This window comes from Mya arenaria, chromosome 8 (genome assembly GCF_026914265.1).
Source record: "Mya arenaria isolate MELC-2E11 chromosome 8, ASM2691426v1".
Taxonomy (NCBI): domain Eukaryota; kingdom Metazoa; phylum Mollusca; class Bivalvia; order Myida; family Myidae; genus Mya; species Mya arenaria.
The window spans coordinates 49,252,247-49,396,425 of record NC_069129.1 but is presented as its reverse complement, the minus strand read 5'-3'; the positions used below and the strand labels follow the sequence as shown (position 1 = coordinate 49,396,425).

The 144,179-nt window shown below is 36.4% G+C and overlaps 9 protein-coding genes across 16 annotated transcripts; 2 read left to right on the top strand and 7 right to left on the bottom strand.

Moving 5' to 3' along the window:
* Window positions 1–15,064: 15,064 nt before the first annotated feature.
* LOC128242894 (patched domain-containing protein 3-like) lies at window positions 15,065–35,176 on the bottom strand. 5 transcript variants are annotated; one of them, XM_052960315.1, is made up of 9 exons: window positions 34,932–35,176; window positions 25,294–25,380; window positions 24,275–25,133; window positions 23,918–24,049; window positions 23,452–23,652; window positions 19,503–23,317; window positions 18,507–19,360; window positions 18,054–18,254; window positions 15,065–17,751 (listed from the first exon to the last, which is right to left on the bottom strand). In XM_052960315.1, the coding sequence occupies exons 2-6, from the start codon at window positions 25,306–25,308 to the stop codon at window positions 22,254–22,256; spliced, it is 2,271 nt and encodes a 756-aa protein (XP_052816275.1). In that variant the 5' UTR covers window positions 25,309–25,380; window positions 34,932–35,176; the 3' UTR covers window positions 15,065–17,751; window positions 18,054–18,254; window positions 18,507–19,360; window positions 19,503–22,253. The 5 variants fall into 5 exon arrangements, with proteins under 5 accessions (XP_052816275.1, XP_052816274.1, XP_052816276.1 ...); XM_052960314.1 differs by lacking the exon at window positions 34,932–35,176 and adding an exon at window positions 25,849–25,958 and having other exon boundaries at window positions 25,294–25,471; XM_052960316.1 differs by lacking the exon at window positions 34,932–35,176 and adding an exon at window positions 25,849–25,867.
* LOC128242893 (phenolphthiocerol/phthiocerol polyketide synthase subunit C-like) lies at window positions 26,242–50,974 on the top strand. 2 transcript variants are annotated; one of them, XM_052960311.1, is made up of 11 exons: window positions 26,242–26,471; window positions 30,133–30,223; window positions 31,277–31,404; window positions 31,706–31,866; window positions 33,985–34,188; window positions 39,863–39,941; window positions 40,057–40,159; window positions 40,586–40,760; window positions 47,874–47,975; window positions 48,328–48,510; window positions 48,974–50,974. In XM_052960311.1, the coding sequence occupies exons 2-11, from the start codon at window positions 30,143–30,145 to the stop codon at window positions 49,096–49,098; spliced, it is 1,341 nt and encodes a 446-aa protein (XP_052816271.1). In that variant the 5' UTR covers window positions 26,242–26,471; window positions 30,133–30,142; the 3' UTR covers window positions 49,099–50,974. The 2 variants fall into 2 exon arrangements, with proteins under 2 accessions (XP_052816271.1, XP_052816270.1); XM_052960310.1 differs by having other exon boundaries at window positions 41,268–47,975.
* Window positions 50,975–66,759: 15,785 nt separating this feature from the next.
* On the top strand, window positions 66,760–84,481 carry LOC128244322 (uncharacterized). Its single transcript, XM_052962337.1, has 17 exons — window positions 66,760–66,848; window positions 67,888–68,021; window positions 69,839–69,953; window positions 71,282–71,531; window positions 72,300–72,417; window positions 72,946–73,019; window positions 73,858–73,939; window positions 74,170–74,261; window positions 74,827–76,265; window positions 76,882–76,891; window positions 77,070–77,298; window positions 77,618–78,000; window positions 78,620–78,759; window positions 79,458–79,513; window positions 80,976–81,110; window positions 81,775–81,879; window positions 82,698–84,481. Exons 2-17 carry the CDS (start codon window positions 67,897–67,899, stop codon window positions 82,819–82,821), a joined length of 3,477 nt encoding a protein of 1,158 aa, XP_052818297.1. The 5' UTR covers window positions 66,760–66,848; window positions 67,888–67,896; the 3' UTR covers window positions 82,822–84,481.
* Window positions 84,482–85,916: 1,435 nt separating this feature from the next.
* LOC128242785 (uncharacterized) lies at window positions 85,917–91,299 on the bottom strand. Its single transcript, XM_052960113.1, has 5 exons — window positions 91,149–91,299; window positions 89,040–89,079; window positions 88,454–88,609; window positions 87,354–87,466; window positions 85,917–86,629 (listed from the first exon to the last, which is right to left on the bottom strand). Exons 1-5 carry the CDS (start codon window positions 91,292–91,294, stop codon window positions 85,987–85,989), a joined length of 1,098 nt encoding a protein of 365 aa, XP_052816073.1. The 5' UTR covers window positions 91,295–91,299; the 3' UTR covers window positions 85,917–85,986.
* Window positions 91,300–95,084: 3,785 nt separating this feature from the next.
* Window positions 95,085–104,431, bottom strand: LOC128242783 (uncharacterized). Of its 2 annotated transcripts, none has more exons than XM_052960110.1 (3): window positions 104,296–104,431; window positions 103,102–104,005; window positions 95,085–96,296 (listed from the first exon to the last, which is right to left on the bottom strand). In XM_052960110.1, the coding sequence occupies exons 2-3, from the start codon at window positions 104,003–104,005 to the stop codon at window positions 95,476–95,478; spliced, it is 1,725 nt and encodes a 574-aa protein (XP_052816070.1). In that variant the 5' UTR covers window positions 104,296–104,431; the 3' UTR covers window positions 95,085–95,475. The 2 variants fall into 2 exon arrangements, with proteins under 2 accessions (XP_052816070.1, XP_052816068.1); XM_052960108.1 differs by having other exon boundaries at window positions 95,093–96,302.
* Window positions 104,432–105,203: 772 nt separating this feature from the next.
* On the bottom strand, window positions 105,204–106,065 carry LOC128244321 (zinc finger CCCH domain-containing protein 13-like). The gene is made up of 2 exons (XM_052962336.1): window positions 105,791–106,065; window positions 105,204–105,423 (listed from the first exon to the last, which is right to left on the bottom strand). The coding sequence occupies exons 1-2, from the start codon at window positions 106,063–106,065 to the stop codon at window positions 105,204–105,206; spliced, it is 495 nt and encodes a 164-aa protein (XP_052818296.1).
* A 15-nt stretch (window positions 106,066–106,080) lies between these two features.
* Window positions 106,081–107,273, bottom strand: LOC128244320 (uncharacterized). Its single transcript, XM_052962335.1, has 2 exons — window positions 107,073–107,273; window positions 106,081–106,332 (listed from the first exon to the last, which is right to left on the bottom strand). The coding sequence occupies exons 1-2, from the start codon at window positions 107,271–107,273 to the stop codon at window positions 106,081–106,083; spliced, it is 453 nt and encodes a 150-aa protein (XP_052818295.1).
* Window positions 107,274–112,626: 5,353 nt separating this feature from the next.
* Window positions 112,627–115,033, bottom strand: LOC128242786 (uncharacterized). The gene is made up of 2 exons (XM_052960114.1): window positions 114,632–115,033; window positions 112,627–112,762 (listed from the first exon to the last, which is right to left on the bottom strand). Exons 1-2 carry the CDS (start codon window positions 115,031–115,033, stop codon window positions 112,730–112,732), a joined length of 435 nt encoding a protein of 144 aa, XP_052816074.1. The 3' UTR covers window positions 112,627–112,729.
* On the bottom strand, window positions 115,033–118,085 carry LOC128242784 (uncharacterized). Of its 2 annotated transcripts, none has more exons than XM_052960111.1 (3): window positions 117,934–118,085; window positions 116,739–117,642; window positions 115,033–115,417 (listed from the first exon to the last, which is right to left on the bottom strand). In XM_052960111.1, the coding sequence occupies exons 2-3, from the start codon at window positions 117,640–117,642 to the stop codon at window positions 115,038–115,040; spliced, it is 1,284 nt and encodes a 427-aa protein (XP_052816071.1). In that variant the 5' UTR covers window positions 117,934–118,085; the 3' UTR covers window positions 115,033–115,037. The 2 variants fall into 2 exon arrangements, with proteins under 2 accessions (XP_052816071.1, XP_052816072.1); XM_052960112.1 differs by lacking the exon at window positions 117,934–118,085 and adding an exon at window positions 117,862–117,889.
* Window positions 118,086–144,179: the final 26,094 nt, after the last annotated feature.

The window sequence follows — 144,179 nt, the reverse complement described above, 5'->3', positions numbered from 1 at the left end:
CTTAACAAGGAAACAAATTGACCCCCGTCTCCTCTTCCAGCATGCATGCAGGGGTGCATGGATGACCAGTAGACTGTGTTTGTCTCACCCAAAATCTGTACCACATAACATTCTCAATAGGTTCAAGTCCTTTTCACACCTTTCTTTTATGATCTTAAAATGTTGTACGAATGAGAGACGTGGGTCAAGATAAAGGCCTAAAAACCATACAACTTTTTCAAAAACGATCTTTTGACCTCCTTAAAATACGTCCACAGTTTGCCTAGGATTATTGCCAAATAGCATACCTATAGTTTTAGTTTTTTAGTTTTTATCCCCCGCCGAATCGAAGGTTTCGGGAGGGGGATATTGTTTTGGCGTTGTCCACCCGTCTGCCATTCCGTCTGTCATTCCGTCCGTCCGTCCGCTACAATATCTTGGTAGGCATTAATCAGAAAATGTTCAAACTTGGTCAGAATGTCCCCCTTGGTCAAATCTCGCTGCTTGTACAAGTGGGTCACATGGGGTCAAAAACTAGGTCAAAAGGTCAAATCTTAGAAAAATCTTTGGAACATACTAGAGGCATTATACATGGCCAAATATTCATGAAATTTAATCAAAATGTTTTCCTTGATGAACTCTTGGTCGTAATTAAAACTGGGTCACATATGATCAAAAATAAGGTCACTAGGTCAAATCTTAGAAAAATCCGAAGCCATATCATAGGAATGATTGTTCAAGTTATGTTCAAATTTGGTAATGATGTACCCCTAGTTTAAATATGGACCACTTAAAAAGTGGGTCACATGGGTATTAAACTAGGTCACTAGGTCAAATTTTAGAAAAATCTTTGGAACATATTAGAGGCATTATACATGGTCAAATATTCATAAAACTTAATCAGAATGTTTTCCTTGATGAAATCTTGGACATATAAAAAACTGGGTCACATATGGTCGAAAATTAGGTCACTAGGTCAAATCTTAGAAAAATCCGGAACCGTATCATGGTAATGATTGTTCAAGTTATGTTCAAACTTGGTAATGATGTACCCCGTGATTAAATTTGGACCACTTAAAAAGTGGGTCATATGGGGTCAAAAACTAGGTCACTAGGTCAAATTTTAGAAAAATCTTTGGAACATATAAGAGGCATTATACATGGTCAAATATTCAAAAAACTTAATCAGAATGTTTTCCTTGATGAAATCTTTGACTTATTAAAAACTGGGTCACATACTGTCGAAAATTAGGTCACTAGGTCAAATCTTAGATTTTTTTGTCCGGAATGGTAATGATTGGTCGGTTTATGTTCAAACTTGGTCATGATGTACCCCTTGATAAAATATAGACCGCTTGTAATAATGGGGCACATGGGGTCAAAAACTAGGTCACTAGGTCAAATCTTTGAAACACATTAGAGGCATTATGTATGGTCTAATAATCATGAAACTTGATCAGGATGTTTTCCTTGATGAAATCTTGGACATGTTTTAAACTGGGTCACATGTGATAAAAAATAGGTCACTAGGTCAAATCTTTTAAAAATATTGTCTGAAACTATTAAATGATGTTGATTGGTCAGATTATGTTCAAACATGGTCATAATGTTCTCTTGGGTTAAATTTCGACTACGTTTTAAAAGTGGGTCATATGGGTCAAAAACAAGGTCAATAGGTCAAATTTTAGAAAAAATATTGGGAACACATTAGAGGCAATCTGATACTCATGAAACTTAATCAGACTGTTTTTAGCTCACCTGAGCACAAAGTGCTCAAGGTGAGCTATTGTGATCGGTCTGTGTCCGGCGTCTGTTGTCCGTTGTTCGGCATTCGGCATCAACAATTGGTTATAATCATCTTCTTTTCCTAAACCACTTGGACAATTTTGATGAAACTTCATAGGAATGATCCTTGGTTGGTGCTTTTTTAAAATTGTTTAAAGAAATGAATTCCATGCAGAGCTCTGGTTGCTATGGCAACCTAAAGAAAAATGTGAACAATTGGTTATAATCATCTTCTCCTAAAGCGCTTGGACAATTTTAATGAAACTTCAAAGGAATGATCCTTGGTTGGTGCTTTTTCAAAATTGTTCGAAGAAAAGAATTCCATGCAGAACTCTGGTTGCCATTGCAACCTAAAGTGGTTGCCATTGCAACTTAAAGGAAAATTTACAAAACTTTTTTTGGCAAGTACTATGAAGCCTAGTGCTTTAATATTTGGTGTGTAACATTGTCGATTGGTTATCTACAATGTTTATTCAAATTATGTCCCTGGAGAAAAATTGGCCTCACCTCGTGGGTTACAAGTCCATTCTAAATACATTTTGTTAAAATCTGATGGTTATGTAAAGTTTAGTCTTGAAGCAAGGGCAGCAAGATGGTATCGATGGTATATGGTCTCCCTTTTTGTTGGAGATTCCACTACTTTCTATTTTTAGTAACAAGATTTTAAATTTTTTTAGGTTCATAGATCAAATAATTATTATACATTTTATTCTTTAGAAGAAATTTCATTTTTACTCAATAATAAATTTAATAATCAGACTTTTCCATTGAACTTCATGTAAATTATTGTTCATGCAGATGCTGCAATCTTATATTCTGTGTGGATAGTGTTATTCACTTATAATGTATTTAAAGAATATTTGATTTATTAACATTAGAAGGAATGTGATGTTGTCCTAGATGGGCAATTGTGATAATATTAATTGAAGGTGTTGAATGTGATCTGAAGTTTGATCTTTAGAGCTTAAGGCAGTTTATTGATTTTATTGGATGGTGCACTGTTTGTTGTTTGTGTAATTGTACTGAAAGTTCTTTCAGTGTGCAAGCAGTTTAACATAGTTTTGTCAGTGTGCAGACAATTGAACAAAGTCCTGTCACTGTGCAGGCAATTGAACATAGTCCTGTAAGTGTGCAGGCAACTGAAAAAGTCCTGTCAGTGTGCAGGTATCTGTACCAAGTGCTGTCAGTGTGCAGTCAATTATCAAGTCCTGTCAGTGTGGTGCGCAGGCAACTGAACAAAGTCCTGTCAGTGTGGAGGTGAGAATCAAATTCTGTCCGTGTGCAGTCAATCATCAAGTCCTGTCAGTGTGCAGGCAAATGAACAAAATCCTGTCAGTATGCAGTCAGTCACCAAGTCCTGTCAGTGTGCAGGAAACTGTGACAATTCCTGTCAGTGTGCAGGCAACCGTGACAAGTCCTGTCAGTGATTATCCATGCAAGAGGTTTGACCAGTATGTTTTTATGCCCCCAAAGGTGGGCATATTAAAATCACATTGTCCGTCTGTCCATCCGTGTATCTGGCTCAATAACTCGTGTCCGTGCTGTTACTTTCTCTTGTATGGACAGATATTAATATAACTTGCCACATGTGTTTGACATACCAAGATGATGTGTCGTGTGCAAGACCCGTGTCCTTACCTCTAAGGTCAAGGTCACGCTTAGTATTTATTCACAATGGAATGCTGCATATAAGAACATAGAGTATAAGTTGTCGTGTCTGGCTGTAACTTTCTCTTGTATGGACATATTTTAAAATAACTTACCATGTGTGTTTGACATACCAAGACGACGTGTCGCATACAAGACCTGTGTCACTCCCTCTAAGGTCAAGGTCACACTTAGGTGTTTATTCCCAATGGAATGCTGCATATAAGGACATAGAGTATAGGTTGTCGTGTCCGGGCTGTTACTTTCTCTTGTATGGACATAATTTAAAATGACTTGCCACATGTGTTTGACATATCAAGACGACATGTTGTGTGCAAGACCTGTGTCCCTACCTCTAAGGTCAAGGTCACACTAAGTGTTATTCACAATGGAATGCTGCAAAAATAACGACAAAAAGTATAGGTTTTCGTGTCCGGGCTAAAACTTTCTCTTGTATGGACAGATTATAAAATGACTAGCAACATGTATTCGACATACCAAGACGACATGTCCCTACCTCTAACTACCTCTAAGGTGAAAGTTACACTAAGTGGTTATTCACAATGGAATGCTGAATATGAGGACATAAGAGTGTAGGCTGTCAAGTATGGGTGGTATTTCAGAGGCAATTTATAACTTGCCATATGAATTTGACACGTAAAGGCAAGATCAACTTTTCATGTACTTGTTCATAGGTCAATGTCACGTTCGGGGGCATTCGTCTCATACTGTGACAGCTCTTGTTCAATATTCTTTGAAAAACAAGCTATATTGATAACAAAGGTTAAACTCTTTTACTCGGGTGAGCGATTTAGGGCCATCATGGCCCTCTTGTTCTTGATTGGTGTTAAAAAGTTTGAAACTGAGTCGCATGGGGTCAGAAACCAGGTCAGTAGGTGAAATCTTTGAAAAATTGTGTCCTAAACCAAACATTGGTATTGAATAGTCAGTTATGTTCAAATTTGGTCAGAATGGTTGCCTTAATGAAATCTTACAAGAGTTTTAAAATTGATCCCATGGGGGCAACCACTAGGTCACTAGGTCATATCTTACAGAAATCTTGGGAACACTCTAGAGGCAATACATCTGCTCTTATTTCGATGAAACTTAACCAGAATGTTTGCCTCGATGAAATCTTGGAATAGTTTGAAACTAGTAGGTCATATGGGTCAAAATTGAGGTCACAGGGTCAAATCTTAAACAAAAAAACTTGTGGACTCTCTAGAGGCTATTTTTTTGCAATATATCTGGACCAATCTTCATCAAACTTGATCAGAATGTTTGCCTTGATGAAATCTTCGATTAGTTTGGAACTGGGTAATATGGAGTCATAAACTAGGTTTCTTGGTCAATTCTAAATGCTACAATCTATGGACCAATTCCATATGGAGTCCAGACCTTCTTGGGCTCTTTCTTTTAGGTCTTACAAGTTGGACCCCATTGGCTATATGCCCCAGTCATCGGCAAACTGGCTTACAACCATCCCAGAGTTTGTTTACTATTTCAGGAAAACTTAAGGATATTAGAGAACGTTCTTTATTACCGTGGATAGAGCTCTTAAATGCGGGGTTTATGGTCTTTATTTCACAAAAATTCTCCAAATATTAAGAAAGTTATCTTTAAAAACCTTACCTGAATCGAGACTTGTTGACATTTGTTGCCATGCACATTATCAAATAAGTCACTTGGGTTCTCCACCGTGTCTAATGGTAAAATAATTTTAAAGCTTGTCGCAGTGATAACTCAACAATGCCTAGACCTATGGTCATTAAACTTGATATGGAAGTTGGCTCTGACCAGTACATGACCTCTATTGTTTTGGGGGGTCATCGGGCCAAAGGTCAAGGTCACAGTGACCTTGAATGGTAAAAGGTTGTCCGAGTGATAACTCAACAATGCCTGCACCAATGGCCCTCATACTTGACTTGGAGGTTGGGCCTGACCAGTAGATGACCCCTTTTGTTTTTGGCGGTCATCATGCCAAATGTCAAGGTCACAGTGACCTTGAATGGTAAAAGGTTGTCTGTGTGATAACATGACAACGCATGCACCCATGGCCCTCAAACTTGACCTGGAAGTTGGGCCTGACCAGTAGATGACCCCTATTGTTTTTGGGGGTCATCAAGCCAAAGGTCAAGGTCACAGTGACCTTAAATAATAAAAGATTGTCCGTGTGATAACTCGACAATGCCTGCACCCATGGCCCTCATACTTGACTTGGAGGTTGGGCTGATCAGTACATGACCCCTATTGTTTTTGGGGGTCATCGTGTCAAAGGCCAATGTCACAGTGACCTTGAACGGTAAAAAGTTGTCCGTGTGATAACTCGAAAATGCCTGCACCCATGGCCCTCAGACTTGACTTGGAGGCTGGGCCTGACCAGTAGATGACCCCTATTGTTTTTGGGTGTCATCGTGCGAAGGTCAAGGTCACAGTGACCTTTTATACTAAGGTTGTCCGAGTGATAACTCGACAATGCCTGCACCCATGGCCCTCAAACTTGACTTGGATGTTAGGCCCGACCAGTAGATGACCTCTATTGTTTTTAGGGGTCATCAGGCCAAAGGTCAATGTCACAGTGACCTTCAATGATAAAAAGTTGTTCGACTGATAAGTGAACAATGCCTGCACCCATGGCCCTTAAATTTGGCTTGGAGGTTGGGCTTGACCAGTAGATGACCCCTTTTGATTTTAGGGGTCAAAGGTCATGGTCACAGTGATTTTGAAAGCAAACACGGCAATTATTGGACCTACGTTCATCAAACTTGACATGAAGGTTGTGCCTGACCGGTAGATGACCCCTCTTGACTTTGGGGGTCATTGGGCCAAGGTCAAAGTCACAGTAAACTTTAACACACAAAACGTTAACAAATCTTCCCCCAGTGATATCTCAACAATTCCTGAACCTATGATCATCAAACTTGACTAAGCGGCTGGGCCTGGGCAGTAGATGATCTTATTGATTTTAGGAGTCATCCGGTCAAAGGTCAAGTTCACAGTGACCTTGAATGCGAAAATGTTTCGAGTGATAACACAACAATGCCTGCACCCAAGGCTCTCAAAATTGACTTGGAGTTGCGTCCAACCAGTAGATGACCCCTTATGATTTTAGGGGTCATCGAGTCAAAGGTCAAGATCACAGTGACCTTGAACAAAAAAAGCTTGTCTGTGTGATAACTTGTCAGTGCCTGCACCCATGGCCCTCAAACTTGACATTTGGGTTTTTGGTGACCAGCTGATGACTTCTATGGATATTGAGGTCATAGAGTCAAAGGTCATGGTCATAACACACTCTATCCGTACACTTTGAACGGTCATAATCTTAAAATTGCCTCAACAGCATCCAATGTCAGTGAAAAATCAGCTGTCTTTTTGGTCCATGCATATTTCATTCAAATGTCCATATAATCCTGACAAAATGGCGCTCAGGGGGGGGGGGGGGGGCATAATGTTTGACAAACATCTCTTTTTTATTTTTAATTTATGATGTTATTGTTTTTAATACTTATATACTTAATGAAATCTGTAGCGTGCTCGCCAAATGGGTATAACCCGATGGCGAGGGTAAATAAGTTCACCCCCGCCCCCATGTCGTCTGTTTTGTCTAGCACGTCATATTTCTTCAAATGCATATGAAATGAACGTGTTTATCATATAATTTCTACTTTATTTATACTCACGATTTTTTCTAATTTACTGCTGACAATTTAACTTAAATATGAATTCTACCGAAACCACAAAATACAAATATGAACGAATCTTTCGGATCTTACAAAATATCTAATTGTTATATACATACAATACCAGAAAATGTTATTGAAAAACCAAATAGCGTATGCATTTTAACAATACGACAGATATATCGTATTAATCTAACTCAAATCAGATAACATTAAACACAAAACGTCCTGGTCTTACAAATAACCATAAAGACTCAAAAAGGTAGCGTGAGGTAATTACTTTTTGACGGCTGTTTTACGCCTTCGTAGTTACCATTGTATTCTTGGTAGTATGATATAACAAAAATGTGTTTTGTTGAATCGTTTAGACCTCCTCACATTCACTGCCGCTAAATTAGTATTTTTAAGTTTGCTTGTTTTCTCTCATGGTATTGTATAACTTCATTGTAAATAATAGAATGCAAAATTATTCTCTTTCATGCATGCACTATTGATTTGATTGTGAATATTGAATTGTTTAGGTGTATTAATTTTTGTGTTTATAACGATGAGCTGTATATGCTTAAGTTGAATAAACCATTGGGATGGGATGTAACTCCAATATCATGATGACATTATTGATGACATCATGATTATTAAACATTGTTTTTGAGGAGAGGCGGTCAAATTGATGTAAAATGATTTGTTTTTAAAATAAACTCCCAATTATGAAAAAAGGCATATTTGAACATCAATATTACAAACAATATCTCATGTTTTATTCCTTCAGTCTTATTTATTCATTTATATTAATATAAATGAATAAATAAGACTGAAGGAGTAAAACATGAGATATTGTTTGTAATATTGATGTTCAAATATGCCTTTTTTCATACTTGTATATTGTCCATAAGATAAAACAGTCATATGTTTAGAAAAAGAAAATGAAAAATTTGGTAGTATTTTAAGGCTCTTGCTTAAAAAAAAATATTATTAGGAAAGTGAATTTAAGTTTAAAATTAAACACCCCTTCTCAGAATTTAGTTTTCTGTGTAAAGTTTGGACATGATTTTTAAACAGGAAAAGAATGTGTGTTTTTTACAAAAATATTGTTTCTCTTAGTAGTTTTTATTTGTAAATATTTATTATTTATTTCATGGGCTGTTTATTGTAAAATGAGTTTGCATGTTAAAATTTCATATTTGGGCAATATTGACATGCTTTGTAGACAGAAGGGTAAACTAATGAAAAACAAAGGCAATTGATCTTGTGATTAAGGTGCATCATGAATGGTGAAAACACAAATTAATTCCTCTACCATTTCAAGCAGAATGTTATTTACTTTAACTGAATATTTCGTATCCTGTAACACGCTTATTTTCAGCGGAAAACTTTATCCAATGGAAGCTTTTTTGCAACCAATTTATTGCATTTCTTTACACTCTTGTCAAAATTAAATTCCTTCTTTCTTTTTAGCCGGATTTTTCATAGAAAAATATGGGTTATAGAATGGCGAAAACCGGGCGGGCGGGCTGGCGTTAACAATTCTGCGTTAAAGTTTTCATTTTATGTAATAAAATCAAGAGTTTTTATCCAATGGTAATTAAACTTGGTCAGACTATTTGTCGGCATGTTATCTTGAATATATATGAATATGGGTCATCCCGGGTCAAATTCTAGGTCACTAGGTCACATCTTAGGAAAATCATTCCACATCATAAATTCGACAATTTTTGTCAAATCTTTATGAAACTTAGTCAGAATATTTGTCTTTATAATATCTTGAAAGTTTTTTAATATAAGTCATCCCCGGTCAAAATCTAGGTCACAATGTCAAATCTTAAGAGGAAGAATTCCACGGCCATAAAAATTTATTAATTTTTGTCAAATCTTTATGAAACTTGCTCAGAATATTTATCTACTTGTTGCCTTAAACATTTGTGAATATGGGTCATCTCAGATCAAAAACTAGGTCACTAGGTCAAATCTTAGGAAATATTTTCCTCATGTCATAAAAATAAAATGAAAATGGAACTTTTACATTTTTTTTCTCCAGGATATCTTAGTCACATTAAAGTATAATAGATTTTCAAGAAACTTTTACATTTTTTTCTCCAGGATATCATAGTCACATTAAAGTAGCATACCGGTAATTTACAGTTTTGTCCTGCAGGATATTGAATTTTTTTTTTCAATTTTCATGACATTTGGTTACTTTACATACATACACAGTATAAATATGGGTCTTTTTGGTTAAAAATACTAGGTCACTAGCTCAAATCCTCGGTTTGCAAAATTGCAACGTCAAATAAAAATCCGGCTTTAATGCGGCGTTGCCGCATTGGCGTCTTGTTGTTCATGTGATATTCATTAGCTTTCGCTTGATTGAATGATCGTCAATAGCAAAAAAGGAGATCTGTTGAAGTCATTCGACATTCATAAGTTTTGAAGTTTGAATTCATGCTGATGTGAACTAAATATTATGGGTGGAATTCTGATGTTCATGAGCTATATAGTTTCAATCCATTGTGGTGTTTGAGACTAGCGAAGATCTAGTGAAGTCATTTTGATATTCAAGAACTTTGGTATTTGAAGTCATGCTGATGATTTGAGTAGGAAGAAGTAGATATATTGATTATTTGGATATTCATGAACTCTGTAGTCCAGTTCATGCTGGTGTTTATAAATTTCTGAGAAGTAGCTATGTAAAGTCATTCTGATATTCATGAGCTATACAGTTTGAAGTCATGCTGGTGTGTTTATGACTAGCAAAGAAGTAACTCAATTTAAGTCATTTTGGTATTCATATGCTATGTCAGTTAAGCCATGCTGATGTTTTTGACTGGCTTATATATAAGCAGTATGAATAGTTGTAAGTCATAGAAAGCAGATGGTGTCATCATTTCCATGGTTGTCATGCTGGTTACTACTGGTCACTACTACAATTACTGCTGGATAAGAAATAGATAGAAATCAGATAAGATGGAAATCATTCTAATATTGATGAGCTAAGTAAATGGAAATCATGCTGCGGTTAATGATTTTTTTGGAGTGGATGGAAGTTATTCTTAAATTCATGAGCCAATCAGATGGAAAACATGCTGGGGTTAATGATTTGTTAAAGAGTGAGTGGAAAGTATTCTGATATTCATGAGCCATTTAGATGGAGATTTTGTGCTCAGGTTAATGATTTGTTTTAGAGTAGATAGAAGTTATTCTGATATTCATAAGCCATTAGTAGATAGAAATCTTGGTGGGGTTAATGATTTGTTTAAGAGTAGATAGAAGTTATTCTGATATTCATGAGCCATTAGTAGATAGAAATCATGCTGGGGTTAATGATTTGTTTAAGAGTAGATAGAAGTTATTCTGATATTCATGAGCCAAGAAGATGGAAATCATGCTGAGGTTAATGATTTGAGAAGATTGAAGACATTCTGATATTCATGAGCCAAATATGCTGCAATTAATTATTTGTTTAAAATAGATGGAAAGTCTTCTAATATTCATGAGCCAAGTAGATGGAAATCATGCTGGGGTTAATGATGTGTTTCGAGAAGATAGAAGACATTTTGATATTCATGAGCCAGGTAGAATGAAATTGTGTTGGGGTTAATGATTTGTTTAAGAGTAGTTGGAAGTTATTCTGATATTCATGAGCCAAGTAGATGAAATCATGCTAAGGTTAATAATTTGTTTAGAGTAGATGTAAATCATACTGGGGCTAATGACTTAATTAGAGGAGATGAAAAGCATTCTGATTATCATGAGCCAAGATGATGGAAATTGTGCTAGGGTTAATGCTTTGTTTAGAGTACTAGATGGAAGTCATTCTGATATTCAAGAGCTAACATGAACATTGTGCTGGGGTTGATTATTTGTTTAAGAGTAGATGGAAAGTATTCTGATATTTATAAGCAAACTAGATGGAAATCATGCTGAGTTATTATCCTTTGGGTAGATGGAAGTAATTCTGATATTCATGAGCCATTTAGATGGAAATCATGCTGGGGTTAAAAGATTTGTTTAGAGTTGATGGTAGTCATTCTGATATCTATGAGCCATGTCGATGGAAATCATGCTGGTGTTAATGGCTTGTTTTGAGAAGATCAATGAAAGTCATTATTATACTTATGAGCCAAGTAGATGGGAATCATGCGGATTAATAATGTTTAGTGTAGATGGAAAGTATTCTGATATTCATGAGCCAAGTAGATGGAAATCATGCTGGGGTTAAGGATTTGTTAAGAGTACATGGAATGTTTCTGATAATCATGGGCGAGGAGATGGAATTTGTGCTGAGATATTTATGAGCTTTTGAAATATCTTACGCCTTAAATGATTTCATTGGGATATTATGTTTTGGGACCGGATTTGGTCATTGTTAATTTTAAAGCTGCACTGACACCTTTTTAACCAGGTTTTCACATAGTAGAACCTGGTTATTAGAATGGCGGGCGGGCGGCCGGGAGACGTCAAACTCACCTATGAAACTGAATAACTTTAGTAAGGATTGACATATCTTGACCAAACTTGGTCTATAGAAAGAGTTTATGGGTACCTTTCATGGGATTGCGTTTGGGGTTCCTAGGGTCAAGGTCAAGGTCACTGTTACTATAAATAGAAAAACGGTTGAAACTGAATAACTTTAGTTAGGGTTGACATATCTTGACCAAACTTGGTCAACAGGAAGAGTTTATGGATACCTTTCTTGGGATTGCGTTTGGGGTCCCTAGGGTCAAGGTCAAGGTCACTGTTACTAAAAATAGAAAAACGGTTGAAACTAAATAATTTTAGTTAGGGATGACATATCTTGACTAAACTTATTCTATAGGAAGAGTTTATGGATACCTTTTATGGGATTGCGTTTGGGGTCCCTATGTTCAAGGTCAAGGTGACTGTTACTAAAAATAGAAAAACAGTTGAAACTGAAAAACTTTAGCTAGGGTTGACATATCTTGACCAAACTTGGTCTATAGGAAGAGTTTATGGATACCTTTCATGGGATTGCATTTGGGGTCCCTAGAGTCAAGGTCACTGTTACTAAAAATAGAAAAATGGTTCAAACTGAATATCTTTAGTTAGGGTTGACATTTCTTGACCAAACTTGGTCTATAGTAAGAGTTTATGGATACTTTCATGGGATTGCATTTTGGGTTCCCTAGTTTCAAGGTCAAGGTCACTGTTACTAAAAAAAGAAAAACGGTTGAAACTGAATAATTTTAGACAGGGTCTACATATCTAGACCAAACCAGGTATAAAGGAAGAGTTTATGGATACCTTTCATGGGATTGCGTTTGGGGTCCCTAGATTCAAGGTCAAGGTCACTGTTACTAAAAATAAAAAAAATGGTTGAAACTGAATAACTTAAGCAAGGGTTGACATATCTTGATCAAATTTGGTCTATATGAAGAGTTTATGGATACCTGTCATGGGATTGCATTTGGGGTCCCTAGGTTCAAGGTCACTGTTACTAAATATTAGAAAAACAGACACAGGCTGAAGTTCTTCTGTCAATTATTAAAAACCTGGTTTCGTCGCATTGCGGCGTTTCTTGTTTATTGTTTGCCATGGAAACAAGTGATATAAGACTGCTGACAAAAAATTAAATCGCAGATTTTTATTTTGCAGTTTAAAAAATAATGTTTTATGCAGTTTTCTTAATCAGTTAGTAACAGTCTAAGCCATTAAACATTAATTTTCGATCGAAAATATGCAAATCTGCGATCTGATCTTTTGTCAGCAATCTTTTATTATTGGTTTGCAGATATTTACGCAAAAATTTGCTCTTTCCAAGACAAAAAATGAACAAGTTGTATAAACAGTAAATCTATGAGAGTGCAGCTTTAAAAAAAAACTTTCATTTATTATATATAACTTTACTTATTAATAATGATTATTTATATTTCAAGTTATTGTATATTTTGTAGACTATGATGGTCATTATAAGAGCTGATGTCAATAGCATGCTATGGTGATTTGTAAAAATGTTTCTTGATATCATTTTAACTTAAAAACTAGAAATAAGAAATATACATGCATATCTTAATTAGTTAATGAAATTGCTATTCACTTCACCATTGTATTAACAATGCTGTTATTCATCATTATAAGTTTGAAATTAAAGCTAATTATTAACTTAAAATATGATGTTCAAGATAATTGCAGTATAAATTATTGTTGTTTAAATAAATTATTTTATTGTTTTTCATATAAAATAATTTAATTGTTTTTCATATAAAATGAATGTGACTAAAATTTTACCCAAACCCCTGTTTGTGATATGTATATTAACAAAAATATACAAAGAATATAAGATGTTCTATACACAACTCAATTTTCAAAAAATATTAGAAATGTTAGTTGATGTATTTAAGTATAATTAACATTTCAAGTAATAAATGGCGATTAAAATTTTTAATATATAAGATTCAGTTACAACCCTATTGCGCAAATGTATTATAAAATATCTTCAATTTTTCAGGCAAAACAGTTGTAACTGACTGTTACAACCCTTTTGCGCAAAAATTAATTTAGAAAATTCCTCAATTTTGTGTGCAAAATGGTTCTAACTGACTGTTTTACAAATATCTCTTTTAGAAATTGAATGCAAGGTGTTATTATGATTTATTCATGAAAAGTACAAAAAATTAAATCCATAAAAAAAAAGTGAAAATGATAGGAACAAGGAAAATAAATCAGTTTTTATGCTCTCCTGAACATTTTTCAAAATGTCAGTTACAACCGTTTTGCGCTAAGCCCGCGATATATTTAGTTTTAACAAAAAACTTGTTCGTGCAGTATACTTGCATAATATTATTTCACTGTTTTTTTCATTACGGATATCTTGTTTCACCCTGTTTGAAATGCATATTTGCTGCAGAATAAAACTATAAAGTATTTCATTTGTTTGCAATGCATATCTATAAAACAAACTTTATTTCTTAATTGTGTATAGCTAAAATACAAATTGTCAAAAACAAAAATTAATAATTATTCTGGAAACAATACTGATGAGTCCTACTGAATGCAATTAAGACATTCCTAGTAATCAACAGTTTGAAACTCGGAAGAACGAAACTAACTGTAAGTCATTGTTTAACATAGTATTAAAAACATAGTATAAAAAGAGGGTCAGTTTCCTCAGCATTCATAATCCACCTAAAATGGCAAATGCGCTAGTAAATATAGTGTTCATTGGGAATAGCAGAGGAGGCCAGACTTTAGTTCTAAATGCCTACAATGTACATGTACAGCCTGAAAATCAGAAAACGTGGGAACCACTACGACAATGAAGGTCCACGCACTACAAATCATGTCAAATAGCGGTTGGGAAAGTGGGAACACACCTTGAAAACGTCGTATTTCATCGAGGCTAGCTGTGATCGGTTACGATTCTTTTAACGTGGTTTACACTTGTTTTGTTTAGATCGATTGTAATGAAAGCTGTTAGATTATAGAATCACTCTAACACGCTCGAGTCCTTTTCCTGGCAGAAATCAGTACAAATGCAATTTGGAAGGGTGAAAGATAAGACATAGGTCATTTGCGTGACCAAATTCGAGCCTTTATGACCCAACACCTATGTCTAAAGATAGGTATGTCAGTTATCATCGAAGGAGTCCTTCAGTATCCATGTAGTATCAATCACTTTTTTTTTATAATTTCAAAACATTTGGAGATTTTTTGCAAAATAATAAAAAATACAAGGGCATTTCACAGAAGTAGTTTTTGGTTTTCCGGCATTAACCTGTATTTTTCATTGTATCATTAACACGCATCTCGGCGGCTCGTTATGATTGCCTGAACAAATACCGCAATTAAGATTTCCCTAAATCACTATTTATACCAACTTTATATTTACGATGTATAAATATTAACTTTCAAACAATACGATAATTCTTATAATATGACCCCTTGACTCAGTTGACTGAATGATTGTACTACACTTGGTCTACGTTATTAAAACAAAGGAAAGAAGAAAAAAACAAGGCTTAACATAAGTTATTTATTGATGTTATAATCGTAAGTGCAAATACAAAAATATTCCAAAAAAAGTACAATGCGAATATTGCGCAAATAAAGGGATGGCATTAAAACATAAACACATGATCAATAAATTTGAAAAGGTGTTTAAAAGGTAAATATTACATAATGATAAAATAATGCAACACTCTCATAATGATAAAAGATAAAGCATAAATCGCAAACTTGCAGTCTTAAACAGTTATGATTTATAGTTCTTAAGTGCCATATATATGCATTTCAAGGGTCAGTTTGACATTGAACTGGCACGATGAAGACATTTCGGAACAACACCTATTACATAAAGGTTATCAAACGGCAAATGTCTCGCTTTTGGAATATAGCGCTAATGTTGACATAGCCTCGGGTTATGTTATTGGTCTCTCATACGTTGTATATAGTAAAAACTCGCTATGTCCAAGTCGTTGGGGCTCGGGAAATACTTCGATATATCGAACATTCGATATAACCGAAATACAAAACACGTCTAACTAAACTTATTACATTCGAAAAAAGTTCAACATAAGCAAAACATCGAGATAACAGCGTTCGACTGTATTTACATAAGGGGTTCCTATGTATTATACTTCATATAAAGGTTAGGCGAACTTATTCATATTAACTATCCATTTGAATAGAGAACTGTATCAGCATAATGCATAAAAAAGGTAACATATTTTATATTCATAAATATTTACATACATACACTAACATAACTTATAATAAATGGTGCAGATTTACGAAGTTCACTATAAAAGCGTATATCACGAGTCGTTATAATGTCTTAAACTTGGGGCACAGATACAGAAGTAAAAATATTATTACTTTTTTACAGAACTTCGTAAAAACATTAAGAGGACGAAAAGGAGATATAGAAAACAAAATGAGTATGTTTAAAAAATCAATGTACATGTTCATAGCAAATTTAACTCAATAACATAGTGAGTGAATCAATTATTTCCTGATCTAAATCGCCAAAAATACCTGACGACAACAAGTAATAGCAATTGAGGAGGCTGATTCCTTTAGCTCTCCCCGCCCATCCTTTATTTGGTTCGTGGTGTTTGGGGGATATTTAAACGGAGTACAAGGCGCCCATGAGGCTTGTACGCGGTACCCAGGAACTTTAAATTTGGCATAATTCGGTAAGCAAATTTGGCATATTCGTTTTATGTAACTAATGGTATTTATTTATAGATATAATTCGGATGGGATCGTTTAAGTTACAAGTACTCTGTGTTCTCCGCTGTATCAATGAAAGCGTTATTTGTTTGACCAAATTCTGTCTCATGATGCCCATTCGCAATCACCGTCATATCTATTTTCTTTTCTACATTTTCTGACCATGTTTTTCCTGTACTCGGCCCAAAGATACTGAGAAGCGTTGGAATAAATAAACAACCGACAAACAATGATACCACAATGCTTGAACCCATCCCTTTGAAAATGGTTATAAATACAAATGATTCATTGGTGAACATAACCATAAGGCCAAGTAATGTTGCAAACAGCGTGTTAAATAATGAGGAAGTTGTCTCGACTAATACATTATAGGTTCTGGAAGCGATATCAGTGCCTTCTGACTCCAAATACGACAGGTGACTATAGACAATCACATTGCAAATGTAGGTTGCACCAAATATTAGAATGATTGAACAGACAGACGTGATAGAAACGTCAAGAATATTGATTAAACCAAATATTCCTACACAAGCGACAACATACCAAATACAGGTATAAACTGTAAGTAAAGGGTCTCTGCATATTAAACCCATGGACACGCAAGTCACAAGAAACTCAATTCCCATAAATACAAGTGTTTCCCAAAAGGCCTTTTGATAGGAATCAACCCAAATAAAGTTGTGGGAATAAACAAAAAATACTAGTTCACCTAGAACTGCTTCATTGCCGATCTCCGAATGCAATTTTATAATATCTTGCTTAGGCCTAGTTTTCAGGTAAAATCGAAACGACTGGATTTGGGATCCGTCTTCGCTAAACGCAACGTCCTGTTTGAATTCAGGAAACATAGACAAAAAACTACGCACTGACGATGCAAAATCGTGCGATCTATTCTCGTGAACGGCGTTGATATATTTGTCAAACCAAAAAATTGTCTCATTACTAAGAATCGCTTCCTTCTTATTAATAAATATCTCGAGGCTACTTCGCACAGATTCACAGTTTTCAACAGTGATTTCGGATCTACGTTTTGTGGCAAAAGTTATGAAAATATGATCAGGAAAGTATTTTTCATTTAAAATATTGTAATCGTAAAAATAAGACCCTTCTTTTATGAAACTTTCATGGTAAATATCGGCTCTTGTTTGAATCGCATGGTATATTGATACTCCGAGAAAGACAACACAAATACATGTTGACAATATTTTGCAAGGCAAGGAAAGAACTGCTCGAGAGAGAAAGAATGTAGGAATCTTCTGTAACGTGCTCTGTGTGTCTCTATATGACCTAGGTGGACGGCCAGTACAGCAACACCTAAAGCATGAACTTCTTTCTTGAACATTTTCGTCGTCGGGCAAATTAATTTTTCTGCATGTGCAGCAATGGCGGTTTGCATCGATGCGTTTTTCATGAATAACCAAACACCCAAGAAACATCGTCCAATGATTGATATAGGAAAAACACATTGTCACCACTGAAAAAATAAACACCATAAAGCAATTATATATCTGTTGTAACAATGGCAGTAAATGGTGCACTTTCCTTTATCTATAACACAATTCATGAAAAAAGTCGCATTGTTTAAGATGGTTCTTTTGTGATTGTGCTTTCGTCTATTGTTTAACGCATTTAATGTAATATGACTTGATTAGTTTATGATTGTCTGGTCGGTCGCTTAATAAGAGCTCAGTCATTCGTCTGCAAACCATTCATCTGACAAGTCTTATCAGACGTTTCTGCACCACAGTTTATTACTGATTTTTTTTACTGAGTTACCTGTGTACAGGCAGACTAGTCGAGTTGACTTGTAGCTTGAGAAAAGGCCAGCAACTAAAGGTACGGTAGCGGTGATTGTTGCCGCACATACAGAAACTGTACTTTCACGGACAGTCTGTTGAATGCGAGTCTTGGCATCAGGAATGCCCGAGGTTCCAGCCAGTTTCATCAGTGTGTACTGTACATTGTTCACCTGTAAAACTAAAACAGTACCAAGGTTGCTAACTTGCTGTTGAATTGCATGGCTATCATTCAATACTGCCTTAAAACTAACGATTGATTTTGTGTTTAGATGTATTTCTGTTGAAAATGCAGATAATGGAACAGTTATGCATAGTTTTCTAGGACCATCATCATAAGTTTCTTTGATATCGTTTTCCTTAGAAAGGTGGAAACATTCAATTGATTACAATAAATTATCACCTTTTAAAATGAAATTAAAGTAAAACTTACAAAGTGCAACTAATGGCATCACTCCAGTCATATTCGTAAAGGGGACACCGCAACCAGACAAGAGACCCCATGCGCCCATAACACTCAAAGGGGTGACAATCAGTCCCATTCTACCGACATGTGCTTGCTTGGTCAAGCAGTCGCCGCCCGAAAGAAGGAATCCGCAATATGTCATAAACACAGTAAACACTAGACCGAAATATCGAATGTCTATGTAAGTGTCCGAATTGAGGCGATCGTAAAATGATAATGATGTGCTGAACACGAAGCCAGTATTCTCAGAGGTAAGAGTTGTCATCGTTTGAGTGAATTTATCAAGCCAAAGAGTCGATTCTGCAAGGCGCCCCTCAGTGTCCTGTCTAAGGAAGATAGACATTTTGATGTATGTATTCAAAACACGTTCTTCTTTGGTCATTGACCGAAGATTCGTCGTTGCGCTCGTGTTAGTTACAACACATGTTCCATTCCAGGTTGCACAAACGCTTCTCATCCGTGCGTTTCGTTGGTACAATGTAGATGTCTCGATGCTTTCAATCCGGCTGAAAACATCTTGTACGTCACTCCAATTTAGTGGAATCGAACTGTTTTTGCTGTAAAGTATAATGTCCGCCTGCAGACTTGGTTTTATTGTGGTATGAGGTATAAAGCTCAATTCAGATTGATTCGAATACGTTTGAACAATGTCACTTTCCGTTTTTTCCGTTTGTGTATTCTCTGGTAAGTACAAATCTTTAATGTCATTGTTCAGATTTAACGACAGAAAACAAAGACCAAAAAGTGTTTGAATAATAAAACTTGCCAGAACTATCGGCCATGGATTCTCGAAGACGAACGTGGACACTTTGTCGAACAATCTGTGAAAACATGATAATTTGTATTTCATTATTATTAATTTATTGTTTTCCCGTATATCAAACACTTAAATTATTGAAACACCCGGTTTGAACTTTTGCTTAACCAAAACAGTATTCTCTCACAAATGTAAAATTATCCCACCTCGATAGAATGATTAGGCGTGTACTTTATAATTGCAGTTTTGCTCCGCCCCTTATTTGAAATGCTACCAACGGGTTGTTGATTAAATTTCACATTTTTTTTGCACGCAGACATAAGCGGGTACCAAGAAGGGAAGAAAGAAAAGAAGTATTAGGTTATTTTCTGAAATTTTGCTGATGTAACGCCTGCGCAATTTACGATCATACACCGAAGACGTGATCGCATTGCGTATATAATTGGTTTATTGAGTTTTGTTAAAATCCCCTTCGGTTTTCGCAGTGTTTAACAATAACAGTGTTTATACCTGCTAGTTTCTAAAAACATTATAAAGATTAATGACTCATTACTATCGTCTGCAAAACAAATCGAAAATGCATGTTGCATACATGCGTTCAAAATAGGGATGGTAACGAGTAGTAAAATTGGTACTCGAGTACCCGGACCATCTTCCGATCGAGTACTCGATTACTCGGATGACTTGAATTTGTTTTTAGGAAAGACAAGTTCGTGCACATGTATCGTTCATGTACATGTATATTGTGCGTTGACCGCCATTTTCATCTTTAAATATGAGAAATTAGCTGTAAATAAGAACTGGTTCAAAGCAAAGCAGATAAACTTCAAAGTGAATTTAAAATAAACACAAATATGCAGGCTTGAGAGCATGTATCTGAGGTAATATGGACTGTTTTAGTTCGTAGTTCGTTTGCAATGTATTCCAACATTTTTAGGATAGCTATATTATGAGTCATTCATTCTCCGAGAATATAACAAAGAACATACAAATACAACTTGTTTTTTTATTTTAAATCAATGTACATGGTGAATGTTAGTTGATGTTAGTAAGAGTATTTTAATATATATCAATATGCATAACCAATGTGACAATTCTTTCCTATCTACATTAAAACAACGCATCGACATAGCAATATCGGACAAAAATCAATGTACATGGTGAATGCTAGTTGATGCTTGTAAGAGTATTTTAATATATATCAATATGCATAACCAATGAAACACTTCATTCCTATCCACATAAAAACAACGCATCAAAATAGCAATATCGGACCTAGTTATTGATGTGAAAATTTGTATAGTAATTAACCAATGATTTCATTTTTATTTTAAACAAAGTAAGATAGGCAAAGCTCGTGTCGAACAGTTTTTCATAAACGAAATCCATGTTTACCATGACAAAGGCACAGAATAAGATATATTCATCCCCACTCTTCATGTATTATGTTGAATGTCTTATATGTGAGAGTATGTTTACAGTTTATTTTTCCATATTAATATAATGATTTTAAAATAGAATTGATACCAGTGTATGTTTGTCACTATAAAGACCATGTTTGGAAAAGGCAAATCTAACCCACATAAATTTCAATTTAAATGCAGAAAACACAATAAAGGATAACATGATTGTACTAGTAATAGAAACATGTTGGATAATCAAAAATATAGACAGGTTAAAAGCCAAACTCATGTTTACAATCTCTTGAATATTTCGTACATGATGATTTTAATTTTAGTATATTAATTTTGTCATGGTTCTGTATTATTATTTTCCTTTTTTATTAAGATTTCAATGTTTTATAAAAGAAACGGCCCAACCTTTAGTTTTAAATTGTCAATAATAATAATAACAATGTGATAATTACAAAATCTTATTTACAGACGATGGCACATACATGTTTTACAATGTGGTTTTCTATGCAAACATTTCACCATGCAATAAAAATGATCTCTAAACGTGCAAATAATTTCTACGCAAATCATACAACACGCACTCCGATAAAACAAGTGGAAAGATCATAATCAATCGACAGAAACACCCTAAAAATTCGCCTTTTACTTATTTCTTACATTATAATAACACCATTGATGTAGAAGCAATTAATTCTAATATTTCTGCTTTAATCAGGCCAAGAAAGCGATTATTCCATATTTCTGAGCATCATGCAGAGGGAGTTGTACGAATAGGTTTTCGACGATTTATTTCAAAACAACGTTTTTGGCAGAATTGCTATTGTGGAAGTGCTGGTCTTATTGTATTGACTTGATATACTCATAAGTATCAGTTTTATAATTGTGATTGGAGATACAAGTTACGCACACTACAAGTTATCAATAAATAGGGATTTTCTCCACTTTTCTTGATTGCGATCGACTTGAATAGAGTTTGATCATTTGTAAATTTCCATTGTATCATTTTATTTTCCTGTATATATTACAATCACGGGCGAGTTTTGCCGCATTTGCGTTAGGATATCCGATTTACCTACGTTAGAACGAACACTGTGGCCGGATAATGGCCTATCACGGTTATATGTTTTATCATGGTTTTGTACCGGTGGTGGAGATGGCAAATCTCTCTCACCAATTGCATTGCGATAAGGCGTACTTCTTGCTTTTAAACTTGTGTTAGAATTGCTCATCGATAACTCCGTTGAGGAAATGCGTCCAATGTTCTGGGTCTTACTATGGCTTTTATTTGGCCCAATAAACGACAATACAACGGGCAAAAACAGAACCGAATGACATAAGCCAAATGCAATTACCAAAAACATAACTTGAAAAAAGGATTTGAATATATATGACTTGGCGATAGACAGCATAATTATACCAATTAGAGAGGAAACAGCGCCATTAAATATTGGTGCTCCGGCCGTCTTCAAAGCGAGCTGTGCTCTTTCTTCACGAGTATTTCCGTCGGCAACCATAAATGCGTGACAGATGTGTGCAGTATAGTCAATAGAAAATCCCCACGCTCATGATCAGATGAATCATTGTTATCGAACTAAGAGTTAGGCCCCAGTGATGCATAAAACCAACTATTCCAGTAATGATCATCACTATTGTGACCAGGATATAAAACAGAAGTAGAGGGTGTGGCATAAAGAACAGGGTGACAAGAAAAACAGCACCGAGAGACATTCCAAGCGTCTGTAACGTTTGAGGCAAAATCTGTACATACTGTTCATAGAAAATAAAAGATGGGGAAAACGCGGTAACTGACAATTTCTTTTCGTCATTTGCAATTTTTCTCATATCTGTCATCATTTTCCCCGAATCTTGAGAATCAGCAATAGTAATGGTGAACACATAGAAGCGAGATGCAACAATAGTTTGGTTGTCTTTTGAAATCTTAATGTCATGCTCAAAACGGGAATAAATCGGATCTGCGAGAAAAGAATTAATACCAACTATGAAAGATGCTTCATTGGTATCGTTATAAAATATTGAAGATGTGTATGCATCTAACCAGGAAATGGTCGTGTTTGTCATAAACTCACTAGAAGACGCGGCATTTAAGAGGTTCTGAATTTCATTTTGTACTTCTGCAGAAGAATAGGTTACTTTATTGTCAACGACGAACATGATCGGTATATGTTCTGAAAAATAATCTTCCTCCCATTTGTTAAATTTGTAGAAATATGATTCTTTAGAAACGAGATCACTTATCACAAGACCTTGCTTCAAATTGATAACGCCCCAAATAGCTACTCCTAAGTAAGCAGCAAAAGCAAACAAAATTATTATTTTCATTGCTAAGGGCTTCACTATTTTAGGGAGAACCCATTTTGGAAAACGTTCCAAGAAGCTATCAATGTCTTTTTCCTCGGACGGTTTCTGACCTGCACAGCAAAATATTGTCATCTTTGATGCTCTCTTCTGTTTGTACTGTGTCTTTGACATTGCTGAATTACAGCAAAGAACAACGTGTTTTCTTTGCTCAATTCGCTTTTCGTTCAAAGCAATCCATGCCGAAAAGAAACTTGCTTGGTTTATGTAACAGAAGATGACTGCAACGCCTTAAATTGAACAAAAACAAACAATGTTTAAAAAACGAATACAATCAAGTAAACGTAACTAGAAAACAAAATACAGTTTAAAGTATCAAACAATCTCTTAACGTTAATAAATGGTACGGCATAATATGGTATACCTGTATACACACAAAAGTTTCGAACACTTTTGAATGAAGAAGAAGCGCCGCATCCGAATGCAATGATGTTAGTAAGCGATGTTATTGTAATTGCAACTCCACTATGCCTCATCATTGTTCCAAATCGTTGTTCCGAGGAGTCGGAAAATCCAGCAGTAACCAGACCAGATAGTAATATAAACATGTCGTCTACACCGATTCCTAAAGTGCATATGTAAGAATTTCATCTATTTTGAAAAAAACACAATATTATTTGAAATTTCCATGTCAATCTTTCATTAACAACAAACTCGTTGATTGATTTTATTTAAGGAGACACAATAACCTAGCATTCGATTATTTTATGTCCCTTTAAGATACTGAAGATTACAATTAAAATTATGTATTAAAACTTAACACTTTCGACACTTATTTGTCAAATAATAATACTATTTTTTTAACGATTTTATAATAATGAATTGCAAACCCAGAATTAAGAAAGGAGAGTTGCCAACAATGCTGACAAAGCTCATGCCGCTCGCGCTGACTAAACCGAAGGAAGCAACGATACCAAGACCAGCAGCAATCACACCAGCAAAACCCAGCATCATTCTGTTGGCTGAAAACAGGAAATACAGACTGTCTGAACTGCTAGCTGATTCATTTTTTGTTATATTTTTGAGACTCAGATCAAACCCGTTATAAGTGTACTACCAGCAGTTGTATTAATGGTATAATCAGACTTATTCTCCAAGTTAATACAATTATATAAGGCGGTTTATTATTGTGTATTTTGGTTTGCGAGTATTTACATATCATACACGTATATAAATCGGTGTCATACCTACACAGTCGTTACTGGCCGCAAATGTTGCAACGCATGCGTATGTGATCATCAATGTAAAGGTAGCAGAGAAAAGTGCAATATCTCCGCCAATGTTTGCATTTAACTCATTCCCGAGCGAATCTGTATGAGCGTAAGCGATTTCGAGATCAGAGCTTCTAAAATTTTCCATATTCTCTATGAACTTGTCCTGCCACGCTTGAATTTTTTCTATGTCATATGAACTTTCCGAACGCAAATAAAACTGTAATTTAAGGTATTTAGCCTCTTGAAGAATTTTGTCCCTGACATTGGCTTCACCAAGCAAGGGCGCTATGTCAGTTGGAATACCGTTTTCATCGTTGAAATATGGATATGAAACGTTGTTTGCAGCTGCAAATGCGCTAAAATGGCTTGTAAGTAAAACTGCGCCATCTATCACACAAGCGCCACTGCGTCTTGCACATGTTTGATCGAAAGGAACTTCACCTACAGTACCGTTTACAATATCAACAATGGTTTTTAGCTTGTAAAAGTTCGACTGGCTTACTACATTGCCATCAACTGCCCTGACATACACAGTTGCATATCTCGGCTGGTTTACAGTCTGGTAGCTATAGAACTCTGTTCCACTTTGGTCGGGAAACAACGCAATAATAAATTCCTCGTCTTTCGTTGCTTGACTGTTCATAGGAGTATAGACTCGGCTGACATCGATATCTTCTTTTAGCTTTATCATTCCGGCCCCAAGAGCCCCGTTTAATATCAAAATCATTACGATTATTTTAACAGGATGGCGAAAGATCAGTCTTCCATAACGGTGAAATGCTTCACCTATTGCATTTTCTACTTTTTCATGGCAGACACAGTTGCCTGTTTCCTAAAGAAACGTACAAGTGGTGTTAATTATATTACATAAAGGTTAAAACCTTCCAAGTCAAACATGAGTATTATGACAATACGGTGGTTATTTCTAATACAGTTACTCTTTAAACCAACTCAAATAAACTCAAATACATGTAGTATATATCATTACTTACCTCCTTTTTATCCATATTTTGCACCGTCCAAAGCGAAATTAAAACTGAATGTTAATGGTACACAACTTTGCGTCTTTATTCTTCGATCTGGAAATTTGCCATTATACAAATCAATAAAATAACGCAGCAACCGCTCTGTTGTATACGGAAGAAATCAATGAGCGATTCATTGTGCACGCTGCAAAAACATGCCTATATTTAGTCACAAAATGAATAGCGATCTAAACTAAGATAAGTTCCTGGTATTGATTTAAGATTGGAGTAAATCTACTAGCGATATGAACGTTAACTTATGTATCATTATTGGCATAAGGTTGTAAAACAATAAAGAACGCTAATTATGACAGCTCAGTTTTGTGTTATAATAATAAACATTATACAATCATGATGTCCTTTATTTTTATATTGTGTCGCGAATATTACAAACTTTGGTCATAAAAAATACTAGTACACGTTTATTATCTTTACAATTGAGAGCATTTGTTCCTTTTAATAGTCTTAAAAATGTTACGACCAACACATTTAGCTGTTCTTGTGAAATATCAAATTAAAAACCTTTTTCTAGGCACCTATGTTATGCAAAATCTTAACCATTTTTTTCGATTTGTTTATAGTTAAACACTAAATTTGTTTGAGAATTAGGCAAATAGTTGAAGGCAGTTTATGTTTTCAACGCGTTCGTTATGGTTACCGATTATAACTATTGATCTCATGAAGCAGATTGTAAAACGAACAGTTGTTAAATCGAAATGCATTGAAGCCGGTAAAATATGGGGGATTTACCATGTTGCCAAAACTTAGTCATCGATAAACTATGTAATAACAAAGTCAATTGTGTAAAACTAGCTCCACCTCCTCGCAAGAGATTGGTTTAGACAGACCATTGGTCAAAACCGTGAGCATGCTTTGGCTGTAACTATAAATAAAGCCCGAAAAAGATCTACCAAACAACAATAGACGATGCAACATGAACACGAAACGACTTTCGTGCTTTGTAATGATAATTATAAAAAAATAACGAGCAAATAATAATTAAAAAATACAAAAGACAATAGTGGTAGACCTCGTTATTACTTATATGTTGCGGACACTTTTGGGAGCTACGTTGAAAACGGCTTTAAACCGGCAGTTATGAAAAATGCAGACACAATTTATCTCGATCTTTATCAGTTAGAAATGTAAGTATCATAGTAAGTTAAAATTCTTCTATATTTAATTATTATATTGTATTTTTACCATACACATCTTTAATAATTTTTCAATGGGTATAAATTGCTTGCATTTATTTATTTTCATAGTTTTCCTCATTTGCCTGTATCATGCATATATTGTTTATGATGGTTTCATTATGTTTAACATTTAAAACACTTTGGGTGGAAATAAAGAGTGTATATATTTTACTCAGAATTAAACATCGATCCGAAGACAAAAAATAACAATACTATAAGTCCACACCAAATTGATAATTTGTTCATCGGATTTTTTCCAAAAAATAATGGAGCGAGCGAGCGAAATAATGATAAAAATATTTGTTTTGCATTTAGCAAAAAAGAGGAGCGAGCGAAGAGCGAACACATATATATAGTCATTTAACTCAATTTTTTCACTTATTAACTAAACAATGATATTGTAAACAGTACAAGGATAACATCCAGTGAAAGAATGATAACAATAAAAAAATATTCTAAACAAATATTAGTTTTGAGATCAAACAAATGCTATTTGAGATCAAGCAAATGTATTTCTTTAAAATAATTAATAAATGAAAGAACTCAAAACCACAGTTTTCCAGTTTTTTTTTTAAACCTTTTTGATTTTTTTTCCAAAATACCCTATGCATGGCTAAGTTAAAATCTGGACACAAGCGCCAATGGTCACAGCCACCTGCCTGCTCAATGGCATATCCAAATCCAAATTAACTAGGTTTTCCACTTTTCCTTAGGAAAACTGGTTAAAAATAATTCTCTATTAAAATACATTGTCATATCTCATGCCATGGAAATGACTAGACAAGGTGACTTGAAAAAATAACTCACAAAATAAATATAGGCATTTGCAATCAAATATAAACTACAGCTATCACTCTTGCAATGACTACACGATTGGCCTTGTTAGCCATCTTAGTTCTGGAAGAGAATTTACAAAAATCCTACACCGTATTGTAAACCATTTCAGCACCATATATGTCACAGAAAATTCCAGCCAGCGCCAGATTGATTTTAGGCTTTCTCAGAATTTAACTTTTATCTTTTATAAACTTGCAGTTTCTAACGATGACCGCATCGTATCTTTGAAAAGTATTTGCATTAGGTGTTCTGAATTGTTTCCCTCCGTCTGCAGATAGAGTTGGGATCTCTAATCATTGAAGTACTTGGGGTTTACTTTTTCGTTTTTTATTATTATTTGTTTTATTGATTGTTTCCTCAAGTTAATGCATACTTTAATAAGATTTATCTTTAATTTGCGTTTTATCTTTATTAATAATTATTGGGATAAGAGTGAGGTTTGTGCACATAAACTGGTTTAAACCCCCAGTAAATTCACATTTTACTGACCGTTCCAAGGCGGTACCTAAAAATTCTTGATAAACATACCAACTATATATATATATATTTATAGTATTTATGCACTGTGTTGTTTGTAGAGTTGTGTGCTGTTCTATGTTTCCTGTTTGTGAATTTGTGTTCTATGTCTTTGGCGTTGCCAATTGCCACTAAACCGGGTTTATGTTTTAACTTTTTGCTTCGGAGCATGTTTCTGTAGCTTTTTGCATATATATTGCAGATTTTCCTTAAATTTTTTTAGATATCTTGTTCAAATGTAGACAAGTAATAGACATACAAAAGACACTTTTACTTCTTTTGTACTGCAAATACTGATTAGGTCAATTTTCTTATATAGCAAACAAATATTTCAAGAAAGTACAAGAATATGCAATATTTTTTTCATAGACAAAAACCAATCAGCATACAAATTTAACACTTGAATGATTTCCATATATAGTTTAAATATACACATGAACATCTAAAAAATCTACAAAATTTTATTCGCAACACAAAGTGTGATTAATACCTTTTTCCAATCATAGAGTCTGACACAATTTTTTTTATCCTTTTTGACTAATATTTACAAAATATACACAATACAATCCGGCTTGTTTGATGTTTTTTTGTGAATGGTAAAACTCATGGGGTTGCATGTAGCACATAGGAATGTCAGTCAGGTTAATTTTTAGCGTCATCCTACTGTCCACGAACATTGACTCATCGGCGACCAAGGCCTCCAACACCAACACGCCCTTGTTGCCTCATGGGGACAGGAATTTCATGATCCGCTGCATCGGAGAAATCTGAAATTTTAATAAGCAATCTTATACATAAATGTTCATTGTAGTATAATGTAGTATGCATTACTGAAACAGTTTGATGATAACAAAAGAAAAGTGGTGCTCGTTTCTTGGTCATACGTTATTTTTCTATTACTGTACATGCATTGCATATAAATTAAATAAACACTATACTCTGATCTGTAGCAAAATAAAAACAAACATGCATAAATCATTAAATGTTTATTTTTGAAGGCAACAAATCAAACAAAAAATACATCATATTTGCTAACAACAAAGAAGTTAAAATACACACCTGAAGTTTTTATTTGGACAGGTGTATTAGGAATAGATGACCGATTGGAAACTGTCTTTTCAGGGTAACTAACGGTCATCCGAATTCCCGTCAAACATGTCCGAACCAAATTCAAACTTTGGATAATCACTGTCATTCACGATGAAATTCAGCACTTCTTGTCCAGTATATATACGTTTACTTTAATCGGAAGCCAAAATAAAACAAACACATTTGTCCAAAATTTAACCAAACTTTAAATGGTGGTAGAATTGTCATTTGTTCAGGGCGTAATTTTCAAGAATCAGGAAAAGAAATAAATGTTTTCATGTTGCGAATTTAGTCTCGATCATCTAGACGCTTGTATCCGGGTCTATATCTTTCATTGACTCTAATTAGAACAACTGCATGATTGAGACTAGCCGGTGCTTTGATAATTGTTACGATCGAAAAACACGGGTATAAGGGAAAAGGCTACATTTTACTAAACAAATTAGCGCTCGTAAAAAAATAACTATTTTTTTAGATGGTGCGGGCGCAAGTGATAACAAAATAAAAATTATTTTTTTGCTTTTCTGAAGAAATAGGTGCGGGAAATCCGATGAACAAGTTATTAATTTGGTGAGGCCTAACCCATGAATTACTATTGAAATATAGGTTAGTTGGATGCTGTAGTTTCGAACTGAATGATGATCTGGAAATTTTCCTTTATTAATGCTCCATCATTTTCAACATCGAACTGCTATCTATGTTACAACTCTTCATTCATTAATAAAAAGTAAATATTCAAAACAATTTCAATTCAGTAAGAACTTTCCGGCTGTGTTGAAGCGTGTTCTTTGTTGATGGCTTGCTTTTTGGAACTGGACGTATCTGACCCAATGCAAAAAAAATATCATGTGATATAATTAAAACAATGCAATGAAACGTCGGTAAAACTAAAGTCGAACATACATCCGCTGTGTCAAAAGCACTAGGCTATGCCACTGACTTGCTTATAGTCCAGGAATGTAGCGAGGATGGACCGAGGATAAATATAGCGTGTGCACTGACCGTGTAACTATGCACCTAGTATGACAGTTTAAATAAATATTTCAAAACTTGTACTATTTTTCAAAGATATAAAGAAAACGCATGTTTAGTCATAATTACCTTATTTTCCTAATAATTTTCAACAATGTACATTTTAGTGTTAAACATTATTTCTTAAATTTCAAAGCTAAGGAACGATGGATGACAAGGTAGCAATTGCTGTAGTTGGTTTAGGCTGTAGGTTTCCTGGAGCAGACAATGCTGAGGAATTTTGGCGCGTAAGTATTGTTTTGCTGATTAAAGCACTCTCACAGATTGACCATTTTAACAACTTTTTTTTTTTTTTTTTGTCTTGGAAATTGCAATTTTTTGCGTAAATATCTGAAAACCAATGATATAAGATTGCTGACAAAAAATCGGATCGTAGATTTTCATATTTCCGTTCGAAAATTAATGTTTTATGGCTTAAAGCTGAACTCTCACAGATTAAACGTTTTGACAACTTTTTTTATTTTTGTCTTGGAACCAGCCAATTTTTGCAAATTTCCATGGAAACCAGTGAAACAAGACTGCTGTCAAAAAATTAGATCGCAGATTTTTATATTTAAGTTCAAATATTGATGTTTTATGCATTTTTCTTAAACCGTTAGTAACGGTTTAAGCCATAAAACATCAATTTTCGAACGGAAAAATGAAACTCTACGATCTGATCTTTTGTCAGCAATCTTTTATCATTGGTTTGTAGATATTTATGCAAAAAATTGCTCTTTCCAAGACAAAAAATAAAAAAAAGTGGTAAAAATGGTCAATCTGTGAGAGTGCAGCTTTAAACCGTTACTAACGGTTTAAGAAAAATGCATATACCATCAACTTTTGAACTTAAATATAAAAATCTGTGATTTTTTTTTTTCATGTGGTCTTATATGACTGGTTTCCATGAATTTTCGCAAAAATTGGCTCGTTCTAAGACAAAAAATAAAACAGTTGTCAAAACGTTCAATCTGTGAGAGTGCATCTTTAAGATTCCAGCTAAATATATTACTCAATTTTCTATTTCACTGTCATTGGAACTCGCGCTCTAACACAAAAATGATTTATTTGCAATTGCAAATGAAATATAGTATTTTTGTTCTGTCATTGCGATGCGGACGATATTATATACGTATTGACTACCTTGAAGAGCAAAAGAGCAGTGCCATTCCTATATTAACCCGCTGACCCTAAGTGAATAAAAGACGAGACGCGACCATTTTAATAAATATTTTCACTATTTCAATTACCTGGAGCCCCATAGTGTATAAATGACGCGTACTATTTATGTGTTTACTTAGGTGCTTGTAAATTGTGAAAACCACGTGAAGGATATCCCGAAAGACAGATGGAACAACGAGACCTTCTACAATAAAGACAAAAATGCGGTTGGGAAGAGTTATGTTACTAAGGCAGGTTTTCTTAAAGAGTGAGTATATCAGTCTGTTTCGGAAAAAATATCAATTGAATAAGGCTTATTGATAACAATACCTCAAAGAAATGAGAATAAACGAATGTTCTAGTAGAGTATACATACAAGCTATGTTTAACCTTGGGGTCTATACATTTTTAAACGAACATTTATAAGGTAAGCTTTCTTCGAAATCATTAATACTTTCCTGTATATACATTTGTATATAGTTGTGATATGTGATCGCCAATGTTGTTAGCGCAGTTGTTATTAATGAAATGTTATACTGATTAATATATGATTCAAATCATTTTTGAAGCCATGATATGTGGGACAACAAGTTATTTGGAGTGAGTGATGTTGAAGCAGCAAGAATCGACCCTCAGCAAAGATACGTTCTTGAATGTGTCCACATGGCTATGGAGGATGGGGGCTTTACAAGAGCCAAGATGAGCGGTACAAAGACAGGAGTCTATATAGGTATGTAAACAAAACTGTTTTTACAGGAAGATACATGGGAGAAACCTACTAAAACTTAACCTGGATAGGCCAAGATGTTTGTATCATTCAGGGGACTAATATGTTGTAGCTTTAAGATGTAGTCAAACTAATTGTACTGGAACGGATCAAATTTTGATATGGCAATCCTGTCACGTACAAACTATATTCTATGAACTATATGTCAGTAGTTCCGCTCAGAATTCATGGGGAACGAAAATCCACAGAAAATATTTGCGTTGTTTGGCATGTATACATATACTTTGAAAATGACATATTCGAGCTTCTACTAAATGACCTCCCCTTAATAAGTACCAAAAACTAAATAACTTTACTATGGACACCATCTTCAAAAGTTAAAAAACAAAACAATTCTGTAACACAAAACCTTAAACTCAAATATATCAAATTAATTCACAATATTTTTTTCAGTCCATCAATATCCCCTATTGTCTCATTTAAACGGTAAATCACACCATTGACCAAAGAAGCAAATTGTAACTCATAGTGCCACAGTAGTCAGCCACTTCCTGTTATTTTCCATGATATTGATAAAGTTGGTTGATTTAATCCTCAATAACTGCCCTAATGTTCTCAAAGGGATTCAGATTTGGACTATAGTTTGGTCACTGAAAAATATTGCAACCAATTTGGAATGCTTTCAAAAGTGTTTAGGGGTTATTTCATTTCTGCCGACTGTAACCATCTTTTAACAATATCTGGGTGGTTTGGACCAGATGTCACTTCACACATTCAAATTTAGCTGGTGTCAATGAGCCTTCTAACCAGTATTGTTCCACGTTGCCAGGTGGTTTGGATAGATACATGTTATTATCTCAGTTGAAGCATATGTGTTCCGAATACGTCTCTGATACTACTATGAATCCCTTTTTTTCTGCAATCCAATAGACTGCAGCTCATGTCTAAAGTTTCCATAGAAACAAAAACAGGCCTCTAGTCTTTTTCTGTCACCGACTGTCATTGTCATTGGTCTACCAGCCCCCTTCTTCTGCTTGATACTCTTTTTTACCATTGTCAGTGCTTGTTGTAAAACCAAGTAGACTGTGGATAGTGAAATGTCTGCTTTTATAAAAGTCTAATGACGATGTTAACCTATATTGGTTTACATTGATGCGTACAGGTCGACTATTTCACAGTTAATCAAGAGAAGTCACTTTTATCTAGCATGGCAATACAATACATGGCATCGATACAAATTCAACCTTAATTTATGTTTATATGCTTTACATTACATTGACAAGGCAAATACAAAGGATTATTAACAATAATGTTTGGACAAACTTTAAATTTGTGCAAAGTTAGACGGCAATAAGCCCAACAACACGCCCAACCAAGAAGGCAAAGAAATGTATTGAAATCTGAAATGGCAATGACCAGAACAAATATCATCCAATAAAGAGATTTAAACCGTATGATGAAATAGCGAAAAAAAGAGAAAATTGTCGAAAACTGACATATCTTTGGTATCGATGTGTACAATGCATTGAAACTAACTAACTGAAGTACCACATAATTTACAATTAAGTAATTTTTCGCAGCTCTTTCGTATATTTCCATTAAAAAAAACTAGTTATGTATACCTAGTAGAATTCATTCTAATGCGTGAATGGCTCGTCGACGTTATCACGTGATATTACCAAGTTAGGTACATATCTTAAATATGCCAAATATATCGGGTGAACCTCCGTAGCACAGTGGATATAGCACTGGACTGCAATTTTGGCGACCCCGGGTCGAACCCGGTCTCCGACTCGATTATTTTTTACATTTTGGTATTTTTTTGCAATTATGCTATGAAATATTAAAACATTTTATTAAATAATTGTCCTGAGATTCGTTACTGTTTTGGTGCCAATCTTGTGTATAGTCCCTTTAAGTTACCAACGAAATAAACAGACACAACCGGTGATAACGATTAGATTGATTCGTCCTCCATTTCCAAAAATCAATCTCCAATAAAATGTGATTGAAATTTTATACCCTGAGGGTTTTACTAAAATTAATATATCGATGGTTCAATATTTTAGTTTCAGAATATGGTTAAATAAGAATGTGCTATTAGTATTTTTAAAATGGCAGGTTGCATGAACGACGATTACAAGATAATGAGCATGCAGGACTCATCAGGCAACACAAACTACAGTGCAACTGGTTCGTCCACCACAGTAATATCTTCAAGGGTATCCTATGTGTTCAACTTACAAGGGCCTTGTTTAACCGTAGATACGGCGTGCTCCTCTGCAATGATGGCTATTCACCTTGGATGCCAGGCTATTAGATCAGGTAATGCTTTAAAGTTGTTTCAACTAATTCTAAATATTCATGCACAGTAAAAGTATTGAAACTATCATTTATCAGAACAATGTATTTTAGGTGCATTCTCAGCTTTGGCGAAATAATTAATTTTATTTATATTAAGGAACAATGAAAATAAAAAAAGAAACGGGTTGAATTAGGTCTCGTGAAAGTTCTTATTAAACAACTACCTTATAGAAAAAGTGCCGACAAAAAAATCCTTTGTTTTTAAGTATCTTCCAACAACCCACAACAGTTTTCGATACAATATCAATACACATTAAAATGTTAATGTGCACTTCAAATAAACTTTACCCCACCCTGCATTAAAAATATTGGCTAGCTGTGAATTATTTAAAGCTGTTTTTCAAGTTAAATGTTGTGCCAAGATCTTCGGACACGAGCAACTTTAATTTCAAGTTAAAATTCCTCTTGTTATTTACATTGGCGTTTTATACATACCTGAATATTATAAATATGGCATATTATATTGTGTTTGATGTAATTGATCTTATTTAACAAATACCCGATTCCATTGAGAACATATTGACATTAGGAGGGGTAAAATATCATGAACTGACTCTGGATTTGCATTTGTCAAAAGTGCACTTCAGATAGGTAATAACAAGCTTGTAGTGACCTTTTTCAACATAGGCATGCTTTAAGATTTAAAACGTTAACTAATAGTTTCCTTCAATATGTTTATGTTAAAATGCATTTGTTTTACTTACCGCTGGTGCGACGTTATATCCATAATTCTTGCATTATTGATCGTAAGTTTTTTGTACTCGCACAATGTCAGCCATTTTGTTATTCTGCGCAACTTCCGCTGTTTTAAGGTCAAGAGCAGTCATGTATAAGGTGACTCATTCTTTTGATTTGTTTATATTTACATTCCAAAACTAAGGGCTATATTTAGAGCTTTTCTTTGTATCAGTTGCATATTTTTTAAAGATGGCTGCCAATAATTTCTTTAAACGTTCTTTGTTGTGGCGGTCACATGACTGCCATTCAATTTGTTGTCACTGCCATCATTTTGGTTGGCACTGCCAACGTTTGGGGTGGCATTGTCATTAGTTTCATGGCAGTAGCGTTCCGCCACCCTACGGTTGCAGTGCGAGTATAAAAGGGACACGATTTTCGTTGGCAGTCAGTCTGAGTCAAGCCTTTGTTCAGAGATCACGTTACGTTCGACAAAGTAATAAAGCTGAGTTTTAATAAAAAATAATAACGATAGTAATATTATAGAAGGGCTTTATATAATAATTACTCAGTAAGCATATAAGTTATGTGGCCTTGATTCAATTTAACATTTATTCGTATTTTTACAAACGTTTAATCTGGATACAATTTACATAGGCCTATAGCATTTACAGGACATATATGTATTGAAGTTATCAAGGACAGACAACTGTATTGAGCAAGTAGCGTGACTTGTGTGTGTTATCTTGCTTAGATTGCAATTACTAGAACAAAACTGTTTTCAATACCTGGTTGGAATTGGTACGGACTATAGAATAGTCTGCTTAATATCAGAGTTGAGTCGGTCACCTGAGAGCCAAGCTGAGCTTGTTAGCACAGTTCACAAGAAGTTGAAACGGAATATTGCGTTTTAGATTGCGTCCACATACATTTGTGACAAGTAAATTTCACTAGCGTGAAACTAGGGTAAGCCCCCTACAATCTAATGTCAAAAGTGTGATTGGTTATTCTATACCAATCCAGTGATACGCATCTACGCATAACATTGCAATCCACGAAAGCGACGAAGAGGTAACCTTCCAAAGAACTAGAAGCCGGACAAGGACGGGAGCACGAGATCAATTCGGCGAACGAGAGGAGGCTGGCGACTGCAGCACATACCGCAACGCAAATCCTGATGAGCGACATACGCATCCTGACGTTAGCGAACCAGCCAAGACTCAAATGTCAGCAATGATGTCAGACATGGCTGGTGTTTAAAAGAGGTGGTTACCGAGCTACTGGTATTAAAAGCGGCCCAGTGTACCTATGTACTAGCGGAAGCACAAACACCAGCGAAAAGTACCGACGAATGATGAGACCGGAACCAGAAGAAGCCGCGCATGAATACAGATGGGAAGCTGATGCAAATAACTCCCATTACAACCGGCGGGGTGAGGTTATAAACCAAGAGCATATGAGAGCCGGCCACATGGACGACAACTATGGCGCTGAGATGCCCGACCGGCAAATGGCGTTTGAAAGGCAAGGAGACACGCGGCGAGAGACAGGCGGCAAAACCAGCCTAACTTCAAATTGCAACCATTTACGGGAAAAGAGAACAGGAACGTCTGGTTGAAAACGTTTGATAAGATTGCTTTTATGTGAAGTACGAGGGTGCGTTTTCCAAACATGATTGGGAATTGGGACTCACTAATCTAGCAGAGCACCCAATCAACACAGGTGAGGCCCCGCCAGTAAAACAGCGGCACTGACGAGTTTAACTTGCGCATGCCGATAAAGAGAAAAGAGCGTTTGAGGAATTACTTCACAAAGGTGTAATACGCAAGAGCACATCCCCTTGGGCCTGACCAAACGTCCTCAAGAAAAAAGTCGGTAGCCATACGACCAGGTGTAGATTACAGAAAGTTCAATGAGCTGGTGAAACCAGACGGCTTCCATTTGCTTAGAATACAGGACTGTCTCGACGCAGTGGCAGGTTCCACCATATTTAGTAGTTTTGACCTAACAACAGACTTATACCTCTCCAGATACCAGTAAAAAAGGACATCGCGAAAACTGCATTTTTCTGTAAATACTGACATTATGAGATGGTCCGTATGCCATTTGAACTTAACAATGCAAGCGGGACTTTCCACTGTGTTATGGAGCTCGCGCTGCAAGAACTCCATTGGGTCACCTGTCTTGTATATATAGATGACAATATCGTCTTCTGTCGCAGTTTTGATGAGCATGTGACCAGAGCAGCAGAGGTTTTAGACAGTATTGTAGCAGCCGGTCTGAAGTAAAAGCCAGAGAAATGCCAGCTATTGCAGACCGAAGTAACGTTTCTCGGACATGTGGTCTCTGCCAAGGTTTGGCGTCCCGACCCGACCAATGTGGCCAACATTCTAGCTTGGTCGCGGCCAGTCAACGCTAAAAAAGTAAAACATTTTGTAGCCACTTGGTCTTATTACCGACGTTTGTAGGAAAACCGCAAAGATCGCTCATACGTTGACCGAGCTGACAAAAATCGACAAGCCATATGTATGGAGTGATGGATGTGAAAAGGCTTTCGCCAAATTGCAGAAGTGTTTGACAAGTCCTGATATTATTGGTCACCCTCGTTAAGATGCTGGACAGTTTATCTTAGATGTTGACGCTTCCGGTACCGGCACAGGTGTGGTCTTGGCTCAAGTGCAAAATGGTCGAGAACGAGTATAGCTTTTGAAAGTCGTGGTTTTAACAGAGCGGAGCGCAATTATTGTGTTAGAGATCCGGAATTGTTAGCAGTCATCTTTCTTCGTGCAGCATTTTTGTCAATACCTGTTAGGCCGGAGGTTCTGAGTTCGAACAGATCACCAGGCCCTTGTTTGGTTATTCAGGCTGAAAAAGCCCACCGATTTAGTTACTAGGTGGCTAGAAATCCTGGTTTAATATCAATTGGAGATTAAGTACAGACATGGTCGTCTTCAAGGTTATTGTGAGGCTTTGTCAATATGTCCTATGCATAGCGACTGCACGTGCGTAGCAGTTGACACCGAAGAGCCACTGAAATGCGGTCCATGCTCAAAGTGAAAAAGACGAGCGCAGCTTATGCGTTTAGAACCACCGTCTACGGTCAGAAGTGAAGTGACCAATACCCAGAAATCAATCGTTTCAGGAAGGGCTCCAACTGTCAAACTCCAAGACGTGTGTGGCGTAGACATTGTATTGGTGGTCAGAGCTGTCGATGATGAAACTCCGTCAACATCATCCATCGAGCCATCCAAGGCCACAGCTGTTTGCAATTGGGTAGATGGTTACCAGATGCAGAGATCGCCAACATGCAATCCCGCAACAATGATCTAGTACTGGTTTACACTGGACTGCTAGAGGCACGTCAACCAAGTAAAGAGTTTGCACTAAAGAGCCTGCGACAAGGCACTTTGGTATAATCTGGCGAAATCTGTCCTTAGTAGACGGTATTTTTCCCGTAAACAGTGTCCGAAAAAGAAACCGCAGATGGTAATACCAAATAAACTCAAAAATGATGTCCTGGGCCTTGTTCACGATGGATTGACCGATGGTCATATGGGGTTAAGGCCACCAACTCTTGGAAAGCTTTTATTGGTATATGATGAAGGAAGATGTTAAGCTTTACGTCGGTGCTTGTGACGTTTGTGAGGCGGAAAAACTTCCACAGAAGAAGCCACGAGCACCCATGGGTCATGTAAGGGCAGGAGCACAATGGAACATCCTAGCATTGGATGGAACCAACAAGATATTATGCAGGATCAAACGGAAGAGAAGGAATACTCTAGACCGATGAAGATACAGGTCAGCAGAAAAAGTAAAGGTTGCAGGAGCATCGCCTTTATTAGCGGGGAAAATATTATTCCAAGATTGTAGTGACCCTTTTCAAAATAGGCATGCTTTAATATTTAAAACGTTTGATAATAGCTTCCTTCGATATATTGGTGTTAAAATGCATTTGTTTTGCTAACCGCTGGTGCGACGTTATATCCATATTTCTTGCATTATTGATCGTAAGTTTTATGTACTCGCACAATGTCAGCCATTTTGTTATTCTGCGTAATATCCGCTGTTTTAAGGTCAAGAGCAGTCATGTATAAGGTGACTTATCCTTTTGATTTGTTTACATTCCAAAACTAAGGGCTATGTTCAGAGCCTTTCTTTGTTATAGTTGCATATTTCTCAAGATGGCTGCCATTAATTTCTTTAAACGTTTTTTATTGTGGCGGTCACATGACAGCCATTCAATTTGTTGTCACTGCCATAATTTTGGTTGGCACTAAAAATCAAATGTATTATTATATGTCATATCTATAATTTTCAGGTATGTATTAAATGCTAATGTAAGTTACAAAAACAATTTTAACTTTAATATCACAACAATATACAACTATTATAAAATAGTGTGTTCACGAAGATAATGATTCAATAAAAACTAGAAACGCCACAATGCGACAAAACAGAACACACATAATCCAATATTCGCAAGAGAAACTGCGAACAGATTTGAATGCTAGCTAGGCCCTACAGTTCCCATTATGCTTTAGAGGCGAACCTGAATCAAACTTATATTTTCTAAATTTTTAATCACGTTTTCATGTAAAGAACTAGTACCTATAAAAATAAATATAATTGAGGTTCTGCATAATTGTATGGTGCTTTGAATTCATATGGATTAGTTTTAGTTAGAATGTGTCGATATCAGATAACGGCTACTATCATACTTCTTTGTATGAACTGATACGTTAGTGCACAGTGAGATGCCTCCGTATGATTCCCACGGTGGGGATCGAACCAAGCACGGGTTCGATACAGACATATTTACATCCCTCTCTCACCGGCGTTTTGTCACCTGGTTTAATATATGAAAAAGAAAATATAGTTCCTTCCTATATTTCTTATTAAATGTCGGTGTGGTAATGTCTCGTTAGTTTGAAACATAAATTTTGTTTCACTTTCTTTCAAGGTGATTGCTGTCAGGCAATTTGCGGTGGAGTGAGCAGCATCATGTATCCAGACATGTTCATAACATTAAGTAAAGCCAGGTATGAATGATATACTCGAGTTTATACAAAAAGATTAATACTTGTCGTTTACAACGTATTAAACATTTCTTTCAGTATTGTTTCAAATGCAGAAAAAACTTACATTTTCAATCAGAATGATGTCAGCTGTTGGCCAATGCCAGACCTTCTGCGATACAGCCGACGGATATGCCCGAGGTGAAGGATGCGGTGTGGTTATTCTCAAACCACTTAAACAGGTTAACATTTTATATGCATGAACATTTGACAGCAAACAAGATAAAACAAAGCGTAGAACAGCTATATAAGATATACAAGAATTAATCAATAATTGTAGCAAACACACCTGTCAGCGAGCCTCTTTATGTTATGTCTTCTTTTAGTCTTAGTCTGTCTAACCTTTATGCATAAATATTGTACGTATAGTCAATTTTATTACACTGAGCGAGTATTTAAAACTTTCCCGGTTCTCCATAGCAATGGGATAAACTTGAATGACTTGATAATGCCATTTGCTATTAATAAACAGTATTTGGCATTACACCAGGCAATTTAGAACGAAAAAACATCAACAGGAAAACGATTTGTTTCTAAATGTAGGTTGTTGTCGACGTATAGCCATGTTTTCAAATAACACACAATAATGAATGAATGTTTTTTTAAAGGCACAACTTGATAATGATAAAATATGGGGAGTGATAGTAACAGGCACAAACCAAGACGGTAGAGCAGCACAACCCATGACTGCACCATCTGGGAGCCAGCAGCAGGCTTTGTTTAAGCACGTTTACACAAAATACGACATCGATCCATCAACAATTCAGTACATAGAGGCTCACGGTAAATTTATAATCTCACTTTATTCATCTATACATATCATAACAATACTATTTAAATATATACTAGACTACGTGTTGTTACACGTAAGAAGCGTAAGGCGTTGCGCAGCTGTTTCTCATTATTCATCCTCCACAAAGCGGTGGATAAAAGAAATATGTTCTCATCATAAACTTATCAATGCGACATGCACAATTTCATATTGGAAACATGCAAGATGGAGGTCATTATCATATCTTATCACAGATTGATGTGGAAATCCTTTTCTAACTATAATTATATTTGTAGCAGCGAAATATACCTGTCGCTTAGATTGATTTAGTAATGATACGATTATGTTTACAGTGAATAACTCAGTAAGAATCAGTTGCCAATACAAAGGCTGTTATGCCAAACAATCAGAACGTATAAGCTACTTTGTTCATAGCCGCAATTGAAAATAGCCTTATATTGGTTTATTGCTTCTAAATATACTGAGTTGTCAGCTGATACCGATGTAATTTTTCACAGGAACTGGAACACCCATCGGTGACCCTACGGAGACAAATGCATTGGGATCGTTCTTTTCAGAATGTCGAAGTCAAAAAGCAAATCCTCTATTAATAGGATCAGTAAAAACGAATATTGGCCACACTGAATCCGCTGCAGGGGTAGCTGGTCTTATCAAAGTACTCCTAATGATGAAGGAAGGAAAATTTGTTCCATCGCTTCATCTTCAACGCGATAAAGGGAATATCAACAAGGGAATAGACCTTGAGAAGCTCAACATCGACATTCCCGTTGATGTGTCAGAATGGAAAGCAAACGAAATGGGGCAACGTGTTGCTTGCGTTAATTCGTTTGGGTTTGGAGGCTCGAATTGTCATGCTGTTGTTAAGAGTTCTGAGATGCATGGAAGTAATTGTTCTAGAGCAGACACAACTCCACTTTTATTCGGTATATCCGGAATTGACAGGAAATCACTTGAAATGAATTTAGAAGTATTTATCAAAGACATTTCTGAAAGAAAAGTTGACCTCCAAGATGTCTCATACACTTCTCTAATACGGAGAGACCATTTCCTTCATCGCACAATCGTTGCAGGCTCAACAGTCGAGGAAATTAAAAAAGATGCACATCGCAAGATAACAATGCCCCCACAACGCAAACATACAAATATTAATATTGTGTTTGTCTTCTGTGGCGTTGGAACGACATGGACTGGCATGGGATGCCAATTTATGACAAACTTGAAATTCAGAAAAACAGTTCAAGAAATCGATGAGTTTTTACAACCTCTCGCGGACCTACGACTTTCCGACCTGTTTAGCAGCCAGGAAACGCAATACGACGATCCATTTCTCAATCACGTTGCAATTTTTGCTGTTCAGGTTGCTCTTGCAAATGTATGGATAGGCTTTGGAGTAGAACCAGACGTCATTATTGGCCAGTCCGTTGGAGAAGTCGCAGCGGCTCATATTTCTGGGCGCATTGAATTGGAAGAAGCTGTACGAATCATAGTTCATCGATCTAAGATACTAGCCAAACATCAAAATGGATCAATGATGGTGGTCAAAGGAGTAGATATGAATGTTTTAGAGACGATTTGCTCACAGTACATAAATACCAGTATTGCTGTTTACAGTAGTCCCGTTGGTTGCACATTGTCGGGCGACAGTTCAGAAATAGAAGTCATTAAGACACGTCTAGAGAAATACAAGGCTACAGAAACAAACACAAATATTTTGATTAGAAAGCTTGGCGTTGCAAGTGCATATCACAGCCCTTTGGTTGAATCTTGCAGAGAAGAAATCATCGAAGCGATTGGTAAAATACAGCACAGACAAAAAATCAAATATAACATCATTTCGACCGTGACGGCAGAAGTTGCTTCGGAAACAGATTTCACAACAGGCGAGTACTGGGCCAAGAATGTCCGACAATCTGTTTTGTTTTATCAGAGTGTAAAACGAGCTGCATCAAATACAAAACATAACATCTTTCTTGAAATTGGACCAAAGCCGGTGCTGAAAGCTCATCTTGCAGATATTTTCGAGGAAGGATCATTTAATTGTCAACAGTCAATGAACTTCAACAAAGAATTCCAATGCATGTTTGATTCGTTGTCGAATCTTTTCCAGACAGGGGTTGAACTAAATTTGATGAATTTGTTTTCTGGATGGAGAAATCCAATCTCTATACCGAAATACAACTTTCAAAAATCAAAAACATTGCATGTGTCTGAAAAAATGAAACAGTATGTTGAAGGTATAAAATCCGACGGCAATACTTCACATATGTTTATGACATCAATGTTAAATGGAACACAATCAAAATTTGAAGCTCATCTTTCGAATTCAAGGACACCATTTGTCTTTGACCATCGCATGTCAGGTACAATTTTGGTACCTGGTGCAACATACATCGATGCTGCACTTTTCGTTGGAATGAAGGTTCTGGGTAAAAGTGCATTTAGTTTGTCAGTTTCAGTTGACTTTGTCAATCCTGTAACATTACAACCAAACGATGAATCTATCCTTGACATTTCAACAAGTATAGAACAAAAGTCAACTGTCCATTTCCGGTGCCAAAACAAATTGGGGGTTGTTGTTGCAAAGGGAAAAGTATTTCCTAGAGAGACGAAGGAAACAAAACATGTACAACTTCAATCCCTTTTCAACAAATGCCAAAAAGTTAAGGATAAAAGCTCAGTTTATCAAGCGCTGAGAGGTTTGCAGTTTGAATATGGCCCTTCACTTGCTTTGATTGAAAAATCATGGTGCTCTGCTACTGAATGTATTTCTGAAATTTTCATCCCAGCCAATATTGCAAGAGAAATACAAAATACCATTATTCATCCTGCAATTGTTGATGCAATGTTTCAGACTTTTGCAAATTTTATCAATGAGAACATTGATATTGCTTTGCCAAAGGGCAGTGAAAGAATCACCTTGTTCGGACCAATCGATCCAGAACAGAGAATGTTATACGTGTACGTGAAGTTAGTAAGTCAGACTTACAACGAGTTCCACTTCAATCTAGTATTGGTGAATCCTGCAGGATTTGTTTTACTAGAGATTCTAGACTTTTACACACGCACACTAGACGAAAGCACCAAATACAAACATACCTACGTTGTCGGAAATACGTCTCTTGACGTTTCTAGAACCACAGAAAGAAGGGGAGGTATGTTTTATTCCGCAAAGCCGCTGGATAATAAAACATGGTTTTCAAAGTTTGTTGAAACTCAAGGAATTCTTTGCATAGAAGAAGCTGAAAGCGCTATCGAACAGCAAAGCAATCTTAAACCATTAGCAGCTCTTTTTTACGTCAACCAGCCGGTTGTTGCGCAAGACAATCTCTCATATTCTGCTGCTAGAGGATTCTTTAGATTCCGAGAGTTTCTTGGTTGGTGTCAGAAGAACGAACTACAATGCCCTATATATGTCATCACAGATAACACTCAAGACCATTTCTACAAAACTCAAACGTGTGTGAATGTAGAAGGCAGCCACATGTGGGGAATGGTACGTGCCTTACGCCACGAAAAAGTTCATTTGGATCTCCGCTTAGTTGATGTCGATAAAAACGATTTGGATTTAGACACGTTGATTACCGTGTTTAGGTTAATGGATAGTGCAAACGCAGAACTGATTGTATCTGGAACCTCTGTGTACCATATCAGCATTTCCCGTTTTCATCTTAACAACATAGGCAGAACAAGAGAAATATCAAAGGACTTGGAATCAAGTGCATGTTTTCTATCGAAATCACTTGAACGTGTCAAAAAACCATTTCTAGCTGATACAAAGATCCGGGATGCACCAGCACATGATCTTAATGCATCAAGGGTTGCGATAACATCAATGTGCCTTCACCCTTTGACGACATTTTCCCAAACGACTGGAATAGATATTCCCGAAATTTGGCCTGACATAATTTTGCAAAGCCACAATGTTATAGCCTTAGAAGGAAAAGGGCTCTTGAAAGAAACCGATTCCGGTGATATCGAGATAGGTTTCTTATACCCTGTTCCAGTTCAATATCCAATTGTTCACATACCGAAAGAATGTACTTGGCCTTTGTCAAAATATTCCCCGACACCTGGTGTTTTACTACATGCCATCCTGCTAGACCAGATTATCCAAAATATCCAAGACGGATCCCGCGTCCTTTTGTTTGGAAATTCAACTATGAATGGACAATGTGTTAAAGAAGTTTTTGTTCAAATGAGTGCAACGAAATCATGTGAAATTGAATTTGTTGATATAAAGAGCGTTAAACATATTCAAAGCAGTAAGGTTGGTATAACTATTGTTCCACTCGTACGATTTTCATCAATTGACATCGACAAAGTCATTATCAAATGCAAAAACAAAACAAGCATCGTGGCTTTATCAGGAAATGTATCCGTCAATCTCCAAGCGTATATTCGGATGACTTATCCAACAGTGGCCGTTGTGGTAGTTTCTCCAGCAGACATTTTCGTTTCGCAAGGATTGCGTAAATGTGTTCAATCCACATTGCAAAACATTTCAAGAAACGGTTTGGAATCCAATACAAACATAGCCAATATGTTTGAAACGTCCGTTGTACAAACACTTGATATTCAACTAGACGCAAACATACCCCACAAAGTCGAAATGTCAAGTCTGTTTCGAAAGTGCGGTTGTTACATTGTAGTTGGGGGGTTGACCGGCCTTGGCCGTGTTCTGGTGAAACATATTGCAGAATCAGGAGCCGGTCATATTGCAATATTTTCTAGGCGCCAGCCAGGTGCTGAACAAATTCAGTATTTCAAAGACTTAGAAACAGGGTGTTCTTGTACGATACATACACTGCAAGTTGATGTTACCGATTTAGAGTCACTGTACCTGGCTAGAAAATCACTATGTTTCGCATTAAACGGTGTCCCAATACGTGGTATTTTTCAAGGTGCTGGTGTTCTAGTCGATGCAGTTTATGAAAATCAGACAGAAGAAACGCTTGTGAAAGTTCTCAAGCCAAAACTTGATGGGACGTGGAACTTACACGTATCTTTTAAGGACTTGCCTCTGGATTACTTCGTAATGCATTCGTCAGTGACATCCTTGTTGGGAAACCATGGACAAACAAACTATGCAGCAGCCAATAGCTTTCTTGACAGTATGGCACTATATAGACGATCACAAGGAATGAGCGGCCAGTCGATAAATTGGGGCGCATTGGCAGTAGGGATGTCGGTAGAAGACGAAAAGGTTGCCAATAAATTGCAAAACCTAGGAATAGGAATTTTATCCGAAGAAAAAACAAAGGAATATTTTACGGATGCGCTTCTGTGCAATGAGACAAACATCTGTTTTGCTGACCTTAATTGGGAAGTTCTATCACATTCTAGTGCAGTTAAAGAGGAAAAGGTCAAGTTCAGTGGACTACTCAAAAGCGGTGTGACCGATGCTGTAAAACTCCATAACCAAGAGGAGAAAAACCGTTTGCATCAGATAAGAAATCTGACTTTACGTGGAAAGAGGTCTGCAGTTCGAAAAATCATATTGTCAATTATTAGTGAGCAGTTTGTTAGCGATACTACAAAACTTGAAGATGATCAAACATTTTTTGACCTAGGAGTTGACTCCTTGTCTGCAACAGGGTTTCTAAATAGCTTACGAACGATTTTCAGTGTTCAATATCCTGTAGTCAAAATAATGTCAGGCTCAAGTACAATACGGGATGTTGTAGACTTTTGCTTCGAGCGATTGGAAGTTTCGGAAACACAAGAAAACCACTTCACGGAAAACTATTCAGAAGAGTCAATCGGAAAACCTGCAGTCACCCAGATTCCCGATTTAATGAGTTATCGCCATTTTAAGTACGACCCTGGCCTTACGTACATGACTGATATCGAAATTAGAGGAACGGCATTGACAATTGAAAATTTCAAGAACTATATTGCACATTTATTGTCTCGTTTCCGTGAACTTCGATGCCATATAAAGGAAGAAGGTTACGATAATTATGTTGTAGTCGAAGATGCTGCACTCAATATAATTCCATTGGAAATCGTTCCTTTCAACCAAATGCTTGACAAATTTACAGAAGCTCGTGATCAGAGAGACACTATAACATTTGATTTAGACACTCAGTATCCAATAAAATTTCAGATTGGCCAAACAAGCAGCTGCACACTCGTTCGTCTAAGTGTTCACAAGGTTGTGTCTGATATGACGTCAATTTTGTTGATTTTCAAGGAAATGAAAACATATTTAGACTCACTACAGCAAAACAAGTCCATAGATGCTCACTTCAGCGAAATTCACCCGAGGAAAGCCATTAACGAAACACTTCGTGCCAAAAGAAAAGCATGTCTAAATTACTGGAAACAAAGGATAGAATTTGCCACTCCATGTTCTCTTACTAAGGAAGTGAGTGAACCGCAAGCCAAGTTTTTCAGGTCTACATCAAAAACAATAGGTCCGAATAATTACAATGAAATTTTAGCGTTTTTGCGTGATTCGGATGCCACATTGTTTCAGCTATTTGCTTCGGTCTACCAGTTATTGTTAGCTGTTGAAACAGGACAACCAAATGTGACAATACTTACAGATATCGATCTACGGGCAGAAATACCGGCAATAGCAAATGAGGTAGTCAGAGGGATAAATGTTATACCTATATCAGCTCAACCCTCCAACGATATGACGTTTAGTGAGTTTCTTGAAGAAAACAAAAAACAAATGATAGCAGACATAGAGCATGGACAGTTGCCGTATATAGATATAGTAAATTTGCTGCAGCCGGAAAATAAGGCCAGTTTCGGTCGCCATTATCTCATTATCAATGACTTGACAAAGTTAGACATGATCGCTAGTGGAACACCTGACTACCCATACACAGTATCGATTAAGAACATTTGGCTTGCAAAGTTAAGTAAGGAAACAATTTGTCAGGTGGTGTACAATAAAACTAAACAAAGCATCACCGTTCACTTCCACTACAATGAACGTATATGTGGAGTAGAAAGAGGAAGACATTTGGGGGAAAAGCTTTTTCAGATATTGCATCATGGAATAAGGAATAGACATCAAACAATAGGAACTGTTTTGCACAAAACAGATTGTTTCCACGGCCCAAAACAATTGACACAGCCTGACATTTCAGATAAAAGTCATTCATATCCGGCTGAGAAAATCGAGCTATCATCACCAAACAAATACAGACCTCGAACACATCTGAACGTCCAACCTATGGAAATAATCAATGGTACATTTTTTTTAAATGATACTAGTATATGGTGCACGTTTTTAAAATGTAATTATACAGTTCGCATACAAGTATAATGTTTAAAAAGTTTATTATAAGCGACGTACATTTAAAGGTGTAATAGTTAAACTAAATAAAAATATGTTTTAAATTGTTTTAGTACTTTTTATTTATGTACAAAAAAGAGTTGGCTTGCAAATTTGATAAAATATATTTTGATTTTAACAAAATATAATCATCAGATTATATTCTTATTAAAAGGAATAAGAATATTTTTATTGATGACTCAGAAAGCGGACGGTGGGTCACATGGCATATACATAATGTAAGTTGTTTATATCGTTTAAAACAGGTTATTTTCAAAAGCAAACAAAAGCTGGTTGGAGTCACCGTGTCTATGTCACTTTACTGGAGCATCAGGACACCGACAATGACGCTAAATGGATAACGATTCAGTGGTGCAAAAAACCTGGAAGGCCAACGAAATCGCTTTCAGTGTCCACCTGTGATTCTATCTCCATGTTGAATCTGAACCGTGAGTTCAAAATAGCCATAAATCGTATAATGTTCGTATGCTGTTCTTAGTCTCTGGTTGAGCAGTTCCAGAAAAAAACAGTTTAGAATAAAAAAAATGGATTAAATGAACTACATTATGTCTCAATGTACTTAAACTGTCCTAAATTACCACGTATCGTTCGTAATTTAAGATAAACATATGTCCGAAACATATTATTTTTTCTTATACATTTTAGTTCTACTACGCGTATTAACAAAATAATCAAATCATTATTATAATACCGGTGAAATGTTGTGTTTTTTTAGACATTTTTCTGTAAATGCGGTAGTCTTGTCATTGTATATAACAACATTTGTATCTATAAAGCATTTGCCTTACTGTTAATCAGACATAAGCATTTCGATTTTCATTAAAACGTATTTTATGCGCTAAAAATTTCGATAAAAAAAGATTGTTACTAATTCGCAATATAACATTTCAGGTCAACACTCGATAGTTGTGCAGGCACGCGATAGGCAACTTGTCATATGCACCCCGGAACACGAGGTTGCGCAACGGTGGATGACTGTGCTTGAGAACTGCGCAAAAAGACCAACTATACTTTAATTGCATGGCTCCCTAAGCAAAGGTTGATAAACATTCTTTGGCCGAATAAGTCCGAAGAGAACACGTCGGTAATTACGTGATATAACAAAGAACTGTTTGTTCATCATTTTTGTTATAAATGATTTGACTTGACACTTACTAAGGCTCGTGAACTACAGTGTTTTGGCTAGTTCTGATATAGTTTTTTCTTAAATATAATCAAGCCGACATATTGTAAAATGTGTTCACTATGTACTCAGTGATGTTGACTGAGTACACAGTCAGGCCTTTCGAACGGTCGTACGACGAGGTATTGCAAGACAAATATTTTCAGAGTTGAAAGTTTTAGACGTACCATTTGAGATATTTGTTTCAAAATAAATATAATCAATACTCAATTCGAGTAAGTATCGTACGGTGAGTTCTTTGATTACCATACATCAGAGCCAGTCAGATGCTAGATATTTTTTATAATATCTTTATAATATCTTTTATAAGAATAGAATGTCAAAGTTATAAACGCTAGAAACCAGGTTCAATTGAAACATGTTTAGCCTCCTGTATATATGTATCCGTCGTCAATATAGTATGAAAGAATCAAAAACTGGAACATGTCCGTGGAGTATTGCCTATGCTTCTATTTTAAGACCGTACTTTAAGACTCTTATCTGTACAAATAATGGACAAATATTTGCATGTGTTGTGTATGTATAGTGCACTTATTCTGTTTTTCTGAAATTATACATTTGTAAATAGCCGACAAATTCTAATACAGCTGCAGCCAATTGTATACAACTGGTTAATTATTTTGTTTGGTCAGTTAGCAAAAATGTTTATTGATAGACCAAAGTTTTTTCCCAATAATTACTATAAACCAATTAAATCATTTAAATTTTCCAATTGGCCAAAAGACAACCTTTGGAGAAGGTTTAATACAATTGGTTGCGGTAGATCTATGTCCAACACATACGTATGTGAGTATTGAATTATATAATTGACTAGTCGCCAGTTGTCAAACAATCAGATTGTATTGTTAATAAATAGGAGCACATGGTTGCATAAGCTAATGCATTGATTCGAAATAATTGGTTTTGCGACTGGCCAGTTAACTGGAATTCAGTATATGATACACGTTGATATCGTGATTATACTGTGATTAACTGGTATGCAACAGCTCCGTATGTCTGTTATACACCCATCTCTTCTTACAGTAGCAACAATAATAAGTAAACTGTTCTATTTTGTCGGTTTAAGAAGGTTAAAACAAGAAATGAAGTTAATCCATATTTTTTTTCAAAAAACATCACATAATATTAACACTTAGAGATAATGCATGTAATACGTTTGTAAAATCGCAAACTATATGGATAAAACGAATTGGTAAGGTGTCCTTTTACAAGACGAATGTGCTTGATATGGTTTTATGTTATAAAATGTGCTTACATGTCTTGTTTTTCTATATTCATATTATTTAAGGATATTGTTTAGAATATTTTGCTACGAAGTGGTAACTTCGATTAGGATCTTGTTAATATGATAATTGTTATTGTAAATTTTGTAGACACTTTTTTATTGTAGTCATGTTGAATTTTTTGCTATTCTGGTGACTTTTACTTTCTAATGTTTTGGTATTGATAATGGTTGTACAACTTCGGTGTTATAACATCATGCTATCAAAACACTTACATATAGAAGATGGTCTTACAACCATTTATTGTTAAAACTTAAATGCCATGCGTTTTACTGATGTGGTTGTCTGTATATGCCAGATTAACATCATTAACACCATATATTCTATAGTGTATTTGTTATGACTATTATATATATTTTGTTTATGTCTTTAAGTTCTTATTAATTTAACAGAATTACATTCATAAAATAAAATATTGTAAACTTCTTTTGTTGTTGATTTGTTGTATTATCATGCTTAAATTTCCATGAGCGTTTTTGTAAAGCAACAACAATTTATGCACAGGATTTTAAATTGAATGAGTAAAAGGCATATGCACCATGATACTATGTATTTAGATAAGTATTTGGTACCAGAAACAATAATGGATTCTAATTTCCATAATTCAAAAGAAATGAGGGTTTTGGTATACCGTTTAGTAGGTTGAAATATCTAGGCATATTTGAACAACTAGTACAGTGGCCACTTTGTTATTAACATACATGTAAGGTTATTTCACATTGATTAATTGAGGTATTGCTATGGAACGCATCGGGCTGGTTTCTTTACTAAAATGCTATAATAGAGCGCTATAATAGATGGTTATATTACCAATATAGCCAGATAGGTAAAACGTTCGTGTCTTCTCCTGTGTAAGATCAGATTTTCTTAAGAAATTTCGCGCTAATACTTCATTAAGATATTTTAACTTAATAATTACAACAAAAGCTATTGAATACTCAGAGTATTCAAATAGAAGGTGTGCCACTAAGGTGATTAAATGTTCACTACAGGCTCAACTACGGATGCCAACGCGGCGCAGTGACTTCAAACACGACTTCAAAACCATTTGAACTGTGAAGTCTGACAATTATGTTTATTTATCTATAATCAGGCCCCGATTTCTCGAAACTTCTTAAACTGCTTAGATTAGCAACGAGTTTAAACCCGTTATTCGGTTTAACTAAACCGGTTTGTTAAACCGAATTTCACGAAAGCGTTTAACAACGGTTTAACTAATCGAGTATAACGCGATTATCTTTTCGGTAGTTTGGGTAAGGTATGACGTCACCATTGCGTCATATGTACTTCCGTTGTGTGGAAAATTCTCAATAAAAAAATAATGCTTTTATGACTGATAGACATGTTTTCACATGCTGAATACACTGTAAATCAAAAATATCATTATTCCTGAAACTTTTATACCTTGAGTATCTATTATTTCTTGATTTATCATTTAGAATAGAGATTTAAGCATAAACTGCTGCCCTATAGTTGAAAGGTCATTTTGGAAGAACTGTCATGGCGGACTGTGCAATTTTTAGAGTTTGTTTTTCAAGTGGAGAGATTTTTCTTAGGAATAACTTGACCCCCCTTTTTTATTGGCTTAAAAGGTAATTAAATGCTTGTACTTTAAGAATATATATGTTTATCATAGTCTGCATTTGCTCGAAATGCCTTTAAATGTTGTCTAAAAATAATAATTTCACATTGAATTATAGAGGAAATGACAATGGTGGTGTGTAACCTAAAAAGCATGGATACTCTTTAATTGAGGTAAGGCTCGACCAAACATCAAATAGCTGTCAAGTCGTCTGTTTAGAACAACGATGGCGTCCTGTAATGAAATAGCGCAAAAAAGGTGTACAAACTGGACAGACAAGGAAAAGGCAACGGCTATTGGTTTGATTGTGGAAGAGGAGGGCAGAGGACTGTTCTCAACGTTCTGTGGGGCCTCTCAAGGCGCCGACGATAAAAAACAAATGTGGTAGTTCTGGCTTCCATAACTTTAATGTTGATACAACACATTAAAGTTATGGCGTAACCCCAATAGTAAAGTCAACCAGAATGCAATGGAATCACAAGACCGTGATGACGTCGATGGATTCTATTTATAGTATCGGATTCACATTGTTCATTTAGTGGAATCCGATTGCAGTACGGATGAAAATACCTTTTGATAAGTAAAAGCAATTGATTTATTCCAAATTTGTTATTAGTTATTTACTAATTATTCGAAATAGAAAAAATAACAGCAAAATAACCACAACATTTGTGAGTTCAAATGTAGGTCACATGTGTATTTTCTGAAAATCTTTGTGTCACGTGATTAAATTTGAACACAACTATGACCTGGTTAAGGAATGCTTGTAAAAGGATTTATTAAAATGCTTCATCAACTATCTTTAAAGCGTTTTTTGGTGTTGAAAATGTGTTTGTGAACTACATTTTACTTCATTTTCCTGAGGATAGGCCTACAGTTATTTTGTATGTACAACGCATACAAGTGAAATAACAGCGTGACATAAAATTGTCACGAATTCTGGTAGGGTTTGGATGATTAACAGTCAAAACGTCCCCAGGTCAAAACGTCATATGGTCAAAACGTCCCCATTTTGGTCAAAACGTCCCCAGTAGCTGGTCAAAACGTCCCCAAGAACGTCCACATTTTTTTTTAAATTTGTACATCAACTTCAATGTATATATGATTAATTAAAAACAAGAAGTAATAACTACCGAATATTTATTTGATGTCAGGGATTATATTTGTAACAATAATGACAATAAGTATACTTTGTAGTATAATAATACTTTATCTATTTGTTCACAGGAAATATAATATTATCAATAATGATATGAGGTGTTTACTTTCATTGACTACAATACGCTATTAACAAAACTAATAACACAAGCATATTGCAGACAATAAATAAGCAGTTAGTCCTCATCCTCAATCTCCTCTGTTCTTAGAACTCGATGACCACTAATAACACAAGCATATTGCAGACAATAAATAAGCAGTTAGTCCTCATCATCAACCTCCTCTGTTCTTAGAACTCGATGACCAAATATGACCGAAACCTTCTTCAGGAGCCCTGAAGTTGATATGTCGCCGGCAGTGTAGGCGTCCAACGCACTAACTGCCTCGACTGCATCGACCGAGTTGATTTTCGTTGTATTCTCCGAAGACTGAGTTCTGATACCAGATGTATCTGCTCTTCCACATCCTTGGCCTCGCGATGTAGGATTTGGAGGAGGACCTAGAAGGGTGGCGCCGCTCCCGTCTTCATGTTCAGTCGACGATGCCACCCTGGAGGAGAGAAATTTAATTCTAAAATACATATACTATTAATTGAATAGATGCAAGTTATAATTCTAAACATATTTTGTAAATTTCTTTTTTTGTTTGCTTTACAATTGCGAGCTAAAACATTTACCTTCTACATCATTGTTGGTTCGGACAGCTTGTCCGAAGACGCGCCACTCCTATATATATATATATATATATTGCTGTTCAGTTTTCTTAATATTTTAATCAATTACGATCGATGTTTGAACAGATTTGTCTATACCTATAGATGCACTTGATCGTGATTCAGGACATGCTTAAGGTATAAAATCAACCGAATGCACTCGTGTTACCCTTCGGCAAATCTTGATATTGCCACTTTTGTACTCAATGATGAAACTAAATGATAAGCAATGGCGTTGAAAATTACCAAGAAAACTCCTGGGCGGAAATGTGAAAGATATTTTGTCAAATTTCCTTCAAGAACTATAACTGAAAATTTGATCATCTCCGACTCACAATACGTAAAAACATTGAGTATACAGTCGAACCTCGTTGGCTCGAACTCCCAGGAACCGGCGAAAATACTTCGAGCCTCGAACAATTCGAGCCAAGAGGGAATGCTTACATACAGTACAAAGAAATTGGTCCTTTACAACCAGTTCGAGCCAACGATGAATTCAAGCCAAAGGGATTCGACTGTATAATGATCATAGCGTTAACAATATTATATATCTAAACGACAAAATTTTGCTTTTATGTGCATATTTTTTTAAAAGTAAAAATAGGGCCCCTGTTAAAGAAAGGATTTTAGTCGTAGGATAACTAAAACTAATTGCCATCAACTAAACCAACCGTCTTCTACCACAGTCTCATCTCTCTCAACAAGCATCAACACACTACTTCAAGATACCACAATGTGCAACAAGCTATCGGCGCAATCTTCTTCCTCCGAACTATTAAGGAGTGGAACAGCCTTCCACTTGGCTTCGTATTAGCGGCCTCAGTTGATGTCTTTAAGGCGGAACTAGCCACTGTCTTTATCTAGACACTTAAATGCGCTTTTACTTGACACGCTTATTCAAAATTTATACACACACAAGTATAACAAACATAATTTTTGAGTGATAAACCTTTAACTACTTACTAAATAATGCATTTATGGAAAATATTAATTACTGCTAACAAGATTGTAACCGTGCATTTAATAGCAGAAAGCGCAAAAATGTTAAATGGTTGGTGAATGCTATAATATTTGCTGTGATCTACTATAGTCTCTTAAGGTAGAAATAGCGTGTTTTATGCTCATTTCTGCTCATTTCTTTCAAACCAAACTCGTCATCCTTCATAGGAACCATTGTTTTCGACATTTATTCATCCTTTTTGGAATTTTAAAACAATATTATTAAATGTGATAAATCTTATTTGGGAGTAAGAGTGCATCTTAAATATTGTAAACAAATTGTCAAGGCTGCCGGACCGCCCAACACTGGGAGTATCGCCTTACCGGTCCTTCTGTTCTGTCAAGGCGGTCCTTTGATGATTGATTAACATTTCACCGGTCCGGCCGCCATTGGCCAGTTTAGATCACGTGGGCTTCTTTTACTATATAAACAGCATTCCTTTCGGCATCAATTGGGACCACTCTAGGTGTCCTTCATCGTAGGGGCCGCGGCATTTGGAGATCAAAATTTTTCGTTTGGCGAATATCCCACAAAACGGTGGGAATAAAACTCCTCCTTTGGCCTCAAAAATATGTTTCAGTCACACTAGGGGATGAGACGGGGTCACGCCATAATGCAGCCATAGGGCGCGGGCAGACCTTTATAAACCCAACAACAACAACAACAGCAATCCGTCCGGTTAGCTCAGTCGGTAGAGCGTTGGACTGTTAATCGGACAACCCGTGTTCGATTCCCGGGCGGACCAGGTCACTTCTGTTGTGATTGGTTATGAAATCCTTTCTACGACCATTCGCACTGTACCACTGCCCCTGGCATGTACAAAAGTTGTCAGTTCCTTGCAGAAGTGAAGGCACCTAGTACTGGTTCACCGCCCAGGATAGGTGTGCGGTGGTTGAACTGTCACTCTGGGACCCCTCAATGTGCTCACGCCGGGACCCGGAGTATAAACTACTACCACCACCCAACATCAATCAAAATCGGACCCCTGTTCTAGTAGTAACACATCCAAGGTCGCAGGTTCGATTCCCCGCCGCACCACTAAAAAGATACTAGTCGTCTTCCTGGAGATACCTTACATTTGTGTTAATTAATTGTTATTTACGTGCACCGATGGATTAGCATGATAGTCGAAATGTACATCATGATTATACCGTATTTTAAGAATATTTAAAAAAAGTTAATGATCTTATATGTAAGTATTTTTTCAAAATGTTATATATATATATATCATTGTAATATTAAACGTCGCAGAAGTTTAAATATATTGAATACAGAAATGTTGAACATTTTATAAACGTATTTTGCTTTTAAAATAATGAGTTTAATACTTACAATTTGCAGATAACCTGTGATTGACGATGCTCGTACGGACGGACGGGTAGACGGACTCTTAGGAGAGCAGTGCAGCGACCATCCATCTGGAAACGAACAAACGACTAAATAATGAGACATTTATAATTAGTACGACTTAGGTGGAAGTAAAATTTGTCGGTAACTATTCTGAAACATATCGAACGGGAGCACGTAAAGTGTGCAGACTAAAAAATATCGCTTTAACATATATGCAGACTTGAGACTCGCCCCACCCCACCCAAACCCCCGATGGTGGTGGTAATATTTGTTGGTGACTATTCTGAAACATATCGAACGGGAGCAGGTAAAGTGTGCAAACTAAAAAAGATCGCTTAAACATATGCAGACCCGAATCCCGCCCCACCCCCACCCCAACTCCCTATGGTGGAGGTAATATTTGTTGGCGACCATCCTGAAAACATATCGAACGTGCGCACGTCAAGTGTGCAAACTAAAAAAGATCGCTTAAACATATGCAGACCCGAATCCCGCCCCACCCCCACCCCAACTCCCTATGGTGGAGGTAATATTTGTTGGCGACCATCCTGAAAACATATCGAACGTGCGCACGTCAAGAGTGCAAACTAAAAAAGATCGCTTAAACATATGCAGACACGAATCCCGCCCCACCCCCACCCCAACTCCCGATGGTGGAGGTAATATTTGTTGGCGACCATCCTGAAAACATATCGAACGTGCGCACGTCAAGTGTGCAAACTAAAAAAGATCGCTTAAACATATGCAGACCCGAATCCCGCCCCACCCCAACCCCAACTCCCTATGGTGGAGGTAATATTTGTTGGTGACCATCCTGAAAACATATCGAACGTGCGCACGTCAAGTATGCAGACTCCAAAAAATTGCTTTAACACATGTTGTCTCGAACCCCGCCCTAACCCCAACCCAAACCCCCACCCCCGATGGTGAATGTAATATTTGTTGGTGACCATCCTGAAAGCATATCGGACGGGTGTAGAGGATAATTGTTTGTTTCAGTGAGCACCAAATGTTATGTTTCACGAGTGGCGTAGCGAACATTTTTGGTGTTCAGGAGATGAATTTTTATGCGATATTGTATTGAAAAAAACCCTCTTTACTTATATGCATACAAAGGATATAAAATGACTTAATTGAAGATTCATAGAAAAGCGCTCCAACTTGTACAAGAACGTCACGTTATAATTTTGTAATAGATGTCATTGGAATTGGGTCCCAACCCTTCGTGTGATGACGTTTGATTTCGACGTAAAGCGGGCTAAAGTTCAAAGCAATGAAATATCACCGATTGAAACAGAGAAATATCATTTTTATTTCACTAATACATTTTTTTATGACTTACCGGAAAACATGTAATAAAAATTGATAATCAAAACAAAAACAACGTTATTTTTTATATTTAGAGCTGCACTTTCACATATTGACCGTTTTGACATATTTTTTTTGTCTTGAAATGAGCCAATTTTAACGTAAATATGAAAAACTGCGAGCTGATATTTTGTCAGTAATCTTATATCATTGGTTTGCAGATATTTACGCAAAAAATTGCTCTTTCCAAGACAAAAAATAAAAAAAGTTGTAAAAATGGTAAATCTGTGAGAGTGCAGCTTTAAAACTCAGATAGTACATACCTAATCATATAAGAAACGATAATAAGTGTATCCTTTTGAGTTATTAAATTAGCTTTAAATACTATTAATATTCCGCACTGCACAAGACAACATATTATACATGTATGATGCCAATATTTCACAAATCCACAGAGGCGGCAATGGCGCTATAGCAGCCGTTGGTCAATTCACTATTGACTGATTAATGACTTCATGAAAGCCAATTAGCAAATCATTCTAGATGAGTGATCGAGTGTATTGATGATTGGCAGAGAGGGCACGAGCCCGATATTATGATAAAAGATGGGCATGATTGTTATCAAAAACACATGACCTCTTCGTGGAAGTTGGGGTGGAATAAACTTATTAGGGCCTTAAAAAATACATTTGGTTCGGGTAGCCCGACTCTACCTACGAAATAGGCACCGACCCCACCGTTTGTATAGTTAGTTGGTAACAAACAATATAAAATATAATATAAAAATATGTTTAATATGTAGTTTAAAACCTTTAACGCTTTATACATGCGAAACCCGTTGGCTCGATATCGCAGGGACCGGCCAAAACACTTCGAGCGTCGCAAATATCGAGCCAACCGGGAATGATTACGTAGATTAAAAAACAATCGGTCCTTTATCCAAAGTTCGAGCCAACGAGGATATCGAGTCAAGCGATGTCGATCCAACGGGTTTCGACTTTATAACCATTCGCCAATGATGAATACAACATTCTTATATAAAGCATGACAGGAAAAAATATTAAGCCTACCTACCCTACGTGTTTTTGAAAACGATGTAACCCTAACCAAACCATTTTTGGACCTTAAGAGTAATGTCAGCTGCTTAAAGATGCACTCTTACTCCCAAATAAGATTTACCACAATTAATACAATTGTTTTAATATTACAAAATAATGAATAACTGTCGAAAACAGTAGTTCTTACGAATGATAGTGAGTTTAATTTGAAAGAAATAAGCATGGAAGACGGTATTTCTACCTTATGAGACTATAGTAGACCACAGTAAATCTTTTAGCATTCACCAATCATTTAATATTTTTTGCGTTTTCTGCTATTAAATGCACGGTTACAATCTTGTTATCAGTATTTTTTTTTCAATAAATACATTATATAGCAATCAGGTAAAGGTTTATCACTCAAAACTTACGTGTACAGTCAAACCCCGATGGTTCGAACTTCCAGGGACCGGTAAAAATACCTCGAGACTCGGAAAATTCGAGCCAAGCGGGAATGTTTACCTCCAATATCAAGAAAACGGTCCTTTACATCTAGTTCGAGCCAACGAGTAATTCGAGCCAAGCGGGAATGTTTACCTCCAATATCAAGGAATCGGTCCTTTACATCTAGTTCGAGCCAACGAGGAATTCGAGCCATGCGAGTTCGAGCCAACGGGGTTCGAATGTATGTATTAATTTTAAATAAGAGTGTCACTTTAAGTAAAATGGAGATTGAAGTGTAAGTGTGCATTTCAAATACATTAGGCGATTTGCCCATGCCTACACAAAAACACATTCATGAGATAGTTCATAGTCGATCATGTTTTAGTATTCAACCTAATGTTTCAGCATTTTATCTCTTAAAGCATCGTGGAAGTAAATAATATTGCGTTTTTTAGAATAAGGCCAAACAAAAAAATAGGTGCGTTTCAGGTAACGCTACCAAAAAAAGGGTAGGTAGGTCGGAATGTTTTTTATTTTTTTATTTTTTATATATTGATTTCAGTAACTGTTGACTCAGAAAGTAACAGAAATAAAAGTCATCCATTTTCAGGTTTATCAGTAGATTTTAAACATGTTCCATGCTTCAAAGGAAACATTCTTTATTTGTCTGGTTAAATACTTTGACAATGATGATTGGATTTCAACTAAGTTATGGTACAACACTCTGCTATTATTTAAGACTTTCCAGGAACGGGTTTACTTTTCTTTATGCACCCTTTTGCTTTCAATCACCCTCTGTAGAATGCTAACCTCCCTGTAACATAATTATATGAAGAGTGGGACAGCAAATTTACCATATAAGCCATCAGCCAAGGAAACCTCAATGCTGTCAAGGGGACCTGGGGGTTCAGGTTTGAAGAACAAGTAGCATGCAGGTTTTATTGCCAAAATTGCACACTTAAGTCTGACATATCAATCCGAAAGTCAGTATCTGACTCATTTGTATCTGACAAGAAAATATAGTTCAAGAATGGAAATATACCTGTCACACAAGCACAAACTACCCGTAATTCACCTTAGAGTTCGGACAATCTAAAAATTCGGACATCCATTTTTATTTTCAAAAATAATTTATTTTATGTACCTAATTTTCGGACACCCAAAGGACATCGATTGTAACTTTTACAGTTACTAAGTCTCACAGACAAAAATTATTGATCTTTATCGTTACAATGCCTGGCTAGATTACCGTACCGTATCACTGTGACAAGTTAGTTAGTTACTACCCATCCTAAACGATTTATTGCCTGTTGAAAAGGATGTGTGATATATTTAATGGAGGATTAAAGAAACAACAAGGGCGATCAAGAGATTAAGAAAACACAGACATGACATGTTTGTAAAACGATCCGCCAATAAACTTTCAAACTTGTACCACACTTTTAATACAGACTTTATGAAGCAATAATCGTACAGTAATACTCATTGTAACATCAATAGAACAATTAAAGTCAACACATTCAATGATACAGGTAACTATTTAATGTGATGAATTAAAGTAAGAAATGCAATACTTGAGTTACAATCGAAAACACCATCCAGACACATTAATCCTGCATAACAATATCCATGCTCTCCATGAGATCCTCGTGGGTATAACTGAGAGTTATGTGACGTCACACAATATGACTGTTTGATCTGAAGCCGATAAACGGTGTTAATTCATTTCAATGCATTTTACCGTCTCCGTGGCCTTGTGGTTAAGCGTCCGCTTACGGAGCGGGAGGTCGTGGGTTCGATCCCAGGCCGCGTCATACCGAAAGACGTTAAAAGCTGGTACAAGTATCTCCCTTGCCTGGCGTTTGGCATTTAAAGGGTAGTGCTTGGGAAAGTGGTGACCTCAGTACTGGTTTAACCCAGGAAAGTTGTTTCCCGTGTATCGGTGCTTTACACCGAGCACGTTAAAGAACCAAGAGGTCTCTTCGCAAAGAGCTAGGGTATCGCACCCGGATTTCTTGTATCTCACTCTGTTTCTTCAAGTCTTCCAATGCCTGGATTTGACTGCGAATTGCTGTCACTTCTATCTCATGTCACTTATGGCATTTAAAGACAATTTAAGTCGTGATGGCATCATGGGGGGGTCAAGCCATAATGCTGCCAATGGGCACGGGCAGACCTTGATAAACTCAAATAAACAAACAAAACAATGCATGTATAAAATGCTGTTGAATGGGATTTTAATTAACTTGATGAAGGAGTTACACGTATAGGCGTAATAAACATTGATAACTACGGATAAATTAATAAATGGTAAAATGCAGACATGAAGAAAACAGGCAGGTTTACCATACATGTAGATAAAATGTAAAAATGGTTATTTTCTATGAATTCGGAGAGCGAAAAATTAATTGTTTTAATGTGTCTGAACTCTAAGGTGAAGTACGGTAAATACATTCAGAAATCCAACTCTAATATTGTCAACTTTACGTACATACATTTCGTAACAAATGCTTTTCGTACCCAAATCACATTTTTTCAGGGAAAAATAGGTTAGGGTCGGCGGGATAAAATAGGTTCGGTCGGGTAACCTGAAACAGACCTATTTTTTATTTGGCCTAAGGTTAAGACATTTTATGTCAATGAGTAAGATTTCATGTGATCAATTACATAATGTCAAATAAATCTGGCGGTTGTGTTTGTTAAAAAACGTCAACATATGATATTTTGAAACCAGGTGGCCCTACTATGTAAAATAAATGATTAAAAAAAACACATTCATAAAGATAAAGTGAGTGCAACATGAATTCTTATTTGTTATTTCAACTGAAGTTTAACACGAAATCACCAATTTTGCAATATTTAAAGGCCTAAAAAGTGTTTGTAGCTCGTTTTGGCTTTAAGTTTTACTCTCTCTCTCTTCTTTTTTTTTTTTTTTTGGGGGGGGGGGGGACTCAAAACAAAAAATAATAAAAAACAACACCATATCAACATAATACTTGGACAGACACCAGATAATGCCATTGTAAGTAAATGAAAAAAATGTCAAAAACTTCCATAAAATTTATATCGATGTGTACAACTTACTGATGTATCACTTACGACACATGCATCTTATTTCGCAGTTTTTGCATATTTTCCAATGCGAAATTTACTGGGTGTGTTTACCGCGTAAATCTCAGTAAATTTAAAAATAGCGTCGGTAAATTATTTTAATCGAGTAAAATAATGTAAAATCTGTCACATACTAACTCGTATTGATAATTCGAAGCTAATACGGTATTTGCCGATTTATGACCATCTAGTGTCTTGTCTCCATAGATTTGAGTTTACAAATAAACATTGGTGGCAATAATTATGTCGACTTATCTAGTTAAAACTAGCAAGTCGACAAAACATGAAGTCGAATTGATTTCTGTCGACTTGCGAGCTAGAATACGACCTGTCGCAATAATTATGCCGACTTAGTCGACAAGTCGACATAAATACTGTGACATGTCGTGTCCCAGATCGCAGGTCTACATAAAATATGTCGACAAGACTTTATGGATACATCATAGTATACATGTGCGTATCTATTTTTTATAAACTGCACCATTTTGACATCGTGCACGGAATTGAATTAAGTTGCGTTTCTCTGAGTCACCATTCATTAAGTAATTTGATCACACGCGTGTTCATATTAATTACATGACATGAATTGTTAAACAATATAATCATTGATGTATATACAATGATAAGATGATAAGTATGAAATTTGAACGAGCTGGACATATAATAGTCTCAATTAAAACAGTAACTATTATAGTTTGTTATAATTTATATATATACAAACATGTATACATATATAATTAGTAAGGCCGACAAACAGACAGACACGCGTGATTTAAGATAATTATATATTATTCCATACTGAGAGATAATAAATGAATAAAGTTATATATAAAATATATATATATAATTAAGTGAAATTCTGGGAACAAGATAAGGATAATTAAAAGGCACCTGCCCGTTATCTAGAAACGCAATAACCAAATTGGGCTTTAAACATCGGCTTGATGGATTAATGATCTGTTTGGGGAGATATATTTATGAATAGCCCGGAATGTTAAAGCTGCACTCTCACATATATACATTTTTTTACAACTTTTTCTAATTTTTTGTCTTGGAAAGAGCAAATTTTTGCATAAATATCTGCAAACCAATGGTATAAGATTGCTGACAAAAAAATCAGATCGTAGATTTTTATATTTCCGTTCCAAAATTAATGTTTTATGGCTATAAATGGCTGTAACGGTTAAAGAAAAATGCATAAAACATCAATCTATTTTTGAACTGAAAAATAAAAATCTGCGATCATTTTTTTTGTCAGCAGTCTTATATGACTGGTTTACATGCATTTTGGCATAAATTGGCGCGTTCCAAGACAAAAAATAAAACAGTTGTCAAAAAGTTCAATCTGTGAGAGTGCAGCTTTAATGATCTGTTTAGAGAGAGAAAATTAAGAAGAGCCCGGAGCGTTAAGTTTTTACCAATACCAGGAAAAGACACGAAAACCCACAAACTAAATCCTTACATTCTTTCTACGAATGAAAAAGACACTTGATAACAAAATGGGGACTTTTATTCTCTTCATTTTAGCGATCTTGCGTGCGAACGTTCCCAACTTGAGCGAGTGTTCGTGTTTATTCTCGATGTTTAATCATGTCATATATTACTTGTTACAAGTTATTAATAGTTTGTAATTGTCCGCACCCTATCTGCTCCTGCCATATATATTGGCTCAGTATCGATAGAGTGTCGACCTTTCTCGGTTCCCCAGGGTTCCATGCGAGTTCAGCAAGTCTATCTAAGTGATCAATAAACATTGCAGATTTACCTACATGCGCCTCATTATTGAAGCATTGTTCCCATCGAACTCGCCGCAAGGGACTTCGATCAGCCGATACCAATTATTGTGATAATGGGGTCAATTCACAGCAATAAAAGAGGCCAATATATCACATAAGAGCTTTATTATTGGTCAGTTATTTCGTACCGACTCAGAAGCGCGGAGGTACCTCGTGAAATCTCTCAATGATCTGTATGTCTGTATTTGAAAACTATACCGCACGTACACTCCTATACGCACAGGGTACAGAACGTAGATAAGACAGCTATCTATATGCTTATCAAATTTTGTTCTCCCTGAGCCGAATTCTGACCACTGTGCGCAAGAGTGTACAGTGTATACATTATAGACAGATAAAGTGAAGTAAGACTTTAATGATTATGAATGCGTATCGAAATAGCCCTCCATAAGCATTAGAACCTTTTTTCAGGTCATCCTACTGACTTAGAATAAAATCCTATTGGCTGGCTCATAGTAAACGCAAAATCTGGCGCAAGGATCGAGTGTGTATCGAATGATTGGCAGTAAGCGAATCTTTAAACATCCGCAAAAAAAGAAATCCCTAATGATTAATGGACACCCATCTGCAATTTCATCGGCTAAGAATGTAGGTTTATGAACATTTAACATAATTCATGATATGCATTCTTATTGTACTGCAATATTTTCACCACACTTACAGAACTCCATACTCCTGTACGTGTTCGTATATCGCTAAATCATATGTAATAAATCGTTAACTTCTCATTTAGTTTGTAACATCCGTTAAATTGATGGGAACTGATGTTAATAATAATTGTTATTCAAAACCAGAAAACAAATACCAGAGGGAACTCTGAAGCTATGGCGGCTTTCAACGCTATTTCCTCCGTCCCTGCAGTTTCGGCGACTGTCTCGGCTCGTTTTGTTTTAATAACGTCTACGTCATCATCGTAGCGGTGGAAACAACGTCAAGTAGAGTTCTACGTAAAGTAAACGACCGAAAATATATCACAGGTAAAATTTTGGCCGTCAATACCTTGATTCTATATTTCGAGTGAAATCGGGGAAGTGTTTTGACCGATAGTTCAATGTTTAAAGGTCAAAACAGTGTATTCACATTTTTTTTATCTTTGAAATACAGTCGAACCTCGTTGGCAATCGGAACACATCGTCCAGTATCCAACAGGAATTGTCTATCACGAAGCTTGCCGGAGATGGCCGAGTTGCTACGAATGCCTTGTTGGCTCTAACTACCTTTCATATGATACCAAAATAATCAGACATCGAATTTTCACATTATCGTGTATTGGATACCTTTAAAAAACATAGTTTGCGCAGAATCCTTACAAGTTAAATTGTCAGTGGGGGGACCCGGGAGATGAGGCGGGGGACACAACCGTGAAACCGCCTCAACTTTTTTTGACCGCGGTTTTGAAATGACACTGATTGTTGTGACACATTTTAGTTCACGCAATGATCTTTCTACCCCTGCGGTCATTGGATCCTTTTGACTGAATTTGCTCACCCCTGCCATTGCTGGATCCATGTGGGCTGAACTATCTTACCTCTGAGTTCATTAGCTCCGTTCGAGCTGAAATTTCTTACCTCTGAGTTCATTGGATTGAAATATCTTACCTCTGAGATCGCTTGATTGGTTTGGACCGAAATATCTTACCTCTGAGATCGCTTGATTGGTTTGGACCGAAATATCTTACCTCTGAGATCTCTGGATTGGTTTGGACTGAAATAACTTACCTCTGAGATCGCTTGATTGGTTTGGACCGAAATATCTTACCCCTGAGATCTAAATATAGGTCGAAGTAAAATTGCACGTGCAGAATGATAACCAAATAAATTTATCTTTGTCTCAAATATTACAAAAGCTTTTTGTCAATTATTTAGAGTTGTATAAGCATTTAGGTCACACCAAAGTGACGTTTCGTTTGACAGGGTTACACCTACTATTCAGTCACTCGGAAAATGCATTGACTTTTAAGCGTTCCGGCTTGAAAGTTTCCGTCAAAAATTGACTTATACACTGTCAGTTCACTAGGCACATGTTTGTCATTATTTGAACGACATTAATTTAACTTGATCATAGAATTTTCAAATTCTCGCGGTGATACATGTATCTAATTGTTTTCAGTATTTATGCACCAGTCAATTATAACCATGCCCCCCCCCCAGGTCCGGGGGTATACCGGGGATAGCCGGGGAAATGGGCCGTGTTTTTACCTTTCAGGTGGCCCCGAAGTGCCGGGTGAATGCGGTGGTTTTGTCTTCGCTTTAAATATAGTGGGTAATGGGCCTTACCTAGGGTCCCTGGGGTGCGGGGGCATTTGGCGGGGATTTTACCATCTGTTCGTCTTCGCGGGGATTTTAGCCGGGGTTGGCTGGACCGAAAGCAAAAGTCCCCGCTATTCCCTGGACCTGGGGGGTGGGGCGTGGTTACAATTGACTTGTGCATTACCACAGACAGTTTAAACATGGAAACTCGGCATTATAATTCTGTGATATCTAATTTTCATCATAGTAACATCATCATCCATGTACCATCTTTGGTTATAAACAAGGTACTCTCAACTATATATTCGTATTCTATTAGGTACCCAGTGCAAACTGAGTTAGTTTAAGTCTGATTAATAGTAATCAACCCATAAGCACTGACAGGGGAAGTAACCGCTTCGTATACTTTTCTGTTATATAATCAAGATTATTTTATTTCGTGTTATTTATCGTTGGATTCAAACAAAAAACATGGCGGGCAAAACAAATTGTTGAAAAATCAACACAAACATACAGGACCCGTTTCAAAACCAGACAATTAGGCCATCATATTGTAATATTTTAATTTTGTTTATTATTTGCTTATAGGAGACTGCCTTTTTCTTTTTCTTAAGAATACATTTTTACTTGAAATCTTGTTTTGAAGGGAACAGAACAAGAGAACATAAATATACTGATCGTTTGTTGGTTATACATTTTATTTGAATATTACTTGAATACACCATTTCACAAGAAAAGTCACAAGTTAATATGAATGTGTGTACGAAATGTAGTAATAAGGGACTGTATTTTCTGTTTTGCGAATGTCATGAAATAAAAAAAATAAATTTGAAAGCTGAATTTGATGTGAATCACTGATCAGTGATGAGTCTGATGTTAGACGAGTACTGTTGTATTTTGAGGGTCCAAGGTTACCGCCTCATTATATTTAAGCTTATCTATATAACTTTTATTCCCACAATCACATTAAACAGTTCTAACATAAAAGATGATAAATCTAAATGTTCAAAGGTATTCCATTTTTAAAAGAAGTTTGGTAGTAGCTTGTACAAAATTGAGAAAGTCGTAGAGCTCTAGCAACTTCAACTTTGGGAGAAAAACTTTCAAAATTGATGGCAAGGAACTTCAATCTTCCACTTTCAAATTCATAATTGAAGCCCTGGACATTACTAGTTTGGGTCACCTACACTATTCACAAATTTCTTTTTGTGAAAGTGACTAAAAATATTTCAAATCAAATTTCAATTAAATATTCCAAGTAAACATGTAGTGCACCAGTCAATTGTAACCACGGCCCCCCAGGTCCGGGGGTATACTAGGGAAAAGGGCCGTGTTTTTACTTTCCATGTGGCCCCGCAGGGCCGGGTGACCGCGGTGGTTTTGTCATAGCGCCAAATCTAGCAGAGATTAGGCCTTATATAGAGTCCTGGGGTGCGGGGGCATTTGGCCGGGGTTTAACCATCAGTTCTTCCCTGCAGGGTGACCCGGGGATGGTTAGACCGAAACTCAAAGTCCCGGCTATTCCCCGGACCTTGGGGGGCCGTGGTTACAATTGACTGGTGCATAGCTTGAGATAAAAAATTTCAACACAGTGACCTTAAATGAAGATGTCAAACAAGAGACAAAGCATTGCTCAAACTCCCAGGACTGCTATAGGGGAATACCTAGATGCCTCAAGGACCCATTCACAGAAAGTCATCAGAAACAGGCATGAAGGTCTTATAAGGTAAAGAAACATTTTCAGGGTGAAAATCAGTGTTCTCAATAAGAACCGGCTGCCGGCCAAAATGGACATTTCAAATGGCAATAGGGCTGGTTCAAATTTGGAAAACTAAATGAATTTTCAGTAGAATAAGTAGAAGCTGGTCGGTTACTTTACTATTTGAGACGGTTCAACCGAAACTTATTGAGAACCCTGGAAAATATTACTGATCCATTAAAGTAGCTAGATATTTAAAAATAAGTCAATAATGATAATGAATAACAATCAACAAATTATGCTTGAGATCAATATTTGAGCTCAATTTAATTCTGATTTCTCTGGAAATATGGTCACTTTAGTTTACTGGTGCCACAGAGTAAATTTTTATCAAGGTTATGTGTGAAAAAATGGACAAAAACACACATTTGAAATGTCACTTATAACATCTTAGAACTAATCACTATTCCAGTGATATTGTCCTCAAACTGGTACAACTGATACAACACAACAGGAAAAACTTCTATTTTTTAAGTGTTTGCATTGAATATAAACTACATGTTTATAAGAGTTTTCTCGAATTTTCGGATAATAAATAAAAAAAAAACAATATGGCAAAATTTGCAGTTCATATTCATTTTGAAAACTAAAGTGACACAAATTATTACAAAAACATATGAACAGTGCGACAAATAAATTACATTGTTTTTACATTCCGGCAAATATTATTTGATCATATAAATTAGATGTTAATTAGTCGCACTAATTATATTGATTTACTGCATTTAATGTTGTCACTAATACTCTGTATCCAATTTAATTTTTTAACTTCAAATTTTTATGTTTTCTACTAATTTGTAAACTCAAATGTTATTAAATGATTTCCTCATATATATGTCAATCTAATACCTAATGCAGATATCAAAATAAGAAACTCACATCAAAACCTTAAATCATTATTTACAACATATGAGCCAACAATTACGATATGACCATTTGATTTCATAACGGTTACGAATTGATTAACACAATGGTTACGAAATGACCAGAAATGACCAACATTGAGCGGTTACAAAATGGAAAGGTTACGAAATGGCCATAATTCAATTGGTATGCTTGTTCTTTTTTAATATTTATAAACAACCGCAAAAATGCTTGTTTTATTTAAACTATTGCATAATTTTATTTTGACAATACAATTCGATTCGGTCAATGTGTATATAACTGCACTACCAACGACAACAAACATGTACATACATGTTACATATGTATGTATTTTTTTCCAAGTCAAGGGAAGCAAATCTTGTATTATAAAAGATGGAAAAAATAGTCCCAAGTTGTCTGTACAGAGTGAAATGAGAAAGGGTTATCATTTCACTCGAGCCAGAGTGAAATGATCAAGTTATCAATCACTAATATTTTTCACTCTTTCACTGGTATGCATGAAATAAATTGTCCTCAAACTTGTACAAGGCCTAAAAAAAAATATGTCTGTTTCAGGTAACCCGACCCTACCTATAAAAATGCGCCGACCCTAACTATTTTTTTTTCTGTTTCTGAGCAAAATAAATATTCGTTAGCGAATAGAGAGTTACGAAGGGCGGATAAATGCAGATTTTAATCAGAATTATTGTTTATATGATGAAACAAAGTCAGGCAATGACAGTAATGTAGGAAAGACTGCCATGTGCAAGAAAACACTCTGAACTTACGACAGATTTTGAAAAAATATAATAAAAAAATCCAAAAAAATCCCTACGTACCCTACCTAGAATTTTTGGGAAGGTTACCCTTAACAAACAATTTTTTTTTTGGCCCAACTGATATAGTGGTAATGATTTCAGGACCCCTGAGCCTTTGCAAAGGCCGAGGCATGCTCGAGTGTCTAGCCTGCGTGGTGAAAGACGACGGACGTCCCTGTCTACAAGTGTCGACGTTGAGGACACTCCAAGACATCTGGTCTGTGAAAATATTAATTTTGTTTCAAGCATGATGTATTCTCATTCTACATGAAAGTCATTATAACATATGGCCTTGAGGTACGGCAAAACAATCTGCATTGAAGACCATGTTAATTTTTGTAGGACCAACTAGTATTTTTTGAACATTTTAAATAATCTTTGTAAACAGATACAGTCGACTCGTTTACAAAAATACAGATTGGAGGACTAGATTTAAATCTTTTTTGATCAGTTTGTGTTTTAGATATTGTATATAGCAGTGGTCGAAATTAGCACAAGCTCGCAATCCCTGCACTTGTAAAATGTCTTCCGGGCTTGCTCAAATTCTGAATTTTATATAGCAGGGCTTGTTTAAAATTGATGCCAAGCAAAAGTATAAGAATTCAGGATTGTTCATCCAAAAGTCAAATTTTGATGACTGTATATAGCTTCACTTGTTTTGTAACAGTTGAGATAAATTTACTTCCATTTTTAAGTAAAGGTTTAACAGAAGGTACTATTTTATAATCTTTTGTTTTGATTAATATTAATACTTGAAATTTTATTATGAATTCAAACAAACTTTACATATTTGGTATTTAAAACCAACAATGTAAATGAAATATTACTTCAAATAAGCACATGTTCTAACATTTTCTATGAAATCCAAAATGCTTTACCTGTTCACTGCCCGAAACAATGTGCCCTTTTGTCCCTTTTCTGTATCACCCTGCCCTTGTTAAAACCTGGCTATAGCAGAATATAAGGATCTATCATGTGTTTCCGGTACGGATAGAAAAATCTGACCCGAGGGCACGTGCGTAAGCCGGTAACGAGGCTTGCCGAGTTACCGGCCACGCAGCGTGCCCGAGGGTCAGATTTTCTATCCGCACCGGAAACACATGATTGATAATTTTTTTGCATATCTTAATTTATCAATTTGTGGAAAAAATGACGTAGAAAACGAACTTTTGTACAATTACACCAAAAAGTGCGTGCGACTTTGTTTACTGACATAGAGTGCAGTAATTTTATATAACTGAAAATAGCGTTTTTTTTTACGATTATTTATTTTCGATTTTAATTAAAAGTCTTGCAAACATATATATTTGATTGCGCTTTATTGAAATGGCATAATATATTTTTCCTAAACCATACAATAGAATAAATAAGAATTGGGTCGTTGTTGCGCGTGACTCATTTTACATGGGGTACATGTAAGATGGGTTTTTCCAGCACTGGTCACATGACCGGAAACACACATCCAGTATGCAAGAATATTTATTGTACCGATAAGTCCTGTTAATTTTCATGTAAAAGCAAAAACTGGAGTTTTCTGTTTTGTAGATTGAGGGTTTTCTTCAAGAGGAACACAGTACAGCCCCCCTGGTGAGGGTCCAACGCCGTACCTCCCAGACTGGTGTGTCGACCAGTCAGCCCCCCCGTCTGGATGTTGGTTCACTGAGGGTTGGGTCCCGGCCAGGAGCGAGGAGGTCTATTCGGAGGTCTGGGTCTGGGTGGCAAGAAGGTGCCAACATGTCCATGGGTTTTGATAATGACACCCCGAGGACACTGCTTCAGAATTTTATGAGAAACAGTAAGTTTTTGATATGGTGAATTAACTTAAGGTCATTGGTTTGAAAGGCATAGAGAAGTATTAAGTACATGTATTAGATATATTACCATACCTGTATCGTTTTTAAAACATTGCAAAGGTTTTATTATGGGTTCATCTGTTAATTTCTTAAGCAATTGGCAAATGATTTACAAAAAACTCTTACTTGTGATGTTTCAATGATCGATTATGATCAAATGTTGATTGTTTGGGCCTGTAATCCGCGACAATCAGTTGTATTTTGTCATAATCTATCATCAATTCAAGTGGATATTATTTCTCTTTTTTCTCTTATGTTATTTGTGTTTGGTTAATTTTCACCAATTTTCTCCTTTGAGGTCATTTACACATGAACACTGTAGGATAAGCGAGCAAATGACCAAGAAGCACTAGCATGCTTCATGGAATTTGCTCGCATGCCGTACTGCATTCTTACAGTATACATGCAGATCAATCCTTAAATAACTGACAATGGTATCTGTGCTAATTGGCATAATGTCTAACTGTAGCAAGTATGATAAAATGCTTGACGTACATTTCAAATAGCATAAGATTGGTGCGTAGGGAATATGCAGACAATTAAGAAACAGGTTTTTTTTATACAAATTATGAAAATCCATGTTTGCCCTTTAATTATTTTCATACTTATTTGTTTTTCATTACTCATATGTTTTTGAGGTTTTGACTTCGAAACGCATACACAAAATGAAACAAATATTAACTAGTTTGCATGCACATGTGTGTTCGCAGCTTCATCGTCAATGGAAACACCCCAGCTGTTAAGAAGGGATGCGTCACAAGAACATTCATCTGGCTTGAGCTCTCCAGACATACAGCCCCTCGTCAATGATACATACCACACACCAAGGTTGGATTGAAGCTGCACTCTCATAGATTGACTGCTTTGACAACTTTTTCATTTTTTGTCTTAGAATCAGCTGATTTTGGTGTCAGTGTTTTCAAATCAGTCATATAGGATAACACACAATAGAAGTAATCTCAATTGTTTGGAAAACTGCTGATATTTTCATTTGTTAAGCGTTAGTTATGCTTTTAGCCATAAAACATCAATTTTCAAGCATAAAAGATAAAAAAAACCTGCGGTTTTTAGACATTTACACAAAATTGGCTTATTCCAAGACAAAAAGTAAAAAGTTTTCAAAACGGTCAATCTGTGAAAATACAGCTTTGAAATTTATCAGTAATGAATATTTGTTTGTTTGTGTGCTCGTGCTATTAAGAATATCAACTGAAATTTAGAAGTGTAGTGTAAGACAAGTGAATTGAAATCATCTGCATGAAACCCAAATGTGTTTTAAAGTAACTAATTCAAAAACTGTATGTATTCCACCAGGTATATATTTCAATTTTAGCAACATTAGTCGTTCTATTTCAGCCCATTTCGTGAGAGTTCAGAAGGTTCAATGATAAGCAGATCGTCTCGGAGAGGAAGAACACCTCACAGGACAGGTAACTTCCAAAACATCAGCTCCTTGGAATGATGCAATTTTTTGGGCTGGTGACATTCGAGTTTGACATAAATGTCGACCTGTGTCCGCTTCTCAAAAACTGTCTTTGATCAAATATTTTAAAATGAATTACATGAGACTGATTACACAAATTCAGCAGGGATGCCAATTTTCCTCTTTTCAGCTGATCTTCTCTTTTTTGGCAACAAAATTTAAAATTAAAATTGCTCTGTTTATTTTCTGTATGTTGTGTGATGGGGATATTCCTACTTATCGGTAATACTAATTTCCTCTTGTTTTACAAATTTGCGTTGGCATCCCTGCTATTATCAATGAAAATATGCTTAGAGTGAGGCCAGCATGGTATTCTTAATGCAATATATAGGCATTATTGGCATATATCTTGATGCAAGAACTCAATCTCTGCTTCTGTTTATACATATGCTCTTTTACTGATTGCGTTCCTTTACTAGGGCATGCATTTTTTTTTTGGTTTAAAGGCACATTCGGTCCGGCTGTAATAGTATTGAAGATATTTCTGTTGGCAATTGTTAAAAATGTATGTTGGCATCTGCTTGTTTTACTCACTCTTATTGGTTTACATAAGGAACGAAAGCTAGCTTGGTGTTTAGTTCTATGATCTTAATACATGTACTTTGATCTCAATCTATAAAGTTTTTTTGCGATCTGGCTAAAACATTTGATGCAGGCATGATGCATAACTGGCAGCCTCCTTTACCAGCTTCTGCATTTATGCTTTTTGGTCAGATCTTCTGATCTGGATTGCATAAAGATGAAGGATACTCAAATTCACAAAGTCTCGTTTTCTAATGTTGCAGGAAAATTCAACATCACCGCCCAAGAGCAGAATTCTTCCCTGGTGATTCCAGCCACCAACCCTAACGACTACACCGTACCGAGGTGAGATACTTTGAAAGCTCAGGCAGAGTATTTCAGCAACTTATCGGCTCAGCCATCTGTAAAAGCTAAAATAGTTTTGATATCAACCAAGTTTATTTCAGACTTGACATAAAAGCAAATCAAGAATTAAGGGAATACTGTTTTCATATCTATCCATACATTATGGTATTTATAAGGTATGTCACCAAAATTGTTATACAGCTGAGTAACCCTGTGGCATATTGTTGCAGCCCGTTCCGGTCAACCTCGGATTCAGAAGATGAGGAGGTGATACCAGACTCTCAGGCCATACACAGTCAGACAGCCCGCAGTAGGAGGAGAGGTAAATAAGGGGTTGTTTTTTTACATTTTGATTTTAAAGGGTCATTTTTTGGCTTAGGAAATGAAGAAACGTTACCAGACTCCCAGGCCATATACAATCAGACAGCCCAGAGTAAAACGATATATAAATAGGGGGTGGGGGTGCTCTTTGGTTTTGAGTTTGAGACTGTCTATGGGGTCATTGTCAGGCTAGGGAGATTCAAGAAGTAATAGCAGACTCCCTTACTGTACACAGTCAGACAGCCAGCAGTAGGAGGAGAGGTAAATAAGGGGGTGGGGTTGGGGGGGCGCTGTTTGGTTATAAGCAGTCATTGTATGGTTTGGGAAATGAAGAAGTGATACAACACTTCCAGGCCCATACACAATCAGACGGCCCAGAGTAAATGGATAGGTAAATAGGGGGTAGAGCTGCTCTTTGGTTTAGGGTTAATATAAAAAATGCACTAACACATCTTTGCATCCTAATGATGAATAGCATTTCTTCAGATATACTTACAGAGTAGATGCTAGTACTTGAGAAATATTTTAACTATGATGCATGTATACATGTATCGCTATGGTTTTAGGCAGCTTCAACTTGACGGTACCAGAGAGTATGCTTGAACATCTGAGGTTACAGAGGTCACAGCAGGCTGACCGCCAGTCGAGGGGCAATAGGAGTGACCACCATTCAGGAATCTCCTTGGCTGACCAGCACAGTGACCAGCTTGATCAGTATGATGGTCATCAGGGAGGGGAGGAAGGATTTGACCGCAGCAGGCAAGAGATGTTTGAAGAAGGGAATCAGTATCATGATAGAATGGTGTATAGAAACGATAATGATGATGTAGATGATGATGATGATGATGAAAGGACTGAGTATACAAGCAGACTGGAGAATAGGGAAAGGGATCATTATGTTCATCAAGAAATGTATGACAGAGATGATGGTCTGGAACAGTACCAAGATGAGGAGATGGATGATGATCAGAGTGAACCTTCAGGCCAATACAGTGAGAAATCAGGCCATGATGAATCAGAAGGCCTCAGAGAACATGGAGGTGATGGCTTAAAGATTTTACCAGAAGGAGGAATGTACATGCTGCCAATGAAAGTTAATGAGAGCAGCATGGAGGAGGATTATCGAAACATGAGCCATGTTTCAGCTAGTAGTCGCAGTGACATGTCTAACATTGGAATGGCCGAAGTTGAAAATGGGACTTATGTTGGAAGAGATGAGAGTGCAAGCAGATCCCGTAGGTCGCTGTCAAATATGGAAATGGCTGATGCGGAAAGTGGGATGTATGTGGACAGAGATGATGGAGGGAACAGATCCCGTAGGTCGCTGTCAAATATGGAAATGACTGATGCGGAAAGTAGGATGTACGTGGGCAGAGATGAGAGTGCAAGCAGATCCCATAGATCGGTGTCAAATATGGAAATGACTGATGCGGAAAGTGGGATGTATGTAAATAAAGATGAGAGTGCGAGCAGATCCTATAGGTCATTGTCAAGGTCGAGAGATGATCTTGCTGCCAGTAGGTCGGATATTAGTAGGAGAAGGCAGAGTTCATTCTCAGCAGTGAGTCCTGAGGTTGATACTATGACCAGGCGCCTGAGTACAAGCGTGGACCTGGAAAAGTCCATAAGGGGTCGTGACCAGGAGAGAATGGGTAGATACAGTGAGGGCCACAAAAGTAGGTTTGGTTCTCCAAGCAGGAGTGAAAAAGACTTGCGATTAAGTGATGGTCACTTGCATGGGAAAGGATCCCCATTTGATATGCAGAGGTTGAACTCCAGTTACGAACATCAAAACCGAGAGAATCAGTCAAGATCAGCTTCCAGAAGTTTAGGAAATCGTTCATCAAGGGACCTGAATATAAGTTCAAGGTCAAGGCACAGCAGTGGTGAAAGTTTCTCTTCTTCTAGAAATCCTCATACGTCATCCAGGTCATTTGATGGGGTCCACAGACTTCTATCAGGGACAGGTTTCATGCTGAAAATATGGGCCATGCTACTCTCACAGGTAATATTGGACCAGTTGTTCAGACCTTTGTCAAAGTTAACAATGTTGTTAACATCATCATTGTTAACTTTAAAATCTTAACTGCACTAGAAATTCATAGATACTCATGTGATCTGCAGTATTTCTTACACTATTTGAGACAACTGTTTCAGATGTACTTGTTTCATGCAATTATATGAGCACATCTTGAATGTTTATATAATTATGTAAAAGGAGAATATTTTCAAATACTCTTTTTAACCATTTATTTGAAGGCTTGTATCACTTTCAAAAACAATAAACTACTTTTTTTCAAAAAGAACTTCTTCATTTGCAGTGGTTTAAATTAAACCTGCAAAATGTCTTCCGGGCTTGCTTAAATTTTGTATTTTATATAACCGCGCTTGTTGAACATAGTTGATTCCAAGCACTAATGTAAGAAATCGGGCTCGCGCATTCAAAAGTCTTATTTTGGAGGACTTCTGAATATTTATTGAGAATTTTTATTCAAAATTTAGGGTAAAAACTTTTTGATATTAGGAACAAAGCCTTTAAAGAAATGGCTGGAAAAAACTCTGATGTAGGAACAGGAAACTATTTTGTACAACCTACATATAATTGAGTTAACTTTTTGCAGTGTTTAATTGGTAATAGTAAACCAATTATGACTCTGCTTATAAATTAAGTTCCATCACGGGATTTTTTGGGTACAAGTTTAAGCAGCACTATAGTTCAATGATATTTTTTTTTAAATAAAATAACAAATTTTGGGAATATGACTGTGTGACCAAAATGTATAAATATTCCTAAACCTGTCATTCTCAGATGATATGTACCAGTCACCGCGGAGCTTGTTATCTGGTCGTCGGAGCCCCAGTATTGCCTCCACCCCTCGGGTTCAAGAGGACTGGGAGTCCGGCAGCGAGCGGGGGGATGGGAACAGCCCCCTGAAGGCGGTCACACCGTCCCCCGTCGTCTCCCCTCGAGGGGCCAGCCCTGCAAGCTCCTCCCACAGGTCACAGGGGTCAGCCAGAATGTCAAGAGTGTCTGATGGGTATGTATAATTTGATGGTTAAGTACTGACAAAAATCTATCATTTACAACTGAAGTCGCTGATAATGAATTAAAGCATAATCCCTAGATTATCGGTTTCCATGTGGTTGTATCATCTAAAACTTTAAATGTAATAAGATTTACCTCCTGGTCTTTCATTCTGGATAAATTTTACTTGCAACCTGAAGCTTATCATATCATAAATTTAAGCAGCAATAAGACAGTATTCTCATGTTTATGCATTCTTAAGAACTACAGTATTACATGTATAATATGAAAAACATCATTATGTAAATGCATTTGTAATTCTTTTATGACAGGTCAAGGTCAGGGTCAGTCTCAGGTGGTTCAATGATGTCCTCAAGGTCACAACAGCCACAGCAGTCACCTAGGACTCGAAGCCAGGGAGGTAGAACCCCACTAAGGTCATTGACCCTGCCACAGTCGGAATCCCAGACGAGATCAGGGACCTTACAAAGTCAAAGGTCAACTCCAGTACTTCTAAGGTCATCGCCAAGGCTTCAAGGGTCACCAAGTGCTTCTCTGAGGTCAACATCAAGGTCGATGCAAAGGTCATCTCCACGGACACCAGGGTCAAACAAAGGCACACCTAAATCAGAGAAATCTGTCCTAGGCAGTAGCACTAGACGTATGGGGCTGTCGCAGGCTTCTCCAGTTATAGCAGGGAAAAGACAAGGATCGGGTATGATATGATGAATTGAAATAATATGTGTGTAAAAGATAGGAGAACCTGTTAATGGTATTGTCACAGCTTGGTGGCAATGATACGACTGTATTTTTTTTTAACTGCATCTATAATACAACAGCTTAAAAGATATTTGCACGAAACTTGGTACATGTATTATTGTGATACAGACAAAGTCATCAAGGTTGTACATGTGTTCCTAAACCATTTTGACTTATGGTTGAAGGTAAAAAAGGTGAAAATAGTGTTATATTAATGATCAATTATAATTGAAAATTGATTGATTTAGTCAATTTCACCCTTTTGTTGGAAATAACTGAAAATATATTTAAAAGCAGTTGTTGAACTATTTTGGGTTTAAATCCAGGCCGCAGTCAGGCTTATGCAAAATGAATACTTCCTTTTAAATATTTCCCGCGCTAGATGAATGGAAACAGTATAACAGACATTGTAGATGTATAATACAAGTCAGATTATGCATATATAAGACATGTTTGGTAATAAAATAATGCAGCCAATATGCAGATCGTTGATTGATCATTGATCAGTTTCAATAGATGTAATGATTCCCAACACTGCAGTTATAAGAAATTATATGTTCATATTGGTTTTACAGCTGAGGTGGACGCTCTTCCCCATCAGACAATGCTGTTTTCCCCCCCAATAGCCTCTACCCAGAACATCGGGGCTCTCTCCCGCCTCTCTCCCCAGCCATCAACATCTAGACAGAGTAGAATCACCGACTTTGTACAGCAGGTGAGCAATCTTGTTTGATTAAGAAAATCCCTCAACTTACTAGAACCTGGCACTCCTATCAGTAAGTGCTGTTTTTGTGATAAAATTGCATGGTTAAATTTGTTTATTTTTAGCTTGTAACCTGAACACATATTGCTCACCTCAGTGCTCAGGATAAGCTTTTCCCATCGCCCACCTCCATCTCTGTTCGCCTGTCGTTTGTCTGTCAACAATTACTTCAAAAGACATCCCCTCCTAAACTGCCAGGCAAATTTAGATGAAACTTCATGGGATGTTCCTTGGATAGTGCCTTTTCAAAATTGTATAAATTCCATGAATTCCATTTAGAACTCTAATTGCCATGGCAACCAAAAGGAAAAAATCTTGACAAAGACCATGAGGCCTGTAGCTTAGATAGTTGGTGTGTTAATTGTCTAGTGGTCTTGTTCAAATTATGCCCCTGGAGTCAAAACTAGTCACATCCCTGAGTCAAAAGTTTCTTACATACTCATTTTGGGAAATCTTTTTGTTTAAAACAACAAAGGCCACACCCTTGATATATTGAATGTTGCATCATACAGCGGTCTTCCACCAAGAGGTATGTTATGTCTATGTTCAATTTTAGAAAATAATGTTTATTTTTAGATCATTATTAAGTGTTCAGTTCATGTTTAAATGTTTTGTTGCTTGCCTTTGAAAAGTAACCCTTCATTTTACAGACAGAAGGCGAAAATACAAACATAACCTCCACTGCAGCTGAAATAACAGTAAAAAGGCTAGTACAACCTTTGATTTCAATATGTCCAGCTCCTATATCATACATATATCTTATAGTTTTTGAAAACCTAGGATACGTAAAACAGTCAGCACCAATTAGCATTTTCTTTATTTCATTATCTTATACTATGTTGTTGATGCTCTTCAATATAAATTGTATTGACGTCATATTTAATGTTATATAATTGATCTTACTCATTCATATTAAATGTCCTCATCATAGGTAACTATAAATTCATCGCTAGATTTTCATGCCTGCTCTTGTTTTCTCGGACTCTTAAATTTTATTGACTCCAATAAAAATGTTGATTAAAATGTGTTAATTCATACATATGGTGTATAACATTCACATGTAAAAAAGGAGAATTGTTACAGTTGTGTGCATGGTTTGTCTAGAAACACATGTATATGGTCCATTAAGCAATAAGAAAGAGCATGAACACATATTCAACAGTGAAAAATAAAAGTAATTTTTTTTTTTTTTAAAGTATCATATTACATTATTAATAAGGTTTTGCTAAAGAGTTATGGAGTGCTGCTGCACCCTGCCCTTTTTGGTAGCTCCCTTCTGCCCTAATGGAGACCAGCATGTGCACCCTTCTGCAATCATAGAATTCAATAATGAAGACTGTCAAATATTTCTGTTGTTTTGATTAAATCTTATATGATTATAAATAATTACAAAATTAACATCTTTGGCAGTTGACACCAAATATTACTTCACTTTTTAACAATTCCTTTCTTTTTGATTTAAAATGTCCGAATTCTTTACAGCCAGTCTAAATGCGCCCTTTTTTCTACCATACTACCATGTCTTTTTTTAAAACCTGGCTAAAACCCTATCAATTAACTGAAACTGTTTGTGTGCGCATGGGCGTATTGCCTTAAGTATTTTTAATAAACTTTACACTTAAAGCTTCACTCTCACAGATTTACCATTTTTACATTTTTTTTTATTTTTAGTCTTGGAAAGGGCAAATTTTTGCGTAAATATCTGCAAACCAATAATAAAAGATTGCTCATAGATCAGATCGCAGATTTTCATATTTCTGTTCCAAAAGTCATGTTTTATGGCTACTAAAGAAAAATTAAGAAAAATGCATGAAACATAAATTTTTGAACTTAAATATAAAAATCTGCAATCTAATTTTTTGTCAGCAGTCTTATATAACTGGTTTCTGTGCATATTCCGAAAAATTGGCTCGTACCAGGACAAAAAATATAAAAGTTGTCAAAACATTCAATCTGTGAGAGTGCAGCTTTAAAACATTATGATACAAATCAGCCAAGAAGTTTCTTAACTTAAAAAAATAGAAAAAATATACCAAAACTAATCTCTTTAGATTATTTTATTCTGCCACTGTGGGTGAGTTGTATGTTTAAAATGGAAGATGTCAATTCTATGGTTTTCAAAATGGATTCATAAACTCATCAATCTAACCACTGTAAATATCTTGTAGCCCAAAGAAGAAGGTTGTGCGAAAACCTCGTCAGAAGTCTCGCTACCTGATACCAACGACAACAGTGAAGAAACATTTCAACCATTTTGCCGGCATGCGTGTGGCCAAGGACGCTATTGAGGAGGTCATGAAAGTGTATGTCATAGTTTATATCATACTTTCTGAGCTTGATTGTAAAGAGAGTTGTAACTGATTATGAATAAATCTTAAATCTATTTCTTATAGGCACCAGTATAATTTTTTCTGAAGAACTAGAAAAATTGGTTATGGAGTCAATAGGTCATGCCAACCCTAACAATAAACAAACAAAAAGAACACAATCAGTTTTGTTTCAGGTCAATTTCTTATGAAGGATTTAGTGTAGTCTTTCTTTTTGTTATCATAGAGTCTTTCAAAATTTCTATGCCTTTTGGTCATGTCAGTATATAACCTCTATTGATTTCAAGGTCAAGGTCATGGTGAGGTCAAGGTCATGGTGAGCTTGACTAGAAAAAATATGAGCTCTCTCAACAGGCATCACATCTGATTCACTGAATTCTAGTATAGAAGTTAAAACATTACCATTATAAAAGACTTTGTACTGTTTGACATTGTGAAAAAAAGTTGGAAATGAGGTCAACAACATCAACATGTTTTAAAATGATTGTAATATTCTTTTTCAAAAGATATTATCGATAATTAAACTACAAAATATCTTATTGGTGAAAGTTAATCTACTTAATATTAATTAAGATGCATTTCATCTCAAAAGCATATACATGTGTATTTGTTATTGTATTGCTTGTGATTTATTGTCAAGGTCTGAGACGTACTGGGATAACTTGTGTGCGGACTTGGAGGCATATGCCAGACATGCAGGCAGGAAACGCATACAGATGGCTGACTTTGAACTGCTCTTTAAGAGGTACACATGTTAATTTCATGCTGTCATAGACATTTACTACTGACAGTCTAGATAATTGAAATTCATTTAATTTTGAATAAAGCATACATGTACATGAAAATCATTTTTTGTTAGCTTAAAGTGACACTCTTATTCAAAATCAGTATAACAAAAATTTTGAGTGATAAACATTTAACTTCTTTAATACTAAATAATGTATTTATGAAAAATATTAATTACTGATAACACGATTGTAACGGTGTATTTAATAGCTGAACAAGCAAAAATATTAAATGATTGGTGAGTGCTTAAAGGTTTACTGTGATCTACTATTGTCTCATAAGGTAGAAATACCGTCTTTTCTGCACCTTTCTTTCAAATTAAACTTAGTATCCTTCATAAAAACCATAGTTTTCGACATTTATTCATACTATTGGTATATTGTAACATTTGTATTAATTTTGGTAAATCTTATTAAGGAGTAAGAGTGCATCCTTAAGGTGCATGCATTATATTGATTGGTGCTTATTGCAGTGTTTCACCAGCATAAATTAAGATTGCTAGGGCATTATTAATTGATGAATAATATGTAATAAACTGGTGGGCATTCGCAAATGGTAACGACTAATTAAGCAGTATGATGACCTTCAAATCATGTCCGAAATGATTGAATTCACTACTACAAATATGAATTAACCTTTGGGTGGGGGTTGGGGGTGGGGTGGGGCAGAGCGATTAAGGTTTCAAACTAGAAGCCCTTTTTATGCAGGTGTTGTAAAACATACTGCATCTATACTCTTTATTCCAATGCTATTTACACATGTAATATTAAATTTCAGGCAAGGCTATGTAACTGAGAAGACCAGTCTCAACTCCTTGATTCGTCGCTACCTTCCCTGGGAAGAAGCTGATAAACTAATACCAGTCATTGGTGCAGACAACAAGATATACCCAAAACTGTAGACTGCTACCACTTTGATCATGTGGTTCAATATTGGTGATTTAATACCAGTCATTGGATTGGACAACAAAATATACACTGAAATTAACACAGCTTTTTCCTTGTGGTTTATAATTGATGATTTAAGTCCAGGCATTGGGGCAGAGAACATAATATATCTTAAATTAAAAACTGCTATGGACCACATTCGGAGCAGGCAACAAAACATTCTATAAACTAGACCATGTGGTTCAAAATTGGTGATTTTAGAGCAGTCATTGAGGCAGACAAAAAGATATACATGTTCTACCACCAGTATCAAAACTGTCATAGCAGCAGACAATAAAATATACCTAAACTGTTGACCGCTGTCACAGTGGTTCAAAACTGTCAACTCATATGTGATCATGCTTGTTAAAATATATATTTGTATGTCAGAAGATTTTTTTTTTTTTAATAATTATGGTGCCTATAATATATGTATTTTAATATGTAGCTTGACCATGATGGTTATGTATCAATTCCTTTTCATTTTTTGAATTGAGATTTTAAGTCTGGATCGACAGTCATGTTACATACAAGGCAAGGATATGATCATCAAGGATATAATTTGGTATTCAATTGTGTAGATGCATGTAGATATTGTTTTGAGATAATGTTTGTAAAAAATTAATTCCTCTGTATAACAATTTGTTCGGTAATTAATTTAATGTCAGACAATGATTATCCTTTAAAGTTTGTCTTTTTCTCAAGAAAAGTCAATGGATTTTCATATTCAAATGAAACTTGGTATACATGTTGCCAAGAGGTAATACCCATATGTCGAACAAGGCCAATAACTCTGACCTTAATTATTATCAAGTTATGCCCATTTTTACTGAAAAATACATCCAATTTCTTTCACCTTTGCTATAACTCCGAAACTTGGTACAGACACAGACCATACATGTATGTAGCTAGACCCTAACTTGGACCTTAATTGTTGAGTTATCCCCCTTTTTCAGGCCTTCCAGCGTTCCTACTTTTTCCTACTTTTTTTAACAGCTTCCTACTTTTTTCTAAAAAACTCCTACTATTCCTACTTTTTTGAAAATAAAGTCCGCAAAAATATTTAAGTTTGATCATTGTGCTAGTTTTATTTGCAAAAAATGAACAAAAGATGTCAAACTGGCTGGTTTCTGTTGTTGAAAGGTGTGGCAACATGTTCCACTTTGACATGCATCATCTTTCATAATAAAGGCTGAGGGATGATGAACACACAGTTCAGCAACAGAAACCGACCAAGGATCATTCACTAAAACATTCAATGTGGCATATAGAAAGGTATGATTTTGCATTAAAAACATCTCTTCTAGGTAAGTTGATAGCTATTAATAATTACATATTTAACCAAAAATATTCCTTCTTTTCCTACTTTTTTGTAAAAAAAATTCCTACTATTTCCTTCTTTTCTCTCAGTAAACCTCCTACTTTTTTGTTAGTGGCTGCTGGAAGGCCTGCCCTTTTTCAAAAACAATTACAGACGAGTGATTGCAATCAGTTCACGGTATTCTTAATTAGTTTCTTTGTTATTTAGCAGGCTCACCAATTACCATCAGATATTTTGTTACAGTAACACTGGACAAGTTAATTTCTGTGCATTATTTATGTAAGTCATATAATGATTAAAATATTATACTAGTATTTTTATGTTCCTTGTGTTTCACAGCAAGAATTAATGTTTTTATGACAATATTAAATCATAGCATTAACATGCCATGGTTTTAGATATTAATTATAAACAATTTCATTCGTTCATTAACGCAGTGCTTAAAAAATCATTGAATATTCTTGAAAATTATGGGAGATATTTGTTTATTAAAAAAATACCTCAGGATTACAGTGAATTGGAAACTTAATAAATTTACAAAACTTAACAGTAAAACTAAGTGACATTCAATGACTTGTAAACTATTCACATCCATCTGACTTGAATTGTTGTTTTCATGATCCAAATGAACATTATTTTTAGCTTTACTGGCCATATGCCAAAAAGGCTTATGAGATGGCATCGTGTCCGCCGTACGTGTGTCAGTAAACCATTGCTTGTAAACGAGATCAAGATGAAGTATTGTATTGATAAAACGTGTACAGAAGTTAGATAGGGCTTTAGTTTTATTCGAATAACAGCCAAATCCGCCCATACATGATTGTAAATTGGCAACTTTTCTCTTTTCAATAGAGTCTCCATATCCACCTTTCACCTTTATGTTACAAAACGGTAATGGGGGCTATCAGTTTGTTGCCTATTACCAATATATACCAGTGTGTGTATACCACGTGATAAATGCTACATCATAAGGCAGCATTTTGCTTAGGATCAAGACTTAAATCAAAGATAACTTTTAATTTACTACACCATTTTAAATGAAACAAAGGGCAGTCTATGTCGCTTAAAGGACCGCGCCTTTGTTTTATTAACAAAATTTGATGATTATTTTCATCAAACACTTCGACAAACCTGTTTCCGAAATAATTTTTTGACAGTGCTCCATCTGACGATCGTATTGTGAGAAGGTTTGTTGAAGTGTTTAAACAAACTACACTCTCAATCAAACCCTGGTTAAAGACCTCAGACAGGGCTCTGTTAGGGGCGTAGACTGCACTATGTTTCACTTAATATGGTGAAGAAATAGAAAAGTAATCTTTGTTTAGTCTTCATTTGAAGCAAAATATTGCCTTCCAACACAGCATTTATGACACAATTTATCACCTGGTATACACACAGTGTACCGTATACCATATGTATAGAAAATGACAAAACAAGGTCTTAGTAGAGCATAGGCCCTTGTGGGCCTCTTGTTATAATATATTTGGATTTGTTATACTACTAATTAACTACTGATACAGCACATCCTGTCATTTGAACATCATTAATTATCATTGATATTCAATCCTTATTATGAAATCAATATTTAATCAAAATGGCCTCTTATAATTTCGTGGAGCAGACATGAAAAATACAGCAATCTGACCTTTAACACATAATAATGGCCTTGCTTTTGGAGGTTCATGGCTCTTAAACATCGCATTACTAAAATTGCTGATATTCATTTAACAGATTGCTATAAATAAACTATATACATGAAACTTTATTGCTAAACATTTTCGCAAAGTACCACACATAAAAAAGAACAAAAATTACATTTCTAATCATCATAATTATTGTATCCATAAGTCTGCCTTTCTAATCTTTCTAATCTTCTTTTTGATACTTTAAAAGGCTTATAGGCTCTTTTCTTATCTTGCTTGAAAACCAATCTGTCCATATTGAATGTTTCTTTTTCCTCTACTGCAGCAAGGGGCCTTCTTGCCAACTTGCTATCTAGCACTTTCTTCATAAGGGAATCATGCTGTAACCCATACAGATCTTGTCTAAACTTGAAGTCACTAGTTCTTACTCTTTTTGAATCATTTCCTTCCACCCCTTTCTCTTCAACACTCAATTCTTGATCAAAACTGTATGATACACCTTCACATATATTACTATCAACTTCATGATTATCAAACAATTTGTCCTTAAACTCAATTCTTTCAACATCAGTTTCACCTGGTTTCACCACCAAATCACTACTATGCCCAGTAGATTTCCATGCTTGTTTCCTTTTCCAATCTTCCTGCTGTTCAAGCTTGTCTTGCTCTGTCTCATCCAGCTCTGTTTCCGTATCTGGAGGCCCCGTGTCAAGGTTATGAAGTAGCTCCTCTATTTGCTTCTGGCGAGCTGCGCTGATATCCCTCATGAACACGACCGGAGGCACTTGCCCACACACCTGAGACTGAAGTAACAAGTGCCTGCAATAAAAATACATCTTTAATACTGATTCATCTGTCAATAAAGGTAGTGATGAGAATTGGTTTCGATTTCATTAACAATTAAATTATCTGCTGGAAGCATTTAATTAAATTACGTCATAAATGGTATGTCTGAAGGCAACATTTTGCTTCGAACGAAGACTTTAAACAAAGATAACTCCACGATTTCTTCACAATTTTAAATGAAACAACGCAGTCTACGCTGCTTACGGAGCCCTTCTTTTGGTCTTTTACCAGAGTTTGATTGAGAGTCTAGTTTCTAAAAACACTTAAAAGCCCTTTTCACAAAACGGCCGTCTGAAGGAGCACTGTCAAAACATTATTTTGTGAAACAGGTTTGTCGAAGTGTTTGATGAAAATAATCACCTTATCAAACTCCGGTAATAAAACGAAGGTGAGGCTCTTTATGCAGCATAGACTGCCCTGTTTCTTTTTAAATGGTGAAGTAAAAGAAAAGTTATCTTAGTTTTAAGTCTATATTTTAAGCCAAATATTGCCTTCTGACGTAGCATGTATGACGTAATTTGTCACATGGTATACATACACTGATAAAATACGGGTAATTTGCGGTAACTGTCATTGAAGAATAACGTACAATACATTTACCAATCATATATTCTTTCAAGATACTTCATTTGAATGTGCGAGGGTTGATTTAGATGTTTAACAAAGTCCCGGGCTTGATGTTGGGAGCAATGCTCACCTGAGTTTGCCAGCCTGTGTTTCAAGGAGCTGTTGAGTTTGTTTGTCTTTTTCCTGCACTCCGCTCGCCTCCCACCAAACCTTCAGTGCAGAGTAGCTTGGAACAACTTCAACCTGCAAAGCCAATATATATATAGAGAGAGAGTTCAATACTAGCTAAGAAGCCAGTTTTTTGTTTATACTTCCATACTTTAAACAAAGTTGGTGAAACAAGTTAATACAACATTATATTAATCACTCTTGTTGGCACAATGTAGTCTTAGAGTGTGGTTTTGTGTTGCGGGGGAAAACCAAAGTGCCTGGGGGAACCCAATTGTCTGGCTTGATGACCACATACCAAACTCGCATGCCCCCACGCTGGGAATTGAACCAGGGTTGCCTTAATGAGAAGGGAGTGCAGTAATCGGACAACATAGAAGCCAATTAGGGCTAGTAGTCTCATCTCTAGTTCAAGCGCTAATGTAATATAATAGTGCAAAACAAACTAAACTTTTATATTAAGCTACATCCCTCTTGAGCTGAGCACTCTATTTTGTTTACCCTTAGTTTTCAGCTACATGTATCATGTCATCACATATTTAATCTCTTCACATTTTCGTTCACCAGAGTGATGATGATTTATCATAATCAAACCTCTGATGAATGAGAATGTCTCTTCATAATATAGCTTTAATGATATGTACAATAAACATAATATCGGAATATTTTGTTCATATTCTTAATGTTGTTACCTTGGTTTAGTAGAGCCTATTATTGTTTTGAAATGTTCATTTTTCACAAGTAAATAGGTGAGTAAACAGAATTTGAAGAAGTGAGTACTAAGTTGGGCATAACTTAAATGTGGTTGTTATACTTGATAAATGTAGGGTTTGTGGAAATCATATTGGGTCCTAATGCATCGCTTCCGATCAATGGAAGTTTTATTAATTTTTGGGGGTCCTAGGGATGTATGGTTAGTTTAAAATGCGCATCCCTAGCTTGCACATTGAGTCCAAAACATGTGCATAGTTTGTGAGGGAAATCCCTGGGTGCTTTAATTATCTTGAAGAATGCGATGAAACTATACATGTGTCATAATAATCATGTCAATAACCATTTCACCTTGATTATGTTTACAAATACATCCATCTCCCCATTGGCGAATATCTGCAGGATGGTATCTTCAAGCACATTGCCCACCCAGTTGGTTCGACGTATCACCCCGTCCGAGTACCGTATCTTGCTCTTAGCACCGGTTTTGACAGTTGTTCCCTGGGCCTAAAAATAGAAACAAAAGATCAATACAAGATATACGGTACTATAGAAGCATTTAACATTCATATTTAACATGGAAAATCTGCATAACGGATGCACACATATGTTAAACCTGCCACCAAGGTAAAAGAAAAAATCGCCCAAGATTACAGTCTAGTACTTTTATCAAAATAATAAATAAATTTAAATCTCTTTTACATAATACAAGTATTTGTTTTTGTTTTCAAGCATTAGCTTTTCGTTATAAGACTGTTGCCTCTGTAACGTCCACACGACTTCAAACCTGGCTTAGCTATGCTCCTATACACTTTAATGAAGAGTTTTAAGACATATATCAAAAACAATAGTCAGTAATAAAATCTCCGCAAGCTTATATGTTAAATTTATATTGTTTTTAGGCCCTTACGTCAAATATAAAGAAATCTTATCATACCTCTGGATTGAAAGGCACTGACCATGCTACAGTCTTTTTCCTGGAATGTACAATGACCATGTATATGTGTGTTTTAATACATTTTATATGGTCTGCATCTAAGAACTATTTATTATTAGGCTTAACACCCTTTTTATGCCCCCGAAGGTGGGCATATTAAAATCGCACCGTCCGTCCGTCCGTCCGTCCGTCCGGCTCTGTAACTTTCCCTTGTATGGACAGATTTTAAAATAACTTGCCAAATGTGTTCCACATACCAAGACGACGTGTCGCGTGCAAAACCCGTGTCCCTACCTCAAAGGTCAAGGTCACACTTAGAGTTTATTTACAATGGAGTGCTGCATATAACGACATAGAGTATAGGTTGTCGTGTCCGGGCTGTAACTTTCCCTTGTATGGACAGATTTTAAAATAACTTGCCACATGTGTTCCACATACCAAGACGACGTGTCGCCTGCAAGACCCGTGTCCCTACCTCAAAGGTCAAGGTCACACTTAGTGTTTATTTACAATGGAGTGCTGCATATAAGGACATAGAGTATAGGTTGTCGTGTCCGGGCTGTAACTTTCCCTTGTATGGACAGATTTTAAAATAACTTGCCAAATGTGTTCCACATACCAAGACGATGTGTCGCGTGCAAAACCTGTGTCCCTACCTCAAAGGTCAAGGTCACACATAGTGTTTATTCACAATGGAGTGCTGCATATAAGGACATAGAGTATAGGTTGTCGTGTCCGGGCTGTAACTTTCCCTTGTATGGACAGATTTTAAAAAAACTTGACACATGTGTTTCACATACCAAGACGACGTGTTGCGTGCAAGACCCGTGTCCCTACCTCAAAGGTCAAGGTCACACTTAGTGTTTATTCACAATGGAGTGCTGCATATAAGGACATAGAGTATAGGTTGTCGTGTCAGGGCTGTTACTTTCCCTTGTATGGACAGATTTTAAAATCACTTGCTACATGTGTTCCACATACGAAGACAACGTGTCGTGTGCAAGACCAATGTCCCTACCTCTTAGGTGAAAGATACACCAAGTGTTTATTCACAAGGGAATTCTGAATATAAGGACATAACAGTGTAGGTTGTCAAGTATGGATGGTATTTTTTATGTTCAGAGGCAATTTAAAATAACTTGCCATATGTATTTGACACGTAAAGGCAAGATCAACTTTTCATGTACTGACCTTGTTTGTAGGTCAATGTCACATTCGGGGGCATTCGTCACATACTGTGACAGCTCTTGTTCGTATTTAAGAGGGTCATTTTCTCAGTAGGATGAAGTTCTGCCAGATAAGCAATCGTAACCGGTTGTGACCACTTGGTATGAGATATGAAGAAAATGGTTTCAAAAGTATTTATTTATCTGATTATTAACAAGAGCTGTCACAGAGACAGCGCTCTCGACTATTCCGCCGCTTTTCGGTGTATGGATTGAAAAGTTTTAGTAACATGCATGGTTCAGTTAGATTAGATTTCAATGCAATACATGATGTGCCGAGATATTACCATAAATTGAATTATTTGAGGTGGTACCCAAACTTTAATGTGAATTCTAAGTCGAAAAAGGGACATGATTCTGTCAAAATGCTCATTACAGTGACCTCCTGTGTACAGGTTGGGGGCATGATGGTGAACAAGCATGCAAAGTTTCAAAGCCAGATGTCAATGGACTTTGAAAATATTTGAGGTGGTACGCAAACTTTAACGTAAATTCTAAGTCGAAAAAGGGGCATAATTCTGTCAAAATGTTACCTCCTCCTGTGTACAGGTTGGGGTTATGATGGTGAACAAGTGTGCAAAGTTTCGAAGCCATATGTCAATGGACTTTGAAAATATTGAGGTGGTACACAAACTCTTACAAAAACTTTAATTAAGTGGTTACGCCGACGCTCGGGTGACTGGGATAGCTCTCCTTATTCTTCGAATAGTCGAGCTAAAAACACACGCCCCAGAAAATGGGCGCTTAAATGGTCTATGAAAGGACCTGTCAAGATTTAGAGTTTACGAAACAGACAGTTTAGGAAAACACCATAATTCTTCTCAACTACACATGTACAGTATTCGGACAAAAAAAATTAGGACTGTGATTCCTCATCAATTACCTATTTCCTTTGTTCATTATTTTCTTCATCATAGGAGACACTTCAATGCTCTTGTTTCTTATGAAGAATACCCCATGAACACGATAAAGCAGTAAAAAAACACTATTTTTTAAAGTGTAGCTGGTTTGTCGCAAGGGCGCTGCCATCTTGAATTGCAAAAATTACACTAGATGAAATAATACGCACGAAAAAGGTCAAACTACACTAATTGTTATGCCGAGTCAAACAACCAACTTCTTTATATATACCGCTTTAATACAGTCTCGGACACTCGAATTCTTTGTTTGTCTCAAAAGCAATGTAATGGTTGCTGGACAAAATGCGAGAGATTTGGCAAGGATGGAAGGATTAGTTGCCTTATTCATTTCCAAAGCAATGCAATTGTTGCTGGGCAAATGTGAGGGATAGAGCCAGGACGGAGAGAATGGTCGCCTCGTGCGTTACCAATGTAATGTAATGCTTGCTGGGCAAATGCGAGGGATAGAGCCAGGGCGGAGGGATGAGCCGCCTTGTTTGTTTTAAAAGCAATGTACTGGTTGCTGGGGAAATGCGAGGGATATATGACAAGGACGGAGATGAGTCGCATTGCCTGCCAGTTTCCAAAGCAATGAACAAATAATGGTTGTTGGGCAAATCAGACGGATAGAGCCAGGACGGAAAGAATGGTCGCCTTGTGTGTTTCCAATGTAAGGTCATGTTTGCCAGGCAAATTAGAGGGATAGAGCCAGGGCGGAGAGATGCCGTGTTGCCACTTCTACAACAACAGCTACTACTATTCCTTCTACTAACTATCATATAACTACTAATGATGCTGCTAATCTCGCGTTAATCAACTATATGTTGCTGCGAATGAAGGAACTTAGCTTTTTGAATCAATGCGAAGACCCTTCATTTATCTATTTATAATGAGCGCAAAGTACAATGGACCCTTAAAGGGACTGTACACCAGATTCGCACCAAAAAAAGTTTTTTTTTCTGTAATGAATCTCAGGACAATTATCTAATGGAATGTGTTACGCTGTGATATCATAATTGTAAAAAAGTACCAGAATGTAAAAAAAAATTGTGTCGGAGACCGGGTTCAAACCCGTGTCGCCAAAATTTCAGTCCAGCGTCGTATCCACTGAGCTACGACGGCCTACTCTGTTAATTACATAATTAAGCTATACACGTACCTCGGTAATATCACGTGATAACACCGACTAGCCAATCACGCATAAGAAATGAATTCTACCTGGTAGACATACCCAGTAATCTTTTTAAAGGAAATTACGAAATAACTGCTCAACTTAAATACATTGTACACTATGTGGTACTTCAGTTAGTAAGTTTCAATGCATTGTACACATCGATGCCAAGTTTATGTCAGTTTTTGACAGTTTTCTCTTTTTTTTTTTCGATATTTTATCATACGGAGTACAGCCCCTTTAAGGAGATTTTCGACATCCACAGTTAAACGACTCCCCGGTATCATTTTATTAAATATACATGAGTCATAACATTTTGAGCCGGTAGTCGATAAGTTTGACTGGGGTTCGTGATTCTATTTGGGTCAAAATACATCCTCACACCGGCCAAATCCTAATAGCCTCTTATAGAACAATACCATAATCAAGTTGTTAAATTAAACGACTTGATTACAGTATTGTTCTACAAGAGGCTATTAGGATTTGGCCGGCGTGAGGAAAATAATTAGCTGTTGGGGAACTAAGAAATATAGTTAGTACATTTGTGCTTGATGTTTTCAATCTTTAAACACAATTCAAGAGTGTGGTTTAGATAGTTAAATATTGTTATCAAGGAGATTGTTCATAAACAATATTAAAGATGTAATGCTTAGCTTAGTTAATTAATAACTATATTTTTATAGTAAAGAAAATCATGTCAATACTTAATAACAAACTATTATTGAAATTTTTGTTTTATTTTTGACAAGTGTCGTAATAAACAAAATGAGATGAAGCGTTAAACCTAAGAAACATGCACTATAGAAAGATTTTTCCGAAAATGACCAAAATCATTGCTCCCCTGAATTTCATGCTGGTCGTAATGGCCATTAAATGAAATGAATTAGCTGTTGATAAAAAATACATGAAGAACCAAGTCAGCCCTTTAACCCTTAGCACAAAACCACTGAATGGAACATAATGCATATGCTGCTAAAATCAGGTATATGCTGGCATACAGTGGTTTCCTTCTTAATCGAAAATTGGATAGAATTTCTTGGCATGAGTTGCTTTGTTTGTTACTAATGTAATGCAATGGTTACCAGGCAAATTAGAGGGATAGAGCCAGGGCGGAGGGATGGGTCGCCTTGCTTGTTACCAATGTAAGGTCATGGGTGCCAGGCAAATTAGAGGGATAGAGCCAGGACAGAGGGATGAGTCGCCTTGTTTGTTTCCAATGTTATGCAATGGTTACCAGGCAAATTAGAGGGATAGAGCCAGGACGGAGGGATGAGTCGCCTTGCTTGTTACCTATGTAAGGTCATGGTTGCCAGGCAAATTAGAGGGATAGAGCCAGGACAGAGGGATGAGTCGCCTTGTTTGTTTCCAAAGCAATCAAATGGTTGCCAGGCAAATTAGATGGATAGAGCCAGGACGGATTGATGAGTCGCCTTGTTTGTTTTCAAAGCAATGTTATGATTGCCAGGCAAATCAGAGAGAAAGAGCCAGGGTGGAGGGATGAGTAGCCTTGTTTGTTTCCAAAGCAATGTAATTGCTGCTGGAAAAAATGAGAGGGATATAGTCAGGTCGGAGAGGTACGTTTAAGAGCCTGCACAACTCAAATCCGCAATACAATCGATTCCGTTGGCTCGAACTCCAAGGGACCGGCGAAAATACATCGAGCCTCAGAAAATTCGAGCCAAGCGGGAATCTTTTCCTGAGTGTAAAGAAATGGGTCCTAAGCATCCAGATCGAGCCAACGAGTTATTCGAGCTAAACGAGTTCGAGCTAACGGGGTTCGACTGTAATTAAAAATATAATGGATTTGAAGATTTCACCTAGTGTTTTTTGTTTTTCATTGCGCCATGCATTGTCGTTGGTATGCATTCCGTGTTTTTACAATTGATTTGACAATATTAAGTAATATTCAATACACAGTAATTAAATTTACGATTCACAGTTCCTCAATGTATGGTTCACAGTAACTCAATTTATGATTCATAAAAACTCATGGAAACTCATTTTTACAGAATACAAACAACGACGTTTATGTTGGTAATAGTTATTTATTACCCGGTGTTACAGTTCCCCAAACGAGAGCAAAGCAGACGATCAGAACCACTTTGCAGATAATGCCTCAAATTTACTGATCCTTGTTTGTTAGATTATCAAGATCTTTCCGCGCCTATTGGCTGAATTCTGGCTCAACCCCCGAAATTACGCACCCGAAGAGAATACTCCACCACTGAGCTATCGGGGCGGTGGAAATTATGTAAGTATATGAGTCATTCTGCGACCCTTCTAGCTATTCTCGGATTATCCCATTGACACCTGCCATAATGAAGCTATTATGAAATTAACCACTGTGGAATTTTTACCACTAATCTGATAGATTTAAATGATGGCCCTAACATAAATGAATTCGTATTTGCGACAGGTCATTGCCTTTCTTTATTGATTATTGCTTGATATGAATAATAGACGTTTATTAGGACCAAATCATCGAAACATTAAGAACACAGTGTGATTCTTTAACATAAATACAGAGCCCAATCAGCTATCATATATTTACAGGATTTCTTAACCGTCACTTTAAGATTTGTTTATAAACATTTTTTATTTAAAATGTTTAAGTGAAATCTTTGGTTATTTTCAGGACATGGTTAAATGAAGAAATATGACATACAATTTTAATAAAAAGGCAATACCAATTTTGCGTCTCAAGATACGTAATTACTCAAAATATGTAAATACATTTTATTAGATACCTTAAAATTGAAGGTATAAAATCTTTTTATCACTTTTACATTTCAAATGGAAGCTGGATTTACACTTGGAAATTTCCATTGAAAACATCCTTTATAGTTACTTGAAAAAAGGTAATGATACTACTACAATATTTACACTAATTTGTTTTTCTTTTTCTTGCTAAACATAACTGCAAAATTACACTTAATATTTATTCGATATATTGTACATGTCATTTAATATAAATGGTTATTCAGTTTGATAACACAAGGTTACAAAAAAACAAATCAAAACCGCAAGCTGAAATTGTAAAATAAATGTTTTTGCATTTACTTTTCAGTTGTTTAAAGGTTATTTAATGCATGGTAATTTTTTCCTAAGAAACAACAATCATGACTAAGAAAGAAACACTGTCAGTTTGCACTAAACACCTTCAATGAGTCATTTCCGTACATCCCGACAACTAGTGTACGTGTGTGGGGACAGAAGGACACAGAGTAGGGAATGGCAAGTCCGTCCTTCCGTCCCAGTATTTCCGCCATCTTGCCGTCCCTCTCCGTCAGCAGCATCACGTTGTTAGTGGTCGGCCCACACACGAGCAGCTGACCCGGACCTACCGCCACCACGGATTTGGGATATTCGAGCTTCTTGTCACTGTACTCTCGTAGCACCTTCCCGTCTAGAGACAGCTGGAGGGCGGCGTGGGCAGTGCTGTCAGACACGTACAGGGTCGGTGGTGTGGAAGCTGACACAGTCAGATATATTGGGCATTGGAAAAGTTGTCTTCCATCAACTGTTTGAAATGTACTTAAAATATGACCATCCAATGCCATCACCTCAATACGCGGGTTTGATGAGTAAGACACGTATAATCTATTGCTGTTATACGCAATACCACGACAGTCAGGTGATACTTTAATTTCCCTTCCAAGAGACAACTGTCCTCCTTTCGTAGACAGGAACTGAATTATGGATTTTTTCTGAAGGGTGACGGCGGCCTGGTCATCAGGAAGCGCACACACGTCCCAGGGCATGCCTGGCAGTTCGAGTCGGGACGTGACGGTTCGGGTGGTGGCGTCCACCAGTTTGGCACAGCTGTTACCGTGGTCAGTCAGAAGGAAGATACCGGGAGACAGCAGGGCGAGGCCGATAATAATGCAGGTTTCCTGGTCTTGTGACGCTCTGACATTGATGTCTGCTTCATTCTTCCATGTCACAGTAGAGAGGTCAGGAACTGGAACTGAACACAATAATGGACTAGATTTTTTTTTTCACTTTCGTCTGATAAACTTAAATGCGACAATGGTTTAAACCTTTTTTAAAAAGGTGCAGCTTCAATTTTAAGTGTTTTTTCAATGAGAAAATTTAGATTAAACAAACAAGACACGGCCACCCTGTAATACATATAAATGATAAAGAGGTGTTTTTGGTTTTAGTGTAATATACAATAACATTCACCGAGTGAGCACCAAAAGCTATATTTGACAAGTTGAGTTATAATCATTTTTATGTTCCCGTCTTAAGTACGCCTGCAAACAAATTCACTGTACGATTTTCCCCGTATATCTTACGAACACATTATTAACACGTCTTTTCTGTCAGTTTGATATTTTAGCCCAATTATTGTGACAAGATTTACCCCAGGGATAAATAAGCGCAAATATGCATTTGTTTTCTTTCGGAGGCAAATTTGCCTTATGTCCCAGCGTGTGTTTCTATTTTGGGGGTCTTAATTCGAATATTCGACATAAAACAATAAAAGTAACGCATTGATATATAAAAAAAAATCTGTTGAAATGTTTTGGCAAATTATTTATAACTTTTGATTTTTATTGATTTTTTTTTACTTTTCTCAATTGTCATATAAACTCGTCAAAAACATACCCCAAGGCCAAATGTGCATCCCGTTGATATGTTTTCCCGGGGTGCAAATGTTGGGCATATAAGACACAGCACTTAAAATGGGCATTACCATTACTTTGAGTCAGCTGATCACCTTTATAAAACCGTAAAAATAGTCATAAAGATAGTATTTCGAACAGAAAAATACATATAAATCAAAGTTCTTTTTGTTTTAGATGGAAAAGGTCAGAGTGTTGTGAAAACCTTGAAATATATTTAAATGACACTGTAAAAATGTTGGTACAAATACGCTTATGTACATAGTCCGGGTTCCAAGTCCTCATTTTTTGAGAAAAAAGTGTCCGGCATGCTATACAAATTATTTTTATATGTCGTGTTAGGAGAATGTCTATTGTTAATGAAAAGTGCCTTTGGCCACATGGCGGCTCTTGCGAATTCGCTAAATTCAAGATGGCGTTCAAAATGGCCGCCAAAATTTGTAATATGAGAAATAATCAAATAATAGGTTGATAAGATATTTTGAAAGTAAATATTAAAACCAAATCACTTTTAAATATATACATACACTCACTACTGTTCAGATTTAAGTTTATTTACATTTTTATATTTTAAAGGTCAAGGTCATTTTAGAGGTCAAAATGTAAATTGTGAGAAAAATACACTATCGGACTGGCTTCTTTCTTTTATTATTTAAAAATGATAATGTGTATCAAGCTTATTTATATACCAAAATGAACTGCTATGTATGTTCTTTCAATATTTTATTTTGAATGCACCCTATATGCTGTTTCCATGGAGATATTCAAAATGGCGTACAAACAGTCACTATTCAGAATAAGCAAAAAATGATAAAAACAGATGGCTATTATAAATTGCTAATTCGGTAAAAATGTAATGTTTGAATATATGGAGAAACATTCTCGTGGATATGACTCCTCTCATAATGTTCTTCAAATTGACATACAGCCTTAACTACTTCAAGGTCAAGGTCATTTTTTTCAAGGTCAAATAATAAAATGTACCCGAAAAATTGATTTTTTTCCTGCAATATTGTTGATTTTTTTTTTTAATTTATGTGTAGTTTGTGTCAAAAAGAGGCCGCAGAACTGCAATTTGTATCGTCCTACATTTTAAACATATTAATTACGTAAAGGTTTTAGATTTTGTTGAATAGGTGCAGATTTAATACTATTACAGAGTGCCAAAAGTGTTGATATTGCTGTAAGAGTCTTAATAATAAGGCAAATTGTGCAAGTGTTACACTCTAAGTCTTAGTCAATAGTATATCTAAATGCATTGAATGCATCTATTTCATAATGTGTTTCATGTTACCATGCGTGAATGATCTCTTCAATGTCAAGTTCAAGTTCATTTCAAGGTCAAAATACAAATACGCAAAAAAATTGTATCTTTAAGATATTAAGTCTATTTTCTATTTTCTTCTCTTTTTAAAGTTTACTATCGCATGTTCATTTACAACGTGTGATTGCAGAACTAAATATCATGAATATATATATTATATATATATATATAAAAGGGTTATTATAAGGTCATAACACAAAATTGTACCTTGTTTGAGTGTTTCTTTGTTTTCGTCTATAAAATAACTCCGAAATCTGAACGGTAACCAGTAGGCGGATCCTAACCATAGAGTAACTTGAGTCAAGTAAATAAAATAAGCAATTCACTTATATACATGATATTTAATGACATTTTTCCTTGACAACAAATTGGTCACCATCTACACTAATTATTGAAATATATATAAGGTTGATGATACACTAATACATACCTTACTCTTAGAGATTGCCAATCTATAAACTAGTTTTATCGTTTTGAAGATATTTCAAGTTCAGTTTGGTTAAAAAATATTGCCAAATTCTGTATTTCTACTTCATTTTATTTAATTTATACTAATGTGTAAAGAGAAAGCAGTTCTTAATTAAAGGTGGTCGAATGTTTTGAATAAAAATGTGGAATGAAGGGAAACTAGTCAAATACGTAAAAAAACTTATAGGATATACAAGTTAATTTAAAACGAAGAACAAACTTCCGATTTCATTGGACAAATATATCATATCATATAAATATGAATCTCCTGTTATGTGTCTTGCTTGGGTTTGTTTTGCTCTAAATACACTATATCGTTCCGAATATGTTGTCTTAATGGCATTGTGTATGCTTACTTAGAGCTTCACATGGGTTTGTTTGGATCTAAATGGGCTCTATGGTTTCCAAAATGTGGTCTATTTGACACTGAGTAGGCTAACTCAGTGCTGCACATGAGTTTGTTTGGCTCCAAACAGGCTTTATATTTGCCAAACTGTAGTCTAATGCGTACTTTATATGCTAATTTACAGCTGCACATTGGTTTGTTTTGATCTTAACGGGCTTAATATTTTCCAAAATGTGGTCTAATGGGCACTGTGTATGCTGACTTAGAGCTGCACATATGTTTGTTTTTATCTAAATGGGCTTTATGGTTTCCAAAATGTGGTCCATTTGACACTGAGTAGGCTTACATAGAGCTGCACATGGGTTTGTTTGGATCTAAATGGGCTTTATGGTTTCCAAAATGTGGTCCATTTGACACTGAGTAGGCTTACATAGAGCTTCAAATGGATTTGTTTGGATCTAAATGGGCTTTATGGTTTCCCAAATGTGGTCCATTTGACACTGAGAATGCTTACTCAGTGCTGCACATATTTGCCAAAATGTGGTCTAATGGGCACTGTGTATGCTTAGTTAGAGCTTCAAATGGATTTGTTTGGATCTAAATGGGCTTTATGGTTTCCAAAATTGGGTATATTTGACACTGAGAATGCTTACTCAGTGCTGCACATATTTGCCAAAATGTGGTCTAATGGGTACTGGGTAAGCTTATTTAGAGCTGCACATAGTTTTGTTTGGCTCTAAATAGGCTTAATGGTTGCCAAATGTGTATTTTTATGACACTGAGTAGGTTGAATGAGAGCTTCACATGGGTGTGATTGGTTCTGAATGGGCTTAATGGTTTCTAAATGTGGTCTATTTGACACTGAGTAGGCTTACTTAGAGCTGAACATGGGTTTGGTTTTATCTAAATGGGCTTAATGGTTTCCAAAATGTGGTCTTAAGAGCACGGTGTATGCTTATTTAAAGCTTCAAATGGGTTTGCTTGGATCTATACGGGCTTTATGGTTTCCAAAATGGAGTCTATTTCACACTGGGCAAGCTTACTAAGTGCTGCACATGGGTTTGTTTTTATCTAAACTGGCTTCATATTTGCCAAAATGTGGCCTAATGGGTACTGTGTAAGCTTATTTAGAGCTTCACATGGGTTTGTTTGGATCTAAACGGGCTTAATGGTTGCCAAATGTGGTCTGCTTGACACTTAGTAGGCTTAATTAGAGCTACACATGGGTATGTTTGGCTCTAAATAAGCATTATTGTAGTCACAATTGACTTGATAGATAATTGAACCTACTTAATTATAGACCTATTGAGTTTTAACCTATTGATATGCTTGACTATACACTGGTACTGGTACTGTTTCGGCTCGTATAGAACCTACATGGTCTTGAATATGGCAACTTTATGGATCACTTGACACTCGATTGGCTTCATACGGTCTATAGTTGGCAGATATCAGAAATGAAAAAAGTTTATTGGACACAAAGTGGACTTGCGAACAGCCATAGTGTGATGATGGTCTGGAAGATTTGGTTAGGTTACAGCCCAAAAACGGTTGAATGACCACTGGCTTGGGTTTCGTAGAGCCCGTATGTGTTTATTTGATAATGAAAGCGTTTGTCTGTTACCATAATAGTGATTTTTGAGCTCTTGACGAACCCTTCTGTAGTAAGAAAGGTACAAAATGGGCTTTATTGCAATCATTCAGAGGGCTGTTGGGGACCTTTTGTGTCATGTGGATTCTTTTTTTGGCGCTTAGAAGGGCACAAAATGAGCCATAATGGGGTGTCGGGCATTCAGTAGGCTTCTATATAAACACTTTATGGCCTGCTTAGCAGGTATTATATCTAGAACGAACTGATTTTGGATTATGATATCAATACATTAAGTTGGCAAAACATTTGATGGACTTGAAAAGGCTGGATGTGCTTACATGGGACTCATAAAAATATATGTCATGTAGCATGTTTAAATTGGCTCAAGAAGGGACATTTTCTGGTTGACTTGACTTTTAAAATGGGAAATATATTAACTATATGGTTAAAACTGCTTGGTGATTTTGGTAATGTATAGACGTTTTTAGATCAAATTTAACCAAAATATAAATAAATTAAATAATAACAACGTCGATATTGAACATATTTGCATTTTGACATTCAAATGACATTCAAATGAGTTTGACTTTGATTTTGAAAAGCTTAATTTTGTATTTCAATGTGAACTACTTTATAAAATAGTTAACATCTATTCGTATGCACATATGTTTAAAAATGAAACAGTTACAATGTACTAATAATGAAATCTCTTGGAATCAACAAATTGTTGTAACTGCCTTGGGTAACATGTACAAGGACGACCCCTAGTTGTCTCCATATCATCTTTAAAACACTTCACTCAAAAGTAACTGAACAGAGATCAAAATAGAGAAAACTATCAATTACTTTTCTGCAAACACGAATTAATTAACAAAATTTAAAAAATAAAAAGGCAAAAATATCAATATTCTCAACAGTTTGTGTTTCAATATATTTTGACCTTGAACTGACCTTGACCTTGAAGCAATCAGATAAGTATGTCAACATGAAGCACAGTATGAAATTGATACATGCCATGAATTAAGATATACATATTAATTGACTGTTACACTAGCACAACTTGCCATAAGACTCGTTCAGCAATAACAATCTTGCGATCACCTTTAATTGGCACACTCTAACGGTATGATCCTTGGCGGTGGCGGTTTCAAAAAATAAAAAAGCTATACCCTAAACAATTGTTTTAAATGAGGGAACATATAATTAACAATTCTGTCTACGCCTTTTGACACATACTAAATGTAAATTGAAATGAAAATGGAAAAAAGTATATAAAAAAACATATTTTGAGTTATTTTGCATATCTTGAACTTGAAATGACCATGACCTTGAAATGGCTGAAATAAGCTTAAACTTGACATGGTAGAGGTCAGATGGATATGTCAACATAAAGCACACAATTTAATAGATACAAGCCATGCATTTAGACTTTCAGAGTAACACTAGCACAGTTTGCTATAAGACTCTTACAGCAATAGCAATCTTGCGACCACCTTTGGCATGCTATTATAGTATGAACCCTTGGCGTTTTCAAAAAATATAGAAGCTATATCCTAAAATATTGTTTTAAATGAAGGAACATACAATTTACAATTCTGCCCGCACTTTTTGACACACACTTAACATAAATGAATTAAAAAAGAAGAAAAGTGAACGGGAAAAATAGAATTTTAGGGCATTTTTTATACTTTGACCTTGAAAATGACCTTGACAATGACCTTGACTTATTTAAGGTTATATGTCAATTTGAAGTACATTATGAGAAAAGTAATATCCATGTGAACATTTTTTCTTATTTATTTAATGAAAATAGCTATTCGAACATAGTATTTTTACTGAAATGGCAATTAATGGCGGCCATCTTGGGCGCCATCTTGGATATTTCCTTTTCGCGAGAGCCCCCAAGTGGCCAAACGCACTTATCATAATCTATAGACTTTAACCTACAATTTGATACCAAATTATTTTGTATAGCAGAGGGGTGCAGTAAATTTCCTTATTTTTCACATTTTTCTGCCTTGGAACCCAGACTTACAGTAAGCCCAATAACTATGGATTCCAATTTATACCGAATGGGAAAAACGGGCTGCGTTGGCATTCGCGTCGAGGCCCATTTATGTTTGTTTACAGTGTACTTGCAGTGTACTTGCCCAGGCGGGTTTACCGAATTGATTGCAGCAAAAACGTATTTATTATCAGTAATTTTGTATTAAAACGTTTTCATTTAGTTTAAGTTAAACTTCTGTGTCATAATTTAAGTAATAGCTTTGGCCATTTTGAACAAGAACTCAATATAAGTAGAAGGACAAATTATTGAGATATTACATAGAGTTTTCCTCAAAAAATTACAACGCTATCCTTTTTAGAGTCAAGTGATACTTAAATATGTAAAGTGATTTTTAAACATACTATTCTTTCGAAACTCTCCCGCAACGTCAAGTGTTCCAAGGCCCTTTTTCGAACCCAGTAGCCGCTCCGTGTCCGCGTCCTTAGTAAACTGGTACTTCCGGGCGTTCGTCCTATCAGCCATCTTCTCCATATTATCATAAATTCTCCGTAGCTCCTTCTGGCTTCTCCTTGATGCCACGTACCGCTGATTGACCGAGACGTCACCGGAAGTAAGTTCCGTCCTCATGGCCTCAAGTCCGGTTTTCGTCAACTCACAATCGGTCTTAAGTGCAGTCAGCGCGTTCTCATCCTCGGTCTTGACCTTCTCGATGTTGTCGAGCAACTCCTTCTCGCGCCGGTCTAGATAAGTGTTTATTTCTGCACGGAACTTCCTCAGTTTATCTATCTCAACCTTAGACTGGTTTTTGACATCACCAAAAAGCTCCTTTACGTTACTAATAAACCCGGATAAAAGATCTTCAGCACGTTTAATCGATGGCTCCAGCTCTCTGAATGATTTTCCAGTGACGAATTCTTTAGCCACATCAGCGATATAGTCAACTTTACAGCTGCGATGGTCGAGTACGACACAATCACCACAGCCAAGGTCGCCGTGGGTCGGGCAATAAAATTTGATCATCTCCTTCGGATGGTTGTTACAATAATCCGTGTCGCCGATAGCTGATTTCTTCGTTGACGGGTAGAAGGAGGGCATCTTATCTTTGGACAGCAAAATGTGGTTCCTGGACATCTTCAATCTCTTATGGTATTCGACACAGGGAGCGCACATGTACTCCTCGCAGGTCTGACAGAAGCCCTGGGCCACAGCGCGTTTACCGCCTTCTTCACACGGCTGGCAGTAGACCGTGGCGTCAGCGGAACCCTTGTCAAGGTCAGGGTCACGCTTCTTTCCGGGTACCTCCATCTATGTAAACAAACTAATATATGAATCACTGTTATAAGCTAACTGTTTTATTCAAATGAAAACGTACAGATTCAGTACGAGCAAGTAAAAATTTGACCTTAGACAAACATAAAATGTCTTGTCTATACGAATCATTTTTAAAACGAAAGTAGTGATCTTTGTTCTAATTTAGAAAAGCATTAAAGATCGTTCAAATGTGCTATTTTATTATCCCCACCCCCCACAAAAAACTGCTTTTAATGTCGGTTATATCAAGCAATTCTCAATAAAGAAATACAAGTTATATTTACGTTTAGTTTGTTGATCTTCAAAACCAACAATGAAGTAAATTCATTTCATCTAAGTACTGCGCATGTCCAAATATAACCTTTGTATATATTCACGATGTTTAAACGTTTGTAAACATGCGATTTAAAGTGACACTCTTATTCAAAATCAATACATACGCATTTATAACAAACATTAATTTTGACTGAAAAACCTTTAACTACTTACTTAATATTGCATGGAAAATATCATCTGCTAATAACAAGCTAACCTTGAATTTAATAGCGGCAAGCGCTAAAATATTAACTCATTGGTGAATGCTTAAATATTTACTTTGGTCTATTTTAGTCTCATAAGGTAAAAATATCGTGTTTTATGCTAATTTCTTTCAAATTAAACTCGATATCTTTCCTAATATAAACATCTCCGGATTTTATTGACCGATCATTATGTTAATAGGCAGAACCGAATAATAATTATAATTATAATAATAATAATAATAAAAAAATAATAATAAAAAAAATAAAAAAAATAAAATAAAAAAAATAAATAATAATAATAATAATAATAATAATAATAATAATAATAATAAAAAATAATAACAAATAAAAACAAATAACAATAATAAAAATAATAATAATCCCTTTCCCATCTCTCTCTCTTTCCTAATTTCTCACCCTTTTCCCATCCAACCTCCCGTTTGACCATCTCTCACCATTTACTCTTCTATCACCCTTTCCCATCCCTCTTCTTTTTCGCACCAATCTCCTTTTCCCTATCACTCTGTCTTTTCCAGTCCATTTCCCTAACCATCCATATCCCTTTCCCCATTCCTCACCCTTTCACCATTCTTCTCCATTTCGACATCCATCGATCTTTCCCAATCCCTCTTATTTGTTTTATCCCTCTCTTTCCTCTCATCACTCTCACTTTACCCATTTCTGTCCCATTCCCCACTCCTTTCCCTTTTCTCATCACCTTCATTCCCCCCATTCCGTTTTTTTCCCCCAAATTCCTCCCCCTTTTCGAATCCCGATCCATTTCCCAATTCTTCACCATTTCCCGATCCAACTGTCCCACGCCCGGTCCTCTTCCTTTCCCCATCCCTCTTCCTTTTCCATCCCTCTCTCTCTCTTTCCTGATCCCTGTCTCTTTCCCCACACAACCCACCTTAACTGTCCCTCTCCCTTTCCCATCCACATCCCTTTTCCCTGTCACTATCCCCTTCCCAATCCCTTGTCCTTTTGCATATCCTTCTCCTTATAATTCTCATCACACCTTGCCAATACCTCCTCTTTTTCCATCCCTTTCTCAATCCCTCACACCATTTCCCTCTCTTTCCCAATACCTCTTACTTTCCCCAATTGACCCATAACCACTCAACTCCACATGAGCGCACCCTGCACCCTTTCCCCTTTCCTAACCCTTTCCCCATCCCTCTCCCTTAACCCCATCCCCTTTCCCGAGCTCTCCCCTTCCCATCCTCTCAACCTTGCCCCATCTCCCTCCTTTTTTTACCGATCCCTTTCTCCGTCACTCTCTTTTCCCAATCCCTCCCATTTCCCCATCCCTCTCCTTTCCCCATCCCTCTCCTTTTTCCCTTCCCACTCGCATTCCCCATCACTCTCCCATTGCCAAACCCCCTCTCTTTGCCTCTCCTTTGCCCTTTGCCCATCCCTCTCCCTTTCCCCATTCCTTCCCTTTCCAAAACCTCTCTCCTTTTCCCCATCCCTCTCTTTTTCCCCATCTCCCTCCCTTTCCCCTTCCCACTCTCTTTCCCAATCCTTCTCCATTTGCCCATCCTTCCCCTATCCCCATCCCTCTATCTTTCCCCGTCCCTCTCCCTTTACCAATTCCTCTCCTTTACCCCATCGTTCTCCCTTACCCCATCCCTCTCCCTTTTCCCATCCCTCTCCCTTACCCCATTCTTCTCCCTTTCCCCATCCTTCTCCCTTTGCCCATCCCTCTCCTTTACCCCATCCTTCTCCCTTTCCCCATCCTTCTCCCTTTGTCAATCCCTCTCCCTTACCCCATTCCTCTTCCTTACCCAATCCCTCTCCCTTACCCGATCCTTCTCCCTTACCTAATCCTTCTCCCTTACCCCATTCTTCTCCCTTTCCCCATCCCTCTCCCTTTCCCTATCTTTCTCCCTTTCCCCATCACTCTATCTTTCCCAATCCCTCTCCCTTACCCCATCCCTCTCCCTTACCCCATCCTTCTCCCTTCGCACATCCTTCTCCCTTTGCCCATTCTCCCCATTTCCCCATCCCTCTCCCTTTCCCCATCACTCTATCTTTCCCCATCCCCCTCCCTTACCCCATCCTTCTCCCTTTCCCCATCCCTCTCCCTTCCCCATCCCACTAATTCCCTTACTCCCCCACCCCAATTTTCATCCCTCTCTCTTTACCCATCCCTTTCCCTACACCATTCTTCTCCCTTTCCCCATCTCTCTCCCATTCCCTATCCTTATCCCATTCCCCATCCCTCTATCTTTCCCCATCCCTCTCCCTTACCCACTCCCTCTCCCTTACCCCATCTTTCTCCCTCACCTCATCCTTCTCCCTTACCCCATCCTTCTCCCTTTGTCATTCCTCCCCCTTTCCCCATTCCTCTCCCTTTCCCCATCCCTCTATCTTTCCGCATCCCTCTCCATTACCCCATCCCTCTCCCTTACCCCATCCTTCTTCCTTTCCCCATCCCTCTCCCTTCCCCATCCCACTAATTCCCTTACTCCACCACCCCAATGTTCATCCCTCTATCTTTCCCCATCCCTCTCCCTTACCCACTCCCTCTCCCTTACCCCATCTTTCTCCCTCACCTCATCCTTCTCCCTTACCCCATCCTTCTCCCTTTGCCATTCCTCCCCCTTTCCCCATCCCTCTCCCTTTCCCCATCCCTCTATCTTTCCGCATCCCTCTCCATTACCCCATCCCTCTCCCTTACCCCATCCTTCTCCCTTTCCCCATCCCTCTCCCTTCCCCATCACTTTATCTTTCCCCATCCCTGTATCTTTCCCTGGTCCCTCTCCTTTCTATATCCCCTCCGTTTCCCATCCCTTTCTTTTTCCACCAGAAAACCTTTCATATCCCTCTACACCTTCCTTAACCAATCTCCCTTTCTAAATAGGATGCAAAGTATATTGTTACATATTAAAAACTTGTTCAAACATTTGTTATAATCTAAGGTGTTGATATTACCGCTTTATTGCACGTATAACTATCCGGAGAGAAACATTATAAGGTCTGATTTCGTTTTAATCCGCTTCATTATATCTTATTTATAGTAGTGTGGTATTTATCTTACAATGTTTGATATTTGTGTTGAATAAATTATATTTAAACAAACATTAGTAAAACGCCTACAGTATTTGGGTTATTTTTCTTCATTTTAATAATAAAACCCGCCAGATAATCGATTGCGCACAGAATTCTGTAAATCAAAGGCTAAACTCACTTCAATGTTCAATACCGCTTCTTACGGCGAAAGAGCATTATTTGCGACATATTTTTCTTTTAACAAATTTCAAAGCATATTGGCAATCAATATAATTAAAACATATATAGAAACACACACACGCACATGCACGCACGCAAGAATGCACTCACGCCACAAACACCTTTTAGAGTCATTTTAAAACAGCAAGAGAAAACATGCTGAAAACAGCATACACTCGAAACCCGTTGCTTGGAAAAACTTCGAACCTTGCGAATATCGAGCTAAGCGGTATTGCTTACAAACAAATAATCATAATCGGTCCTTTACATCAAGTTCGAGCCAACGAGAAAATCGAGCCAAGCGATATCGAGCTTACGGGTTTCGACTGTAATTATATACCAGGCTAATTGACTAAACAAAATTGTTAATCATTATACATTTATAATCATGAAATATTGTATCAAAGTTTACGATATTGACATATTAACACTACGCCTGTTAATGTAAATACTTCAAGAATGAGTTAAAAGATATTATTATGCATTTATCAAACATGTATCGATCAACTGACCAACCAAACAACCACCAACCAACCAACCCAATCATCCAACTAACCAACCCAACCAACCAACAAGTCAGTGGGTAAAGGTAAGTATGGTATCAACAAACAATGCATACAAGAAATACATAAGGATCCCAATGGTGTAACATTAAAGCTGCATTCTCACAGATATGCCATTTTTACAACATTTTATGTTTTGTCTTTAAACGAGCCATTTTTTTTGCGAAAATCCATGGAAACCAGTTATACAGGACTGCTGACAAAATTTAAGATCTCAATTTCTTTTAAATATTTTTCTAACGGAAATGTGAAAACTACAATCTGATTTTTTGTCAGCAATCTTTTATTGCAAAATTTGCTCTTTCCAAGACAAAAAAATAAAAAAAAGTTGTACAAATTGTATATCTGTGAGAGTGCAGCTTTAAAACACTGAGAGGAATTTCATAAATACATATACATATATAACAAAGCTTGCCAATTTTCATAATGCCTATTACCATTTAAATCGCATTAACAATACATCATGCAATGTCATTGTGAAATTTAAGTAGCAAACTGATTTAAATGATAATGAAGTCCATATTAACTAACACGAGGCCTCGAGTTAATGTAGGTTAACAATCTCTTTTATTATATATATGGTATGGACGGTTAATTTGTTTAATATTTATAAAACAAAATAATACTTTATAAGTTGTATCCTTGTAAGAATTCATATAATGTTTGTTTAATAAATCCCCACAGCCGTAACCTGAACGCGCCAACTTATATATGTGAATAACCTCATGTATTATTTTATTAATAATTCAGTGTCATTCGGAACCTCATTTATGATAACTCTATTTATTTTATGAAGACACTGAGCGGGTTTCTAAGAATCAATTATGTGACTAAATATTTTCTCCGATTCAACATCAGAGGTCGAGTTTAAGAGGAAAGCGCGCAAAATGCTTATGATGAGTAATCATCATATCCGAACAAGGGAAATAACTGTTACATCCTTAGGCAGAATGAGGAGAGGAGTTATTCATCCTGATAGAAAGCAAACGCTGATTATTCTCTACATTTTGTTTCTCTCAAAAATAAAACGCAAGATGAACAGCGGTAGATAGATCAAAAAGCTTTTGCAGCTGTTGTATTAATGACGCTCAATAACGCTCATATAAGGCGCATTTCTGAAGAAGTAAGAGATTACCGCGCAGGCGGTACCCCCCCCCCCCCCCACCCCCGCCCCCTACATCTAGGAGAACAAAGTAATAGAAAACGCCCAAAATGCACTTGCAATGGGTTGTAGCCCTTACTTATGTCCCCTTTATTTCAACTTTAATTCCTGGACCCGCCGCAGATTCGTGTGTCTAATCTAAACTAATCTTATCAGCATTGAGCATGTCCTTAAAATTTGCTAAGGATCGCCAAGATCTAAAAATTAGAATCTTTATATGTAAGCCATTGATTTTGGTACATGGACTTACAATTATTTTACAACATTAATTTGGTCTTTTAGGAAGATATCTAAATCTGACCGGTAAATGCGCAAATTGGACCTTATCTTATAATGGTAAATGTGCCTAAATCACCCAATATAAAAGTTGTTAATCGGCCGAAATGTCACAATGTGGCAAATAATCCCAAATAACGAAATGTTAGAATGGTTTAAGGTCGGACATTAACAATTTTGGAGGAAATAATTGAAGGTAAGGGAGGGAACTCTTTGTCTTGCACGATCGGTTCAGTTGTACGCCCATCTCTAGCTGGTGCCTTTCTCACTTGTTCTTTAATGATTTAATCCGGTTCGGACGTTAGTTTGTCAGATAATTGGTCCGAAATGACACATTGCTAGGATGGTAAAGGACAATATGTTGGAATGGTAAATGGTCGGAAATGACAAAAATTAGAATGACTAGTGGTCCAAAATAACCAAATGTTAGAATTGTAAATGGTCCTAAATTACACAATGTTACCATGATAAATGGTCCGAAATGACACAATATTTGAATGATAAACTGGCTGGAATGTCTCAATATGAGAGTGATGAAATTTTAGTAAGGAAATATAATGTCATATTCAAAATATAATTTGTTAGATAAGATAAAGATACGCAAGCGATTCCATGATTGTGCATTTTGAATAGCAATATCGTTATTAAAACAATTAATCTTCTGCAAGTAATTCTATTTTAACGTCATTATAAAACGTACTGCATTCCGTTTGCATCCTATAGTGAAAACGCAAAAATATAGGTCATGTAAATGACGCAATGTTAGAACTGAACATCGACCGAAATTACCCAAAGTTTGAACTGACAGAATGTTAAAATGGACCGACATGACTTAATGTTTGATGTTTGTATTTGTTTACGAAAGGAATTTGCCAATTTCGATAAGCGCGTCTCTTGAGTATCTCAAACATATATAACAGTTCATTTTTTATATAGCGTATGTCCAATATGGAAAGGTTACAGTTTATTTTTTTATTTATGTTTTTATTATTTCATCGCAATGTTTTTGCTTGCTTTTTACTTCCTTCTCTTTTGTCTCGTTAACAATGCCTCACTATGCCTCACAAAAGTAAATATGCATAACTGAGATCTGACCATTTTACAACATTCTTATCTTACATGTTCGCAAAAACAGCTCATTCCAAGATGCATATGAATAAAAATATGTCAAAACTGCCAATTTGTGCTTGTGCAGTTTTAAGGTAGGATTGAAAAACTCTATTTTCTAGAGATGCGTGTAAAGTTAGCCGGACAGCAGAGAGAGGTTTCCGACTGGAACATTTTCACCGGCTGCAGAATAAAGTTTTCCGGTCGGAAAATGCATGCTCCGACCAGAGAATATATTTTTAGTCCGAATTTTTTTTAAAACCATTTCTTCAATATAGGTTGCATACCCCTACCACCCTATATAGGTCACCATAGTCACATGGTCACGCGTAAATTCTTTTAAACAACTTGCATTGCAAAGTTGGCCAAAATCCCACAATAATCGACACAAAAGTTTTCCGGCTTGGTCTGGTTCTCAAATCGCCTGAATATAGCATAATCACCTCTATTTATTTGTGGGCAAACTGAAACTCAGCCTCAGTACGTTAACCCGTGGCCTTTATATCAACAAATCGTATTCTTTATTGTATGACCTGTCCAGTGCGAAAATAAGCAACACTATGCTGTATGACATCGCACATATATATTTCGAAGCAAACACTCTTCTCTGAATTCGAGGTCAGAATTTTGGTGCTTCAACTTAAAGCTGGAAGCCTAGTTTTGAAGACACATACGGATGTACATGTGTTTACAGGCTGCTTGACATGTGCTACATCAATTTTTTCTTGAAAGAAGACACCCTTTAAGTTTTCATAACTTTGACTAGAACTTTATTTCACCATATTAACACGTTTAAATCTCGTATTAACTACTTTTTACCCCAACGAATTCTTATCCCTTACCCTTTTAGCTATATTATCGATTTCGTTTAATTCCAGAACAAGTTACTCAAACACGGATAGGAACTTATATACACGTTTAAAATGGTTGTCTTCCGATCCATTCAGAACCACTCTATGTAATAGTTTGATGACATAAGGTATTTATTTATGAATACAAATGGGCGGAGTGATCGAATCGAGCGAGTTTTATAATCATAAAGAAATAACTTCAGGTCGTCTTACTAACTTTAAATGTAACCTCATTGGCTGATGCATTGACAACGCAAAATATACGCAGGTTGTGTGTATTGAAAGAGTGACAGTAGGCGGACCTTTAAACATGCGCGAAAGGTGATTTTTTTATGATTAATATAAAAATTAATGAATGCTTATCTGCAATTTCAAAAATGTCATCAAGGTATATGTACTTTGCACGTGTGATATAATGACAGACGTGATTTATATGATAATCAGCGAGGATACAAGTATATGGTTAAAGGGGAAGTTCGCAGCAAACGAATTTTGAGCTCAACTGCAACATTCACATATACACGTAGCTACACGTACAAGTACATGTCATGCGTCGTAATGCTATGGTCGCTTACGTTAGCGAATTATTTTTGCATTTATCCCTGTTGCTTTGTAGCATATGCACAACAAGCGGTAAACCAAAAGGGGAAAATTAGCCTCAAACACTTCTTGTTTAGCTGAAACAAACTCAGTGGTGTTCTAATTACTCTTATATTAGAGTCGCAAATGTGTAAAGTTTCATTTCAATCTAATTCTCAAAAGCCATAAGTGACATGAGATGGAAGTGACTGCAGTCCACAGAACCAGTACCCTTTTCCCGAAACGTACGTTTTGATGTTGAGCGCTTGGCAGGCGAGCCTCTGTTACCATACTTAACCGTCTGCTTGTTTGACGCGGCCGGGTTTTGAGCCATCCTGCGATCATTCTAGCGGTTCTCGGAATGTCCAGTTGACGCCTGCTAGTTACCATAATGAAGCCCTTGTGAAAATAATTGCTATGGAAGTCTAACCACTTATCAGATTGATTGAAAAGATGACCTGAAATTAATTAATATTGGAGGCATGCCATTGTGTTTCTTTCATTGTTTATTGCTTGATATAGAAAATAGACGTTTATTTACCCCTACAAATTAATTCATCGAAACATTTAGAATACAGTGTTGTTCTATAACATTATAACAGAGCCAAGTCAGCTAACATATATTTACAGGATGTTTCAACCGACACTTTAAGACTTGGGCCATCCTTAAAAAATTGTATGTTTGCTGTAACGCTACCCATCATTTTTACAGTGAATAGGTAGGTAGGGATTTTTTTCCCATTGTGTGCCTTAAATTACTCAGTAAATAAGTTTCTTATCATTTCAGATTGCTTGACACAGATCCCATGGACACAGACTTAGATACTTCATCAGTGTGTCTACATAGTTGTACAACAAACTCTTAGGATTACAATATAAATAGTTACAGAACATTATAATAATAAATTTGGTATTTATAATGAACATCCAAAATAAGTTTCCTGTTAATAAAGTCTAATGCATTGCATCATTTTTGTTTATTGGCTTTGTTTGAGTAACATTTTTAGAAACCTACTCACAATGTTCCTGGGCAATCTCAGTCATCCTGAGTTGTTTACCAGTTCTATAAAGTTTCCATACTCCTATCAGTAACTGAGAACAGCAAGAGGGACCAAAATGCTGTAGAAATCATGTACAAATCATGACCCATGAATGTGTTGTAAACCTGGATTTTGGGCTTGAAGTGCTGGTGCAGAAGCTGAACACTGTTCTTCCTGTTGTGGTGTAGTTTTAATTGTGATCGTGACATACTTCAGAGTCTTGTCAAAGTCATATAAGACACTTATTTTATCGTAAGTATTTGGACTGAATTGCGTAGGATTTTCCAGATTCGAGGACACCTGCACCGACGCAATTTTCTCAAAATGTTCATCTATTTCAGGGTCAATTGCGACATTTTCAGTTAAAGCGGAAAAGACATCAAACCAGGACTCGTTTGTGCTGAATTTTCTAATGGAGTTTCGAGCATGGAATATGGTTTCAGGCCCCTTTTTTTCTCGATAACTGTAACCGCAAAGGTTACACGCTCGCCTTCGTCGGCCATTTTGTCGATAAAAACAAAAGTCAACCGCATGACGTAATATAAATGAGCCGAAGGAAAATAATGAGCGGAAAGAAAATATAATGAGCGGAAAGATTATTTTCCGTACGCTCGGAGATGCGAAAAAAAATATTTCGTCCTGGAGGGCCTAAAAAAAAAGTTGAGTCGCGGTAATTTCGTGAGTCGGTCGCGTTACAGCAAACATTCAATTTTTTAAGGATGGCCATGTTAATAATCATTTTTATCCAAATGTTTAAATTAAATTTTCGGTTATTTTCATGCCATGATTAAATATATTTTAAACAAAAAGGCAAAATCACTTAGTCAAACGTTTCAAGATGAATAATATAAAAATGTAAATACATTTTATTTGTCACCTTAAATTTGAAGGTCTAAAATCTTTTTATCATAATTACCATTCAAATGGAAGCTAGATTTTCACTTGGAAATTTCCATTGAAAACATCCTTTATAGTTACTTGAAAAAATGTTATAATATTATTACAAAATTAGCACTAATTTGTTTTTCTATTTCTTGCTTAAATAAAACATATCTGCAAAATACACTTAATATTTATTCGATATATTTTACATGTCATTTAATATCAAGGTTGTTCAGTTTGATAACACAAGGTTACAACAAATCAAAACTGCAAGCTTAAATTGTAAAATAAATGCCATTGCATTTACTTTACATTTGTTTACATATCATTTAATGCATGGTAATTTCTTCCTTAGAAACATCAATCACGACAAAGGAAGAAACACTGTCAGTTTGGATTAAATACCTTCAGTGAGTCAATCGTGTACATCCCAACAACTATCGTACGTGTGTCGGAACAGAAGGACACAGAGTAGGGTTTAGACAGTCCGTCCTTATGTCCAAGTATTTCCACCATCTTGCCGTCCCTCTCCGTCAGCAGCACCATGTTGTGGCTACCATTCCCACACACGAGCAGCTGACCCGGACCTACCGCCACCACGGACTTGGGATATTTGAGCTTATTGTCACTGTACTCTTGCAGGGCCTTCCCGTCTAGAGACAGCTGGAGGACGGTGTCAGCAGTGTAGTCAGACACGAACAGGGTCGGTGGTGTGGAAGCTGACACAGTCAGGTAGTATGGGCATTTGAAAGTTTGTCTTCCATACACTGTTTGAAATTTACTGGTAATAAGCCCATCCAATGTCATCACTTCAATACGCGGGTCTATTGTTGTAGTATGCAATACCATAACACCCAAATGATACTTTAATTTCCTTTCCACGCGACAACTGCCCTCCTTTCGTAGACATCAGTTGTATCATGGACTTAAACGGGAGAGTGACAGCGGCCTGGTCATCAGGAAGCGCACACACGTCCCAGGGCCCGCCTGGCAGTTCGAGTCGGGACGTGACGGCGCGGGTGGTGGCGTCCACCAGTTTGGCACAGCTGTTACCGTGGTCAGTCAGAAGGAAGAGACCGGGAGACAGCAGGGCGAGGCCGGTAATAATGCAGGTTTCCTGGCCTTGTGGCGCTCTGACGTGGATGTCTGCTCCATTCTTCCATGTTACAGTAGATAGGTCAGGAACTGGAACTGAACACAATAATGGACTAGATTATTTTTTTTTTCACTTTCGTCTTATAAACTTAAATGCGACAATGGTTTAAACCTTTTTTAAAAAGGTGCAGCTTCAATTTTAAGTGTTTTTTTCAATGAGAAAATTTAGATTAAACAAACAAGACACGGCCACCCTGTAATAAATATAAATGATAAAGAGGTGTTTTTGGTTTTAGTGTAATATACAATAACATTCACCGAGTGAGCACCAAAAGCTATATTTGACAAGTTGAGTTATAATCATTTTTATGTTCCCGTCTTAAGTACGCCTGCAAACAAATTCACTGTACGATTTTCCCCGTATATCTTATGAACACATTATTAACACGTCTTTTCTGTCAGTTTGATATTTTAGCCAAATTATTGTGACAAGATTTACCCCAGGGATAAATAAGTGCAAACATGCATTTGTTTTCTTTCGGAGGCAAATTTGCCTTATGTCCCAGCGTGTGTTTCTATTTTGGGGGTCTTAATTCGAATATTCGACATAAAACAATAAAAGTAACGCATTGATATATAAAAAAAAATCTGTTGAAATGTTTTGGCAAATTATTTATAACTTTTGATTTTTATTGATTTTTTTTTACTTTTCTCAATTGTCATATAAACTCGTCAAAAACATACCCCAAGGCCAAATGTGCATCCCGTTGATATGTTTTCCCGGTGTGCAAATGTTGGGCATATAAGACACAGCACTAAAAATGGGCATTACCATTACTTTGAGTCAGCTGATCACCTTTATAAAACCGTAAAAATAGTCATAAAGATAGTATTTCGAACAGAAAAATACATATAAATCAAAGTTCTTTTTGTTTTAGATAGAAAAGGTCGGAGTGTTGTGAAAACCTTGAAATATATTTAAATGACACTGTAAAAATGTTGCTACAAATACGCTTATGTACATAGTCTAACAGTAAGCCCAATAACTATGGATTTTATGATAAATTCCAATTTATACCGAATGGGAAAAACGGGCTGCGTTGGCATTCGCGTCGAGGCCCATTTATGTTTGTTTACAGTGTACTTGCAGTGTACTTGCCCAGGCGGGTTTACCGAATTGATTGCAGCAAAAACGTATTTATTATCAGTAATTTATATTAAAACGTTTTCATTTAGTTTAAGTTAAACTTCTCTGTCATAATTTAAGTAATAGCTTTGGCCATTTTGAACAAGAACTCAATATAAGTAGAAGGACAAATTATTGAGATATTACATAGAGTTTTCCTCAAAAAATTACAAGGCTATCCTTTTTAGAGTCAAGTGATACTTAAATATGTAAAGTGATTTTTAAACATACTATTCTTTCGAAACTCTCCCGCAACGTCAAGTGTTCCAAGGCCCCTTTTCGAACCCAGTAGCCGCTCCGTGTCCGCGTCCTTAGTAAACAGGTACTTCCGGGCGTTCATCCTATCAGCCATCTTCTCCATATTATCATAAATTCTCCGTAGCTCCTTCTGGCTTCTCCTTGATGCCACGTACCGCTGATTGACCGAGACGTCACCGGAAGTAAGTTCCGTCCTCATGGCCTCAAGTCCGGTTTTCGTCAACTCACAATCGGTCTTAAGTGCAGACAGCGCGTTCTCATCCTCGGTATTAACCTTCTTGATGTTGTCGAGCAACTCATTCTCGCGCCGGTCTAGATAAGTGTTTATTTCTGCACGGAACTTCCGCAGTTTATCTATCTCAACCTTCGACTGGTTTTTGACATCACCAAAGAGCTCCTTGACGTTTCTTATAAACCCGGATAAAATATCTTTAGCTCGTTTAATCGATGGCTCCAGCTCTCTGAATGATTTTCCAGTGACGAATTCTTTAGCCACATCAGCGATATAGTCAACTTTACAGTTGCGATGGTCGAGTACGACACAATCACCACAGCCAAGGTCTCCGTGGGTCGGGCAATAAAATTTGATCATCTCCTTCGGATGGTTGTTACAATAATCCGTGTCGGCGATAGCTGATTTTTTCGTTGTCGGGTAGAAGGAGGGCATCCTATCTTTGGACAGCAAAATGTGGTTCCTAGACATCTTCAATCTCTTATGGTATTCGACACAGGGAGCGCACATGTACTCCTCGCAGGTCTGACAGAAGCCCTGGGCCACAGCGCGTTTACCGCCTTCTTCACACGGCTGGCAGTAGACCGTGGCGTCAGCGGAACCCTTGTCAAGGTCAGGGTCACGCTTCTTTCCGGGTACCTCCATCTATGTAAACAAACTAATATATGAATCACTGTTATAAGCTAACTGTTTTATTCAAATGAAAACGTACAGATTCAGTACGAGCAAGTAAAAATTTGACCTTAGACAAAAATAAAATGTCTTGTCTAGATACGAATCATTTTCAAAACGAAAGTAGTGATCTTTGTTCTAATTTAGAAAAGCATTAAAGATCGTTCAAATGTGCTATTTTATTATCCCCACCCCCACAAAAAACTGCTTTTAATGTCGGTTATATCAAGCAATTCTCAATAAAGAAATACAAGTTATATTTACCTTTATTTTGTTGATCTTCAAAACCAACAATGAAGTAAATTCATTTCATCTACTGCGCATGTCCAAATATAACCTTTGTATTTATTCACGATGTTTAAACGTTTGTAAACATGCGATTTAAAGTGACACTCTTATTCAAAATCAATACATAAGCATGTATAACAAACATTAATTTTGACTGATAAACCTTTAACTACTATTTAATATTGCATGGAAAACATTATCTGCTGATAACAAGCTTGTAACCTTGAATTAAATAGCGGAAAGCGCTAACATATTAAAACATCGGTGAATGCTTAAATATTTAAGGTAGAAATACCGTGTTTTATGCTCATTTCTTTCAAATTAAACTCGATATCTTTCCTAATAACAATCTCCGGACTTTTTTGACCGATCATTATGTAAATATGCAGAACCAAATAATAATAATAATAATAATAATAATAATAATAATAATAATAATAATAATAATAATCCCTTCCCCATCTCTCTCTCTTTCAAAAATCCATTCCTTTTCCCATTTCCCCCTTTCCCCCTCCAACTTTATGTTTGCCCACCCCTCACCATTTACTCTTCTATCTCCCATCCCTCTTCCTTTTCGCAGCCATCTCCCTTTCCCTATCACTCTGTCTTTTCCAGTCCCTTTCCCTAACCATCCATATCCTTTTCCCCATTCCTCACCTTTTCACGATTCCTCTCAATTGCCACATCCATCGACCTTTCCCAATCCCTTTCATTTTCTACCCCTCTCTTTTACCCCATAACTCGCTTAATCCATTTCTGTCCCTTTCCCCATTCCTCCCCTTTTTCTGATCAACATCATTTCCCCCATTCCGCTTCTTTTCCGAATTCCTCCCCCTTTTCGAATCCCTCTCCATTTCCTAATTCCTCCCCATTTCCCCATCCTTTCCCCACCCTTACCCCTTTCCCATCCCTCTCCCTTTTACATCCCTCTCTCTTTCTTGATCCCTGTCTCTTTCCCCACGCAACCCTCCTTTACCATCCCTCTCCCTTTCGCCATCCAATCCCTTTCCCTGTCACTCATCCCTTCCCAATCCCTTGTCCTTTTACCCATCCTTCTCCCTATAATTCTCATCATCCCTTTTCCCATAAATCCTCTTTTCTCATCCCTTTCCCGTTCCCCATCCCTGTCACCATCTCCCTGTCTTTCTCAATTCCTCTCACTTTCCCCATTCCCCCCTTAACAAATCAACACCATATTAACCCACCCGGAACCATTTCCCCTTCTCTCACCCTTTTTCCATCCTTTTCACCACCCTCCCTTTCCCCAGCGCTCTCCTTTCCCCTTATCTCACCCTTTCCCCATCTCTCTCCCTTGCCCACCACCACCCCCCTTTCCCCAGCCCTCTCCTTTCCCCTTCTCTCACCATTCCCCCATCTATTCTTTTTTACCGAGCCATTTCCCTATCCATCCCGTTTTCCTATCCATCCCTTAATCCATCCCACTCCATTTTCCTTCCCTCTTCTTTTCCTTATCCCTCTCCCTTTTTGCATCCCACTCTCTTGCCCCATCCCACTCCCTTTCCCAAATCCCTCCCCTATGTCGATCCTTCGCCCTTTCCCAATCCATCCTCCCTTCCCCCATCCCTTCCCTTTTCCCCCCAGATAACCTTTCATATCTTTCTACACCTTGCTAAACCAAAATCCCTGTCTAAATAGGATGCATTGAAATAGTATATTCTAACACATTTAAAACTTGTTGATACATTTTTTATCATCTAAAGTGTTCATTCTGCAGCTTATTTTTGTACGTATAACTATCCGGAGAGAAACATTTTAAATCGTGATTTCCTTTTAATCCGCTTTATTATATCATGTTTATAGTCGTATGACATTTGATATTTCAATTTCTCCCACCTCAGATAAGTAGATCCAATAATTTAACCATGCTAGATATTCTTATCTTGCCCACGGGCGAAGATAAAATGCTCCTTTTACCACATTGTAATTACCTCCCTTGTTGAAGACTGTCGTCAGTAGCATCAAGGAAATCTTGTCTTATGGTAATATTTAGAACGCTAATTAATTATTTCTCGCTTCAGATGTCACCATAAAACAGTTTTCAGGCAACATTCAAGAAATAATGCTACATTCTCCTGAGAACTATTTAAAAAGACCGATTTGACTATTAACATTAACTTGATCACTGCGCGTATATCCATGACAACCACGTGCTATCGCATATCCATACGCAATTATTTTCACTAAGCAAAAAAGAGTTCCAGCAAAGAATACATTTTTACTTAATTTTGTTTAACTGAGGTGGGAGAAAAAGCATCTACCATAGCCGCTCGTATAAGATAGGTTCATCCCGACCCTCGCGCAGGGTGTTTTGCGGAAACTCGGTAAACCTCGTTTCCGCAAAACACCCTACGCTCGGGTCGGAATGAACCTATCTTACACTCTCGGCCATGGAAGATACTTATAGTCTGATATTTGTGTTGAATAAATTATACTTTAACTAACATCGGTAAAACGTCTACAGTTTCTGAGTTATTTTACTTCATTTTAATAAAAAAAGACTGCCAGATATGCAATTGTAAAATGATTAGAATTCTGTAAATCAAAGGCTAAAATAATTCAATAGTCAATAACGCTTCTTACCGTAATTGACGTTAGAGCATAATATGTGACATTTTTCATATTGTGCTTCTAGCAAGTTTCAAAAATTATTGGCAATCGACACAATTTGCGTTTGACCATTGACAATACTATTATCAAGGGAGTAATGCGCGCATGCACACACACACACACACGCCACACACACACACACACACACACCACACGCACACGCACACGCGCCACACACACAGGCGCACGCGCACACGCACACACGCCACACACACACACACACACGCGCACGCACGCACGCACACACGCACGCATGCATGCACACACACACACACACGCCACACACACACGCACACACACACACACACACACACACATGGTCATGTACAATATAGATATCCCTAGTATTTGTTTGGCAGTATACGGAATCAAAGAATACAATATATATTGAAATCAATAGAATATCACTTCTAAAAATATTAACAACAGCACACTCACCTGGACTTTTGGTGATGCTTTTAAATTATCATTGCAACAAGTAGTAATATCGTTTCACACGAATTGTTTTTCATACCCTTTTTATGAATGCTATGGTTGTTATGCATGACATGTTACAAACAGTCACGAAGATCATATTTAGAATCATTTCCGAACAGCAAATAAAAACATACTGAAAATAGCATGCAGTCAAAACCCGTTGGCTCGGAATACCAGGCGAATATCGAGCTAAGTTCGAGCCAACGAGAAAATCGAGCCAAGCAATATCGAGCCAACGGATTTCGACTGCAATTATTTACCAAACTAATGGACTGAACAAATTTTTAATCATTATGCATTTATAATCATGATATATTGTTTTAAAGTGATTCAAATATAGTGTGAACAAAAAGTTTATGATATTTACATTGTAACACTATGTCTGTTGATGTAAATATTTGAAAAAATGGTTGAACGTTATTAATATACATTACCATAAAAGACACCGATATCGATCAACTGATTAAAATGGACCAACAAGTCAGTGGGTTAAGTTAAAGTGACACTCTTATTCAAAATAAATACATACACATGTATGACAAACATCAATTTTGGCTGATAAACCTTTAACTACTTATTAAATAATACATTTATGGAAGATATAAGTTACTGATAACAAGATTGTAACGTTGTTTTTAACAGCTGAAGACACAAAAATGTTATATGATTGGTGAATGCTAAAACATTTATTATGGTCTACTATAGTCTCGTATAGTCTTTTTCTTTTAAATTAAACTTGATTTCCTTCATTATTTTTTGCATTTATTCATCATTTTTGGTATAGCAAATCAAATGTATAAATTGTGGTAAATCTTAGTTGGGAGTAAGAGTGCATCTTTAAGTACATGTATGCTTTGAACAAATAATGGACATCAAAATACTTTTTGAGGATTCCAATGGCGTTCGTTTAAATATATGTTTACCATTTCAAAATAGTCGATTGGTCGTCTGTTCGATATTTTGTCGTTTGGGGTAGGAATATTAGTGGGAACACAAGGTGTTCGCGCAAGGATAATTTAGGTAGTCGGCGGCGTTATTTCGAAACTAGAGGCTTTTTTAAAGGTAGTGTGAAAACATTAGTGAAATATGTTATTATGAATTCAGATGATTCATGCGACCCCGATTATGTGTGGTGTGCTTCGTTTATGACTTAATCTGTCGTTTGAAAAAAGTGTTTTGGGGAAACAGTGTTCTGAAGTTTTCACATTCGACAAAGCGGCACCCATTTGATTTGACTTCCATCTGTCACAGTTCAACTAGAGTACAACTTTTTCAATTGATCTGTATATATGCTGCCAATATAAATAACAAGCCATGTACCTAATACGTGTTGTTCTTTTGAAACGAGAAGTAGCCTGTGATGTTTAGTCGTGTCTGTGGTGTCAAGTATTATTGTTGAAATTCAAAATTGTGAGGAAGTCTAGCTTATGTTGTCTTGGATATATTGTCTATTTTGATAGGGAAAACAAATGGGCAATATTTAAGATATCATGTTCGAAATAATAGCCGTTAAGCATAAACATATATACATGTATAATTATAATTCTATAATTGTACGATATATATAGATGTTCCTGCCAACAGAAAATACCATAAACAAATATATACAGAACGACCATTCCCTCTGTTCGCAAAATAGGTTTTTATGTCACGAGTTAAATGCGGAATGATAATGCCTTCTGCTTTGTCACGAGCTGTATGCGGAATTATCAGGCCTTCTATCAGCATTAAAGCTTACCTTGTTATGAGCTGTATGCAGAATTGTCATGCTTTCTGCTAGTATACTAGCTACCTTGTCACGAGCTATATTCGGAATTATCATGCCTTCTTTCAGCATTATAGCTTACCTTGTCACGAGCTATATGCGGAATTACCATGCCTTCTGTCAGTATTATAGCTACCTTGTCACGAGCTATATGCGGAATGATCATGCCTTCTTTCAGCATTATAGCACACTTTGTCACGAGCTATATGCGGAATTATCATGCTTTCTTTCAGCATTGTAGCTCACCTTGTCACGAGCTATATGCGGAATTATTATGCCTTCTTTCAGTATTATAGCTACCTTGTCACGAGCTGTATGCAGTATTATTATGCCTTCTTTTAGTATTATAGCTACCTTGTTACGAGCTATATGCGGAATAATCATGCCTTCTGTCAGTATTATAGCTACCTTGTCATGAGCTATATGCGGATTTATTATGCCTTCTTTCAGCATTATAGCTTACCTTGTTACGTGCTATATGCGGAATTATCATGTCTTCTGTCAGTATTATAGCTACCTTGTCATGAGCTATATGCGGAATTATTATGCCTTCTTTCAGCATTATAGCTTACCTTGGCACGTGCTGTATGCGGAATTATCATGTCTTCTGTCAGTATTATTGCTACCTTGTCACGAGCTATATGTGGAATTATTATGCCTTCATTCAGCATTATAGCTTGCCTTGTCACGTGCTATATGCGGAATTATCATGTCTTCTGTCAGTATTATAGCTTGCCTTGTCACGTGCTATATGCGGAATTACCATGCCTTCTGTCAGCATTATAGCTACCTTGTCACGAGCTATATGCGGAATTATCATGCCTTCTTTCAGCATTATAGCACACCTTGTCACGAGCTATATGCGGAATTATCATGCTTTCTTTCAGCATTGTAGCTCACCTTGTCACGAGCTATATGCGGAAATTATTATGCCTTCTTTCAGTATTATAGCTACCTTGTCACGAGCTGTATGCGGTATTATTATGCCTTCTTTTAGTATTATAGCTACCTTGTTACGAGCTATATGCGGAATAATCATGCCTTCTGTCAGTATTATAGCTACCTTGTCATGAGCTATATGCGGATTTATTATGCCTTCTTTCAGCATTATAGCTTACCTTGTTACGTGCTATATGCGGAATTATCATGTCTTCTGTCAGTATTATAGCTACCTTGTCATGAGCTATATGCGGAATTATTATGCTTTTTTTTAAGCATTATAGCCTACCTTGTCACGAGCTATATGCAGAATTATCACGCCTTCTGTCAGCATTATAGCAACCTTGTCACGAGCTTTATGCTGAACTGTTATGCCTTCTTTCAGCATTATAGCTTACCTTGTCACGTGCTTTATGCGGAATTATCATGTCTTCTGTCAATATTATAGCTACCTTGTCATGAGCTATATGCGGAATTATTATGCCTTCTTTCAGCATTATAGCTTACCTTGTCACATGCTATATGCGGAATTATCATGTATTCTGCCTTCTTGAACAAAGTAAACTCAAATATTGGTATATAATTTAACATATCACGACATTTTAAGGGCTCCCGCTTGGCTCGAATTTTCCGAGACTCGAAGTATTTCCGCCGGTCTGCGGGAGTTCAAGCCAATGCGGTTCGACTGTAAATAAAAGAGAGGTACGCCAAAATGCATTGTGCTGAATCTTTTTTCATGTGAGGTCACGGTAAGAACTAAGAAGAGCTTATCCATAATCTTTTAAAGCTGCACTCTCATAGATTGAACGTTTTGACAACTTTTTTTTTGTCTTGGAACGAGCCAATTTATGCGAAAGTGCATGGAAACCAGTCATACAAGACTGCTGTCAAAACATAAGTTCGCAGATTGTTATATAAACTTTTTTTTTGATGTTTTATGCATTTTTCTTAAACCGTTAGTAACGCTTTTAGCCATAAAACAATAATTTTCGAACGAAAATATGAAAGTCTGCAATCTGATCTTTTGTCAGCAGTCTTATATCACTGGTTTGCATATATTTATGCAAATATTTGCTCGTTCCAAGACAAACAATTAACAAAAAGTTGTAAAAACTGTAAATCTGTGGGAGTGCAGCTTTAAAATAAGCCGTATATATTCCAGGAAAGCTTGGATTTTTCGCAATTACTGCGACTACACAAGACTTGGTGTTGTTTAATGTAAACAGGGTTATTACTAAAAATATATGCTCGTTCAAATTACTTCTTCAAGACGTCATTGCCATATCTACACTAACTTGGTTGAACTCCATAAGCGAATTTAGAGCCCATGTTTACGAATAATCTTACTAGAAAATGATTTTTTCAATGAGAAAAAAATCAATTGAATGACCTTATTTTTAAATAATCTGTGTATATGATAGTTACACGTTTAAGTTGTAATACTTTCATCGAAATAATCCCTGCTTTAGATGAAGTTACAATACGATATTGAAACCTGAGTTTTGAATGAGTTTCCCTTTGTAAACGTCATTATAAAAACAATGTATTTATACATATACATGCGCTTGTTTTAATATCGCACTTAAAGCTGCACTCTCACAGATTGACATGTTTAAAACAAAATGTTTCAGAATCACAATGCTTTAATCGAGTAATACCTTGATACCTCAACCTATAAGTAGTATTGTGTAATGCTTTAAGCCATAAAACATCACTTTTAGGACGTAAATATAAACACCTGCGATCTGATTTTTGTTAGCTTTCTTATTTCACTGGTTTCTAGACATTTATCCCCAAAAATAGCTCATTCAAAGACAACAAATAAAACAGTTGGCAAAACGATTAATCTGTGAGAGTGCAGCTTTAAAAGATACTGATGACTGGACAAGCAAGTTTCTATTTCAGACATGCTTTTCTATGCAAATGTAAAGAAAATGATGTTGTCTTTCAAGAAAGGTAGACAAAATTATTTGTATAATTTATATTAAAACTATCACTGAAAAATATTAATGCTTTTTTGTCACTCACAGACGAGATTTTTTGTGGTAAAAACTAGTTTATTTCGAAAAAAAATAATAGAACTTGTTTGTATGGTCATATTAAACAAACACATACATAGCTTCAGTGCAAATATGTTATAAAAAATACTCGTAATATTTTTTTACACATTCCATTTAATTTTAGCTTGGCGAACTTTAAAAATATGGCTTCGTTACAGTTTTCTTAGCTTTTGTTTTCATTCAATTTAATCATGCAACATATTCCGTGTGATTGGCTGTTGTGTGTGTGTGCGTGTGTGTGTATGTGCGTGCGTGTTGTGTGCGTGCGTGCGTACTTGTGTGAGTGGTTTTTCTAAGTAAAAGCTATTTTATCATGATAATCAAGAAAATAATTTCCCTTTAAACTCCAAAAACTCGTAAGAATGTGAATATTACACAAACTTTAATAAATTTAACAACAAAATCAGTGAGCTAAGCTTAATCAAGTTTTAAGGGACTTTAGATGTTTCGAGAAATGTGGGCGTGTAAGCAAGTTTGGGTGATTTTTTCCTGGACCTATTTGTTAGTACTGTAAGTAGCAAAAAAGTAAGCTGCTGAAATCGTGCACAACGTGCAGGAGATGCTTATAACTAACCGAATCCTGTCTTAATTTTTTTTTATTGGAGTTTACTTGTTAAATGCATTTTTAACTGAAAGTTTGACTGACGATAATAACTGTAACACACATTTTCAGTTGTTAAAACCATTGCCTGAAATGTCACAGTTTAATAGCAATATAGAAGAAATCACATTGACAGAAACTGAATATACCGTGGAAACTCACTATGTCGAACTCTGTTGTCTCGATGTTCTGGTTATGTCGATTTTTTTAATGTTTTGGTTATTTTTATAAACTTGTTTGTGTAACCTGGGGCTATTTATTAAATAAACGCCTTGAAGGGTTCTCGAATGCTCGTAATCTCGAAGTCATTCTGGAGGTCCCAACGGCTTTGAGTTTTGAATGTATTGTGAACTTAGCGATAGTGTGGACATTGAAGATAAGTATGATTCTGTTGTAATATAAAGTAATACACAAACGTTATTTGCCAATAACTATGATTTAAGACGAAATTCTAAGTTGGATGATACCAATAATGATAAACTCATTACAGAATTGGTGTTTTTTCATGAATTGTGCGCGTAAATATGTACTAATTGTCTAGCCAAATGAAAGTTTATGTTATTAGACATGATGTTAGGTTTACAGTATTCAGCAGTTGATAAGTAGTCTATATGTGTATATGCTCTCCCATAAGACTCCACGACGTTTTGTTATGTAGTCTAAGATACATTGGGAACTTTGTTAAAGTTAACAACGTTATTAACGTCATCGTTGTTAAATTTCAAGTCAATATTGCTCTGTAAGTTTCACAGATACACTTATGATCTGTAGTATTCCTAACAAGCGGTGAGACAACTGTTTCAGCTGTACTTGTTTTGATTAAATATATGAGCACTTTATCACCTTTGAAAGTTAACAATGATAAAGTTAATCAGGTTGTTAATTTTAACGAAGCTCTGAACAATCGGGCCAATGTATGGTATTGTTTATTGAATATGTATGTATTTGAATCATGTCGATATGTATGACGTTACACGTGTTATGTATGATGTATTTGTGATGTAATTATGTATGAAGTTACACGTATGACGTATGATGTATTTGTGATGTAAATATGTATGACGTTACACGTATGACGTATGATGTATTTGTGATGAATATATGTATGACGAAACACGTATGACGTATGATGAATTTGTGTTGTATAAATGTATTATACATACTTCATTTATGTATGACGTAACACGTATGACGTATGATGTATTTGTGATGTAAATTTGTATTACGTTACACGTGCGATGTATGATGTATTTGTGTTGAATATATGTATGACGTTACACGTATGACGTATGATGTATTTGTGATGTATATATGTAGTATGCATATTTAATTTATGTATGACGTAACACGTATGACGTATGATGTATTTGTGATATATATATGTTTGACGTAACACGTATGACGTATGATGTATTTGTGATGTATATATATATGACGAAACACGTATAACGTATGATGTATTTGTGATGTATATATGTATTATGCATATTTCATTTATGTATGACGTAGCATGTATGACATATGATGTATTTGTGATGTATATATGTAGTATGCATATTAAATTTATGTGTTATGACGTAAAACGTATGACGTATGATGTATTTGTGATATATATATATATATATATATATATATATATATATATATATATATATATATATATATATATATATATATATATATAGTATGAATATTTTATTTATGTGTTATGTTTGATTTATGCTTGATGGATGATGCTTCTGAAAAAACTGTTACAGATTTTTCTCGTTCTTTCATAGCATGAACCTACGATACTTATGCAAATAACAATATTGACTGAAATTTATTGATGTGTGTACATGTATAACAATGAATTTATAAGAAAAACTGCTCGGACCGGACGTTTACTTTTACTTAACTTTTCATCCATACTATTAAACCCAGATTTGTAAAAGAAACATTTTTAATGATTAAGAATGGGCGAAGTGAGCGTAGCAGTACAAACAGTGGGATATGAAATAGTAACGGCACAAAAACAACAACAAGTGATTGGGATTATGCACGAGCGCATAATTATGCCCCATCACACTTGTCCACATTCCCACTTCGCCCTCAAAACTTAGTCAACGTAATAGGAACGCATTAGACATCGATAAGGACGTGGTTCGATCTTAATGGACGTGAAGGACGTGAGCGGACTTTGAACAATCATGTTAAAAAACGTAGTGCGGTTTTCCTGGTCTTCGTATAGTGTGATAAGGGTATTAGGGCGAGTGTACAATTTCAATCCCGAGGGTTGCGGGTGCCGTAACTGTTTTGAACCATGTTTATTTTCAAGGCCAACGTTCAATAAATAGCGTGGGGTTTATGTGTATGCTGATCTAGTGTAACGCTTAAAAGAAGCACAGTAAAAAAAAATGATGATTTTAGGAAAGAATCACAGGACTACCTCACGTCCATTTTACAAGGCATTATGGATTTACAGACTGGACAAGTTTATTTTTTGTCTACCGTCTATCCTAATGGCCCAGTTTAATCCTTCTCTAAGTGACCCCCGCCACCCCCCCCCCCCCAAAAAATAAATAAATAAATAAATAAATAAATAAATAAATTAAAAAAACAACAACAGCGTGTATTGTACACAACCTCTGTGTATTGATCTTAATCTAATTGCCTAATTGTCTTATCAGATCTCTGATCTGAATATTCTGCTGTGCAGTTTTAGAGGTTATATTATAGAAATGGACCCTAAATGGCACCAGTATAAAACACTGTTACACAGGATGCCTATTGAACGTTCCTCCCGGGAGACGATAAGTATAAGTGTAGTAGTGCGGCGGGGAGTCGAACCTGATACCCCTGGGTTGACAGTCAAGTGAGTTACTATTGGACCCCGGATCCGCCACTTGTGGTGACCCTAAATGGCCTTGGGCCAATAAACTCATAAACAGGAAATTGGCCCCTACTGTGACATCAGTGCATTAGCAGGAGATGCACAGCAGGGGATTGTCATGTCAAGCATTCCTTAAACTAGGCCTTTAACCTTAAGCATCGCTTCAAACGGCAGTGATATGAGTTGGTACTCTTTTGAGGGAGGTTTAGGTTTTTGGAGCAAAGTGCACATACAGAATGTAACCCTGGTTCTTTAACGTGCACCAGTGTGAAGCACTGTCTCACGGGACCCCCCATTGAACGTCCCTCCTGGTAGACAAATAGTATTACTATAGTGTTGCGGCGGGGAATCGAACCTGCTACCCCTGGATTGACAGTCAAGTGTGTTACCACTAGACCACGGATCAGCAACTTGTGGCGACAGGTTAATGGTGTGTAATGTTATTTATACTAGCACTCGGGCATGGGCGATTCGGCGAGTGTTCCGATAAGATTTCAGGTTTTTGGAGCAAATTGGAACATATTAAAGCGCACATGTGAGTATACATTGAATGTAACCCTGGTTCAAGCTACCTTGGTTTTTTAAAGCCGCAAAAATCCTTCCCCTAGTAAGGAGAATTTTGTAGGCTTGCTGTCCCTAAGTCATATTTCAAGCAACAAGATAGTAAACATTGCTACAAGTATTTGTTTACAATATGCAGTTCATGACCCTATAAACTCCTCCCCGGGATATTCAAGTCTTTGTCAGTTAACAGATATTTTTCTCACTAATTACTAAGTGCATTTTTCATGATGTTTTCTCTGCCATTTCAATTGAAATGTTGCAAAGAAGCATGATGGAAATTTAGTGGCTTAAAAGGTCATGTTGGTGGTTTAGCATGTACAAGATGTTGCCCTGTAACACGGAGCCCCAATTCAAGCTCCCTCTCGGAAGACGATTAATAAGATTTATATTGATGCAGCGGGGAATCGAACCTGCGACCGCCGGATTAACAGTCAAGTGTGTTCCAAAAATACCACGGATCCGCCACCCGATTGGTTAATTGTTTAACACTTCTATAAATAGTCACATGTTATCTTTGGGCAAGATTGGTCTGAACTGCTTTGATTGGTTAATATCATTATATAAATAAATATTGACCAACCAATGAACATTTCTGAATGAGCAAATTTTTGCCGATAAACTCATTATTCGTAAAGCGATAGTGACGCTTTGAGCCATAAAAACATTAATTTTCGAACGTTACTAAATATGAAACGCTGCGATCTGATGTTTGTTAGCAGTCTTATATCACTGGTTTCCAGACAAAACAATGAAAAAAAAGTTGTCAAAACGGTCAATCTGTGAGGGTGCAGCTTTAAACAATGGTATTGAAGTCATTAATAAAACCTACATGCCATCTTTATGATACCTTATTTTTTATCTTACTTATAATTATGAATGTTGAATGGTACCGCCAGAATGTTATAATATTACATTTGTAATGCGTGTTTGATATGTTATCCCCAAGCGATTATTATGTATTGAAGAATCGATTTATAAACGTAAATGCGATTCAATTTGCTGCTGCTGTTGTTGTTGATGGTGGACGCGATGGAGGTTATAGTGATGGTGGTAAGTTCAACACTTAAAACGGCCTCTACTGTCTACTTGAGCAGTTTTATATTTCCAATAAACACCATCCTTTTAATTCCAATAAAGGTTAAATATAACTAAAATATTTATTAATCATGCTTGCCAAAGGCATTCAATTTCCTAGAAAAACCTGCTTTTAAATTAATTAAGTTTGAATAAGAGTATAACTAAAAATGCCCGAGACAGCAATGTCAAAACGTTGACCAAAAGACATCTCCAGGTGCAAGAATCAGTCAGAGCTGGTGGATTTTTATTTTGGATATAGTCATGTATGTAAGAAGGGATGAAAAATTATGTCTCGAAAAACTACTAAATTCATTTAAACAGGGTTTCGTGTATATTAATGGATCCAAGCTTCTCAAGCAACGCAAAGCACTTATTGCGTAATTTAAGTGTATCTTGAACATTTTATGTGTATGGATGGTCAAGGGTAAAAACCTGTTTTGGAGACCTTCCTTGCTTTATATTATTGCATTCAAAACAATTGTATCACCCTCGCTACTTGATACTGTCAACTATGTACTTTACCCATGCTTCGATCAATATTACATTACATGCGATGTATATATTTATAAAGCATATTTATTTACACGAGTTGATTTATTAGATTTTGCACTGGAATGTAAGTTTAAGTTTATCTTATTTATTTAAAGTATATTTAATAACCATCATCATTATTATTATTATTAGTAGTAGTAGTATTATAATTAGTATTATTATTAGTATTATTATTTTCATTGCAATTATTATTATTATTATTACTATTATCATTATTATTTTAATTATTATTATTACTATCCTTTTCATTATTATTATTATTATTTCCATTGCAATTAATGTTCGCGAACAGAGGACGAATTCGTGGACACAGCGTACGTGGAATATATCGGCCTTATGGGCTCTATTTTAGTCGTACATATTTAATGAGGAAAAAATAAATTTTTCAATTAAAATAATTATTTAAGGAATGAATTGCGTGATTGATGTCTTTATCAGGGTATGAACGCAGTTGGGCTGGTTAAAGTCAGTTGATTCCGAACTTATTTCCCAAATTGTTAAAAAATACTTAATTTCATTTAAGAAAAACATTTCAGTATTGTTTTTCTCTCCCATTCTGTAAATAGAACGACCTGACCGTGATCGGAAACTTTTGATGCATTTCGTCTTTACAACGCAGAAAATGTCAACAACTTCATTGTTGATTTTTAACGTATAATACAATTTTAATGGCAACATTATATTTAACAAATCATGAATTAACACTTTTTATTGTGTTGATTTAAGTGTCTCGTGGCCTGCTACACGATAAAAACAATAACAACTTGAAGATAAACAATTTTCAAATTTCATGTATATTTATACTTGATCAATCACGCTCATATCCGAATAGCTAAACTGCGTTCATAGGATGATAATTTACATTCCCGAAATGCCGTTCATTAAAGGATTAATGGAAATTGAGGCGTAATTATACCTATATTGCTGTTCAGTTTTCTTAATATTTAATCAATTACGATCGATGTTTGAACAGATTTGTCTAGACCTATAGATGCACTTGATCGTGATTCAGGACATGCTTAAGGTATAAGATCAACCGGATGCACTCGTGTTACCCTTTGGCAATTCTTGATATTGCCACTTTTGTACCTAATGATGAAACTAAATAATATACGATGGCGTTAAAATTTACCAAGAAAACTCTTGGGCGGAAATGTGAAAAATATTTTGTCAAATTTCCCTCAAGAACTATAACTGAACATTTGATCATCTCCGATTCACAATACGTAAAAACATTGAGTATACAGTCGAACCTCATTGGCTCGAACTCTCAGGAACCGGTAAAAATACTTCGAGCCTCGAAAAATTCGAGCCAAGATGGAATGCTTACATACAGTATAATAAAATTGGTCCTTTACAACCAGGTCGAGCCAACGATGAAATCGAGCCAACGGGATTCGACTGTGTAATGATTATAGCGTTAACGACATTATATATCTAAATGACAAAATTTTGCTTTTTTGTGCATATTTTTTTTTAAAGTAAAAATAGGGCCCCTGTTTAAGAAAGGATTTTAGTCGTAGCAAAAACCTTAAATCTATTGTTTCATCATATATAGCATATAATCATTGTTCTGTGTTTCTCTTTACTGTGTTTTCATTTTTGATACTGGCTCAAATTCATTGTAGTTCTAGAATTGCCATATAACGAATATATGCAACTATATTAATTATACTGACTAAGGGGACCGCTTAACCAACGATCGTATGACAATATATCGTAGTATTATGATTTGTAGTTAAAAAGTATGTTTAGGTTACCAAATTAATTGAGCCTTTCTATACGAATCAAATACACATTCAAAACGTGCCCAATACAAATCTTAGGTTCGCAAAACAAATTAAGTAAATCTACTAAGAAACATTCATAAGAAAAAGAGATCGAACGGTACGTGCGTTGATAATATTGCCCCAAGTTGTGTATTGAAACAGGCCAATGATCCTCTCTGACCGTCAATCATATATATATATATAAGATATGCAGTAAATCCGTACATATTATATATGTGTTATAACCCTGTCATTGTACAGGTTACTTACCTGGACATTAACTCGACATCCTTTTGTGGAACTAATATACAGAACAGAGATATATGTAAAGAGAATGATATGACTTGTTATATAAATTGATTCTTTAACGTTACACTTACATCATGTCATTCTGTTAAAAATATATCCAATCCTTTTATTTTTGTTGTTAGGTTCACACAAGGGAGTTCTCTAACCACCTTACAACATTATGTATGTTTTGAATGTACAGTGAAACTGCGTTCCCTCGAACAAGCGGTCGCTCGAGAACCGGCGTTCCCTCGAGGTCGGAGGTTGGTCCCGAACTTTTTTCCTTCTATTTTCATATAAAATATACCCACGCTGCCTCGAAACCTAATTATGTCGAGCAGTCGAGCAATATCTTCGGTCCCAAGTACACAAATCGTGCACAAAACCTTATGGCTCCCTCGAGGTAATAATTTCACACTTTTTTCCGAACGCGTGTTCCAAAATAAACAAACAATTGCCAGGTGTTAAAATTTTCGCAAGTTGTAAAAATTGCAATGACAGTTAAAAGGCAATTTGATAAGGTGTGAAAAACCGTTTCTCACTGTTAACGCATGACCAATATTAGTTGATATGGGCATTTGAGATGATAATTATGACAAGTTAATGGCGAGAAGTTAATTGCGAGAAATTTAAATGAGTAATAAAAATATGATTAAAACACTACCATATCCATCCAACATCGGAATCTCTGAATAGAATTCCTTCTTGTCACTTTGTTTTGCAATATGGCAAATGAGAAAGAACTTACAAATTGTCGAACACCTGAGCAATCTAGTGAAGGACCCATGACTGGGGGGATAGCTAGATCGGGTTCCTTACTTTCAAAATGTCACACCCAAATGAAAGAAAATAATTGTCAAACACCTGAGAAATCGAATGAAGGACCCATTACTTATACCAAGACACCAACAAGACCACTCACGTCCTTTACAGGAAAGAATCGGTGTCTTAGTAAACGGTCTGTTTGACGACTTCAAACTTAAAATACACTGAAAGATATTTCATATCAAACTGGAAAATTGAAAATCGGGTCGCTCGAAACATCGGTTCCCTCGAGGTTTTGTCTCGGTCCCTGGCGACCTCGAGCGATCGCAGTTTTACTGTATTTGAGTTGTTAAGTATAACTGTTTCACCATCAATTGCATACACATTATATCCCCATAGCTGTCTTGTAATAATCATTTATATTTTAAGCCACTTGTGTATTAGATAAGCCACTATGTCTATCGCCTTCACAACCAGTCTCTTTAGCATGAAGAAATCGCTAACCAATCGCTTGTTCGACCCATCGTGGAATATGCTGGCCCCGTTTGGGACTAATACGAAAACGACGATATAAACGAACTGGAAATGGTACAACGTCGAGGTGCACGCTTTGTCAAATACAAGTACCAGTACCGATCAAGCGTCACTGAGATGATCCAATACCTAAAATAAATCGAATTCAATAAACACAGAGAGTTCTCCCGCCTTAATCTTCCATATTACTTTTGAAACGACCTAGTTGCCATCAACCAACCGTCTTCTACCACAGTCTCATCTCTCTCGACAAACATCAACACACTACATCAAGATATCACAATGTGCAACAAGCTATCGGCGCAATCTTTCTCACCCGAACTATTAAGGAATGGAACAGCCTTCCACTGGGCTTTGTATTAGCGGGCTCAGTTGATGTCTTTAAGGCTGAACTAGCCACTGTCTTTATCTAGACTCTTAAATACGCTTTTACGTTTATATTTCACTATATATGCATTTAATAATAGAAAGCGCAAAAATGTTAAATGGTTGGTGAATGCTATACTATATTTGCTGTGATCTACTATAGTCTCATAAGGTAGAAATAGCGTGTTTTATGCTCATTTCTGCTTATTTCTTTCAAACCAAACTCGGTATCCTTCATAGGAACCCTTATTTTCGACATTTATTAATCCTTTTGGAATTTTAAAACATAATTATTAAATTGTAAAATTGTCAAGGCTGCCGGACCGCCCAACACTGGGAGTATCGCCTTACCGGTCCTTCTGTTATGTCAGGGCGGTCCTTTGATGATTGATTAACATTTCACCGGTCCGGCCGCCATTGGCCAGTTTGGATCACGTGGGCTTCTTTTACTATTCAAACAGCGTTCCTTTCGGCATCAATTGGGGGGGGGGGGGCGGATCCGTGGTCTTGAGATAACACACTTGACTATCAATCCAGGGGTCGCAGGTTCGATCCCCCGTCGCATCACTAAAAAAAAACTAATCGTCTTCCGGGAGGGACGTTAAATGGGGGTCCCGTGTGACAGTGCTATACACTGGTGCACGTTAAAGAACCAGGGTAGCTCTAACAAGGGCTACATTCTGTCTGTGCACATTGCTCCAAAAACCTAAAATGACTAACAATCTTAACGGAGCACTCGCCGAATGGGCAAGGCCCGAGTGCGAGTATAAATAAGCTTACACACTCACCCAGCATCAATTGGGACCATTCTAGGTGTCATTCATCGTAGGGCCCGCGGCATTTGGGGATCAAAATTTCTCGTTTGGCGAATATCCCACAAAACGGTGGGAATAAAACTCCTCCTTTGGCCTCAAAAATATGTTTCAGTCATATTAGAGGATGTGACGGGGTCAAGCCATAATGCAGCCATAGGGCGCGGGCAGACCTTTGTAAACCCAACAACAACAACAACAACAGCAATCAAAATCGGATCCCTGTTCTAGTAGTAACACATCCAAGGTCGCAGTTTCGATTCCCCGCCGCACCACTAAAAAGATACTAGTCGTCTTCCTGGAGAGACCTTAAATTTGTGTCAATTAACCGTTATTTACGTGCACCGATGGATTAGCATGATAGTCGAAATGTATATCATGATTATACCGTATTTTAAGAATATTTAAAAAAAGATAATGATCTTACATAAGTATTTTTCAAAATGTTATATATATATCATTGTTTGTACTAAACGTCGCAAAAGTTTAAAAATATTGAATACAGAAATGTTGAAAATTTTATAAACGTATTTTTGTTTTTAAAATGATGAGTTAAATACTTACAATTTGCAGATACCCTGTGATTGACGATGTTCGTACGGACGGACGGGTAGACGGAGTCTTAGGAGAGCAGTGCAGCGACCATCCATCTGGAAACGAACAAACGACTAAATAATGGGACATTTACAATTAGTACGACGTTGGTGGAAGTTAAATTCGTCGGTAACTATTCTGAAACATATTGAACGGGAGCAAGTAAAATGTGCAGACTAAAAACGATCGCTTTAACATATATGCAGACTCGAGACTCGCCCCACCCCACACAAGCCCCCGATGGTGGAGGTAATGTTGTTGGTGACTATTCTGAAACATATCGAACGGGAGCACGTAAAGTGTGCAGACTAAAAAAGATCGCTTTAACAGACGCTGCAGATCCGATTTCCGCCCCACCCCACCCCAACTCCCTATGGTGGAGGTAATATTTGTTGGTGACTATTCTGAAACATATCGAACAAGAGCTCGTAAAGAATGCAGACTCCAAAAAATTGCTTTAACATATGTGGACTCGAACCCCGCCCCAACCCCAACCCCCACCCCCGATGGTGAATGTAATATTTGTTGGTGACCATTCTGTAAGCATATCGGACGGGTGTAGAGGATAATTGTTTGTTTCACTATGTTTCACGAGTGGCGTAGCGAACAGTGAACTATTTATTTTTGGTGTTCAAGAGATGAATTTGTATGCGATATTATATTGAAAAAAAACAACAACACTTTACTTATATGCATACACAGGATATAAAATGACTTAATTGAGCATTCAAAGAAAAGCGCTCCAACTTGTACAAGAACGTCACTTTATAAGTTTGGCATTGATGTCATTGGAATTGGGTTCCAACCCTTCGCGCGATGACGTTTGATTTCGACGTTAAGCGGGCTAAAGTTCAAAGCCATGAAATATCACTGATTGAAACAGAGAAATATCATTTTTATTTCACTAATACATTTTTTCTGACTTACCGGAAAGCTTATACTAAATATTGATAATAATTAAAAAAAAACGTTATTTTTTATATTTAGAGCTGCACTTTCACATATTGACCGTTTTGACAACTTTATTTTTATTTTTTTGTCTTCAAATGAGCCAATTTTTGCGTAAATGTCTGGTAACCAGTGATACAAGACTGCTGATAAAAGATCAGCTCGCAGTTTTTCATATTTACGTTCGAAAATTTATGTTCTATGAATTTACTCTTTAAGAAAATAAATTCGGCAGTCTCTCAAACGATTGAGTTCTGTTCTTTTGTGAGTTATTGTATATGAAAGAATTGAAGGCATTGAAACCAAAATCACCTGATTCTAAGAAAACAAACTAAAATAAATGTCAAAACTGTCAATCTGTGAGAATGCAACTTTAAAACTCAGATAGTACATACCTAATCATATAAGAAACGATAATAAGTGGATTCTTTTGAGTTGTTGAATTAGCTTTAAATACTTTTAATATTCCGCACTGCACAATATAACATATTATACATGTATGATGCCAATATTTCACAAATCCACAGAGGCGGCAATGGCGCTATAGCAGCCGTTGGTCAATTCACTATTGACTGATTAATGACTTCATGAAAGCCAATTAGCAAATCATTTTAGATGAGTGATCGAGTGTATTGATGATTGGCAGAGAGGGCACGAGCCCGAAATTATGATAAAAGATGGGCATGATTGTTATCAAAAACACATGACCTCTTCGTGGAAGTTGGGGTGGAATAAACTTATTAGGGCCTTAAAAAATACATATGGTTCGGGTAGCCCGACTCTACCTACGAAATAGGCACCGACCCCACCGTTTGTATAGTAAGTTGGTAACAAACAATATAAAATATAATATAAAAATATGTTTAATATGTAGTTTAAAACCTTTAACTCTTTATACATGCGAAACCCGTTGGCTCGATATTCCAGGGACCGGCCAAAACACTTCGAGCGTCGCAAATATCGAGCCAACCGGGAATGATTACGTAGATTAAAAAAACACAATCGGTCCTTTATCCAAAGTTTGAGCCAACGAGGATATCGAGTCAAGCGATGTCGATCCAACGGGTTTCGACTGTACAAAGTATTACTTTATAACCATTCGCCAATAATGAATACAACATTCTTATATAAAGCATGATAGGAAAAATTATTAAGCCTACCTACCCTACCTGTTTTTGAAAAGGATGTAACCCTAACTAAACCATTTTGGGCCTAAATGATAAGGTCAGCTGCTTAAAGATGCACTCTTACTCCCAAATAAGATTAACCACAATTAATACAATTGTTTTAATATTACAAAATAATGAATAATTGTCGAAAACAGTGGTTCTTACGAAGGATAGTGAGTTTAATTTGAAAGAAATAAGTATGAAAGACGGTATTTCTACCTTATTAGACTATAGTAGACCACAGTAAATCTTTTAGCATTCACCAATCATTTAATATTTTTGCGTTTTATGCTATTAAATGCACGGTTACAATCTTGTTATCAGTAATTATTTTTTCAATAAATGCATTATTTAGCAATCAGGTAAAGGTTTATCACTCAAAACTGTATGTGTACAGTCAAACCCCGATGGTTCGAACTTCCAGGGACCGGTAAAAATACCTCGAAGCTCGGAAAATTCGAGCCAAGCGGGACAGTTTACCTGCAATATCAAGAAATCGGTCCTTTACATCTAGTTCGAGCCAACGATGAATTCGAGCCAGGCGAGTTCGAGCCAACGGGGTTCGAATGTATGTATTAATTTTGAATAAGAGTGTCACGTATAATGGAGATTGAAGTGTAAGTGTGCATTTCAAATACATTAGGCGATTTGCCCATGCTACACAAAAACACATTTATGAGATAGTTCATAGTCTATCATATTTTAGTACTCAACCTAATGTTTCAGCATTTTATCTCTTAAAGCATCATGGAAGTAAATAATATTGCGTTTTTTAAGAATAAGTTTAAGACATTTTATGTCAATGAGTAAGATTTCATGTGATCAAGTACATAATGTCAAATAAATCTGGCTGTTGTGTTTGTTAAAAACGTCAAAATGTGATATTTTGAAACCAGGTGACCCTACTATGTAAAATAAATGATTTAAAAACACATTCATAAAGATAAAAGTGAGTGCAACTTTAATTCTATTTTTTATTTCAACTAAAGTTTAACCCGAAATCACCAATTTTGCACTATTTGAAGGCCTAAAAAGTGTTTGTAGTCCGTTTTGGCTTTCAGTTTTACTCTCTCTCTCTCTCTCTCTCTCTCTCTCTCTCTCTCTCTCTCTTTGGGGGTGGGGAGTTCGGGGGGGGGGGGGTGACTCATAAAACATTTAAAAATGATGTCAGCATACTACTTGGACGGACGCCAGTGGATGCCATTGTAAGAAAATGAGAAAAAATGTCAAAAACTTCCATAAATTTGTAATGATATCAATGTGTACAACTTATTGATGTATCACTAACGACACATGCATGTTCTTACGCAGTTTTTGCATATTTTCCAATGCGACATTTACTGGGTGTGTTTACCGCGTAAATCTCAGTAAATTTAAAAATAGCGTCGGTAAATTATTTTAATCGAGTAAAATAATGTAAAATCTGTCACATACTAGCTCGTATTGATAATTCGAGGCTAATACGGTATTTGCCGATTTATGACCATCTAGTGTCTTGTCTCCATAGATTTGAGTTTACAAACAAACATTGGTGGCAATAATTATGTCGACTTATCTAGTTATAACTCGCAAGTCGACAAAAAATGAAGTCGAATTGTTTTCTGTCGACTTGCGAGCTAGAATACGACCTGTCGCAATAATTATGCCGACTTATCTCCCAAGGCGACATATCTAATTTATAAGTCAACAAGTCGACATAAATACTGTGACATGTCGTGCCCCGAGTTCGCAGGTCTACATAAAATATGTCGACAAGACTTTATGGATACATCATAGTATACATGTGCGTATCTATTTTTATAAACTGCACCATTTTTACATCGTGCACGGAATTGAATTATGTTGCGTTTCTCTGAGTCACCATTTATTAAGTAATTTGATCACACGCGTGTTCATATTAATTACATGACATGAATTGTTAAACAATATAATCATTGATGTATATACAATGATAAGATGATAAGTATGAAATTTGAACGAGCTGGACATATAATAGTCTCAATTAAAACAGTAACTATTATAGTTTGTTATAATTTATATATATACAAACATGTATACATATATAATTAGTAAGGCCGACAAACAGACAGACACACGTGATTTAAGATAATTATATATTATTCCATGCTGAGAGATAATAAATGAATAAAGTTATATATAATTAAGTGAAATTCTGGGAACAAGATAAGGATAATTAAAAGGCACCTGCCCGTTATCTAGAAACTCAATAACCAAATTGGGCTTTAAACATCGGCTTGATGGATTAATGATCTGTTTGGGGAGAGATATTTATGAATAGCCCGGAGCGTTAAAGCTGCACTCTCACATATTTACATTTTTTACAACTTTTTCTTATTTTTTGTCTTGGAAAGAGCAAATTTTTGCGTATATATCTGCAAACCAATGGTATAAGATTGCTGACAAAAAAATCAGATCGTAGATTTTTATATTTCCGTTCCAAAATTAATGTTTTATGGCTATAAATGGCTGTAACGGTTAAAGAAAAATGCATAAAACATCAATCAATTTTTGAACTTAAAAATAAAAATCTGCGATCATTTTTTTGTCAGCAGTCTTATATGACTGGTTTACATGCATTTTGGCATAAATTGGCGCGTTCCACGACAAAAAATAAAACAGTTGTCAAAAAGTTCAATCTGCGAGAGTGCAGCTTTAATGATCTGTTTAGAGAGAGAAAATTAAGAAGAGCCCGGAGCGTTAAGTTTTTACCAATACCAGTAAAAGACACGAACACCCACAAACTAAATCCTTACATTCTTTCTACGAATGAAAAAGACACTTGATAACAAAATGGGGACTTTTATTCTCTTCATTTTAGCGATCTTGCGTGCGAACGTTCCCAACTTGAGCGAGTGTTCGTGTTTATTCTCGATGTTTAATCATGTCATATATTTCTTGTTACAAGTTATTAATAGTTTCTAATTGTCCGCACCCTATCTGCTCCTGCCATATATATTGACTCAGTATCGATAGAGTGTCGACCTTTCTCGGTTCCCCAGGGTTCCATGCGAGTTCAGCAAGTCTATCTATTAGATCAATAAACATTGCAGATTTACCTACATGCGCCTCATTATTGAAGCATTGTTCCCATCGAAATCGCCGCAAAGGACTTCGATCAGCCGATACCAATTATTGTGATAATGGGGGTCAATTCAAAGCAATAAAAGAGGCCAATATATCACATAATAGCTTTATTATTGGTCAGTTATTTCGTACCGACTCAGAAGCTCGGAGGTACCTCATGAAATCTCTCAATGATCTACATGTTTGTATTTGAAAACTATACTGCACGTACACTCCTATACGCACAGGGTACAGAATGTAGATAAGACAGCTATCTTTATGCTTATCAAATGTTGTTCACCCTGAGCCGAATTCGAGCCGAACATATGAAGTGAAGTAAGACTTTAATGATTAAGGATGGGCGGAGTAAGCGTATCGAAATAGCCAACCATAATCATTAGAACCTTACTTCAGGTCATCTTACTGACTTGTAATACAATCTCGTTGGATGGCTCATTGTAAACGCAAAATATGGCGCAAGGATCGAGTGTGTAACGAATGATTGGCAGTAAGCGAATTTTTAAACATCCGCAAAAAAAGAAATCCCTAATGATTAATGGACACCCATCTGCAATTTCATCGGCTAAGAATGTAGGTTGCATTCTAATGAACATTTAACATAATTCATGATATGCATTCTTATTGTACAGCAATATTTTCACCACATTAACAGAACTCCATACTCCTGTAGGTGTTCGTATCATAATCGCTCAATAGTAAATAATAAATCGTTAACTTCTCATTTAGTATGTAACATCCGTTAAATTGATGGGAACTGATGTTAATAATAATTGTTATTCAAAACCAGAAAACAAATACCAGAGGGAACTCTGAAGCTATGGCGGCTTTCAACGCTATTTCCTCCGTCCCTGCAGTTTCGGCGACTGTCTCGGCTCGTTTTGTTTTAATAACGTCAACGTCATCATCGTTGCGGTGGAAACAACGTCAAGTAGAGTTCTACGTAAAGTAAACGACCGAAAATATATCACAGGTAAAATTTTGGCCGTCAATACCTTGATTCTTTATTTCGAGTGAAATCCGGGAAGTGTTTTGACCGATATTTCAATGTTTAAAGGTCAAAACAGTGTATTCGCATTTTTTTTATCTTTGAAATACAGTCGAACCTCGTCGGCAATCGGAACACCTCGTCCAGTATACAACAGGAATTGTCTATCACGAAGCTTGCCGGAGATGGCCGAGTTGCTGCGAATGCCTTGATTGCTCTAACTACCTTTCATGTGATACCAAAATAATCAGACATCGAATTTTCACATTATCGTGTATTGGATACCTTTAAAAAACATAGTTTGCGCAGAATCCTTACAAGCTAAATTGTCAGTGGGGGGACCCGGGAGATGGGGCGGGGGACACAACCGTGAAACCGCCTCAACTTTTTTTGACCGCGGTTTTGAAATGACACTGATTGTTGTGACACATTTTAGTTCACGCAATGATCTTTCTACCCCTGCGGTCATTGGATCCTTTTGACTGAATTTGCTCACCCCTACCACTGTTGGATCCATGTGGGCTAAACTATCTTACCTCTGAGTTCATTAGCTCCGTTCGAGCTGAAATTTCTTACCTCTGAGTTCATTGGATTGAAATATCTTACCTCTGAGATCTCTGGATTGGTTTGGACTGAAATATATTACCTCTGAGATCGCTTGATTGGTTTGGACCGAAATATCTTACCCCTGAGATCGCTTGATTGGTTTGGACTGAAATATTTTACCCCTGAGATCGCTTGATTGGTTTGGACCGAAATATCTTACCCCTGAGATCGCTTGATTGTTTGGACCGAAATATATTACCTCTGAGATCGCTTGATTGGTTTGGACCGAAATATCTTACCCATGAGATCTAAATATAGGTCGAAGTAAAATTGCACGTGCAGAATGATAACCAAATAAATTTATTTTTGTCTCAAATATTACAAAAGCTTTTTGTCAATTATTTAGAATTGTATAAGCATTAAGGTCACACCAAAGTGACGTTTCGTTTGACAGGGTTACACCTACTATTTAGTCATGAATGCATTGACTTTTAAGCGTTTTGGCTTGAAAGTTTCCGTCAAAAATTAACTTATACACTGTCAGTTCACTAGGCACATGTTTGTCATTATTTGAACGACATAAATTAACTTGATCATAGAAAATTTTAAATTCTCGCGGTGATACATGTATCTAAGTTTTTCAGTATTTATGCACCAGTCAATTGAAACCACGGACCCCCCAGGTCCGGGGGTATACCGGGGAAATGGGCCGTGTTTTTACCTTTCAGGTGGCCCCGCAGTGCCTAGTGAATGTGGTGGTTTTGTCTTTGTTTTAAATATAGCGGGGAATGTGCCTTACCTAGGGT

Excerpts from the sequence above, each read along its gene's own strand:
- LOC128242894 (XM_052960312.1), bottom strand. The coding sequence starts at position 19,389 with ATGAAATACAAATTATCATGTTTTCACAGATTGTTCGACAAAGTGTCC. Across the intron at positions 18,255-18,506 it reads GATGCCATTAGTTGCACTTT|TTTTACAGGTGAACAATGTA; the intron begins GTAAGTTTTACT and ends GTACTGTTTTAG. Across the intron at positions 17,752-18,053 it reads ACTAGTCTGCCTGTACACAG|TGGTGACAATGTGTTTTTCC; the intron begins GTAACTCAGTAA and ends TTATTTTTTCAG.
- LOC128242893 (XM_052960310.1), top strand. The coding sequence starts at position 30,143 with ATGGATGACAAGGTAGCAATTGCTGTAGTTGGTTTAGGCTGTAGGTTT. Across the intron at positions 31,405-31,705 it reads AAGGCAGGTTTTCTTAAAGA|CCATGATATGTGGGACAACA; the intron begins GTGAGTATATCA and ends TCATTTTTGAAG. Across the intron at positions 39,942-40,056 it reads ATAACATTAAGTAAAGCCAG|AATGATGTCAGCTGTTGGCC; the intron begins GTATGAATGATA and ends ATTTTCAATCAG.
- LOC128244322 (XM_052962337.1), top strand. The coding sequence starts at position 67,897 with ATGAAGATGTCAAACAAGAGACAAAGCATTGCTCAAACTCCCAGGACT. Across the intron at positions 74,262-74,826 it reads AGCCCGCAGTAGGAGGAGAG|GCAGCTTCAACTTGACGGTA; the intron begins GTAAATAAGGGG and ends CTATGGTTTTAG. Across the intron at positions 79,514-80,975 it reads GCTGAAATAACAGTAAAAAG|CCCAAAGAAGAAGGTTGTGC; the intron begins GCTAGTACAACC and ends AATATCTTGTAG.
- LOC128242785 (XM_052960113.1), bottom strand. The coding sequence starts at position 91,294 with ATGGCAGCGCCCTTGCGACAAACCAGCTACACTTTAAAAAATAGTGTT. Across the intron at positions 89,080-91,148 it reads ATAATGAACAAAGGAAATAG|GAAAAAGACTGTAGCATGGT; the intron begins GTAATTGATGAG and ends TGTACATTCCAG. Across the intron at positions 88,610-89,039 it reads CAGTGCCTTTCAATCCAGAG|GCCCAGGGAACAACTGTCAA; the intron begins GTATGATAAGAT and ends TTCTATTTTTAG.
- LOC128242783 (XM_052960108.1), bottom strand. The coding sequence starts at position 104,005 with ATGGAGGTACCCGGAAAGAAGCGTGACCCTGACCTTGACAAGGGTTCC. Across the intron at positions 96,303-103,101 it reads GGGAGAGTTTCGAAAGAATA|TTCCAGTTCCTGACCTCTCT; the intron begins GTATGTTTAAAA and ends TATTGTGTTCAG.
- LOC128244321 (XM_052962336.1), bottom strand. The coding sequence starts at position 106,065 with ATGGAGAAGGATTGGGAAAGAGAGTGGGAAGGGGAAAGGGAGGGAGAT. Across the intron at positions 105,424-105,790 it reads AGTGACGGAGAAAGGGATCG|AGACAGGGATCAGGAAAGAG; the intron begins GTAAAAAAAGGA and ends GTGTGGGGAAAG.
- LOC128244320 (XM_052962335.1), bottom strand. The coding sequence starts at position 107,273 with ATGGGGAAAGATAAAGTGATGGGGAAGGGAGAGGGATGGGGAAAGGGA. Across the intron at positions 106,333-107,072 it reads AGGTGAGGGAGAAAGATGGG|GGAGAGGGATTGGGTAAGGA; the intron begins GTAAGGGAGAGG and ends GGATCGGGTAAG.
- LOC128242786 (XM_052960114.1), bottom strand. The coding sequence starts at position 115,033 with ATGACATTGGATGGGCTTATTACCAGTAAATTTCAAACAGTGTATGGA. Across the intron at positions 112,763-114,631 it reads ACACGATTGACTCACTGAAG|GTCATCTTTTCAATCAATCT; the intron begins GTATTTAATCCA and ends AATTAATTTCAG.
- LOC128242784 (XM_052960111.1), bottom strand. The coding sequence starts at position 117,642 with ATGGAGGTACCCGGAAAGAAGCGTGACCCTGACCTTGACAAGGGTTCC. Across the intron at positions 115,418-116,738 it reads GGGAGAGTTTCGAAAGAATA|TTCCAGTTCCTGACCTATCT; the intron begins GTATGTTTAAAA and ends TATTGTGTTCAG.